The following is a 120,135-nucleotide window of genomic DNA, read 5'->3' as shown; positions in this document are numbered from 1 at the left end:
GCAGAAGCCCCAGACTCAAGAGGCTGTGAAGAAAGAGTCAACAGTAGTCAACGATACGCAGCTGAAACAACATGAGGTCTCCACTGGAAAAACGACTGAGGCAGACAAATCTTTTTCACCTCCAGTCAGTGAAACCCATGATAGTCCCTTTGTGAAAAAGGAGCTAAAAACAGAAACTAACCTTGTCCCAGACAATTTCAATGAGGAATTGAAACATTTAGAGAAAGAAAAGATGGAAAGCCTTTCGCAAGAGCAAAACAGTCCATCAACACCTGTCTTAGGTGCCAGCAAAAATGATGCAGAAGATGACAGTCTTCAGATTATGGGTATTATGGTGACTGTGAGAGAGAAAGAACCTTTGGGGCAAGTGGACAAAAGTATCATTCACGAAGGCACTCTAGTGAAAGATAAAGTTAACAACAAGTTTGAGGCAATTACTACCAATAAAACTGAGCCCAACCCAGACGAGTTCTCCAATAAAGATAATGGTAATATGGAACAGAAGACTCCCTCCTCCTCAGCTTTCTGTCCAGGTGAAATAGCTTTACATAATGAATCCCAACCAGCTGAACAATGTATGCTGCAGGAAACAAGCAATCCAAGAGAATCTATAGTGGAAGATCCTGTAATTGCAGAGCAAGAATTTGAAAAAATTAAGAAGGCATGTGTGATAAAAGAGAAAGGGAATAAGTCAGAGGAGAATTCTCTGTCCACAGGATGTCAGTCTAAGAGAGAAACTGTACCCCATGACCCCCCTGCTGTTAAAGACACAGCTAAAAATAAACCACTGACTGAAACTCAACCCCTTCTCTTCAAACAGGGCATAATAGCCCAGAAAGCCAAAGACTATGCTAATGGGAACCTGAATAAGAGCCTTGTGAAGAAGAGCATTCAAGATGGTGGACACTCCAGAGACCCTATAGTGCTTCAAGAAGATGCCAATGTACATAGAGATGGCGTTGTCATTGCAGGCATGATTTCACCACCAGGGGAAGTTATTTCATTGACAAGTGGTCAACAGGAGCTTCAGCAGGTTGAAATAAAGTTTGAAAACGGAAAAAGAGATAAAGCAGTAGCAGATGATAAAAGTACAAGATCTGTTCTCACTTCAACAAAGGTAACTGAGAAAGAGCTACACAAGAATGGATTCATGAAAGATGAGTCAAACCAGGACACCAAAGCAAACCCAGACCTTTCCTGGCAGACAGACAATCTTCCAAATGATGTCTTTGTTTTGAACAAAGATAAGACCAGAGCAGTGGAACTGAACTCAACCAATGAGATAGATATGGAGAATTTGAAACTACAAAGTGAGAGCAAGAAAGAGGCCCAACTGAGGAAGGAGAGTGGTGCTACGGGAGCAAGGGGAGAACCGGTAGACCAGGACAGTCAATGCAGGGAACCTGACCCTCAGACGAGGAATGTCTCTGATTTGTCAGCAAGAGAAAATGCAAGTGCTAAACAAGACGTCAAGGCTAAACCCGTTTTTGAGATATCGGCAATTGCTGACTACGCTAGATTAAAGGTCATCTCCTCAGAGGAGGAAGACAGGCCTAAACTGGACAGTCCAGGGCGAAAGGATGATTACTTCCCCAGAATCCAAACTCGCCCCAGCAGACGACCTGTCTTCACTACAGAGGCTCCACAGGAGCAGACAGTGAAAGAGATGGTGTCGGGAGAAGAACCAAAGGTTACTGTGGGGAACAAAGACAGCAATGCCTCTGCAGTTTTCTCAGCTATGGAGCAGGATCAGAAGAAGACAGGGATGTTTGAGCTGAAGAAGATGGTCCCATCTAACAAGGCCAAAGAAGGAATGGGAGTCACTGGCATGGAGAAAGCACCTACCCAACATCTAAAACACAACGCTGAGGCCACATTGAGGAGTGAGGAAGGGGAGGAGAGACAGACAAAGAAGAAAGATGAAGAGAGGAGGGAAGCAGAGCTAAGGAAGGATGAGGAAAGAAAAGCAAAACAGAGAGAGGAGGAAAAGAGAAAGGATGAGAATATGAGAAAGGAGGAGAAGAGGAAGAAGGAAGAGGAGAGGAAAAGAGAAGAGGAGAGAAGAGCAAAAGAAGATAGGATGAAAGAGGAGGAAAGGAGAAAGGAGGAAAAGAGAAAGTTAGAGGAAGATATTAAAGCCAAAAAGACTGAGGAGAGGAGGAAGGAAGAGGAAAGGAGAAGGGAAGAAGAGAATAGAGTGAAACTGATAGAGGAGGAGAGGATAAGGGAGGAGGAAAGAAGGAGAGAGGGGGAAAGGAGGAGAGAGGAGGAGAGAAACAGGGAGTCAGAGAGGAAAGCAAGACAAATAGAAGAAGAGAGGAGAAGGGAAGAGGAAAAGAGGAAAGAAGAGGAGACAATAGCAAAAAAGAGAGCGGAGGAGAAGAGAAGGAAAGAGGAGATGAGAAAGGAGGAGGAAAAGAGGAGGGAAGAAGAGAGAAGGAGAGAGGAGAAGAGGAAGAAGGAGGAGGAGAGAAAGAGAGAGGAGGAAAGGAGGAAAGAAGAGGAGAGGATCACAAAAAAGAGAGAGGAGGAGAAGAAAGCCAAAGAGGAGGAAGAGAAGAAAAAAGTGGAGCAGAGAAAGAGAGAAGAGGAAAAGAGAAGGGAGGAGGAGAAGAGGAAAGAAGAAGAGAGGAATAGGGAGGAGGAGAGAAAGAGAGAGGAGAGATTGAGAGAGGTGGAGAGGAGGAAAGAAGAGGAGAGGATAGCAAAAAAGAGAGAGGAGGAGAAGAAAGCTAAAGAGGAGGAGAAGAAAAAACAAGAGCTGAGACAGAGAGAAGAGGAAAAGAGAAGGGAGGAAGAGAAGAGAAAGGAGGAGGAGAGGAGGAGAACAGAGAGGAGAGAGGAGGAGAAGAAGAGGGAGGAGGAGAGAAAGAGAGAGGAAGAGAGAAAGAAAGAGAAGGAAAGGATGAAAGAAGATGAGAGGATTGCAAAAAAGAGAGAGGAGAAGAAAAAAGAGGAGCAGAGAAACAGAGAAGAGGAGGAGAGGAAAAGGGAGGAGAGAAAGAAAGAGGAGGAGAGAAAGAGAGAAGAAGAGAGGATCACAAAAAAGAGAGAGGAGGAGAAGATAGCTAAAGAGGAGAAGAAAAAAGAGGAGCAGAGAAATAGAGAAGAGGAAAAGAGAAGGGAGGAAGAGATGAGAAAGGAGGAGGAGAAGAGGAGACAAGAAGAGAGGAGAGAGGAAGAAAGGAAGAGGGAGGAGGAGATAAAGAGAGAGGAGGAGAGAAAGAGAGAGGAGGAGAGCAGGAAAGAAGAGGAAAGGATAGCAACAAAGAGAGAGGAGGAGAAGAGAGCTAAAGAGGAGAAGAAAAAGGAAGAGCAGAGAAAGAGAGAAGAGGAGAGGAGGAAAGAGGAGGAGAAAAGGAAGAAGGAGGAGGAGAGGAGGAAAGAAGAGGAGAGGATAGCAAAAAAGAGAGAGGAGGAGCAAGCTAAAGAGCAGGAGAGAAAAAGAGGAGAGGAAAGGAGAAGGGAGGAGGAGAGGGAAAAGGAGGAGGAGAGGAGAAAAGAGGAAGAGAGGCGAGAGGAGGAGAGGAAGAGAGAGAGGGAGGAGGAGAGAAAGATAGAGGAGAGGAGGAAAGAAGAGGAGAGGATTGCAAAAAAGAGAGACGAGGAGAAGAGAGCTAAAGAGGAAGAGCAGAGAAGGAGGGAGGAAGAGAAAAAGAAAGAAGAATTGAGGAAAAGGGAAGAGGAGAGAAAGAGGGAGGAAGAGAGGAGGAAAGAAGAAGAGAGAAGAGAAGAGGAGAGAAGGAGGGAGGAAGAGAGAAAGAAAAAAGAATTGAGGAGAAGGGAAGAGGAGAGAAAGAGGGAGGAAGAGAGGAGGAAAGAAGAAGAGAGAAGAGAAGAGGAGAGAAGGAGGGAGGAAGAGAGGAGGAAAGAAGAAGAGAGAAAGATGGAGGAGGAAAGAGAAGCAAGACAAATAGAGGAAGAGAAGAAAAGGAAAGAAGAAAAGATAAAAGAGGAGAGGAGAGTTAAACAGATAGAGGAGGAGAGGAAAGAAAAGGAGAGGATAGTACAAAAAAGAGAGGAGGAGGAGAGAAAAAGAGAAGAAGAGAGAAAGGAGAAGGAGAGAAAGGGAAAACAGATAGAGGAAGACAGGAAAATGGATGAGGAGAGGAGAGAGAAAAGAAAAGAGGAAGAGATAAAGATGGAGGAGGAGCAAAGGAGGGAGGAAGAAAGAAGAGAAAAAGAAGAGGAGAGACGGAAAGAAGAGAAGAGAAGGGAGGAAAGGAGAGAGGAGAGGAAGAAGGAAGCGGAGAGGAAGGTGGAGGAGAAGAGGAGAGCAGAAGAAGAGGAAAACAGGAGAAAGGAGGAGGAGGAGAGTATAAGGCAAGATGAAAGGAGAAAGGAGGAGAGGAGAAGGGAGGAGGAGAAAAGAGCACAACAAAGAGAGGAGGAGAGAAGAGCTAAAGAAGAGGAGGAGAGGAAGCGGGAAGAGGAGATAAAAGCAAAACAGAGACAGGAGGAGGGGAAGAGGGCAAAGGAGAAGAAGAGGAAGGTGGAGGAGAGAAAAGCAAAAGAAGAGGAAGAAAGGAGGATAAATGAGGCAAGGATAAAGGAAGAAGAGAGGTTGAGGGAGGAACATAGGAGAGCAAAACAGAGAGAAGAGAAGAGGAGGGCAGAACAGGAGAAAGATAAAGAAATTCAGATAGACAATGAGAGGAGAGAGGAAGAGAGGAGAGTGAAAGAGGAGAGGAATAAGCTGGAGAAGAGAGCCAAAGAGAGAGATGAGGAGAGAAGAGCAGTCCAGGAAGCCAGACAAGATGCAGACAAGATGGATTCTCTACAGTACTACTCAATCAGTGCCTCAGAGGCAGAGAGAAGACCCAGGGAGAGACCCATGCATTCCCCTCTGCCTTCTCCACGGAAAGGGGACCTTCTGGAGCTGGAGCAAGCAGAAGATGGGGAGTCCTATGAAAGACCCCACACTGCTGCCTCCCCTGCCCTGTCAGCCCCGCGCTCCAACACCTCGTCCCCGGCCCTAGGGCCCAAGCCCACCATGTTCAAGGTGAAGGACAACACCTTCAGGGGGTCTATTCTCACTAAGACCATCAGACCCCGCTTTTACAAGAGCTTAGAGGAAGACTCCAGAGTGGCTTCGCCGCTGGATGGCTGGAGGGGGGGAGGTGAAAAGGCGGATGAGGGGCAGGAGAAGAGGAGGGTGAGCTCTGTCACCAATGTACCCACACACCGGTCCCCAGTGGTCCAGCAGTCACCTGTCCCGAGCTCCCTCACTCACACCCACGACTACCCCAGTAGCCTATCAGAACACAGGGAATACCGAGCCCGATCCCGCCGCAGCCTAGCATTGGACGAGGAAGACTCCCGCTCCGTCTTCAGCACAATGTCAGAGGACGTGGATAGCTTTGCTACCAGTGCTGGGGACCTGGGTGACTTTCGGGGAGCGTACGACTCGGACTGGGGCAGCAGGGGGGGCTACGAGAGGCCGGACTCTGCCTGCAGCTTCAGCAGCGATGCAGGGAGGCCCCTGGGGAAGCCCCCCACCGTGCCCCCCAAGACAGAGAAGGCCTTGCGGAGAGCCAAGCGCCTGACTACACGCAGGATCAAGAAGGAGTCGTCAAACACCTCGCTTGACAGGGCCACCTCAGAGGACAATCCTCTGAGGGAGGTGTCCAGTGTTCCATCGTCCCCCTCAGACCTACGCTCCTCCGGCCGCTCCGCACTCTCCTCCCCCCACTTCTCCTCCCCCATCTCCCTCCCCCACACCCCCACTCTTGTCTCTAGTGTCTCCTCCACTGCTGAGCTTCGCCCCTCCCACCGTTCCTTCCACGCCTCCCCCCACGCCACCGCCCCAGTCTCCCTCCCCCTTGCCTCCCCACACCACTGCTCCCCCATCTCCCTCCCTCTTGCCTCCCCCCACGCCACCGCCCCAGTCTCCCTCGCCCTTGCCTCCCCACACCACTCCTCTCCCATCTCCGTCCCCCTTGCCCCCAGGTCAGTGTCCAGTGTCCCGTCGTCCCCCACACAGCCGTTGACCCAGTACCACGTAGAGCCCAGTTACCCCCTCACCCAGAGGAAGGTGCTCCAGGACCCTGGCTCTGGTCAGTATTTTGTGGTGGACATGCCTGTCCCTGTCAAGACGAAGACCTTCTTCGACCCGGAGACAGGGAAGTATGTCCAGCTGAATGTACGGAAGTCAGGACAGACTGGGCCCCAGCCCCAGCCTCAACCCCAGGTCCTGTACACTCAACCCCACCTCCCACATACCCAAGCCCTGTCCCCAACACCATACGCCCAAGCTCAGCCACCCTACTCCAAAACCATGTCTCCAACTCCATACTCTCAATCCAGGGTCCCACACCCCAAAACAATGTCCCCAACTCCATACACCCAATCCCGGGTCTCATACCCCAAAACAATGTCCCCAACTCCATACACCCAATCCCGGGTCTCATATCCCAAAACAATGTCCCCAACTCCATACACCCAATCTCGGGTCCCATACTCCAAAACTATGTCCCCAATGTCCCCAACTTCTTACTCCCAGTCTCAGACCTCATACCCCTATGCCATATCCCCCTCCTCCGTCCGCCACTATCCCCACCACCAGGCCTACCACCAGGGTTACCAGCCCCAGCCTGTATCCTCCTTGCCCCCTCAGAGATCCAGCTCAGGGATGTCGGCTCCAGGCAGCTTCTCCCAGGACCTCCAGGAGCCTGATTCGGGGAGACAGAGCCGTGGCTGGGGACAGGAGAACCATGGTAGGGTGAGAAGCAGAAGCAGCCTGGGCTGTGTGAGCCAGGAGAGCTCACACAGACAGGTGTACAGCCCAGGTCAGGCTCCCTATATGGATACGGGCTACGACGTGCAAACATCGTATGCACCCACACCGTGCGATACACACAAGGGAAGTGACACGCGTAGCCAGCAGGGGGAGGGGATAATGTACGATGAGAAGGAAGACCCCGCTCCCTCTGGACCTCCAGGTCGTGACATCATCACTATGAGCGAGCTGGAGGACTTTGCCATGGATTCTTCTGATTGGTGATGACTGCGATTGACAGCTTGTATTGTCTAATAGCTTAACAGTATATATGTAGCAATACAGATTGACAAAGAAATATGCATTAAAAAGAAACAGAGATATGGTTGTATATGTGACCTACTTAAGAAGAAAAATAGAAAGTGTTTTAGATATAATGTGTTTGTGTTGAAAATTGTCTTCTTTTGGGACTCTGGTAAGGCTTGTTAAATTGCTGCCCCTGACGATTTCTGCTGCTGATGTTTTGTAGTGATAAAAAATAGAAGCTACTTATGTATAACTGTGTCACAGAAAAGTTTACCATTCCATTTTGAATGTGTTGAAGATGATCTGCTGGTCTATTTGATTGGCTCACTGTCACCTAAAACCGAGAGAGCATTTTTGAGTACTTCTGAAGTATTACTATAGTATCCGACAGACTAAGAAGAAGTCTTCGCTGCTTAGGACTGGTATTTATTTCAATTGCAACATAAAATAAATAGAGATTTTTTAGATTTTAATGTAGTTAATACAATGTTGAAGTTTTTAATATGTGCATGCAATGTAGTGACTGAGAAGGCAACACAAGCTTGATGCAAATGGAAAAGAGACCCTGTGTTTTTAAGTGAAATAACATGACTTGAATGTTGCTCTTTGACAAGTTTCATAGTAATGTGGACTGTACATAATAATAAATAGTCTGCATTATTTGTAATGTTTGAGAATGTTTCAGAATTGCTGTGAAGTAAAACAGAGTGGCCTGGACTTGTAGCACACACATGTTCTGCCATATAGTCCTCCATCAGGATTGTGAATGTGGCCTTCAGAGGCACCTTTTAAGGAAACAATTAAAAAGTAAACATTTATATTTTTGTCATCTTTCTGTTACTTTGTTTACATACTTTAATTGAATAGATACACAAATATTTGCCAAAGATGGTATTTCGTTTTTTCACAGCTACCATGGGCTTCAATAGAATAACTGAAATAGTCTTCAAGTTGTCAAACTCCTTCAGATCTTCTACAGACTACGTTCTCCACTAGCACATGTGTAGGTATCTCAAGGCGCACCATAGGATTAGGACCCCGTTAGGACACAACAGTCCCTATTCCAGACTCTCCTTCAGGACCATCTCAGTACTAAGTTAAGGACTGTGGTGGTATATTATGATATGTTTAGAAAACCTCATGTTTTGTTGTCAGGTAATGCAAATCAGTGTCAGGACTGGGAAGTATCTTTATCTTAATCTTCTTTCAAGAGGTCTGGCGCCATCTTTTGACCACTGACGGATCTGTTTAATCCATTGGCCCGGAGCAGAAAAGCAGCCGGACTTTTGTCGGAACAAATGGGAGCATAAGACAACCATTATAGACCTGGAATGTAAACATTTCATGTGTAAAATAGTGATAGTAATAATAGTGGCAAAAGAGAAAACATGTTTATTCCTCATGGGGAAGCTGAGTTTGAATCTGGGCAGGGCCACGAAAGTTAATGCATTGACGTCCTCAGGTCCCTCGCTAGGATCAAAACATTCCAGAGTAACAGACACTGTACAGGAGCAATATCGGTTGCCACGACTACCAAATGATTTATCAGAATTCCTGTGTCCTTGATGTTCCAACAGAAGGATTCTGATTTTATGCAGAAGAATTGCAATCACCATCCAGTCTTGCAATAATTATTGATCTACAGTATCTATATGTCTGTTATTTAGCTGAACTCACATTCTTTGAGGAGAGTTCTGAGTGTAGTCTGAAGGCTTAAAAGTGTAATACCGTTTTTTTGGCAGAACTGTGCGCGCCAGCAGAATTCCTGCCTCAGCGTTTTACTGGGGCAGGCTGACAACCACAGCTAGAGACCAGCCCATGCCACTCTGGCCACCAGGCACCAGACAGAGAGGGAGAGGTCCCATACACATAAATACAGCACACGCACTCACACACATAGATATACTGTAAAGACACACTATTACATCCCTCTTTTTGGTTCATAACAAGCACACTATACAAAGACAGTACACGCTAAACACACACATAGAGAGAGTAAGTGAGAAAAAAAGAGAGAGAGAGCTAGAGAGAGTAAGTGTGTGTGTGACAGAGAGGGAGAGAGAGAGATAGAGGGAGAGAGAGAGAGAGAGAGAGAGAGAGAGAGAGAGAGAGGGAGGGAGGGAGGGAGGGAGGGAGGGAGGGAGGGGGAAGGGAGGGAGCAAGGGAGGGAGGGAAAGAGAAATAAATATTCTGCTGCTGTAAACAAATGCACACACACACACACACAAAGAGAAAATGTTGATCATTGCTTCTACCTGGACAGCTTCCAGAAACTCACAGGAACACAGGAAATGACATTTCCTACATTTTACAGCAGAGTGAGAGGGGAAGAGATAGCTTGGGAGAGAGAGAGAAAACAGAGGGATAAAGTGTGTGTGAGAGAGAGAGAGAGAGAGAGAGAGAGACAGAGAGGGAGAGAGGAACGTTCCTAAAAGAAGGGGGAGTTTCTGCAGTAAGTGGGAACAGAGCATGCACTGTTTCATATTACACACAGTGACTCGAGGCAGCGCAGAGAAATAGAGAGAAAGAGAGAGGAAAGAGAGAGAGGGAGAAATAGAGAGTGAGAGGAGGAGTGAGTGGTGGGCCAAAGTTGGGGTGTGTGACTGCTTGGTGTTGTGAGCAGTCACAACAGCACAGGCCCTGTAGCTGATGGTGTCTAGCAGTAGTAACAGTAGTGTAACTGGGTTTATGGATACACAGGCTCTGTAAAATGAACACCTTCTTTGTTGCAGTCCTGGTTCAGATGCACGTCCTGCTGACAGGTAAGTCGTCTGTTAACCTCTCAACACCAAGAGAAAACCAAATCATTAACATTAACAGTGTACCTGACGTCTAATCTGGAAACCCAGTACTAACTAAAGACTAATCCTGTGAGAGAGTGAGAGAGAGAGAGACAGAGAAAGGGAGAGAGAGAGAGACAGAGAAAGGGAGAGAGAGAGAGAGAGAGAGAGAGAGAGAGAGAGAGAGAGAGAGAGAGAGAGAGAGAGAGAGAGAGAGAGAGAGAGAGAGAGAGAGAAAGAGAAAGGGAGAGGGAGAGGGAGGGAGAGGGAGAGGGAGAGGGAGAGAGAGAGAGAGAGAGAGAGAGAGAGAGAGAGAGAGAGAGAGAGAGAGAGAGAGAGAGAGAGAGAGAGAAGAGAGAGAGAGAGAGAGAGAGAGAGAGAGAGAGAGAGAGAGAGAGAGAAAGAGAGAAAGAAAGAGAAACAGAAAAAAATACAATGATAATAACTATAACAATAATGTAGGAAATTCTATTGTCTGTGTACAATGTGCGTATCTGTTGACATGCATCACACACGGTACACTGTTGCACTTTGATGTCCTTAACATTTCCCTCTGACATGTGGCCAATGTCAACAAAGCTGACTTGAACACATTCTATCTGGATGTCCAGTAAACAAGTACAGTATATGGGGCTGGATGTAATGAGCCCATCAGACCCAGATCCAAACATTACCCACAGAGAAAACACGGTTTATGGTTCTGTTAATGGAATCTGTACTAAGGTTCTGTAGCAGGGTTCTATGTTTGGTTAGTGTTAATAGGTTCTAAGGTTCAAGTTTATGTGTTTGTTTCTGTTCATGGGTTCTGTCTTAAAGCTCTGGAATTTGTTGCAGTTTTAATATTGAGGATTCCGTGTTTGGCTTTAGTGCTGCTCTAGTGATCTGTACTAGATTATTTTCATCAATCATCTAAACAAAAACAAAAGCAAAACCATATAGACACATTGCATGAAACCTAGATTTTGTTCAACACATGCACTAGAAGAAGTAGTTTTGTTGCGGTCCTGAGAACCTAATAGCATTTGATAAGGCATGGTAGTATGTGTGTAAATACATGTGTAGACGTAGTATGCTGGTTAGACAGACCCAGAGGGATTCAATACACATAAGATCAAGGAGCAGGAGCACATATGGTCTCTGTTATCTTGTCCTGCGGACCCCTGACCCCCCCCTTCTTCTTTCTCTTCTCTCTCAGAGGGTAGTGTTGGATAAATGCTTCCAACTTGTAGGCTCTCTTCTTACCAACCTCCCTCCCTGCCTCACGGCCTCCCTGCATGCCTCTCTCTTCTCTCCCTGCCTCAGTCTCTGCCTCCCTTCCTCCCTATCTTGTTGCCTCATGCCATACCTATCTTCCCTCCCTCCCCGCCTCCTTTCCTACCTCCCTCCCTCCATCCCTGTCTCTCCCTTCTCTTCCTGCATCTGATTGCCTCTCCCTCCCCCTCCCCCCATACCTCGCTCCCTCCCTCTCTCCTTCTACCCGTGCCTACCACCTTTCCTCCCTAGCCATATTGGATCCAGACTCTGTCTTCTCTGAACATGCACACACAGCTTCATCTTGAGGACAAATATTTAGAAATTATTCGTTATTTTGCAGATTTAATGTGTTTCTGTACGTAAACAAGAGCTGCATGCATCTCTCCTCCTCAGTAGGGTTGTGTTGGGGTGTGTAAGCCTACTTTCTCTAAATGCTGTTATTATGTTTAATTGGCAGGTAATCAAACATCTGGGAAAAATGAGCTCTTGCACAGCAGGCATTTTTCCATACAATGAGGCAGCTTACTGAATCTATAGCACAATAAAGCAGGCCTGAAATTGAGGGATTACAATACGTGTATTTGTGAGTGTCTGTGTGTGTTCCCACAGGGGTGTGTGAGGCCCTGAACGTGACCGTGACCCCGGCGCCGGTCGTCATGGTAACCGAGGGGGCCAATCTGACGCTGTCGTGCTTGGTGTCACAGAGGAAGAGGGTAAACAGCTTCCTGGTCCTCCGCTGGCTCTACTCCCCTCCCCCACCTCTCCCTCCGCCTTCCCCTCCTCTTCCTCCACCCCCCTCTTCTCCACCTCTTCAGCCCCCAGAGGTGCTGATTGTCAAGGTGACGATGAAGAGGACCAAGCTGTATGGGAACTTCACACGCAGGTTCCCACAGCGCAAGTTCCACCTGTACGAGGAAGTGGAGGGGGAGGTGTACCGCCTGTCGGTACTCAACGTGACAGGGACTGACGGAGGCTGCTACACCTGCAGAGTCCAGGAGATACGCAAACACAGAAACATATGGAGGGCTTCGTCCAATGGCACCGCAGCCACCCATCTAACAGGTAAATACCTGAACGCACACATGAACACACATACAAATACAAACACACACGTGTACACACATCTGAACATACACTTCCACACGCTCACATACATGTGTTAAACATACACACACCTGAGCGCACAAACAAAAGTTACATTAGCCTGCTAGCTTACAAACAAATGATGTATAGGTAAACATCCAGGGCTGCGTTTCCCGAAAGCATCGTAAGCCTAAGTTGATCGTAGAATCCATCGTAGGACGAATCTTAGTTTTACGGGCCGTTCCCAAAGACATCAGAGCTAAAATGTCTCCTCACGAGCATGTTTGGGAAAACACACTTTAGAAATATCGATGGTTTCGTTTTTTGCTCGATCGTTGCTACGATCCATCATTATCGGGAAACGCAGCCCACACTATTAAACACATGTGCTGTACCCAACAGACCACACTTCCTGAAAGATTGGGATTGGCTATGAGGTGTGAGTGACGTTGACTGTGAGGCTAGTTAAGGATGGAGGGTCAGAATATCAACAGGACAGCTGTTTCCTGTAGGCTGTCTCCTCAGCCAGGTGTTGAGAGTCACACCTGTCTCTGAGGAGCAGACAGGATGATCTCCCTCCGTACGTTAGCCACAGGTCACCCCTCACACCAACTACAAACTCACTGAAACTACTAACCAGACACGCTGAGAATGATGTGTCTCAATGTTATCAGAGAACACTCCAAGCCTCACACCCCAGTATACACACACACACATATATGCATTCACAATCACACACATGCACACACATTTCCAGTCTGTGTGTTACAGCTGCCAAGTAACACAGTGGTGGTCTGTCACAGTGAGGAGCCAGAGGCTAGGGAGGCCTGGTACTGACACACACAAAACATTTATCCTGGCTTCACTAATGGAGACCTTCCCCGGAATACCCTTACAGAAACAAGACTCACACGTTCACAGGCACACACACTGAGTTGAAGGGGCAAGGAAGAGAGAGGAAGAAGAGGAGAGAAAGAGTGGCAAATAGACAAAGAGATGGAGAGAAGAGAGAGAGTGAGAAACAAAAACAGATAAAGAGAGAGAAAGAGAGGTGCCAAGAATATGTATGAAAAACCGAAGCATTACTGGTTGTATTTCTGTGAATGGTCTTTTTTTCCTGTAAGCAGTGTTGGTGTGTGTCTCTGTGCGAGTGTGTGTCTGTGTGAGTGTGTGTCTGTGTGAGTCTCTGTGTGACTGTGTGTCTGTGTGGGTGTGTGTGTCTGTGTAAGTGTGTATAAATGTGAGTGTGTGTCTCTGTGTGAGTCTGCGCCCAGTCTTCTGCCGTTTCCATCTCAAAACAATGAGCTCACACAGCCAGGAGCCTGCTCCTCCACCACATCACCCGCTGCCTGTGGGCCAGAGGAAGTGCTGAGTACGTTTAAAAACAACTGCCGCGCATGACGTCAGCGAGCACAACCTGCAGTTGACCGCTGCAAGAACTTTTACTCATTTGGACCAGTCTATACTATGACAGAGAAGCAAACTTCATTCATTATGCCTGCGTCACCAAATCAGTGCTCTGCTCCCGAACACGTTCTATTCTTGTGGGCAACAAATTGAGATTCGGCCCTGAGAGAGAGATGTTCCTCATAGTTTTCTTAGCTTCCAGAGCTAGTGTGGAAGACAGTGAGGCAGGAGGAGTTTTACGCGACTACGCCCTGTCTGCCTTCACTACTGGGGAAGCCACATGGCCTGCTCCTCACCTCAGGCATCTTTACCACCACCAACCACAGATACAGACACACAACGCTCAATGTATCCTAGCACTGTAGTGTTTTTTAGTTTAGGTTACACAAATCTAACAAATAACCTAGCCACATCTTAAAAAATGTATTGTAATGTATTCATTTTACAGACACTTTTATCCAAAGTGACCAGGGGTGGGGGTGGGGAACTGAACCTTCAACTTCTTGATTTGCAGTCCACTACTGAGGTATACTTATGACTCAACTTCCACACAACCTCTACCATGAACTTACCATAGGAGCATAACTTTCTCACAACCTTCATTCAACATTCAATGAGCTTAAATACACACACATCACTACAACAACACTTTCAACTAATGTTTCAGCAAAACAACAGAGAGACAACCACACAACCCTAAAGCTCCCTACACCACAAACACCCAAACAAAGGGAGCAGCTTTGTTGAAACAAAAAGAAGAGAAGAAGGAATCATAAAGTCGGAAGTGTGGTTGACCCCCCCCACCCCACACACCCAGTACAAAGACATTTAGTCTCCATAAGCAAGCCTCCTCCTGCTGTGCTGTCCCGAGAGTGTGGAGATGGGAGTCAGATGTAACTATCTAACTACCTTACCTCGGTGGCCTGCCTCCAGTGGTCCGTCTCCATTGGTGTGCCTCTAGCGTTCTGCCTCCATGTGGCTTGCTTCCAGTGTACCCTGCCTCTAGAGCCCTGCCTTCAGTGTATTCTTCCTCCAGTGTGGCCTGCCTCCAGTCCTCACTCTGCACTTTATGGTCCAGCCAGAGGCTGACAGCACCTTCTCTCCGCCAGCCAGACAACAGCACACAGACAGCACTGTTACATCACTTCTCTTTAACCGACACAGAGTGAATCTGACCCCAGACACTCCCTTGGGGATATTCTGGTGATTTCCTGGCTCAGCAGAAGCTATCAGGAGGCCTGGACTCAGTGAAGCTAAGATCCACTTGTTCCAGATTTTTTTTTTTACCATTCAGCACAAAAATATATTTTACATTCATTATTAAAAACCTTTTTCATGAGAAGATTGGTTTTAAGGTCAAATCAAACTAACGGCTTTCAGATTACAGGGCAGATATGCAGTTTTGAGCATGCGTTGACATGGTTGTGCTGAGCTCGGGACAGCCTGGACCAGATGTGGAGTTTGTAGGGAGACGTGTTGCTCTGTTGTTTATACTGGCTGTATGTCAAAGATAGGAGCCAAGGGGCTCACATCAATGTGTGTGTTTCCTGTGTGTGGTTTCATACGGGGTAAAGGTCTCATTTATGGTCTAATATAGTGTGCTACAGGAGAACCAGAGAGCATTCTAGCAGTGTGAGAGAGAGACAGAGAGAGAGAGAGAAAGCTGCTCCTGCTGCATTCCTGGTGAGCAGAACAGAGATGTGTATGAGGGGTGTTCAGAGTGGCTGGTGCATCCCATTGTCACATAGCTACCATCAATGAAACAAAATACCTTCATCCATCAAAAGCATGTTGCTACTTTATAACCAGTCTTCTTGTGGTGTAGCCTGTCCTTCATGAATTATATTCTGCAGTGTATATACCTTTTTTACTCCAATACTTTATATTGTGTCCACTTTGTAAACAAAGTGACAGAATATTTTCTCTGCCTGCTAAAGACCCTGCTAGATAAGCAAGGAGATGATGCTTCTGTGGTGTAGTGGAGTGTGTCGGTGTTGATGATTTAATGAGTGTTTATCATTGCCCATGTTACAAAGACATATTAAAAGCCCATTTCCCAGGCCAGGGGCTAAGTAGTCTGCTGTGCCTCTCCTCCACCTCAATCCACTGTAGATGCCCTTGGCCCACACTGAAAACTCATCAAATATGCTCCCTCTCTCTCTTATAGACAGAAAGACACACATAAATACACACATACACACCCCAGTTGAACCCAGACAGAAGGGGAACCCCCTCCTGCTCTGAAGAAGCAAGGATCCCATTGCTGTGTGTGTTGTGTGTGCGTGCCTGAGTCTGCGTGTGTGTTTGTGTGCATGTTTGACGGATGGTGGTTTTCTGTCTTTGCCTTCCTAAGCGTGACAGCGGTTTGGATATTTCTAGAAACCACCATCTTGTCCTGCCTCTTTGGGTGAATGTACCGAGACAGAACCATATAACTCAGATTCAACCTCACGGTGCTTTCCAACCTCAACATTGACAAAAAGTATACACTGCATGGTGTTTCTGTCTTTCAGTTCATGTCACTCCTGAGGAAAGCAGCAGTGAAGGGGTATGGCGTATGTTTGAAGGTAAATTCATTGTTCTCTCAATCTTTTCTTACTCACTTCCAAGATATTAGTATATTGGTATGGTGCTGATGTAATTGGGATCCCTGTTCTGCATTGATAATAAAGTCAACCTATTTCATGTGCACCTGTGTGTATCTTACCTCTGGTTCTGTTCCAGATGTGTACCTGTGTGCAGTGTTGATCTGCTCCCTGGGTCTGCTCTCCATGTTTTTGTTCACTCTGGTTCTGGCCTGCCAGTATCTTCACACCAGACACAGGCTCAAAGGTACAGAACAGCCTTCCTCCCACACCCATGTCAATAGCTACCAAACTCCTAATACAAACAAAGCTAAAAGCCACTCTCTTACCACCACATCTCCCAAACCTGATGCACACGCTTAGACACAAGCTTAACATGCCAGAATGACATGTTTTTGGGAACCAATAACATTGTGTCAAAATGATGTCAAGTGTTGAGCGACCTCTGTGGCCCTGATCTCTCCTCTCACCTTGCAGCAGCCAGTTACTACCTGGTTAAGAGCCCAGACAGCAGGTGAGACGTTTAGTCATGCTCAATCAAAGGCGGTGTGTGTTTAAGACAACTCTCAATAAGCTAAATGTTTCTACATCTTATCCTCCAGCTCTGGGGAAACAGTGACCAGCTCAATTAGCTCCTCCAGCTCCTCCCCTGGGACACACAGGAAAGAGCTGAGACACAAGAAGCAGGAGAGGAGAGACAAATCAAATGTACCCAGAGAGCCAGAGGAAAGACCCCCGTACATACTTACTAAAGGTAAAATACTACTGTGGACCTTCGCTCAAACCATCTCAGATGAACTTATGTCCACAGAGATTGTGACATACAAAACAACATATAGCCTCGTTCTCTTGGATAGCTTTAAAATGGAACAAGATGGGAGGGAAGATGCTGTAAATAGAATTTGGCTTCTGACCCCTGACCCATGACCGTTCTGACCTCAGCTCTGCCTCCTTTATATCTTCAGCACCTGCCATTTCTCATCGACCACGGAAACCCAGACGATTAAAGAACCAACCACAGAGATCCATCACCGTAAGAACTCTTAGTTCCCTCCTCTGCCATTTAGAGAAAAAGTCTAATTATTACAATTGTTACACGTGAGTCTGCCTATAGAGTTACACTTCTCTCCTGCAAATGTTTATTTCATGTTTTTCTTGTGGGAGAATGGTAAGGATTTACTATTTGTCCATGTTAGTCACAATATGTAGGGATGTACTTTCTTCATTAGAATCCTATATTATATCAGTGTTGTATTCCCAGGAATGTACATGCTGATATGATACAATATTTTTTTAAAGTACAACTTTTTCTACAGACTGTGACTAACAGACAATAGTAAACCAATCCATTCCTCCCACAATCTTCAAAGACATGTCTCCAGATTTGCTTCATGTAATTTTCCATGAGTTGCATTCAGAACAGAGTGTACAGGCCTCTTTCCTACCACAGTTATATCTGCCTCTTCCTCCAGTTATGGAAGTAAAGGCAGATATTAGTAATCTATTTAGCTTTTAAGTATTTAGTTACGGACCCTTTTCTTTATTTTGCATATATTTACAGTACAAATGCTATAAAGTACCATGTACAGTACAGAGAAGGATACTCAAGGACAACGATTGTTTGTTGAAATTCAGGGGGATTTTTGTCAAATGTACCGTTTTGATTTGTTGTAATTAGACTGCTGTGATTGATTGGCTGCAGTATGTGAATGTGTACCCTGCACTAACCATGCAGATTGGATTAGAGGTACAGGAAAGGATTCTAGAACACACAACAGATCTCCTCTTAGACGGAATAGTCACAGATGAGACGGAATGTTCCGGTGAAGCATGTAAACAAGTAAATAACAGAACTAGCACAGTGAGGGAGGAGTGTGTGCTTGGCTCATTTAAAAAAAACTACAACAAACACTTGAGTCTTTGATCTCTTCTTCCCTCCCCTCCCCAGCCACGGGTGTGTGAGCCAGACACTCTGACATATGCAGAACTGGAGCTGGTCAGACCAAAACCTGTGGAGCCTTCCTCCCCTCCTGCAACCACTGCCTCTGCCTCTGCCCCAGCCTCAGCCCCAGCTTCTCCCAGCCCCGTGTCCCCAGCCTCCAGCCCTGACACCATCTACGCTCAGATCCTCTTCCAGGAGAAACAAATGTAGAGAGATGAAGTCGTAGATACCGCATGCACCTCTGAGGAGCATCGCCAACGAGACCCTTGAATCCCCCGAGATACTCTCAAAACAAAATCCTCTATTTATGAAACTTTTGCAAACATACTTGCCTTCCAATGCCAGATGCAACACAAGACTGTGTGTTAATTCAAGTTTAAACTAGGAGGCATCCAGATGATGAAATTGATTATGATTGAAATGTTACAGGAAATCTAATGTAGGTTAGGTAACCAACAGTATTGAGTGGTACAGTAATAACACTCAACCATCTCATTTTAACCTGTGAAACTTTTAGAAAGGCTTTTCAATCATGTAACACATATTACCTATTTAAATACACAGATATACTGTATGATGCTTCAATCTACTTCATTTTGTCATTGTTTGGTTTTAGTCTAGACCTTTACAGCTGCATGTTGATTTCCTCAGAACTTTCTTGTGGGAGTCTGAAACATTCATAGGTATGCTAGACCAAGGTCTGAGGATGCTAAGACAACCGTATTACTAGGGTTATAACTGGTCCGTGGATGCCAGGACAACCGTGTTGCTAGGCAACCAAGTTAACGCCATATTGAGACATGAAGACTAGATGAGAAGGTGCTGTGAAACCTGGATGCAGCAGGTGACACGGCCCAAAACACACCAAGGTGAAGGTGGAAGCTATTTCGTGAAGGTCAGCAATGAGGGATGGACTGTAGGGAGTTGTGTGGAGAAAGAAAGAGAGAAAGATATGAAGCAAGAGAGACCAACCCTCCCCCAACAGTTCAGACCCAATGACTAGGATGAACCCACTAATGACTACATTTATTCAAATTAGACTAATTGTAATCATGGTTAATAATTAGCTTTACAGTGCATTATAATTGGGTTAGGCTACAAGATGGTTCTGCCTAGGTGCAATAATTTATTTGATTTAATTATTCTGAGGAACCCAATAGTTTGACATTTAATATCATAAAACCAGTGGTGCTTAGAGAATGGCAATGGCCAGTGTCTGCAGAGAAGGTCATTGCTGGCTTTCTCTGAGAATTATGAGAGCCATTTTCCACTCTATTAAACTACTCCACTTAGCACAATTAGCCATACACACAAAGGTTAAAGAGTGAGACCTCTTTTAAAAGAAAGGGAGGAATAGAAAGAGAGGAGTGGGGGAGAGAAAGAGACAGACGGAGGGAGAAAGACAGGAAGTGAGAGGGAGAGAGAGAAAAAAGAGAGGGAAAGAGGGGGAAAGAGAGAGAGAAATGGAGCGAGAAAGAGAAAGCAAGAGAGAAAGAGACATGGAAACAAAACAAAAATTCCCCTCCTCAACATCAATTGTGTTTCCTTTATCAAAGACGTTTGTATTCTCCAAATCTAGACTGACCATGTTCAGTTTATTTGTGCAGATTTAGGCACTGTATAAGTGTTTAAAAGTTAAAGACGGAGAGTAAAAAAATGTGGAGAGATGGGGGGGTGGGGGGTTGGTTGATCTTCACCAGAGATCTGTTGTTGTGGTGCAAGTGTGTGATCATCTGTGGTCCGGCTAATGAGACAGCAATGCCGTCTGGGTATTCTGGTGGGGGCTCTGAGAACATGCATGTGGTTGGCCAACTAGAGACACACCCAAAGGGGGAGGGGGTCAAAGAGAGAGACAGGCAGAGACAAAAGGGGGAGATAGGGAAAGGGGGGAAGAAAAGGGGAAGAAAGAAAAAGAACAAAGAGATGGAAGACAGAGATGGGAGGGAGGGAGGGAGGGAGGGAGGGAGGGGGAGAGAAAAAGAAAGAGCGCGAGATAAAGAGAGCGCGAGATAAAGAGAGAGAGCGAGAGAGAGAAAGACACTCCAGATCAGAAACCCACGCACACAAACCCGCTCAGACACACACACACACACAAATCCACATATGTACACACAACAAAATAATTCCCAACATAACTGAAAACATGCTGTAACAAAACAAAGATCAAACATCCTCTATTTCACAGCAAACGGCCTAAACATCGTGCCACAACAATCACACAGCTACACAAAATGCCAGACTATAAAAACACAGACAGGAAATGTGTGTGCGTTCAATCACAAATGAAATGGATGCAAGGAAACAAGAAAAACAAAGCCAGCTCAGTGTTAAAAGAACAACAGTCTGGTCACCAGCCACACTGTGCCCTTGTACAGCCTTCCCTCCAACGACATCTATGTGTGACCATGGGAAACTTAGTTCCTGCTTTGATGCTCACTACTAAGTTCCCCCATGTGTGAGAGTTCTCTCAGCACTCATCAAACTCAACAAAATCACAATGTGACAGAAAGAAAAGATTGATTTCAATTCATAAAAATCCTTTATTTACATATACATTTTCTGAATTTGATATTGTCCTTCCTCATCGAAGTACATGTCAGTAGCAAACACATTCAAATATGATTAGCAAATCATTTGCATATAATTGGATTCTATGTTGAAACTCTTCTAACAACTCACTCACCTCACCAACACACCCTCCTGTCTTATCTTAGCTTTACCTAAACTATGTTCAATCACATCTAAGTGACTTAAATGTGCCACAAGTTCTAAATGAAACAACCTTCCTTGAAGGCGACAGACGCAAAGCTCAACCTGCTCCTGGTCTTAGACTAGGATCCGATACGGTGCCCTAAACATGTAATTTGACTAGGTCCTGCTTTCCAAGTAACAAGTGAGGTAAGGTAGACAGTAAGGGACAACTTTAGGTCATATTAAGGGTCATGGTCGGGGTCATGTTTAGGTCATTGTCAGGGTCATAGTTGGGGTCGTATTCAGGGTCATTTAATATAGCTTTGAGATGAAACTAAAGCCAACTGGTAAACCTGTGTAGAAGCTCTGAGAGGTGATCTCCAGAATTCTGACATTCAGGTGTGTGCCTATAGTTTCAGGCTGGGTGGAGGGTGCTGGGTAGTAGCTGCCTCCAGCTGTCACTCACAGGTCCAAGTGAAGACCCGGCCCCAGGCATCCCCCACTAGCAGAGTAGCATGTGTCCTGTACAGGCAGATTGTAGTGCTGTAGTTACTGAGATGTGTGTGGGTGTGATTATTTGTATTGTTTATATGTTTTATGGCTGTATGTGTGGATGTGAGGGAGTGAGTGTCTGTGTGTGTGTGTGTGTGTGTGTGTGTGCGTGAGTGGATAGGTGCGTGTGTGCACGATACCATACCTGGACATGGCCAGAGCTGTGATGGCTGGGTTGTTCTTGTAGCGTCGTCGTGACACTGCCTGACTACGGTTCAGCTCCCTACACAACACCAGGTAACGCTCCCAGCCTGCACCCTCACAAACTCCCTCTGGACAGGAGAGAACACACACACACAGGGAGTCAGCTTAAAAACACAGGAAACAGGACAAAAATAACAGAGCAAATCAACCTTAAGTGGTTACAGCAGGGTCTAGTGCTATTGTGACCTTTGCCCCCCCAACACCTGATGAGGATGTAAAACATGGACAGTCAGGCAGGAATAAAAACATGCATGTTTGTACCTGCGGTCAGTGGACAGATAAAGTGAGAAAAATCCCTCTAATATAGAACTCTGTCTAACGGCAGGACGCGTCCCAATGTAATTTACCCCTGTAATACTCCTATGAGCTGACGCCAAGCTTGGAACCAATGCACCATCGGTAAATTGGATTTGGGTATTATTGCTTTCCAAATTACACACACACACACACACACACACACACACAAATGCATGTACGTACACAGACAAATGCGCGCGCAAATACACACACACACGCATCAGCAGGATTGCTCATCAGTGTACACCAGCTCTATGTTTAATAACTTTATAACTGTGTCATTCCTTACTGCTTGCTAGGGCTGGGCTACCACTATAAACTCTCATCCCTCTGTTTCATCCTCATCTTAGGACTAGGTAGGCTACTGCATGGAATTGGATGTCTATGGAAGTTGTTAAAAAAAGTTATATGTACTGTATGGAAGATACAAATGTGTGTATGTGTGTGTGAGGAGGGGAGTGAGAAAAGTGTAAAAGGTGTGCACGTCTATGTGGTCTTGTTTAGGAAACTAAGACAAATTGACCTGTGGTGACATTTTCGTTGGCCCCAATTTAGCAATTTTAGGGGGGTTTGGGTTGTAAAGCTACAAATACAGCTACAAATAAAGGGTTAAGGTTAGGATAGGGGTGGATAGCACCATTTTGAATGAGAGTGACTTGTTGGTTCTTCCTAGATGGGAAAACAAATGAGTGCATGTGTGTGTGAGAGCGAGAGAGACAGAGAGAAAAAAACTAAGGGAGGGTGTGTGTGTACTTGTGTTTGTGTACATGTACCTGTGTGTATGTGCGTGAGAGTAAATGTATGGGTGTGCGTATTGAGTGGAACCTTACCCTCCATGTGTATGCTGTCTGGCTGGTGCTTCTCCAGGCCTGAGGAACTGGGCTCCTCCACAGAGAGAGCCGGTGGAGCTCTGGTGTACTCTGTCCTCCAGATCTGACCCACACAGTCCAATATCACCATACCATACAGCTAAATACACATACATGCTAAGCTTGTAAACATGTGTGCCTGTGTGTGATTGTGTTTAGGTGTGCGTGTGTGTCGAATAAGTCAAGGGCACTGATTAGACAAGTCTACTTTAAACCTGACTTATTGTTCTCTTTTAAAGCAGCAGTATCTGTTGTTTTTTTTGTTAACATATACTGTATACACACACATGCCACACAAGAACCATATACTTTTATTAGAGCCAAGATGGCTGCAAGGCTAATACCAATATAATGAGTGCCATGTTTGAACCCAGTTTTGCTGCATCTCATTCACACCTATTATTGTGAGTGATGAGAACATTTATGGGGACACTGTGGCTCTCATTATACATTCTCTACGCTTCTCTCTTTTTCTATTTCTATTTCTATTTCTATTTCTGTCTCTCTCTCTCTCTCTCTCTCTCTCTCTCTCTCTCTCTCTCTCTCTCTCTCTCTCGCTCTCTAAACCTCTGTATCCCTTAACTCTCTCTCTTTTTCACACACACAAACACAATCTCTTACCCGTATGATGCCGTCGGCGCAGCCCGTGACAATGACATTACGTGCGTCCCACTGGTTTCTCTGAGTGAAGCACACACACGATATGTTCCCCGCGGGGCCGTAGGAGGTGTTGAGCCAGGTCAGCAGCTGGCCCTTCATACTCCACAGGTAGAGTGAGGAGGCTGCACACGACACTATCTCCCCCTGGAGGGAGTGCGATGGTTTAACACAGACGCGCACACACACACACATGCTCACATGCAGGGGGGAGAGACAAGCCGGGGAGAGGGAGAGCGGAGAGAGAGGTAAACTCACAGCGAGGGAGGAGGGAGAAAGGGAGAAGCCGCGGAGAGAGAGAAGGGGAGGGACGGACTCACGGTGAGGTCGTTGACAGCCAGGGCGGTGATGCCGGCCTCGTGGCCAGACAGCTGGGCCACGTAGCTGAGCTCCTCCAGGTCCCACAGGATGCAAGTGTGGTCCTCAGACCCACTCACGATTACACTGTGCACCTCCGACACCGCCACACATGTCACGCTGTCCGTGTGGCCATACAACGCCTGGGAGGAGGGTGGGGGGGGGGAAGGAGAGTAAGTAAAGGGAGACACATAAAGTGTGGGGAAGGGTATGTAGAAAGCGGGCGATAGATTGGGGGGATGGGGGGGGGGGGGGGAGATGGTGAGAGAAAGACAGTTAGGAGGTAGAAAGGGAGAGAGTTGTAGATATTTCTGCAGAAATTTTGCATTTCTTCTGGCCCAAATTCAACTGGACTCACTGACCTGTCTGAGTTTCATGTGACTGAGTTTCTCCTTGCTGACCGCCACATCCCACACACACACCACAGTGCTGGTGCCCGATGTGACTACGGTGCTCTGGTTGAGACAAGCAGCACACAGCGTCTCCCCCCAATCACACAGACTCTCACACACAGCAAAGATCTGAAATGGTGCACACACACACCCCAGACACAAACACATACACAAACGTTTTCAATATACTGGGTAAAGTCAAGTATTTGGCTGTAGCTGGTGTCAGTCAGTGACAGATATGTCTGAAGGTCTGCCTCCATCATGTCTACCTTCTCTGTAGAGTAGCTTCCAAAGGCACAGCTGTTGTCAGGGAAACCCCAGCAGAAGAAAGTAGTGAACAGAGGAGGGAGCAGGAGATGGTTCTTCCCCAGGACTAGAACCTCCTTCTCCAGACACAGAACCTGACCCACAGACCCTCTCAGCAGCTCTGCAGGGGACGAGGGCGAGAGAGACAGACAAAGGGGCAGAGAGAGAGAAAGAGGCTAAGAGACAGAAAGTGAAAGATTGAGACAAAGTAAGGGAGAGTGGAAAATCCCACTCAAACCTCCCCTGCCCGCCTCTCTGCGTCCTGGTGGGTGTGGCCTCAGTCAATAAAGGCAGGCAGGTCACCTGTGGCAATTGTCTTTGTTCTGAAGCTGTCTGTTCTCATGTACTTTCCTTACCTCCAATCATTTGATCTGTGCCCATGACATGCAAGTTTCCTTTGATTTGAATGCATTCATAGAAGCTTTAAGTGTCTGTATTGTTTACTGTATGATTCTGTTTCTGAACTGGAAAAGGTTCTGTATTTATTCTTTGGTTTACAAAGTTATTATATTTGAAGTTGCAGGACCTTTGATGGACTATTAATTATGGACATATGTTTAGCGTTATCTTCTCCTGTTATCAGACTAAGCAGACTGAATTAACTTGAATGAACTAAAACCATAAGAAAAGACTGGATCGGAACCCCTGCCCGTGCTCTTTTGTCCTGACAAACCGTTGAGTTGATGATGTCCTTGGAATCAGACTAGCTAGGTGATATCAGTAGCCCTACAATAGCAATATTCTTGAGAGCGATCGAAACAGTGAGAGAGATAGAGATAGACAGATGGCAACTAAAAAAGGTGACCACAGAACTTGACTGGTACAGATAACTGCATCTACCACCAGCCCAGCTAACAAGAAACTTAACCGAGACATTGTGACGTTCCCCTAAGTTCTTACAGAGGTACTGAATGTCACAGCCCGTTTGTGATGTTCTAGGTACATTCATAATGTTCCCCTAAGGTCTTTCAGAGGTACTGAATGTCACCTTTTTGGGACATTATAGGTACATTCATAAAGTGTGAGTGGGGAACATTGTGAATGTACAAACGTCTCAAACAGGCTGTAACATTCAGTAGCACTGTAAGACCTAAGGAAACATTACAAATGTTTCTGACACTTTCTGAAAACACATTTGAGGTCATTCGCATAACATTACTTATAGTAGCAATAGAGAATCTAATCGTGTGTACGTTCAAGCAACTTTTATAACGTTACTATATAACAGGACTAACATAACTAAAGGACATTCAGAGGCCCCCGCATTTCTACTTCCTGAAAAGACTTGGGATGTAACTTTCGTCAGCTGACACCACAGGTACGTAACCATGACTTTGTCGAGTGTAAGATAACAGAGGTCACCTCCTGGAACGTAACTTTGGGGAGTTGGGAGTCAAAAGGCATGCCTCTGAAACTGTATACTCCTCTCAATGTACATTTCAAGTACATGTACTAACATACATTTAACATTACCGTTGTGGCCACATGCAGTATATCTGTTTTGACTCTGACCACCGAAGTACTGTTAAAACTATGCACTTCTGATCCTTGATCTTCTGCTGTATTTTCTATAAGCACTATTTGTACATAGCTATGGACAAAGGTTTCTGCTAAATGAATAAAATTTACAATTACAATATCTGTGTATAATTATATATATCTCTGTGTTCGTATATGCAAATAAAAATACCAAACTACCAAGTATGAGGCTGAACTCCAAGCAGGCTGTAGCTACATGGGAATGCAGTACCTGGTTAGATCAAGGTGTAGAACTAGAGCAGCTTTCATGAGGACATCACATTAAAAGGCTGCTACTGAACTTGTGCTGGAATTCATTATGAGGATCATATAAAACTAAGCAATTAAGCTTCTGTCCTAGTTTACACTGATACTGCACTCTCTAGGGGTACACATGCTGTGTGTGTGTGTGTCTGTGTGTGTACAAACCTCTGCTCTTTGTGTGTGTGTCTGGACCCGTAATTGCACCTGTAATCGACCTATTCATGCAGCAGCAGGGAGGAAATCATTTTTTCCCGTCACCAGTTTCAGACACCTTTCAAATCCCCAGGAAGTACCAGACGAGGGTTAGGACTCCAACACAACTCCACTTATTCATCTACTTATTGATCACATACGCACACGCGAGCGCACACACACACACACACGCACTCGCACAGATATGTTATGAGCTGGCATCCCTGTCTGAGCATTCTAAACCACACTTCTTCATCTCATCTCCCTGTGAGGGACTCCAGGGACATTCCTACGATTATTAAGTCAAACTCAGCAGCCGAGGACTCATCTCCATACAGGAGGTGGAACAGATGAACTCCCTCTCCAAGCCTGGCCTCGGACGAGCACACTCTAAATGAGTCTACAGACGTCTAGCCAGGAAGTCGCTATTGCTCCCTGTGGAGATGAGGGGCCACATCATCTATATGAGGCAATTGAAGCAAAGTGCATAATAAAATAATGGAAGAGGGGAAATAGGGTGTTTAATGGTGTGGAATAAGGTGACTATGATTGATTAAATGTGTATGTTTATTCTCTCACGTACTCTACTGTACATACACAGCATGATGCTGTGGTACAGGTGATCAGGGTTTGGGGCAGCTTGATTTTTCAATGACCTCAAAAGCTGAAGTTCATCTGAACGGTTTGTTTAAATACGTTGTCTATCTGACAGAATCTATCTGTCTATGATCTGTCCATTCAAACGTAGTTCTAAATATCTACCCTGGTAACAGTTTTTTTTTTTTACTGTCATATATGAATTACATACCTTTAAATGGCTGGACGGAGGGCTTGAGCTTGTCCAGTTGGAAGAAGAAAGGCGTGGGATTGCTTGATGCTGGCGCCTCCTTCTTGGAGCCGCTGCGAGGGGGGTGAGGCTTAGGGAAGAGCTGGAGGACCAATAAATCATCCATGAAGGTTAACAGACTCATCCATTGAGATACAACTCGGCAGACTCTGCAACGTTAAAGTTATGTTAATTACTATGCAACTACATACTACTATGTAACACATACTGTACCAATAGTAAAACATTGTAGATACTTTGGAATTTGTATGTACTTAAATGCTTTTAAGTGCTTTGTATGTACTTAAATGGTATTAAGTGCTATTAATGGTAGTAGTATTAGTATTAGTAGTAGTAGCAGTAATACTTGTAGTAGTAGTATGTACTTTATTGATCTCCAAGGGGAAATTGTGTGACATAATTCGGTTATTACAAAAGTATAAAAAATTGTATGTCGAAAGAATATGGGGTAAGCGTAGGAAGCCAAAGAGAATACTGTAAAGGAGCAGTTGATAGTTGTGAAACCAAAACAAGTTCAACGTTAACATCCACCAACTCACGGAAAAACGCAACCTCCCTCATATGAAGTTTCACTTGGGCAATAATAAATACTGACAAATGGTACTGAAGTATAACTACATAGCAGTTATTGATGTAACTACAATGTAACTACAGGTATTGCTATGTAGTAACAAGGTAGATAATGTAACCTTAATGCGAAGTGTTACTGAGTAGAGTAAAGAGAAGAGTAGCCCTTTATTCATCCCTGAGGGTAAATCGGACTGCTAAAACAACAGTGTCAAATATGCAACAAGGGCAACCAAGTATACAAACAAGACAACAGAGGCAGCAACATGTACAAAATATAGTGTACTGCATTAAATCAAATACAAATCTACAAAATACAGTGTATATTACCCATCCAGAGCATATCTAAGGCTATAGACCAGGGGTCTCCAACCCTGTGCCTAGAGAGCTGGCACACCTGATTCTAATAATTAGCTGGTTGATAAGGTAACTAGTGCTGAATCAGGTCAAATAAGTGTGGTTGGAGCAAAAAACAACAGGGAGATAGATCTCCAGCGACATGGTTGAAAACCCCTGCTATAGACTAAAAACACAAGGGGGATTAAAACAATAAAGAATAACCAAATGATGAAACTGGAATGGCTCCAGCCAGCTACCTGTTTGGGGACCTGGCCGAAGTTGCTGACGTATCCCAGGATGGTGTTCTTTATGAGGGGGTCCAGGAGGGCGTCCTGGCTCCGGGGCCTCTGGGGGGCGTAGAAGTAGGGGTGGAAGGTGTTCAGGCTCTCCACGGCTGCAGGCCCCAGCTGGCGGTGGCCGAAGATCAGGTCGATCCACAGGTGCAGGTGGTTGCTCACATACTCACTCTCCAGGGCCTGAGAGGGGGTTGGGGTGAACCACACATGCTGGTTTATATTGTAGGGTGTGACATGTATGGTAGCTGGTGTGCTATGAATTATGAATACAATCCTTTACACTGGTTCCCCATAGCCAGTGGAGGGTTGCAGTATGATACAGTATATGGCACATATGTTGGTGTATTATGTATGAAAAATGATTCACACAAAAACACAAAATAACTCTTCCCAGTCAGTGGGGGGGTAGGAGTGTGGAAAGGAAAGACAGATTGTCTAGCAGACAGACTTCTTATGCATCTTAAAGAACATCAGTAATGTTTAGTGGTTAAAGGACATCATGATAGCAGCAGCCTGGGCTTTGCTTTCCGCCTCTCCTCTGGCCTAGAAAGATGAGCACCGAGTCAGAGAGCTGGAGTTTATACTGGCCTACTGGATTCTACTGGTCTTAACTGTAACATAATGATGCTGGTCCAGATGTGTTGTTAAAACAAAGAAACCATTCCTCAAACGGTTAAACGCAGAAGAGAAACATATTTAAAGTTGTTTAACTTTAACGTGTGAGGGAACAGTACTTCTACTGAATTACACATCTGCGATTCCCCCTGAAAATGCATTTAGAAAGTGAAGGAGAGGCAGAATATTACAAGCTCATCCTCTTGTTGGAATAATTTGGGAGAAATTATCTCCAGGTTGGTTCAGATGAGGGGGAAGAGGGACTATAATGACCAGCTAGTGTCCATAAACCCAATCTAACTTATAACACCCTCACACCAAACCACATCTAAGCCTCATAACAGCTCAGTGTTGTCCTGAGTTAATTTACATATGAAAAAGTGGAGCAACGATAAGTAGCAGCTAAAGTGGCTAATTGTGGCGGAATCCAAGGCGATATGAGTTTAGTTCAGTAGATTACAGTCTGATAAGAACCACATATGCCTGAAGCCATGCATAGAGTTGGGGGGGGGGGATAGAGAGGAAAAAGAAAGCGAAAGTAACTGATACTGACAGAGGGAGGGGGGGGGGGGTTAGAGAGAATAAGTGAGAGAGAGAGAGAGAGAGAGAGAGAGAGAGAGAGAGAGAGAGAGAGAGAGAGAGAGAGAGAGAGAGAAATGAGAGGAAGAAAATAAATTTGGCGTTTTATAGTGCTCACGTTATTATGTATAGAGGCACAGGGCTAGTGGTAGCCATGTGAAACTGGCAAGACCCTGGTTACAGTCTATGAGATAAACATGGAGCAGACTTCTGTGTATGTGAAGGACAACGGTTCCCTGAGCCTAAGGGATGACTAACCTCTCTGTGAACCCTGATGAACTCTTGAGGGTCTCCCTTGGCCCATGGGGGCAAAACTACATCCCCTAGAGCTGTCCCGTCCTCCATGCAGCCTGCGAGAGGGACACACACATACATATTTTGTCCATGTCTGTGTATGTGTGTGTGTGTGTATGTTAGTATATGCGTGCCAGACTGACTGACCAAGCTGGAAGTGGTTGGAGTTGAGCAGGAAGTCGGGCAGGTAGTAGAACTCTGGTATGAGCTCCCTGACGTCCCCCATGTTGTCTCTGGAGGCAGAGTCCCACTCCTTCTTCACACTGTGGAACATACGCTCTGGCACATCAAACCCACCCTGAGAGAGGTGAGAGGGAGTTAGAGAGCGTAAGGAAAGAAAAGAGAGGGAAAGGGCAGAAGGGAGACAGGGGTAGAGGGAGAAAGTGAGGGAGGTAGAGTTGAAGGAAAGAAAATAGGGGAAGGGCAGAGAAGGGAGGACAGGGGCAGAGGGAGAGAGGGAGGTAGAGAGTGGGGAGGTAGAGGGGGAGAAGAGATAAAGGGAGGGTGGGAAGGAGAGAGGTAGAGAGGGGGAGGGGAGAGAAAAAAAGGATGGAGGTAGGAGAGAGAAAGACAGGCATAGACAAAACAGAAAAAGGAGAAAAAAAGGAGAGCAGAGTCAGTTTCTTATTAACTGAAATGCTACCAGTGTCAATACTGTACGCTGCATACACCTTTAAACATAATGCTACCGTTAAACATGTGAGTGCAGCAGGAACACAAAGAGTAAGACCATACTTTGCTGTACATCCAAGTTTGTAGTAGGAACTATAATAAACTTGTTTCTGCCTCCTAGATTATCCTAAATCACATCTATTAAAGTTCATTCTATTATGTAACATAGGAAGGAAATGTGTGTCAGCAATCTACGGAAGCGTCTCATCTCTAAGATTTTATAATGAAAATCTCATGAGGAGGAATGTAATTTTTGTTTTGTAAAACGATTATCTTCATTGAATGAAAAGAACAAATATACGCGGCAAACTCCGTTAAAGACACAAACCAGGTTATAGATATTACAGCACACAAAACTCTGGGCTTCTATGAAAGCAGAAAGAGAAGTATTTCAACAGGATAATGTGTTTATTGCTTTATGCTGACTATCAAATATACATGCCTTTTCATTAACCTCAACTGAAAGCTGGGTTGTAAATCTGGGACTTTTAGTACAGCCAAATGGGATTCACTAACATGCTTTTATTTTATCTACACTGTATTTATTTGCATATATATTGAAATCTGGTTTTAATTAATTTGTTTTTAAGTAAAAAGGAAGTTGATTTTAAATAAATCCAGGGAGCCCAAATAATGAGGTTTCAATAATCAGTTTCATTACGTCACAAAAAAAAAAAAACATCTTTGAAAGGAAACCTGAAATATTACGTTCTCGACCTTATTACACAATACTTTGGTCATTTGTTACACGTGTGTATCTGTGCATACATATGCGTGCCTACGTATGTGCTTGTAAACTTGTGTGTGAGCTTATGTCTTGGTGTGCGTGAGAGTGGAGTATTTGTGTTTGTGTGTGTGTCCGTGTGTGCTTGTACAGTGCCCTCCAAAAGTATTGGAAAAGTGAGGCGAATTCCTTTATTTTTGCTGTAGACTGAAAACATTTGGGCTTGACATCAAATAATGAACGTGAGACCAGAGATCAACGTTTCAGCTTTTATTTCCAGGTATTTACATCAGGATCTGATGCACAACTAAGAAAATATCACATTTTGTTTGAATCCACCCATTTGTCATGTGATCAAAAGTATTGGAACAGATATACTTAAAACATATTTAAGTGAATAAGACTTAATATTTAGTTGCAAATCCTTTGCTTTCAAGAACTGCAGCAAGTCTGTGACCCATTGACGTCACCAAACTTTTGCATTCTTCCTTTTTGATGCTTTCCCAGGCTTTCACTGCAGCCTCTTTCAGTTGTTGTTTGTTTTGTGGGGTTCCTCCCTTCAGTCTCCTCTTAAGCAGGTAAAATGCATGCTCTATAGGGTTTAAGTCTGGAGATTGACTTGGCCAGTCTAATACCTTCCATTTCTTGCCCCTGATGAACTCCTTTGTTGTTTTGGCAGTGTGTTTTGGGTCGTTATCTTGCTGCATGATGAAGGCTCTGCCAATCAGTTTGGTTGCATCTTTCCTTAAATTGGCAGACAAAATGTTTCTGTAGACTTCCGAGTTCATTTTGCTGCTGCCATCATGTGTTACATCCTCAATGAAGATTAATGAGCCCGTCCCAGAAGAAGCCATGCAAGCCCAAGCCATGACATTACCTCGACCGTGTTTCACAGATGAGCTTGTGTGTTTGGGATCATGAGCAGTTCCTTTCTTTCTCCAAACTTTAGCCTTTCCATCACTTTGGTAAAAGTTAATCTTTGTCTCATCAGTCCATAAAACTTTGTCCCAGAATTTTTGAGGTTCATCTCTGTACTTTTTGGCAAATTCCAGCCTGGCCTTCCTATTCTTCTTGCTAATGAGTGGTTTGCATCTTCTGGTGTAGCCCTTGTACTTTTGTTCATGAAGTCTTCTGCGAACAGTAGATAGTGATACCTTCACTCCTGCCATCTGAAGGTTGTTGCTGATCTCACTAACAGTTGTTTTAGGGTCTTTCTTTACAGCTCTCACAATGTTTCTGTCATCAACTGCTGATGTTTTCCTTGGTCTAAATGTTCGACGTCTGTTACTTAGTACACCAGTAGTTTTCTTCTTCTTCAGGACATTCCAAATGGTTGTACTGGCTATGGCCAATGTTTCTGCAATGGCTCTGATTGATTTTCCATCTTCTCTAAGACTCACAATTGCTTGTTTTTCACCCAAAGACAGCGCTCTGGTTTTCATGTTGTTTTCACCTCTGAATACAGTCTGCATAGACAAAACCTATCTTACCCAATCTGAACCTGAGTGTAGACATTTAGTGGTATTTATTGATTGAATAATGTATGTAATAGGACACACCTGGGCAACAAAACACACCTGTCAGTCACATGTTCCAATACTTTTGCTCACGTGACAAATGGGTGGGTTCGAACAAAAAGGTGATATTTTCTCATTTGTGCATCAGATCCTGATGTAAATACCTGGAAATAAAAGCTGAAACGTTGATCTCTGGTTTCACATTCATCGTTTGATGTCAAGCCCAAATGTTTTCAGTCTACAGCAAAAATAAAGGAATTGGCCTCACTGTTCCAATACTTTTGGAGGGCACTGTATGTGTGTCTGTACTGTGCGTGTGGGCGCATGCCTGTGTGTTTGTGCCTCCTCACCTGCAGAGTCTGAAAGGTGTGTGAGAAGGGCTCCATGCGGACCAGGAAGGAGGCCACGATGATGGCTGAGGAGTAGTGAGTGCAGTAGTGACACTTCGCTAACAGGTCACCTGCACACAGGAAGCAAACTGACAATCAAAGAGGACAAAATACAGTATACATTACTGATAAAAATGAATAGAATTACATTTAATTCGCTCACCGTCACTGTTGTCTTCATCGTTATATCTCTCGATAAACATCTTCCGCCTTTTCTCAGTCTGAGCTCCCATTGGCCTTGACAGGTCCCGGAATGTTGCTGGATTGGTAAGATCCAGTGTCTATCCAGAAAGAGGGCATGTGAAAGAGGAAGAAGAGAAAGAGACAGAAGAGACAGAAAGCCAGAATGGAGGAGAGAGTGATGAGAGGGGAGGGAGACAGTGAGATAGAGAGAGACAGAGAGAGAGAGGCACAAGATAAAAGGGAGAGAGATGGAGACAACGAAAGAATGGAGGAGAGAGATAAAGAAATAGTGAGATTGGAGAGGGAAAGAGAGGTAAGACAGTATTTAACAAACAGATGCAGCTAAATGCACTCTGTAGTTGAGTGGAGGACCAGGGACACTCTTCCAGGAAGCCAGGCTGGCTACACCCAGGCTAGATTTGTGGTTTTGGCCCCCTACCTCAGAGTGGTAGCTAGGACCCAGGCTAACTGCTTTGCTACCCTACCTCAGACTCGTAGTCAGCTAGGACCCAGGGGAAGACTGGATACTGCATCAGGTCGCTGTAGGTCCTCCCAGCCAGGGTGTTGAGATGCATCAGATACTCAAAGTTGCTCATCTCGCCTCGCTGTGAGGGCAGAAAGACAGATGAGGTGATGTATATATGTGTGTGTGTGAGAGTGTGTGTGTATGTGTGTGTGGGGGGGGGGTTTAAGTTGAACACACTTTTATGATGGTCCGTATAGGCCATAATTCAAACTCACTTCTCATATACACCATTGAAGACCTTTTGCCTTTCACAAACACTACTGAAATACACTCACATTTAAATTAGTTTCCATAGGGTTGGCTGACTACCCCAATGAAAACTAAGAAAATGACAGGGCAGTATAGTGAGGGAGAGGAAGTATAGTCATTACCTGACTGTGGGAAGTGTGAAAAAGTACAAAAGCCTTTCAAGCAGATTTTCTCTGCTGATTGATTAAAGATGCAATATGTCAATGTATGACTAATTCTTGGAAAGTTTACAATCTGCACTTTCAGAATCTGTAAAAAGATGAACAATTACCTTGACCTATTTCAGGACAGTTGGAAAAATTGAAGATGTAACACATTTATCCTGTATAAGAATGATTCTGTGTTCAGCATTCCTTCAGCATTGTGTGTAGAGAAAGGCAATAAAAGATGTCTGGCCTTATCTGTGTTGGGTGAATCATGTGGTCAAGCTTAAAGGGGTCATAAGGCACACACACACGCACACACTCAAACACGCACGCACACACGCGCACCAGGTTACGCAAGGAGCCAATGAAGAAGAGCCATGGAACATTTGCATGCCTTTGTCTTAACCAATGACTGTAAAGAGTGGGGCTGCTTAAATAGCTACCTAGCACAACATGCTAGCAGACAAACTTGTAGCACAATGGCATGTAATGTTTTGTCTCCTTGTGGGCCGTCCGCAAGCAATAAACTTTCTTAAACTTGTTCACTGTCTGACTGTGCAATGCTTGATAGATTAATATTTCTGACAAGGACCAATATACAATACTTGTCACATACAGTATTATACCTTCTTTTAGACATGAAAAAATATTAGACATGTTACAATCTCAGATGTATGTGGGAAAGGTTACATTTTCAGCTGCGTGTGTGAGAGGTGTTCACTGTGGTATAACAGAGGTTCTCACTCATGAGCATGAGGTTTTCAGTTGTCATTGTGTGAAGATGCATTTTCACAAGTATACGTGAGAGGCATTCAGTAGTGAATGTGAGTATTTCAGTAGTGTTGGTGAGAGGCAAAAGGTATTCAAAGTGTATGAGAGGTGAGTTTGAATTATGGCCTACATGGCCCCTCATACACATTGGGTAGCTCTGCATTCCACTAGGGGCTCTGGAGCAACATGGTGGAACAGTTTTGAGTGGAGTATGAGTGGAGGACTGTGAATAGAGTTTGTCTGCTATATGAGTAGAGTCCATAGAATATGTAGGTTTCTAGATGAAGTAGCTGGGAGGCGTTTCAAAAAGTGATAACACTAAGAATGATGGAGAGGAGGAAGGAGTGTTATATCACTAAGAAGGATGAAGAGGTAAAGGAGGAAAGAAGGTTTACCTGCCACCTAACCAGAGTCATTTTATCAAGCATGGGAGTCTTCCTGAAACACAAGAAAGACCAATCGAACAGTTAACTACAGTACACACGTGAACTACACAACGGTCAGCGAAACATTAGTTAGCACCACAACTTTGCCTATGCACAGACAGTGACATATTCCAATTCATTTATTGACAGTTTATCATTTGATCAGTCTTCAGTAATGTAATCCTGTATTTGTATTTAGAATCCCTGGGTCAGTGGGTGACATCATAGTGAGCTGTAGAAAACAGAACATTGTCTCTCTAAAGTTCTACTGACTACTCTCTCTCTGTCTTGCTTTTGATTGTGTGTTGCATGGCAACCAGTGGTTGAGAGCCAACCCTGTCAGAGTTCTGAAACAGCTTCAAACTCAAACCAACGGAGAGCACAGGAGAGGTGAGCAAGAGTGTGTGTGTGTGAGTGTGTGTCTCAGTGACCAAAAGGAAGGTTATATCCGTAAAAACATGATGAGATACATTTAAAAAAAATGAAATTGAATGATATCCTGTTTAAATATGTAGATATATGTATATGTAAATATGTATGGAGAATATATATGGGGACTTCCACCAGAGACTGCTGGGGCAAGAGAGAAGGTCCTTTGTTTTCTGTGTTTTCTGTGTGAACCAGGTTCTGTGACCTGGAACTGCTGAGATTCTATCAAGCATACTAGACAAGGTGTTGATGGAATACCTTACACATGCACACTGCTCTGTACCAACCAGGCATCACATTTCTGATATGAAGCATAGCAGGACATTAGGACTAACACATGTTAAAACAGAGAGACCCAGGCTAGCTTAGGTTTCAGCCGTTCAGCCTGGGTTAGGGTTCCAGGAAAGGATTGGTTCAAGGAGGGGTTCGGTGAAGGGAGTTTCTTCACCAGCTGGTTTATAATTCATTCGTATGCTCGATCAATGGCATAATGAGCATGGAGGTCCCGCTAAATTTAGGACAATAGCCATCCAGCAAAGCACATGCTACACCAACACATTTCAACCACAGCATGACCTGTCATTGTTGTCGTCAGCAACAATTCTTCTCAATGCTGCACAACAATACAGCAAAGATACAGGCTCTGTGACTTACTTTAAGATTTATTTGATCATTTCTACCCACGGAACAGCTATATATAAACATCAGGAATAATCTCTCTCTCTCTTTTTCTTTTTTACATTTCACTCTCTTTTATTTCTCTCTCCGTGGGCCAGTTAGAGGGCCGTAAAACTCCTGGCGCCTAGCACCCCTGTTGCCTAGTAACCACATTAAACAAGAGAGGGGGAGTGGACCTTGTGTGTGTAGACTGGGGGAGGTATGGAGAGACAGGCTGCACATTTCACAGCTTTAACACTTCAGGGCTTCTCCCAGGGCTGGGCTAGCAGGGTTAGGGTTTAACACCATTAAGCCTCTGTCTGAAATGGCAGCGTAAAATGTGGGTGGTTTTGGAATACAACATAGGCAGGAAAAGGTAGAGACCTGAGTCTTTGTAGTTTTTTTTTACACATACACACAACTATATGTGTGTATTTGTGTGTGTGTGGTTTGCTAAAACAGAGCATGGGGGTGTTCTCTAGTGGAATGGCCTCCTTACAGGAGTTGAGAGCCTGTCTGTAATCCTGAGTCCCTCAACTGGCGTAACTGCAACACTGCTACTGAAGACAGAGCATGGTGAGTACCTAACACTCCGTGGACCACTTCATTGGACACACGTAAACTTAGTCCTCAACAGAAATTAAATTCTGACTCTCTAATAAAACTGTTTTGATTTTAAATCCTAGACAAGCAGTTAACAGGTTGTTCAGAAAAAAAAAACTGGAACTCATAACCAAACTAGCAGTTTGTATCAAACCTTTTCCATTGAATGTTGGGATGAGACACTAAGCGTTCACATGAGGTCAACCTTACAAGGAAATAAATCACCTCACCATTATGTAAGAAGCCCTCAGGGTTCAAACAACTGAGCTGCACTATTCAGCTTGTTCCTACAGACAGTAACCTATTGACAATGTCCTTGGGGAAGGCAAGTGTATGGAAGTGTGAAAGCGCATGAATTTTCGAACCCAAACAACTCCTGACCAGATTATTTTGTAAAACCACCCTAAATCAATCATTGCATTTGGCCCACTATACACGCTATCTAATTGTAGGTAATAATTGCATGGTAAGGTGTGCTATTGGGACAGCTAATGGAAACAAGCAATGGTCTCATCCTGAGGATGATGAATGAGGCGAGAGAGGGCCTTAGGGTGTAACACACAGACACACTCTGCTCTCTGAGACAGGGCAGAGAGAAAAGCACGCACGCACACACACACACTCTGAGACATGGCTAGGAGAGGAGCAAAAAATCCCGATCACCTATAACATCATTTATCAAAGTCCTGATTTGACTCTCTCTCGCTTCATTGTCTGTTGGCAGACACACACATCCACCCACCCACACACACACACACACACACACACACGCACACACAGTTTCCAGGGCTGCGAGAGTGGGGGAGCTCAATCAGCTGGATCGCGAGGGAGCATCAGAGATTCAGTGCTCATTTGTTTTTGCTGTATTAGCCTGCGTCGCCTCCTCTCTACTGTTCCCCTGAATTAGCCTTAATTAGAGAACCATGCTCTTAAATACCCCCCTGGGCAGCACTGGGTGAACAGGCAGGAGTACACACACACTGCAGCAAGACACACACACACACACATTGCACCAAGACACAGTGCACTGAGAGCCACACACACACACACCTCATTCCCCAGAGAGCACGCTTTTCCCTCAGGAGCCCCAGGCCATACATGAGCCGAAGATTCTATGTGCTCTGTAATAACGTAAATAACATAAGCCCTGTCCATGACACAAACACGCACACATTATCACTCATCCCCTTCCCCATTCCACACACACACGCACAAACCAACACAAACCCACGCGCACTTTTTTCTGGCCTAATCAGTAAATTTGGGCTATTTGACTCCTTCCGTCTTTGTGTCCGTATCCCAGCACCATGGCTAAAGGGAAGGGCAGAGCCAAGGGGAAGACGGTGACCCTGAAGATGGCCAAGACCGCCATGAGGGTGATGCCGGATGGCCGCACTCGCCTGGACCTCAGCAACACAGGCATTGACACCTTCCCCAAGTGCCTCCTCAAGCTTGCCGACACCCTTGACGAACTGGACCTGAGCCGCAACCAGCTGCAGAAGCTTCCAGACTGTATCGGGGACATGCTGTCCCTCAAGTCTCTGGATCTCCATAGCAACCAGCTGGAGGTCGTTCCGATGAGCATCGGACAACTCGTGGAGCTGTCCCACCTCAATCTCTCCAACAACCTCTTGACCTCCGAGGGCCTACCCCAATCACTGGGCTGCCTTACTGGCCTACAGAGCCTCAATCTGGGCATGAACAACCTGGACAGCCTACCTGATTCTATGGTGGCTCTCACCAGCCTTCAGGAGCTTGGCCTGTTTGATAACCTCCTGAGCCATCTGCCTGAGTTTGTAAGACACCTCCCTAATATCAGCAAGATCAACACCAAGAGAAACCCCCTGTCTAGCAACCAGGGGGCCGGGGGCCAGGGGGCCAGCAGCCAGGTGACCCGGGGGGAGCTCAGTCTGTACCTGGCCAACGAAGCCAGTCTGTGTAAAGACTGTGTGGCGAGGTGCAGGGAGGAGAGGGACAGGAAGACGGAGAAGAGGAAAGGAGGAGACGAGGAGAACAGGAGGCCGTTCTCAGGGCTCATCACGCCCAACTCAGTGGCACAGCTTAATCAGGAGGCGTGGCGGTGAGGAGAGGACAGAGGAGCTAGCCAATCAATGGCCAGGGAAGGATGCAACAAACTCTGTTTGAGACGCTGCTGTTTATTCTCCTCATAACCTCAAATACCAATTAGACAGACAACACACACACAGTGAGAGCGCGTATTCAACCCGACAACATTGAACTGTTTCTTCTTGTGATCATTTTGTGATAATGACCGTTTACCATGTTGTCCAAATTAAATATATTTCCTGAATGTTGCTTCCCACAAACATGTCCAGTCATTCTTCAGTAAATTCAGATGTTTATGAAACCCTGATTATAACCCGAATGCATCCGATCAACACACTGACATCTTACATGATCTAAGTACGGGGCTGTCACATGATGATACTCACCTAGTGTTGCTCAGAACCTCAGCAATCCCTCTCCCTCTTAATGAAGGGACCACTGAACACAGTCTGAAGAGACAGAGAGCGCGCGAGTGAGTGAGATAAATAGAGATTATCACAGTTCTGTAATGTAGGCCAGTCTAATCCTCCCAGAATGAGTCAGCCTTCCTTTCCCAGTCCCCTCTAGTCTCTCCTCCCGTCTCTCCTCTAGTCTCCCCCTCAGTTTCCCCTCATATCTCTCCTCCCATCTCACCGCTTGTAGGCGCTGACATGGTCTTTGTTGAGGAACACCAGGAAGGCCGAGTATCCGATCCTCATGAACACCTCCAGAGCGTTGTCCTGCAGGGTGAGAGACAGCTACTGTCACCATCGCTTTCTCGCAAAGCTTTATTGACATGGAAAATGAACACTTCTCATACAGGTTTTGACAAGGTAAACTTGCATGAAAGCACAGCCTCACCTTTAGTAAATATCTCATGAAACGTGCGTCCTTTATATCCTCGTAGGGCCACCGTCTACAGGCGGGGTGGGGGGAATCCTGCTCCTTGTTCAGCAGGCTGCACATATAGGAGTCCCTGACACTGGGGCATACACCACATAGTGAGCCAGAACACTCTCTACACACACACACACACACACACACACATACTCACGCACACACAGGATTCCATCACTGGGCCAGAGACCACAAGACGACACACATACTCACACACACTTCTACACACACAGGCACGCACACTCCTTCACACATGCGCATAAATAAAACATGCAAACACGGAGACACACACCCGTAGACATCTGCATATTTTTGCACACTCAAAGATACGCCTACAGACACACACACACCTGGTGGGATGGTGTTTCCTGCAGCAGAGATCCCCTGCTGGGCTGAGGGTGAAGCCCTCGCAGATGTAGAGGGACTCGTTCCCAAACAACAGCACCCCCTCTGTCACACTGAGACCACTGACCACCACCACACTCATCGCGTCTTTTATCTGGGGACAGAACACACACACACACACACACAAACAGACAGACAAACAAACTTTGGTCAAACATAAACATAAGCACACAGACGCACACTTTTAGCTTTGGTCTCAGAGAACGAGAGATGGACTTAATAACCGAACTTGGTGGAATGGAATCATAGAATTAAATAGAACAGAAGAAAACTTTGTGCATTTAAGGATTAAACATTGTCTTTGGCCCTATCTCAAGCGTTTAAAATCCCATAGGTTGACAGCACTGGGAACCACAGATTGGTGACCACAGTGGATAAGCCCAGTCGTCCCATGGGGCAGACAGATACTGAAGGCACTGCAGGCTTTAGTTGATTGATCATTTTAATCACGTTTTAATCATTATTAAAACAACAGAGGTGAACACTTCATTATCAAGGTTGATGGATGGTAAAGAGAAAGAATGAGAAGGAATAAAGGAAAGAAACAGCAACGTGGCAAGACGGAGCGTGAGCAACGTTTGGACGTACCGTACAAACGGACAGACAGACCTTCTGCATTGACATCATCAGGCTCTGGTAGCAACTCGCTGAAAGCGTTAATGTGGAGCTAATTCCATTGTCCCCCCCTCATTTCACAGTGAGTGTGTGCACCTGGCCCCCTCCCTGCGTCTGCCTCCCTCTGCAGGGCCTCTGGGAGCACGCTCCCCCAAAACCATATGGGGCCCCCACAGGCCCCTAGCAATTCATACTAATCCAATCAGAACCCCCTCCCAGCCAGGAAACACAAACACACGCACATGCAGGGTCTGGTGATTATTAGGGGAATTAATCACTGACAGACACACGATAGGAAATCTGCTAAGTGATCAAAACTTCTTGTCGGTGTACACATAATGTGACACAACACACTCACTCACACGCCGCATGCGTGCACAAGCACATGCACACACAATGCTGTATCTTCATTATGTAAAGAATGCGCACAGGTTGCTTGTAGCTGGAACATTTTTGCAGTCAATTACATGTATTTATACAGTATACATACATACACACACGCTCACACACACACACTATGCATATTGTATTTCCACATACATATATATTTATATATATAATAAATACTACTCTAACAGTAATCTCTTGACATAAAAGAAAACAATATGATGCCGTTTTAATAATCTAATGCAACAAGTCCTCCTTTTTCTTTTTCTCTGCACTGTTGTGGAGGTGTGATGGGGGAGCAGGTGGAAGAAGACATGGATGATGAATAGGAACAGGAGGAGAAGAGGAAGGGCAAAAGCACGTGGAAGAGGAGGAACATGAGGACATGGAGGAGAAGCAGGAGAAGCATGAGGAAGCTGACGAGCAGGAGGTCAGGAGGTAGAGGAGGTGCTGGAAGATGTGGAGGAGCAGGAGGAGGTGGAGGAGCAGGAGGAGGTGGAGGAGCAGGAGGAGGAACAAGAGGGGGGAAGATGACTGAAGCAGGAGGAAGAGGAGGGGAAGACGAGTAAAGGGAGGAGGAGGATGAGTGAAGCAGCAGGGGGAAAAGGATGAAAGGAGTGAAGCAGGAGGGGGAAGAGGATGAGAGGATGAGTGAAGCAGCAGGGGGAAAAGGATGAAAGGAGTGAAGCAGGAGGGGGAAGAGGATGAGAGGATGAGTGAACAGGAGAGGGAAGAGGAAGAGACGAGGAGTGAACAGGAGGGGGAAGAGGATGAGTGAAGCAGGGGGGGGAAGAGGATGAGAGGATGAGTGAAGCAGGAGGGGGAAGAGGATGAGAGGATGAGTGAACAGGAGGGGGAGTGGAGGGTTGAGCTCTCTCTTATTGACTGAGAGGCTAATGTCAGACCATTGATTTCTCTCCACACACATTATCTTCATAATCATCCTATTGGCGCTGGCAAGCTCATTATGTGTGTGAGCTCCTGAGTGGTCCTGTGTGTGTGAATGTGTGTGTGTGTGTGTGCACTAATGAGCGTGTAAGGGCCTGTTCATCTGACAGGAAACCCAGCAGGACACACACGTCAAACAGTTAAGAGACAACGGGACACACACCCAAACACACACACACAGACATACACACACAAACAGACAAGTAGGAGGCAGCCCATATCACCACCTACTGCTTTTATTAATATTTCTGTCAGAAACATTAAAAGGCACGGCAGGTTGCCCAAGTCCCTCTCAACATGATTCTCCCTAACACACACACACACGCACACACACACAAACACAAACACACACACACCAGAGGGTCTGAGCTGTCATACTAATGAGTAAGAATGAGATGTGATGGCAGGGCTGTGGTATTGGAATCCCATAGTCTGGAGTCTGGATCCGAAACAGGGGTGTGAAGGCAGGGTCGGGCCACACACAGGTGAGGAGACACACAGACACAGTCACGCACATGGACACACACCCACAGCACTGTACCTGCTCCCCAGGGTCCAGCTCATGCAGGATGACGTGTGTGTCGGAGCAGGAGTGTGTGTGCGAGCAGGGTTCGGGGGTGTGGGGCTCAGGGGGCTCGGGGGAGGCCAGGGTCTCGCTCAGGACTGGGAAGAAGGTCAGACGCTCACCCCCCCCTTCCTCGTCCTCTTCCTCCTCTTCCACTGCCTCTGCACCTGCCTCGCACAAGATTCTGGGTTCTGGAGCAAACACACACACACACACAAACAAACATGCACACACACAAATATTTGTTTAAACACATGGAACCAAGTCACTGGGTTAGGAGGTTAAGGGGGAAGAGATAGGATGGTCAGACCAGCAGAGCTCTTTACTCAGTAGTGCTGGAGCAGCGTAGCTGATGCTCTCCTGGTCTCACCTTGGTCAGATCCGGTTCCAGCTCTACTCCTGCTCTCCTCAGAACCACTCGGCCTGTCACCCTGGCCCAGCACTGCTGCCAACTACACACGCACACACACACACACACACACACACACAGAGAGCAGACACCCATAGGGCAAACAACACACAAAGGCCGCACGCGCACACAAAAGACACATACGCACAGGACAGACAGATTAGAGTCACAATTAGTAAATGCATAATCAGAGATAAGGGGGAGGGGAGGGAGGAAAGAAAGCAGAAAAAAAGAGAGAGAACCAGAGAGAAAAACTGAATGAGGAACAGAGACTGAGAGAACAAGAAGAGAAAAGGAGATTGACAGAAAAAGAAACAGAGAGAAAGAGACCTAACATGAGAGAGTGACAGAAATAGAGAGAGAAAACAAGAGAGAAAGACTGAGCAAATGAGACTCAGAGTAAGAGCGTGTGCGGACCCGTTTGGATCCCCTCAGTGCTCTCCTGCGGATGCGTGGCCTGGTTCTGTTGGGTCCCTCGGCTGCATCCTGGACCCACGCCCGGGTCAGAACCACGCCTGGTCCTGGACCAAACACTCCCCTTTCCCTCAGTAACTCCTCCTCCACGCTCAGCCACTGGGACGCCACACGCTCCCACTCACTCCCGCGCAGCTGAAATACACACACGTACACGCACACACAAGCAGGAGAGATGACATATGACTGAAGATAAAAGTTTAAAGCCAGAAAGGTAGGAGACATGCTATACTGTGCTAGTATGCAGTGGTATGCCATATTGGGTCTGTTTTCCTGGGGATCCCACTATGTGTTGGAGTCATTACCTGCGTGTGACTTCTCCTCATGCTCTCAAACAACTCCTTGCCTCTTTGTCGGTGTGTCTCCATACAGGCCATGAACTCCTACACAGAGAGAAGAAGAAAGAGGGAGAAAGAGAATGAGAGAGATAGACAGAGGATGCGTGAAATAGAGTGCGAGAAATAAGGAGAGAGCGAGAGAGATGCAGACGTAACGTCCAGAACGTTCACACCATGATTCCAGATTCTTATCTCCTGCCCGCACACCCATGCTTTTTGTGGTATATTCTTATTAGTGTTGTTTGTTTGATCATGCAATTACAACACATTCAAACAATTACATCTTCCCTAAATTACATTCACTGGACAAAATAAAGCTAGTGGCTACACTTGCACAATAACCCTGTCTGAAAACGCAATCATTTGTGGATGTGATCTAATTAACACAAATGATAATATCTCAATAGTGTGCCACTGTTTTGGGCATGGTGCAAGTGTGTTTGTGGGCGCACGTATGTGTGCGTGTCTGTACACGTGTGCCAGTGTGTATGAGCATGTGTGAGCATGTGTGCGTGTACAGTGTTTGTCCATGTCTGTGTGTCCATACAGAAATGTGTGTGTGTGTGTGCATGTCCCCCACTGCTATATTATCAATAGCCATGGTCGAGGACCCTCCAGACACACAGGAATCCTCCGGTTTACTGCATCATTAGCATCAACCTCACAGCAGAGTCCTCTCTGGTAGGCCAGTGAAACCACAGGCCTCCATCATCAACTGGTTACCCGGATGTACCGTTTATGATGTTATAGAACCAGGAAGCACTATTCATTATGTTACAGAACCAGGAAGTACTGTTCAGGGGACTGATTGAACATGGGAGTGTCTTCAGTCATGAACTTGTAGTTTTTTGAATATACAGTATATGTATAGGATAAAAACAGGAATGTTGATGAAAGGCTGAGTATTTGAAATATATGTAATCTTATTTAAATAACTAAATACAATTAAACTCTAAAAGAATATCACATCACAGTTATACTTCATTATATAAAAGAAACTGTGAGGAAGAAATCGAGTGGCGTTTGACTGCCTGAGTGATATGTGACTGACTGATTGCTGTGTGACGACTGGTGAGACGGCTGGCTTGTTAGCTCATAAAAAAATGATGTAGACAAATACTGTAATAAACTGAGGAATAATTGGAGGGGAGATTGTGGAAATATTACAGAGGGAAAAAATGAGAGAACTATAGTGAGAGAGCGCAAAAGAGAGAGAGGGACAGTAAATAAAGTTTGGAAATATAGCTGTGTTTGGACAGATGAACAGTCATCGCTTGCCCCCCCCCCCACCCCCATCCCTCCCTAATCTCATTCCTTCATTTGGACAAACACAAGTAATATATAGCATTAATTACCCTGTTTAGCAGATAGGGACCTCATTGGCTTTTTAAACACCGCATTAAATACATTACTCATCTCTTCCTCTCCGCAATTAACATCACACCATCATCACACTCATTTCCATTTTAATGGCCTCCTAGTGCTGGTGATAAGGCAGCAGAATGCCAGCTTACACCAACGGCTGGGGAACGTGTGATGAACTTAACGCAAGCATTAATGACGTTAATTATCTTCCTAATACGAGGACGCAGATAGAATTATGGACAGGCTGGGATATGGTGCAGAGGTGAACCTCTGAGAGCAGAGGCTTGTCTGAGGACACCGTTCTTGCTCTCGTCACATGAGGACTGCTATCACTTTCTGTTGATGCTTTTCATAAACTCACTAATATGAAATACACTTTTTTTTACAGTTTATGCAGGCTCAGTTTAATGTTTTCCACTGCAAATTATTTTAAGGGGTGATAGATTCAATGTCATTTGGTTCAAATTGTCATTGTGTCCAATCAGGAACATACTTTTTTTACTGGGGTTTTCCCTATACAGGGTTCAGTGCTAACACAACTGACAAAATAGGCACAGGGTAGGCAGTTTTTTTTATTGTCTTCTAAACTCTCTCTGTTTCTCTCTCACAACAAAAGTCTATGAACTTAAATCCCTTTAATCTTCCTTCTACCTCTCTTCCTCTGTGGACCGCTCCTCCTTATCCTCCATCTGAATCTCCTCCTGCCTCTCTTTCTACTGCCTCAACCTTTCTCCTCCTGCCTTGCTCCCCTCTCCTCCTGTCTTCTCGTGCCTCTTCCTCCTCCTCGTCTTCCTCTACAGAAGATCATTCATCATATTCTCAGATAGCCTGTCAAACACTGATATGATAAAGAATAACTTCAAATGAATAATGTTTTCATCAGATTGGTACCGCTATAATTATCCACCTCTGTGGGCACACATATACACACACACACACACACACACTCAAACATACAGTAACACATACATAAACAAACAAACACACATAAACAAACAAACACACTTATAATAAGACACAAAAACAAGCCCCCACACACACACAGTAACACACGGAAACAAACACGCACAGACACAGCGTTTGTGGGGGTGAGACACACAGACGTGGTAATTTCATGCCTGTGCGCCTGAGTAATACGTCCCTGCTCCCTGCTCCAGATGGTACGCCGTCTTAAGCGGCAGGGGGAACTAATGATGTGGGCCGCGTGTTTCGGGGGGGAAAACAACAATAAGAGCGTCTTTAACCTTCAGAGGCAAACAGAGTGTAGCTCTGGATGGAACTAACAGATATCAATTACTCTGCTCACTCAGGGGCGGTCAGCTGCAATAATCCAAATCCATTTAAAGAAATAATCTAACACACCCACAGGGCTGCTCGGCCCATAGCACAAACACCGCTGTGACATTGGCACGAGGAGCGAGAGTGTGTGTGTTTGAGGAACGAAGGACACCTGTTTGATAGACTTGTCTAAAAGCTAATGATCCAATGTGTCAAGGAGGACACACACGGCGCACGCTCACGCACGCACACAATACCACTCAAACCTAGGTTACGATCAAACCAATGTGTGTGTGTGTTAGTGTATATTTAACACACACAAGTGTGAGTTTGTGTGTGTGTGTGTATGTGTGTGTGTGTGTGAATATGTGTCTTTGTGTACTCATGTATAAGAGTGTGTGTGTTACCTCCACAGAGCCAGGCTCCCTCCCCAGCTGTTTTTGTGCGGCACGAACAGCAGTCATAATCAGACCAGCCTTCTTCTGGGGACTGGAGCTCATCTGCCTCTTCTGAGACTCTGGACAGGACATCAACACACACGCACACACAATAATCATCATTCTCAACCACTGCGTTCTAATACACTGTGAGGAGGTAAAAGTACATTTCCAATTAATATGGGCGTCTTCAATCGTGTCAATCTTCCTTAAATGAAATAAATGAATCTTTTTGGATAAAGTGTTTAAATGGTGTGCAGCTGACCTATGTATATCTGCCAGGCCTTGAGAGCCATCTCCTCCCACAGAGGACTGATGTCACTCATAGTGACGGGCCCCGCCCTCGCCATCTGATTGGCTGAGAGGTCGATCTTGTAGGAGTCCTCCAGAGTGTGGCGTCTCTCCGTCATGATCTTCAGCCAGCAGGACTCCACCAGCGCCATTCGCTCACTCACATCTACAAACACACACACACACACACACACACAGAGGTCACTCCAAGATCAACGGTCTCAAGGAAAGTCAGTAAAACGGCAGTAAACACAATCTTTAAAACACACGCAGATAAACACACACACACACACACACCTGTGGCTGAGTCAGCTGCAGGGCTGGGGGGGGTAGTGAGGCTGGCCTTACGAGGGAACAGACGAGACAGAAGTCTCCTGTGGTGTTTCTTGTTCAACTCACCGCCAAAGCCCTCCGGGTAGCTAGAGATATCCACCACAATCACATAACAGGACCCTTCAAAGGTTGTGTGGATGAGTTTGTATGTACAGTATGTGTGTATACGTATTTGTGTGTGTAGATGTGAGTGTGTGTGTGTGTGTGTGATGGACTATACCTTCCAGAGCGTATGAGTAGCAGACAGTGCAGCAAGCAGGTGACGAAAGACACGTTCGAATTATAGGTTGCCATGATGACATCCCAGCGCGCCATGACAACTCGGAGAGCCCTGAGGACCATTTCCTGATCACTGGGGGAGTTTCGGGGACGGGACAGGAAGTGCAGCACGGCTCTATTGGTACATTTGTATAGGGTGGTGACTGTGCTCTCTTTTTGTGCTTGGCCTTTCTCCATTGCCTGAGAAAACAGTTTAGAGTTACAGTCATAGCATCATCTCCTGGCTGATCTGGGTTAACACAGCTATGAGAATAACATCAGATCATGACCACTTTTATGGATTGTGTGTGTGTGTTTAGTTGTGAGAGTGTATGTGCATATATACTGTGTGTGTGTGCGTGTATATATGTGTGTGTGTGTGTCTCACCACTACTATTTGGTCGGCCAGGAAGGTCAGCAGTGTTTCAGGCTCCACCAAGAACATGCAGCTGTGGAGTTTCTCTATTAGCTTCTTACTCAAGAAGGCAACATTCTCCATCAGAGTGGACATCTGCAGATCAGCACTCTGGATGGTAGAGTCTGAGAGAGACAGAGAGAGAGAGACAGAGACAGAGACAGAGACAGAGAGAGAGAGAGAGAGAGAGAGAGAGAGAGAGAGAGAGAGAGAGAGAGAGAGAGAGAGAGAGAGAGAAGGGGGGGAGTGAGACAAAGATGGAGAGAGAGAGAGTAGAGTAAGGGAAAGAGAGACAGATGAAAAAAGAGCAGCATCTTAAAGGTATTTTTTCAGTAAAAAAAAGTAAGTTTGGTTCCCTATGAATATGTTGTGCAAGCTACTGAGGCCCTCTGAGAGTTGTTTAGCAAAACAAATAGCTCGGTGCCAGTGGAATGCCAATTTCAAATTTTTGGTGAGTCCCTCAACTTTCCAGCCAATTATGCTCCAGCAATCTGGTTCCAGCCAATTGTCTTTGGCAAGGCGGGCTTTCCTCCTTGGCTTATTTTGAGAAGCCACTGTCAATCAAACTTGAGCTGGAGGATAGCATGGAAGTTCAGACAAGATCTGCGGGGACGGCGGGGCGCAGTCTCTCTCTCAATAATGTTACCTATTGCAGCTTTAATAAATAAAGAAATTGTAGTACTATATAAGTATGAATGTGTGTGTGTGTGTGTGTCTGTGTGCGTATTCACCTTGCTGGCTAAGGTGTGTGTGAGCTTCCCTCTGGTGGCTGATCATGTGGATGATGTCCATGAGGAACTCCAGCAGCTCTGTCTGGAAGCTCTGCCTCTGCTCCAGCGAAGCTCCTTCAGGAGTGTACTAACACACAGTAGAAAATGGTCACTGTGTGTGTGTGTGTGCAAGCCTGCATGTGTTTGCATGCATGTGTGTGTGTCTGAGCTCAGCTTCCCAGACAGGTCTGACTTCCTCTGGTGCATAACTGAGCAAAGACTGGCACCTTCTGGAGAGAGTGGGGAATCACTGCTGGATCATATAAGAGGTCTCTCTCAAGAAGTCTCTCTCTCTCTGGCTCTCTGGCTGTATGAACGCTTCAGCCTGTCTCTCTCTCTGGCTGTATGAAGGCCTCAGCCTGTCTCTCTCTCTGGCTGTATGAAGGCCTCAGCCTGTCTCTCTCTCTGGCTGTATGAAGGCCTCAGCCTGTCTCTCTCTCTGGCTGTATGAAGGCCTCAGCCTGTCTCTCTCTCTGGCTGTATGAAGGCCTCAGCCTGTCTCTCTCTCTCTGGCTGTGTAAAGGCCTCAGCCTGTCTCTCTCTCTGGCTGTATGAAGGCCTCAGCCTGTCTCTCTCTCTCTGGCTGTGTAAAGGCCTCAGCCTGTCTCTCTCTCTGGCTGTGTAAAGGCCTAAGCATGTCTGAGAATGTGGGTGTCGGAAACAGATGTTGACATAGGTGCCTGCGAACATACTTTCAAGTCTATGGGGAAGAATGAACAAACCCTCCAGCAGAAGAGGGTTTTGGGTGTGTGTGTGTGTTCACCTCCAGTAGCAGCAGCAGAGGGTGTGTGTGTGTGTGTGTTCACCTCCAGCAGCAGAGGGTGTGTGTGTGTGTGTATTCACCTCCAGTAGCAGCAGCAGTGGGTGTGTGTGCGTGTGTGTTTGTTCACCTCCAGCAGCAGAGGGTGTGTGTGTGTGTGTGTTCACCTCCAGCAGCAGAGGGTGTGTGTGTGTGTGTGTTCACCTCCAGCAGCAGAGGGTGTGTGTGTGTGTTCACCTCCAGTAGCAGCAGTAGAGGGTGTGTGTGATCTCTGGCGGAGATATTCAGGAGGCTGTCCATCAGAAGAATGCGGATGAAGTCACACACCTGCTTCCTGGTTGGGTGACCCCTGGAGGACCCCTCCCCTTCTGACCCCTCACCCAGTTGACCCCCATCCTGAGACAGGACAAGAGATAATGACATCTCAACTGTCCAGGAACAAATAATGACCAATGATTTTCAAATACTGCAAAACAGGTCTCTCTTACACAAACACACACACACACCTCAGGGCTGTGTAGAGGATACAGCGTGCTGGCAAGTGAGCCAAGGAACTCTGCCGACATCCACAGGGGGTCTCGGGGGCAGACACTATGCAGCAGGCACAGGAACTGCATCACACTCCCTGGGAACTGCAACTCCCATGATGCTTTGGTGACAGACGATGACTTAAAAAAAAGGATATCAGCGTAAAATAGCGCTTGGAAGGTAAGAGGAAGTCAGCAACAGCATTAGAAAGTGTATTGGAAACTCCAATTACACAATAACATGTCTCTCTAAATTCCTACCTGCTGTGTTAGAAGCTGCAAGACACTTTTTCCATATCTCGTCTTATCTCACCTGGGTGATAATGACTTTAACAAGCTCCAGCAGAGTGGATGCAGCCTCAGGGCAGAGCTGCAGAAGGGGGCAGTTCTGCTTCCCTGGGGGCGTGTCTGCAAAACTGTCAATCATCTTCTGTAGAACCTCATCCAGATCCACCTATGGATGAGGTCAGGAGAGTGTTGGTTGGGTCGCACGACAAAACACCATCTGCTAAACCACAGTCAACATGAATCCAACACCAAGGCACACCTGTCTGGTTCGATGTTGACTCAGGCAGCTTAAATGGACTGCTCCTTCTTGCATACCCTTTGTGTTACTAAAACTCGTCTATTTCAGCTTTATTTAGCCCCTTCAAATGAAAAAAGCTTTCTGGTGATTAGTTGTGGGAGGGGAGATTGGAATTCTTAGTTCTGTTGGAGCTTCCTTACTTACTTACATTTACATTTAGTCATTTAGCACTGCTGAATGCTTACAGTGATTCATGAACTTGGACAATAATCATCCGCAACCCCTCCCTGTGATATATCAGAATACCTTAAAATAATATGTTTTGACCACTTAAGGGGAAAACAAATCTGGTGCTTCCATTAACTAATAAAAATACAATTACATAAATAATTTCGCAAGGATTCGGATTAATGACTTTATCAGCGAGTTCAGAGAGATTGCACTCAAAAAGTGGATTGAGAGTTTAGTTACACTTTAAAAGGTACAATTTGCCCAAACCCAGACCTGTTCCTGTGGGTTGGGTGTGAGTGTGGTCGTCCGTCCCAGTAGGAGAGCAGCGAGTGCTCCGTACACCTGGGGCAGGTGAGCCAACTGGACCAGAAGCCTTCTCAGCACATCAAAGCCTGGGCAGGGGACTCTCGGACACTCGGACGACCAGGAAAGGCCTCGTAGGTTATCTGAAGGGCCAGCACACAACAAAAAGACTCTGGATTAAAACATATACAAACTTGGATTAAACGCACACCTCTTTTTCTCAACCCTTTATTTGTAATTATACAACTTACATTTCAACCTGTTAACATTTCAAACATTAACCATTAACAGTTAAACAAACCAATGACGGTTCCTGAAGGTTCTTCCATTCTCTCCATAAGGCCGCCTGGCAACACACTCTCTCGGAACCTGTTCCGCTCGCTGTGATTGGTCAGGAGGTGTGTGAGTAGGAGAAGCCCCAGCTGGAGTGTGGAGGTGTGCAGGTGAGGCTGAAGAAAGAGCAGGAACCAATCACTGCCCAGGGTCTGGAACAGCTCCTTCTGTTGGCTGGGAGGGGAAAACACAGCATGAAGACCACACCTGGTGAGTAGTTATGGGGAGCTTCAGCACCATCTATGAAGGGCAACAAGGATGACTTGGCATCTCTAATCATGTTAATTACTTTGTGTAATAATAACTGTCTTTTCAGCTCTAATCATAATGATTATACTTTGTTTTAGAAAGTCTGTAATGGCCGGGTTTCCCAGATTCGTTAAGAAGCTCTTAATGCTAACATCTTCTTAAGAACGTTCTAAGAGTGTTCTACAGCGCTCTTAGAACGTTCTTAAGACGCTCTTAGCGTTAAGAGCTTCTTAACGAATCTGGGAAACCCGGCCAATGTCATTTGTGGAGTCAAAACCACTGTGGGCTATTGCTAGGTAAGTGTAATGCTAGGATCCTGGTGGGTATAGACACTTACTGTACAGTCAGGGGTTTTTCAGAGCTGAGGAGGTCACAGACACACAGCAGGAGCTGGTTACGCACCCAGACAGGACTGGCTGCACCAGAGGCCTGGTCTATGGGAGGGCAGAGGTCATGCCTAGGTCACTTCCATAGTACTACACCACACATACACACTACTGCTACACATAGCATATATACGCTGATGACCCGACTAGCCTGTGTGGACTTGTTCCCAAGGCTGTTCACGATTTTGTTTTTTATTATGGGTCGATTTATTGAGGTATTGAAGAGACAGAAAACTGTCCAAATGGAATCAGGAACGTTCAAAGAGGGTTTTTGCTCGCTGTGATTGGCCAGAAGGAGGGTGAGTAGGTGGTGCCCAAGCTGCAGTGGTGCAGGTGAGGCAAAGTAAGAACGAACTACGGTCTGACTAGCCCCCTTTGCTGGCTGGTTTTAGTGGAACAGGCACTCCCTCTGTAGGTTAAGGTTGGTAAATGGTGCCGATGTGTGGGATATTGTGAAGGTCCCTGTGGCGTATCAAATGGGCAGTACCTGGGGTGTCTCCATCAGAACCGTTGTCATGGAGACCAGGGAGTTCTCTCACACTGACAGGAGGTAGGTTAAACACCAGGAAGAGACCCAGTCTTGAACACACACACACACACAGTACCACAGGTTTATTACACTCCATACAGCACTGTAAACAAGCAGGTAAACCTACAAAACAATGCTGACAAAAATAGTGTCTGTCCTAAATCAATCAAGAATCCCTTGATATAAATCATTTCCTGAAACACAGAGAGCGAGGACGTAGAGGACGTAATATGTACCTGCGTATGTCTATGCAGGAAAAGTGAGCCCTCAGCTGGCGAGTGATGATGCAGGTGACCACCTTGACCTTCTCGGGGGTCACCAAGGGGTCAGACAGCAGGAAAAGCAGTTCAGGGACCAGCCCCAGACTGTGCATGACCTCTGCATTGCCACCTTCATCACTGAGGAGCAGGAGGAGGAGGAGGAGGAATGGGATGAGCAGAAGATGTAGAAGGAGAAAAAGAAGTAGAAGAGAGGAGATGACCGGCAGACAGACAGATGGTAACAGAGAAACAGGTAGAAACAGATAGAGGGGTGGAGAGAGAGAGAAAGAGTGCAAGAGAGAGAGAGTGTGAGTACAGAGAACATTGCTAAACTTTGAACAGTGACACACTATTGATAAAGTTTGTCACAAATACTAATTCATGTTTTCCCAGGCTCTGTGACTATTCTCTCATCTCCTCACGCAATATGACAGAGATACACAGACATACTGCAATGTATGTGATTTAATGATTCACTTCACCTGGATGATTTCAGGATGTCAGCAAAGTGGTTGAGCACGGCCAGTTCCAGGTTATCTGAACTGTTTTGCCACACCTGATCAGACACACACGAGGAGGCATAAGAGGAACCCTAAACCAGTTTACCACAACTTTACGAGTTAGTTTACTACAACCTTACAAGTTACTTAACCATAACTTTACAGTTCCACCCAATCATGCATGGTTAGTATTAGCAAGTAAAGAGTGGCTGGAATTCTTTGCATGTTACTGTAACTACCTCGTATAACAGATGATAAATAAGACACGTTTATCCCTGGATGGACAAAAAAGTTGTGTTTGATGACTTTTTTACCTCCAGGTCACAAAGGAGGGCCTGGAAGGCCAGCTTGTTCCGTAGACAGGCCGGGCCAGAACCCATCTCCACAGAACCGGACAGAGACAGAACCAGCTGGAACGTCCTGCTGCTCACTAGAACACTCTTCATCTTCAACAGGAATGCCAGAAGCTAGAGACAAGAAGAGAGAGACAAAGAGAGAAAGTGATGGAGACAAAGAAAGATATATGTATAAATAAAGAGATTGATATATCGAAAAGAAGGTCCTTCATTTCCATGCACACTTTTACTACGTGAAAGTAGGGTTTTACGTAAAGCTTTTGTAAATTTGGAATAATGTAGGCTACAGAGTGTGGTCAGTGGTTAGTGACTCACCATGAGCTGCTAAACAGTGTGTGCTTACCAGTGTATGTGTGCACACATTAACCAGTGTGTGTGTGTATGTTGAAAAATACAAAGCGCATGTCTGTGTGCTAACCAGTGCGTCTGTATTTTCAAGTGTGTGTATATAACAGTATGTCTGTTAACCAGTGTGTGTGTATGTGTGTGTGTATGATAACTAGCGAGCGTGTACATTTACATTTTACATTTTAATTTAGTAATTTAGCAGACGCTCTTATCCAGAGCGACTTACAGTAAGTACAGGGACATTCCCCCCGAGGCAAGTAGGGTGAAGTGCCTTTCCCAAGGATACAACGTTATTTGGCACGGCGGGGAATCGATCCGGCAACCTTCTGATTGCTAGCCCGACTCCCTCACCGCTCAGCCATCTAATACCTTACCTTGTATCCATTGAAGCGCTTCATCTGCTGCGCTATGGCAGGACAGGTCTCCAGCACAGATAGCAGAACCTTCACCGCTGCGTACAGAGAGCCGTCGTCGGGTGCCATGGCAACCAGGCTAAGGATGACCGCGGGCCCGCCCACGTACAGGAAGCCGTTAGCGGCGCTGGTAGGAGCAAACGTCCGAACACCTGGAAGGTCGAGTCAGATAGATAACAGAGATAGATACAAATCATTGACTCATTAACTATTACTAATGACTAATTCACTCAGCAGATGCTTTCTCGTGTCCATGATAAGTCTACATTTTTTGCTTTACATTATACAGTCTCTGGATTTGGCTAATAAACATATATTAAAGACAAGAAATGTCACAATGTTGTTTTCTTATTTGTCATAGTCTTGCATGTATCACTAACATAACTATTTCTAAAGTTGAGTCATTTTACTTGGACAAAGTAAATAAATACAATGGGCAGTGTGCAAAGTTTCTTGCTAAAACTTGCTGTATGTTATCCTTGCATGTTATGTACATACATGTTTAGCTGGGTTTCAGGAGGGTAAACAGATATAGATGCACATTCCCGAACACACAAGCAGTCAGAACCTGTGACATGTTAGCCATGCTAACTCCACCTGATCTGGCCCCTGAAACAAACATGGCGGATATCAGCCTGGTGGTGTTTGAGATATGCCGAGTCATCTGTACCAAAATGTCCGACGAGGGCTGCTCCGATGGTGCGCGCCGTGCCCGCCAGGTGCTGGCTGATGTTCCGAGCCAGGAACACAGGAGCAGAGCTGTCCCTGGAAGGTATCCCTATCTGAGTGAGCACACACACACACACACTGGTTAACACACACACACACTGCTGACACACAAACACCCACACATTACACTCACACACTGCTATAACACCCACACATAACTTGACAAAGTCAGACACAATTTCACACCACACACCATGCATGAATGAGGGTGTGGTACTGTATAAAGTGTGTTTAGATAAGTGCAGGGTGGTCTAATGTCCTCCACACCTCCTTAGCGATGAGTCGGCTGTCCACCTCATTGTAGTCCTCTCTGATCTGTGCTACCGTGGTTACTGTCGCTATGGCAGGGTTGATGCCGAACGAGATCCTCTCCTCGGGAATGAGCCTGAGAGGCGGGGGGTCATCGTCGGGGCCTGTGGGGGGACACAGACAAGGTACTGCTTGAACACTGAGGTACAGAGAAGATAGAATATTACTAGAGTACACAGTCGACAGAGTACTTCTACAGTACTGAGGGTCCACCTGAAAACAGGGTGGATCGGGGTGAAAGAGGAGCTGGAAGTGTCTTAAACAATGGCCAGATATGAACACCACATACAGTATTGTTCGACCCAGTGTTGAGTTGGTGCCAGGGACTAATCGACCATGTACAGACTTGGTGCGCACACACACACCAACACACACACCTGTGGGGCGCAGGTCCAGGTAGTTGCCCATGTAGGCTGTCCCCTGAGCGTAGAGAAGGCTGACTGCCCCGGGACTCAGGACCTCCTCAAACAGGTAGGTGGGTCCCACACGCCACACCAGTGCCGCAAGCTCCTTCCACAGCGACGGAGTGCCGATGAACGCACACACGTCGATCACCGCCGTGGGATCCATGGAGGCGTACTGGCCAGGAAACGGCTGGACGTAGCGCATCTGAGGGGACGCAGAGAATGGAGGCGTTCCCCCCCGAGTCCCTCTCAGGATGCATGCTCACTGCTGTTTAAGGGGCTGACATTTGGATGACCACTCAGGCTCCTCTCCTACCTTAGCTCCTCCCACCAGCTTGCCGTTGAGGTAGGCCGACACCCGGCAACTCTTCTTGACATCCTTCGCCATGACAACGGTCAAGTGGTGCCACTGACCAGGGACCAGCTGACTGGAGCATCTAAACCTGACAGAGGTGGGCAGAGGGCTGGGCGTGCAAACCTCTGACTCCATCATGTCTGGTCAATCAATCAATCAATCAGTAAGTCAGTCAGTCAACCAGTCTATGTCTTTGCTTACCCAATCCTTTATGTATGCATTCCTTAAAGTTCATAAAACCAATCAGTCAATAATTAAGTAATCAACCAATACATTAACCAATCAACCAACCAACTAACCAGTCAGTCAATAAGCCAATCAACCAATCAAACTCCTTCTCACCCAGGAAGGTGAAAGGTTCTTCCTCGGTGGAGATGACCAGGCATCCATCGGAGGCAGAGAAGGAGACGGACAGACAGATGTACTGATGCTCTGCCCGGGACATGTGGCGGATCACGGACAGCAGCCGGACAGGGTGGGAGTCACAGGCCGACGTGAACCGGCTGACCAGGAACCAGCAGGAGAACGACAGGCCTGCTGCCGGGGGGAAACCCCGGCAGTCTGGGGGAGGAGGGGGGAGCGAGAGAAGGGAGAGGGGAGGGAACAGTTGGGGGTTGGGGGGTTAGGGAAAGGAGAGATACCTAGACATGAACCATAGTGCAGTTCGTCCTCCTCCTGCTTAGTAGTCTGCTCTCTTACCTCCTCCTATTCCTCCTGTGGGGATGGAATCTGCATTCACTCCCTTTACTGTGGCCACGGATGGCAGGAACAGACAGCTAAAAACACACGCACACACACACACACACAAAAGCACATAGAGACAAAGACAGACACAACACACAGAGACAGACAGACATAAATACACAGACATACACATGTTTATAGACAGAGCACGTCATCTTGAAAAATAAACTTTTACAGTATATGGATAGTCTTGTAGATGATGAAACTAGACAGAAACAGAATTTCAACTCCATATACTATATACTCTCCCCCTGGTCTCCTCCACCCCCACCCTCCCTCTGGTCTCCTCCACCCCCACCCTCCCTCTGGTCTCCTCCACCCCCACTCTCCCTCTGGTCTCCTCCACCCCCACCCTCCCTCTGGTCTCACCCGTAGCCGCTCTCGTTCATGTCGAACTCTACGAAGGCGGGGGAGGCGGACACTCGGTGAGGTCTGAAGCTCCGCGGCGCTGTCATGGAGACCAGGCTGATGATCTGGTGGAGGGGAATGGGCGAACCCGCCGGCGGTCCGCTGGGAGGGGTGGGGCCAAGTAGGCTGAAGGAGCGCTTCAATTGCTTGACAGCGGACGAGACTCCACCCTGGTCCTGCTCGTCCGACGATGTCATGTCTGGGCTCTGGCCTAGAGGACGACACGCACACCATCATTACTGCACTCCTACTGCACATGGCACTGTACGTGTATGGACGAGGGTTATGATAGTGTACACACACGTGTAATAACCGTCACATCAGCAGAGACATTACTGAGGATTTCTGTGAGACTGCACTTCAGTGTCTGAAGTCTTATGAACAGTCTCTGATACAGTGACTGTGCCTTCCACATCATAACACGAGCTAACCGTAGGTCTCTGTACCGTTTGAGACTGAAGGGGTGCATTGTGGGTGAGTCTCTGGAGCAGGGGGGAGGGCAGCCATCTTGTCTGCTGAGCACATGAGCGGCTCTCCCAGACACAGGAAACGCCTGAGAAACCAAACATCACATCAAGACTGATGTTTCTTTTTATTATTATTATTTAGTCTGTAGTCGTCCACACAGAATCCTCCTAAGGAGGAGCAACAGACCTGATGTCGGTGTGTGTGAATATGCAAAAGTGTGTGTGTTTACAGTGTGTCCATGAGTGTTTGTACAGTATGCGTGTGTGTGTGTGTGTGTCTACAGCATGTGTGTGTGTCAGACCTGAGATCAGCCTGTGATATGGAGTGGGAGGACAGCTTCTCCAGAATGCGGGTGACGGGCAGGTGGAGCGGGTGCTGGGTCTGGAGCAGCATGACCTGGCAGTGGGTCAGCAGGGTGGACACCAGCCCCGCCTCACACATGATCTGGCGGTTACGCTCCGACATCACCATGGCCTGGATGTGGTGCGCCACAGAGAACTGTACCTCCATAGATAGCTGCGGGCGAGAGAGGGAGAGAGGGAGCAAGAGGGGGAGAGACAGAGAGAAGGAGAAAGAGAGGGGGAGAGAAGAGAGAGAGAGGGGGCAAGAGGGGCAGGGGGAGAAAGAAAGGGGGAGGGGAGAGAGAGAGAAGGCAGAGAGAGAGAGAGAGAGAGAGAGAGAGAGAGAGAGAGAGAGAGAGAGAGAGAGAGAGAGAGAGAGAGAGAGAGAGAGAGGAATGAATCTCTACCTACCCTCGAGAAACTCCAGATGGACAAGCATCGTGACAAGAACGAACAGGTTCCATAACATGTTCTTTCCCAGGAGGTGCTAATAATCAACAAGTAGTAATCCATCTGGCCACCCGTGTCCACCACACCCCACTTACACGTACATATGTATATGCGCATAGGTTATTCTTGGCTTAGGTCATTCTTAGTTGACACTGTAGGTGAATAATTCTTATTTACATTGTATACAGTGTTGATAAGTATCACAAGTCATTTAGATTAGGACTTATTTAACTTTTTTCAGAGCGGATGTAGGGACACTTTGTTCTATACAGTTATGTAAAGCCACCATACAAAGCTACCATCCCACACCTGTATTCCAGAGTGAAAAACATGGCAGCAGTGACTCTCTAGAGTGTAACCAGTCTGGCAGAGGGTACCTGAGTGTCCTCCAGAGTAAATACAGCAGGCAGCAGGGTCATCATGACTCTGACTGCTCCAGGATACAGAATGGTCTGGTCACAGGTGAACCTGACCACAGCAGAACACACAGTCATCCTCCACTCTCTGACAGCTGGACACTTCCTTTCACCTTCTCCATCTCCTCCTCATCCTACCTCAGATGCATTCCCTATCAATATTTGACACCCCGCCCGCCCTTACCATCCTGCTCCTCACCAATCAGAACACTGGGAGATAAACCAATCAGGGCACAGAGAGACAGACTTGCCTGTAGTTCGATTGGCTGCCGACGGAGGAGACGCTGTAGGCAGGGTTTCTGCTCCCCCCCTGAGGCTCCTCCGGCCTGGACGGAGGTTCTCCTCCTCCTCCTGCTCCCTGGCTCTCCCCCTCCCTCCCCAGCGGCCCCCCCAGCTCCTGAGCAGTCCAGGTCCCAGTGGAGAACTGGTCCAGGTAGGAGAGCAGTCGGACGCAGGCCTGTAAACGGGGGGGCAGGGGGGGCTCAGGGGACGAGGAAGACAAGGGGGTCTCAGCCAGCTCTACAAACTTGTGGAAGCTCTTTCCTTGGGACCAGCTGTCCTCCAGAGCCCTCTGACTCTGGTTGGTCTCCCTGGGCCAGTCCCCGGTCTCAGCCCAGTCCTGCTGCCCTGGCCCCTGGTTCCAGAAGCAGCCCAGCTGGGCCAACGCCTCAGCTAGCTTCTCGTAGAACCCGCCTGTCTGGAAGTGGTGTGCATTGACGGGGTGGACGTGCACGGCCAGGGCCAGGGTGTGGAGGGTGAGGAGGAGAAGGTCCAGGACCGTCTGGTCGCCCAGGGAGCCCCATACCCCCCCTTGGGGCCGGGGAGGGTCGGCCAAGGCCCCCTCCATGTCCACGACCAGGGAGAGGAGACCGCTGAAGCCTCCGGCTCGCCTGAACGCGTCCCAACTGTTTGGGTTCTCCAGCACCTTCAACACAGACTGGAGAGGGCATAGAAGAGTCAGGCTCACACGCCCACTGAGACATACGCACACAGACACACGGACACACAAGACATTGGTGTGTCCGGGACTCCCCAGACACACCAATAGATGACTGAATTTAGGCTACAAAGTGATTACACCCCATCAAAGATACTCTGAAAGAGGAGAGGAAAGAGTGCATTCACTGATAACAAACCAACCCATCTCCAGCCTCTTAAATAGTTATTTCCAGTCAATTAAAACAAGCTGGCCATGATGCGATGAAACAGAGACACAACATAAATATATAGATAAACCATAAATCATTTCTGGTAACCATTTTTGAGAGCTCAGTTGAATCAGATTAGCCTGATTTTATAAGGGCAGCTAATACATCAGCTAGGTAATGTGTGTCCCACGACGCAGGGACAAATCTCATTAACACTGAAGCAATCGCAATGGCTCTCAACACACTGCAACCTGGCCACAGTCAATTTGATTGCCACCTGCTTTAATCCATTTAACAAACATGAATGCACACACACACACGGCCACATGCACGTTTTACACACACACACACACACGCACACACACACACACACACACAATGCTGCGCAGACACACACACACAAACAGGACTACATACACAAGCAAACATGGTCTCCCTGCCATGTATAATAGTGCAGGTGTACAGTAGGTCTAATTTATTTAGGAGTAATCAGATGAGAAACATCCAGAGATGCTGTAGGGTCCTCATCTTCAGACAGGGCCACAGCACAATGCCGGCGGGGTAATCAAATTGTGCTGGAGTTAACAGCTAAACCTGTATTAGCAAATCAATCTGTGTTTGTCCATAATGCAATCAAATGCAATTACTGTTTAAACGGATTACCATTCGTTAGGAAAAAGAACGTGAATGAGCGTTTTTCACACACTAAAACAATGGGATGGCGTGTGTTTGGGTGTATTTGTGTCTGCATGTACCTGTATGTGTGTGTGTGTGTGTGTGTGTGTACCTGCAGCAGGTCTTGCTTGAGGCCCAGCTCGTGCTGTGTGGAGGAGCAGAGGGCTCCTATGGCCGTGCTCATGAACTCCTCGGGGTTCACCTCACAAAGCTGCTCCAGCACAGCCAGGGTGGGCCCGCGGTACTGCTCCTCATCCAGGAAGATCTTCATGTAGGGAACCATGCCCAGCTCCCGCACAGACACTGGGACACGGACACACACACACCACAAGACGTGCATTGACACACACACACACACACACACACAGATGCGTACACACATAAACACAGAGAAATGCGTAGACACACGTTCATAGATACACACACAAAATGACTTTAATACAATTGGATGACTGTTCAATAGGGGTACTCGTATCCTCAGGGCAAATGTGATGAGTGTGTGTACCAGTGTTTCTGACAGAGCGTAGTGTCAGGGCTGCCACTACGTTGAGCATGCTGGTGGTCAGAGCTCTCTCCCCGTTCTCCACGCCTGAGTGCTCCTGCACGCCTGAAGCACAGCCCGGGTCAGAGGTCACAGGTCAGTACTGAGTATGAACGCACCTTGAGGGAAAGGGAACGTGTGTGTGTGTGTGTGTACACCTGTGGCAGAGGCGCCAGCCTTGCGGAGGATCTTGGCCCTGCGCTTCAGCTCCAACAGCACCATCTCCAGCAGCCCTCCCTCACTCAGGACGTCCGACAGCAGCCCGCTCCGCACCGTCAGCCTTGGGGGGAAGGGGACAAAGAAGGAGATCAGGGAAGAGTAAGGGTAGATGTAGGAGGGAGGAGGAGACAGAAGCATGAAGGAAGATTACCGATCAATTTGAAGGAGAACAAAAAATCTCCTGGATGTATGATCTCTGTCAACAGCATAGAGGCCAGGTTAGACTTTTTCAGTGCCTATGGTACTGTACGTACTCATTATCCATGAACAAGTACCACGATACCTCTATTATCATGAGTAGCAACATGTATGAGTTTGATGGCGAATCTCTCACAGAAACACAGGCACTACTCGGCAACACATTTGACATTCATGTTACATTCACTTCCATAAATAGCAATAGTATGTAGTGGTACAATTTAGGAACTGCTGCGTAATTGAACGGTATTACGTGTGTTACCGCTACTTTGCTACAGGTACACTCACGTGTAGAAGCAGTCGAGGGCCATCACTCCAAACTCCACCCCCGCCACGCTCCCAGCTACGCCCCCTGTCCAGCTCTGCTTCAGCACGCCCTGCACCGCACGCAAGACCTCATGGGGGATGTAGTTCAGCTGGAATACCACCTACAGGAAACATCATCATGGATATACTGTAGTTTAGTCAGTAGGGAGTCAGATGGCTGAGCGGTTAGGGAATCGGGCTATTAATCAGAAGGTTGCCGGTTCGATTCCTGGCCGTGCAGAACGACGTTGTGTCCCTGGGCAAGGCACTTTACCGTACTAGCCTCGGGGGGAATGTCCCTGCACTAACTGTAAATCACTCTGGATAAGAGCGTCTGCTAAATGACTAAATGTAGTTTGCCCATTACATGATGCAATGGTTGAGACTGTTGGATAGATTGAATGCGTGTTTGTTTTCCTAATGCATGTGTGCTTGTACCGTGTATGTGTGTGTGTGTGTACCTACCTACTTACTGCATGTGTGCTTGTACTGTATGTGTGTGTATGTATCTACCTACTGTATATATGTGTGTGGGAAGTTTGTGTGTGCTTGTGTGTCCTACAACCATACACACCATCTCAACCATTGAGAAGAACAGTTTGTGGACGGGGGCGGGCTTTCTCCACACGCAGGTGGCAATCTGAGCCAGGGATTGGACAGACCACTCCAGGAGGAAGAAGTTCGAGCTGTCCCATTCCCACACGGTCCGGATGGTCCGCAGGATGTGACAACACAGCAGCATGTCCTCCGAACGCAGGAAGGAGGTCTGGAGGAGACGGAAAGCTGACAGATTCTTTACTGAGAGGCCTGGGCGAGGGAGAGGGGGGAGGGGGGCAGAAGAAGGAGAGGATTAGGGCATAGCTTCAGTTAGTTTAGTTGAGTTGTACTTTTTGCACAGCCTAAGGGCACCCAAAGCTACATTAGCGGCATGGCCGTGGGAAAATATTGAGAACAAGGAGTGGGGGGGGGGGGGGGACTTAACAGAATTGGACCTGCAGGAATGAGTGTGCATATAGTTGCTTAACCGACAACATTGATCAAATATACCGCCGCGGCTTGACTATGCGGAGTGCTTGTACGCTGTCCGTGTTGCTCATTGTCAACCTTGATACAAAAAATATATATTTGAATAAAGAAAGCTGTCTTACGCTTAATTAATTTTATTTCTCTGTTTTTGGCTAAAAACAGGGAGCAACAGGTACCCCTACTTTCCGCAGCTATGCTTAGCGGCAAATTACTTTTTGTGGTACCTGCAAAACTGTTTTTTTTTGGCATGTTCTATTTGTGATACTGCTGTCTTGACAGAGACTGCATTCAGGACATTATTTATTAAGTTATAGTACTCATAAAATGGAATATTGAAGTTCAGAAGCTGTTGTTGCATTTTTCTTCTGATATCAGTTATGGCTGCATTGTATCTGGTAGCTAAGATTTTGTTTTTGCTCTGTGCCTGTGTTGTTCCTTGACTCTGACTGTACTCTATGTGTACTATGTTGCTTTGGATAAAAGCAGCTGCTAAATAAATTAAATAAATGCAACAGTACATAAAATCCTTACATCCTAAAGTGTGTACAGAGAAGAGCAGAGGTTTGTCATCTTACAACCAACCATGTCACTAAAGTCTCTACATTTAAATTTGAAGTAAACTCTAAGGTTGGTGCTGCAGGAACATTAACTCCACATTGAGCTGGACTCCGTATGTATCTACACCACAATGAGACTAAAACCAGATGTTAAATAAATAGTCCACATCAACAACATTGTGTTTCACGTTCAGCTTCAAGCAGTAGAATTAAAACCAGGTTTGTTCTAGTTTACGGAGGAGCATTCATCATATTATGCTCTCACAAGGTCACAGAGGTGCAAACGTTAAATCACAAACAACTTCCACTGAAATCTTCCCCCTGAATCCAGTTACACATACACGGACGGACGGAAAACTAATGATCTTGAGCGCATTAAGACCAGAGAAAAAGCATCTTCCCTCACCCTGATAAAGTTTGGAGTAAACATTGTCAAAATATTCAAGGACAGTGTTAGATTTGGGAAATGTTGTGAGGTAAATAAATATATAAGTGGCTGGTAATAAGATTCATTCTCAGCCTGAATTGAAATCACATCAGTGATAAATAAGATCAGTGGAAGACCTAGCTCTGTCTGCTGGCACAGAATCCTCCTCTAGGTGATGAATGCGTGCGTGTGTGTACACATTGCTATAAATGAGCAGGATCCTTATACTAGTGTCAGACTGTGAGTGAGTGTGTGTGTGTGTGTGTGAGTGCGTGCGTGCCCGTGTGATAGATGGCTGGGAGCGGTAGGCTGCTGGTGAATGAATGCGGGGTGTCCTAACACAGTTAGAGGAGTAAGCTCCACTTCATCATCCCAGACATAATCACCTCAGCCTCCAGTTAACCTGAAGGGTGGGGGGCTGGCTGTTGCACTGTTAAAGAGAGTGCGCGTGTGTGTGTGTGTCTGTCTTTCTGTGTGTTCTGTTACGGTTTTAGGTGTGGGCCCATTAAGCAAGGTTATGGTCAGGATAAGAAGATAAGAGTTCAAAGGTTAAGGGAGTGTTTTTTGAACCCAGGTCAGGGAATGATTACTGGGGATCGGGGAGGGTTGGAAGGGTGTGGTATGGGCCTGTGAAGGATCATGATCAGGGTCAGAGGTCAGACCAGCCCAGACCTGATGGCCTGGACACCCAGTTTAGGATCAGCCTGCGGTAGAGGAGGGAGGGCTAGCATAACGTATGACCTAGGCTTGGGCCAGGATGGGCTAGGGTTAGTGCTGGTTAGGCTAGGGTTATCGACGGGTCTAGTGCAGGTAAGTGTTTGGTGACAGCTGGGGTTATGATTAGGGTTAGTGCTGGTTAGGGTGTGGGCTGAGGTTAAAACTGACCTACCGTAGGTGAGCGACGGGACAAACTTGAAGCCTGGAGGTTGGGGGTTGCTGACACACAGGGCCACCTTGAGCTCGTTCTTCCCCAGGAGGCACAGTGAGGCCAGCAGGGCCAGGAGCTCCTGCACAGGCTGGAAATCCTCACCACTCACCCCCTCCTCACACCTGGAGACCAAAACAAACCCCGTAGCTTAGCTTAGTAACACCTCATTTTCACAGCTAGGCAGAGTAGGATACAACTTAATTCACACAAAAGGGTTTTGCTTGTCACATAAAAGAGAATGACAGACTGGAAATAATGTGAGTAATAATGTATTTGATTTGTAAAGCAACGCCCTCTACTCTCCAGCTCTCCAACAGGGGACAATAATAAGGGTGAGAGGACTTAAAGATGACTCAGGAAAACAACAATTTATCCCGTCATTCTATCCATCGCCCCCTCCCTCCCCATCCTCAGAACCCCTCCTCATCCTCCCCTCACCGAGTCATGATGGCCTGTAGGACTGTGTATCCATCGTTAGTCTCAAACTCGTTGAACAGGGCATGGCTGAGAGGAAAGGAGTCTCGGACAAAACTGAACACGCTGACCGCCACCTCGGCCAGGACGGGCCCAGGAACCCGCTCACACATCCCCTGGAGGTTCTGGGTACAGATACGTACACAGTTCTTAGCTGGGGGGAGAAGAGTGGGGGGGGGGGGGGAGAGAGAGAGAGTGAGAGAGAGAGAGTGACAGCAGAAAAATTGATATAGAGGGATAAACGGTAGAGGGAGGACGGGGCAGAGAAATTTGAAAATTGGTGGTACAAAAAAAAAAGTTCGACAGGAACTTCTAAACATCCTCAAACAAATTCATAAAGAAGGTTGAGCAGACCTCAAACAGGTCCTTCAAGCCATCAACAACCCCTACAATGCCATACTTAACACCAAACCCGCTTCCTGACAGCCTTATGATCTACACACAAACAACCAACAAACTACCCACCGCCTCCTCCACCCAGTCTGGCTCCATGTTCTGGAACATCTGAGTGGATAATGAGATCTGGACATCATGTGGACCAGCTCTGGGACTATCCTGAGATGACTAGTCATCATGTGCTCTGGTGGCTCAACATTCTCTCTGCTCACTGCCCTTGTGTGTGGACAACTTTGTAGGTTGTAGGCATTGTGCGTGTGCGTTTGTGTATTCAGATACAAAAGCCAGTTGAAATCTACTGTATCAATGTATTACACGATTCTGCATGTGGTTCATATCTCAGGTCGTGTGTGAGTGAGAGAGATTGTTTTTCTCACCCTGCAGGTTGGTGACGGTATTGCGTGCCTGTGCAGCAGACACAGCCCTGAGGAGGCGGCCAGCCTGGTGCCTCCAGGGGGCGCTGGTCTGGTCCCACAGCGACGTGAGCGCGATGATGAGGCACTGGAGCTCCGCCGTGTCCACCATCTCCTCCACACTGGCCTGCTGCTGGCAGAGTTGCAGGAGAACCTGAGGGGGGGGGTGGGGGGGGGGGTGTGGAGGGGGATGACAGAGGTGGAAGGTGGGATGAGCAGGGGCAGGGTGGATGGTGGAGGGGGGCGGAGGCTGTGGGTGGGACGGAATGGGGGTGGGGTGGCATGCGGTGGGCGTGGGGGGTTATGGAGTCACTATCACTACAGTGTTTCTGTTAGGATCATGTCAACTAGGATTCTAGGGACATCCCCGTGGTTATGTAGCTACTGAGAGGTGGTGGTCACCTGGATGAGAAGTTCCTGGAAGCTCCTCTCTCCTTCACAGGTCTCTCTCTTGGCTGGCAGAGACACCAGCAGGTACAGACACTTCATCAGAGCTGCAGGCAGACCTGGCTTCACCGATGACTGCACCTCCTACACACACACACGCGCGTGCACAAATCACCCCCCGAAAAGACACGTACACAAAAAGAGTTCACAGTTTCACTTCCAGGAAGCTACGACTAAGGTGACAGCTCAGACTATCTAACTGCAGCCCCACTCACCGGGCCCTGGGCCGTGAGCAGGCACAGGCCCTTCAGCAACATCCATCCGGAAACATCCGTCTGTCTGTCCTCTCCATCCCTCTGGTCCTTCTGTCCGTCCACTGACTTCTGGAAGAACAGCTGTACCTCGTAGCGAGCGTCCTCTAGGGAGCCCAGAACCACGAAGAGCGATCAAACACAGCTCACAGCATGAGTGTGTGCCGGTGAGGGTGTGTGCGTGGGTGTGATGCATTAGGGAATCAAGGGGGTCAAAGGGCACCTACTTCTCTCTTCAGAGAAAAACAGAACTATGGACTTCTTGTAAACGTACTCTGTTAACCTTCATGCAAGCAGATACAGGACATACTGTATATACATGTCACCGGCAGGTGACCGGTTTTTTTTCACACTGATTTTTTTCACGTTTCTGCAATTATTCAGACTTAAAATTTGCGGAATTCCGCTAGCCTTCCTGTTCTTATGTCGGAGCAAACAAAAATGTTCCACAACAGTTTGACGTCGAATATGGTCGATTGAATGTTGACAGACTTTGCAAAAAAGTATTGATCAATTTTCATGAAGATCGTCTCTGGCCCTGTCTCTTTCTGTATTTCTGGCCGATAAGTGTTTCCTTTTCATTGTATTTGAAAATCTGAGTCGGAATCCGTGCCGGAATTCTGCGCCAGCGTATTACGTTTGGGCCTGGTCATCGGACATACAGACAACCTCCTGTACATGCTATGCTGTGTTTCATCAGCTACTGTAGGTGTGCACGTGTTGAGTGAGAGGGTACGTGTTTGGAGGTCAGAGCCCCTATACCTGCAGGCCGCTCAGCCAGTCTGGACAGGATGTGAGTGACCATGGTCTCGGCTGTGACAGCAGCCAGAGCTCTCAGGTCCACGGCCTCCATGCCTCGGTCTCCATCCTCACACACCTCGCGCCACACACAGGCAGGAGACGATTCGAGAGGAGAGGAGAGACGGAGGCGAGATGGAGGAGACAGGGGAAAGAGTGAAAGATGACAAGGAAAGGCAAGTACACGGTAAGAGAGAGAGGAGAGAAGAGAGACATAGATCGAGAGAAGAGAATGCGAGAAAGAAAAAGAGAGACAGAGATGGTAATAGAAAGAGAGAAGGAGAGAGAGACAGAAGACAAGTCAATCTACTACAGTTATACGTTGTGGAACAAAGTCCAAGAGCTCAGAAGTTTTCACTTCCCTATTTTGTTTATATCACAGATCTACACAAATTCACTATCTTGCTTTCTAATTCACACTTAAGAAAGAAACCAGTCAAAAGCAGCAACCTATTTATAACCATTCACCTTGCCATATGCCATCAGAGGCTTACACAGGTTTACACTGAGTCAGAGAGAGAGGCCTTACACATTACCAGTCCAATCCCAGAGAGCAGATCAGGAGGCATGTGATATGGTGTGTGTCTGTGAGTGTGTGTGTGTGTGCACTGAGCAACACGTGCAGGACCCCCAGCCTACTTCAGGGGTGCTTACGTGTGCAGCTATAAGCCTGATCAATGGGTTTACACACAGGTCATCGAAAGGATTCAGAATGCGTGTTGTGTGTGTGGTCACTGGGAGTCATTTTAACCTAATTCAAACTGGTTGCGTAAGAAAGGACAGGCTAATTCATGTGATTCTGAGAAACGAGTCTTCTATACAGAGACCACTTGCTAGCTAACCAGACATGTTACTTAACCGTGAGAAGCTGCCAGTCAAACAGTATTCTACACTGTCCTTGTCACCAATCTGTTGATCAGGGAGGTGAATGAAGTGAATAGACCTCAACATGATCTGTTAGAAACAGCCTGCAAGGCCCTTCAACCATCCAGCCTCCATGCAGACATGAGCCGGCTGACAGAACGGCAAACAAATAGACAGACAGATACGTAGACAGACAAATCATGCAGGCAGGCCGACAGATAGCCAGCAAAGCCCTTTAGTCATCCAGCCTCCAGACAGATAAGCAGGCAGACAGACAACCCTAACATACCTGTATATAGAGACGTAGAACTCTACATAGGTGTTCCTCTCTTTGGATAGGTGGGAGCTGATTGTGTGTGTCCAGCTGATGTAGCTGCTCTCTGAGGGCCAGCAGGGGCCTGGGGCCCCTTGAGGCCACTGTTTGTCCTCCAGCGCCCCCCACCGTCCCTGCCTCCCCCTTCAACTCCAGGGAAACAAACAGCTCACCAGAGGCACTCAGCTCCCCAGTCTCCTTATTGATCCTCTCCACGTCTCTCATACGCTCCTGGGGAGAGATAAGGGGGAGATAGAGAGGGGTAGAGTGAGGGGAAAGCAGAGGTAGAGTGAGGGGAAATCAGATACAAGAAAAAGATTTCCAGATTTACTGTACATTCTTCTTACTGTCACATTCTACAATGGAACAGACAAACACACACACAAGCACTCTCCAAAACCCGAGTGGCTTGTTTTAACATGTCTAGTGCATTAACTGTAGCTACAAAGTGATGTTAGAGTCTCAATCCCAAGACTGTCGGTTGTTTGCAGCATAAGCTTATTTGGGCGCGCTGTAAATTAAGAGTTCAGCATGCCTGTCGCATTCTACATTCTCTTCACAGTCCTGAGAGTTCTAACATAACTATCTAACAACAGTATAGGATCTGAGCAGTCTTGTGATGTCAGATGAAAGGGAAGGAGCCTGCTCAGAGACAGGCATGCATTCCTGCCTCTGTCCAACCGTGTGTTCGAGTGTGTGTGTGTCCTCTCATAACTGTCTAAATCCTAGTTAAAGGGGAATTTAATTACCTCAGGAACTCAGACACACACACACACATTCTCTAGTGATGCACATGAATACCTAGGGAGAAGACCTCAACAGAACAGAAACATTACAATATAGACTCAGTTCATGAGGGCTGGAGAAGTTTCACTGAAACACTAGTGGAAAGACAATTCAATATATCTGGGTGAGAACACCCCTATGTTAGGTGAATCCTCTCTCTCTGTCTTTCCCTTTATTTCTCTGAGTCTCCTAGTCTCGACAAACAGGTTTAACAATTTTCAAAAGGTATTTTAAGAGGTTGCACATACTTTGTACTTGTGAATGGAGTGTACACACACAGACTTCATCCTCTTAAATACACATACACACACCAACATGCCATGAGTACAATGACAACATAAACAGAAGTGAATGCTACCCAGCCCAACAGCAAGATATACAAGACCAATTAGACAGCTTGGCTTGCTGCCAGGTAAGTATCTCTGTAGCACTGCTTACCTGAGTCATCTGCCACCCGTCTCTATGATGCTCACACCAGCCAGCGGTTGAGCTTCTCCAGAGTGGTGTTCCTCTCTCTCTCTCTCTCTTTCTTTCTTTCTTTCACTCTCTCTCCCTGTCTTCCCGTTCCTAGACAACCAATCAGTGTCCTTGCACCCTTCTTTCTCCCATGACAGGGTTTGTCTTCTCAGGCCTGCGTGACTTTAGTCTCCGTCCCTCAGTGCTGGGCCTTGTCAGTCCTCTCGTTAATCTGAGCAGAGAGCAGAATTGTCTGAACTTTAGCACAACGATCCGATCTTACATCAGCTGCCCGGCACAGGTCATGTGCTTTACTTCCTTAGAGAGGGTTGAAAGCAGAAGTGAGTAGCTCTGTTGTTCTCCAAGCTCAAGGGCTCCTCCCCTGCCTCGATAAAATGCTCTCCCTTCTATGCTTCATGAGCTTTTCACAGCATTGTCATGTTGTTGTTGTTGGCATGCAGTCGTGAATTACAGGAAGGTTTCTAAACTCAAGTCCCATGCCAACCAGGTTTAACCAGGAAATAACAAGAAATGCTTGCCTAATGTGCATGAGTATTGCATTGATGCTCGGGTTATCCGTCTTTCAGTACTTTTATCAACAGTAATCAATACATTGCTGTCTTGCAATAACTTGACTTACCTACTGGGAGAAACACTACTGCACTAGCAAATTGATTTACTCAACCCAAAGCAACACTGCTGAATGTGAGTTTGGTTGAAGTCAATAGCGCCATCGTGTGTAGAACAAGATGACACGCAGATTGCAGGCAATTCCTATCGAAATTTAGAGCTGTAGTTAGATTTTCTGTTAGTGTTGACCAACAGAACAACAGTAGGGCCTATTAAGGTGACAGATTAACAGTATCACTAAAGAACAACATGTTGCAGGGCTCTCAATTCTCACGCATTCGCCACGCCAAACCTTTGATAAAACTTTAGGGCCCTGTTCATATGATGTATTTCGGCTACTCCGTTTAATTAGCCGTAAAGCACACCACAGAAGCACAACGATTAAGTAGCCCTTATTAGCACCCCGTGAGCAGATATAGTCCACAGCTCTTACCTTTAATTTTGCCTGGTCACTCTGGTTCACATAATACCTTCCACATAATATAGAAGCTGTGATCTGAAGGAAAAACTTATTTCAGTTGACTAGTTTTTTGTTCTAAATTAATAACCAATTAAAAAAATGTAAGTCAGGGTGATCAATGAGATATTCGAGCGTGCGCAGAAATGTCTTATTTGGTCGCGTAATATGTCAAGTAATCGTAAAAGGTGTGGTGTGAAATACTTTATTGTGAGAGTCACTGAGACATTTGGGAAGCAGGCGCGGGAAGTCTGTTGAAGTTAACCGAAAACCCTGCGATCTGATCTACACTTGCACTCAAACAGCCCTTAAAAATAATCGGTCTGTGGTTTTTTTATAAGCGCACATGTTTTGGTGACGAAGACGGCACAGTAGTCACGTGTGTAGTCCGCATCCAATGATCTTCGCCAAGGGTCTACTGCCGCAATCATTATACCAAAATGAAACATCGTGTCACTTTGCCAAGACAAAATGGGTTTCTATCTCCATTAAATACGAGTTTTTAATGCATATTTGGTAGTTTGTGTCACGGTTGCACGGGTTAGACTACAAGGGGACAGCGTCCGTTCTCACTATGCTTCCGCTGCCCGCCGGTTGCTCTGATGACGAAGGAGACATATTTGACAGCATTCAAAGAGGAAATATTGAACAATGTGCACATTTCATTCAACTTGATCGATCTGTCCTCAAACATAAAGGTATGTCCATCCTGGGGAATGTTGGTAAGGTTTGAAAAGACGTGCACATGCGATATTAAATGCTATCTTGTCTTGGTCATCTATTGTATGATTTCTCAATGTAGTATATAATACTAGTGTGTAATACAGCAGTTGTATATTAGTTTACACTACCAAAAACATTGTACATAGATTGGTCTGCTATTAAGTTCAGAATTAAAAGCATTGAAAACATACAGGCTGCAGACGACGGGTATCAAGACGAGTCAGACTAACAGCTGATATTTCCTGTGCTGTATTCTATAATGTGTACCTGGCTACTGCTGTTGGATGTCCACTATATCCTCTTGTTGTCACTTTGGTGATTAGATACGTAGGGTGTGGGTTACAAGTAGCTGATTCATACAAATACACGTACACTCTCTCTCTCTCTCTCTCTCTCTCTCTCTCTCTCTCTCTCTCTCTCTCTCTCACCCTCTCTCTCACCCTCTCTCTAACCCACTCACACAACATTCTCTCTCTGTCTCTTTCTCTTACACCCCCTTCTCTCACACTCACAAATACACTGCAGCAGTCTTTGGATGTGATTTTGTCATGTTGCCAGGTTTGGAGCTACAATATATATAACCCCCTGCTGGTGTTATCGTCAGTGATCTGAGATGGTGTGAGTGTCTACCCTGGGCTCTGACTCACTCAGCTCCTGTGACACAGACACACAGGAAGACATTAAGTCACATTTAACCTCACTGAGACAAAGGACAGTTGCTCCAGAAGGGAAACAGTAATTAAGTTACATTCCCATCATTGTACGTGTGTGTTTGTGCAGGCTGGGGTGGGTTCACGCCTCTCCATGTTGCTGCTCTCCATGGAAACCGTGCTATGGTGGACCTGGTGCTTAGCAACGGCGCTGACCCCAACTTGACATGCGATGCTGGCCAGACAGCCTTCCATTTCGCCTGCAGGTAAGTAGAACAACAACTCCCACAAAGCACTTGTCCCACCTATACCAAAGTGACATCATCTCATGTCCAATCAAACTGGCATGGGAACATTTTCAGACAGACATTTTACCAACTGATCCAATCAGTCCCTATTGGCCAAATGGTAGTTGATGGTTGGGTTCCTATTAAGAAGGTTGTTGGCCCTCCTGAGTGTCTTGCATACTAAACTAATACTGGTCCAATCCCAGACAGGGCAATGTGTATGTAATGCACCAGATGATGCAGCATGGAGCTGACCTTCGCATTGTCGACCTGCAAGGCAAGACAGCCCTGCACCATGCAGTCAGTGGGGGTAGCATGTGAGTAGGCTGCACACATACACAAACACACACTCTGCACACATGCTCATGTGCACACACACACACACACACACACACTCTGGCTGTCTCTCTCTTCTCTCTCTCTATGTTTCTCTCCTTCTGTCTGCTTCTCCTTCCCTCTCTTCCTCTGTCCCTCTCTTTTCCCCCTCCCATCCCTGTCTCTGTCCTGTTTTCTGTATCTCTCCCTGTCATCTCTCTCTCCCCTTTCTTTCTCTTACTCTCTCCGCTCTCTCTCTGTCTTTCTTTGTGTGTCTCAGTGTGTCCGTGCACTACCTGTGGGAGACAGGCATGTTCAGGTTCTCAGATGGGGATATGTACCAGGTCACACCTCTACATCTGGCTGCTTCCACAGGCAACACTGAAGTGGTCCGCTACCTGCTCCGAGAGCAGGTGGGTTTTACTCAGACACACAAACACACTTAAATACACACTCACTCAGACACACACACACACACTTAGATACACATTCACTCACACGGTCCCAGTCCCGATGTTTTACTGAATGTAATCCTTAAAGGTCACATGATATGCTGTTTTTGGATGCTTTTATTAAGGCCTTAGTGGTCCCCTAATACTGTATCGGAAGTCTCTTTCCCGAAATTCAGCCTTGGTGAATAATTACAGCCACTATGAGCAGTCCCACAATGAGCTTTCCTCAAGACACGATGTTTCTGTGTCTGTTGCTGTAAATACTAATGAGGAGGAGAGAGGCGGCACCATACGCTAATGTTTACAATGGATGTATCGCAATGGCTCGTAGACCCGTTGCTGTAAGATGCCTCAAATTTTCAAAATTCTCATCTGATCACCCTTTTCAGAGGTGCACACTCAGTCATTTCAATGAGGGGAAAGGCGGAGATATTAAAAACTAAGGCTGTCAAGTGATTAAAATCTTTATTCGCGATTAATCGCATTATTTCATATGATTAATCGTGATTAATCGCATTTAATCGCATATGTATTCAATCTATTTAATCTGTTAAAACTGTACCCCAATAAATGATTTTCTTTTTAAAATAACATTAAAGGTTGTACTTCAAAACTTCTAATAGGCCTAACTGGATGATAATGTCCATATAACAAGTTCAGAAGGAAAACAACTTAAATTGTGAGGGAGTTTTATTCAATCACAGATATTCTGGAATATAAAATACACTTAAGACATATGTCTGACAACATATGTTGTCTCATAGCCTACTACGGTATCCTGCTCTATAATATTTAAATCTCACTCAAACATACTTTAGATACTTAAGCAGCATCACAGATTGACCTTAATATTGAACAATACCGTTTCTATTTTGTTGAACCCAGTCAGCTGCGTGCTTCTTTTGAGAGTGTTGTCTGCCACATATTAGCCCACCGGAGCGGATGCTGCTGCTGCTACCTCTAACGCTGCTAACGCTGCTCGCTGTGTGCTTTGCTTGCATGTGATAGTTTAGGCTGGAAGTATTCCGGTGATAACTAAACTCAGCCTGACAATCAGTACACAGCTGTAGATTTGTCAACAAAGCCGTCTCGCAACTTTTTGAAATGTAACTTCCCATCTAAAAGCCCTCTCTCCATCATTCAGCTACAGTCGGCAGTCGAAGTCATGTGACGACAGGTGATTCCCAGGGTCAAAAAGAAACCTGCGTTAACGCGTTAACTTTGACAACCCTAATAAAAACACTTGCACGGTCATAGCTCAGTTTCTCATGGGCGGGCCAGATTATCTGGGCGGGCAAAGTAGAGAGAGGGGAGGTAACCTTCCTCCTTGTGACGTCACAAGGAGGAGTTTTTCAAATCGTGCGTTTGAGCTTTCATTTTCTCAAAGGCGGAGAAGAATACGTAGGGCTTGGTTTACACCTAGCCACTGGGGGACCAAAGGCAGGCTGGGGGAACTCATATTAATGTTAAATAACCTCCTAAAGGGAAGTTTTCAGGGCATGTGACCCTTTAAGTACACTACATTTGACTCTGTGAATTTTCTTTGCTTCCTTGTTTTCTCTGCATATTTTTCCTAAATGGCAGCCTTCATTTTCAGACCAAACATTTACATAATAAAGATTAGAAGAGTAAGGCCAATTTGAGAACCACTGTTTCAATAATCCTGCACAGTTGGCTATCGATAGGAGGCACACATTTCTAGAGCACACTCAACCTGTGCAGACAGATCCACAAAAGCGTGCCTGTGTACGGCTTGTGTGTTGTGCTCTTTGTGGAGATGTGTGTGTAATAAAGGCCTGTGTATAGGGCTCTTCCTATCTGCTGTTCCAGAGGTGTTCCGTGGATGCAGTGGACCAGCAGGGGGCGACAGCGCTGCACGTGGCAGCAGAGCGGGGCGCGGTGGAGGTGTGCTGGACCTTGCTGCAGAGGGCCGGATACAGGCTGCTGCACATCAAGAACTACAACGGCCTCACTCCCCTTGACCTTAGCAGGCAGGGGAAGACCTTCAGGTGATCTGCAGGCACAGGTGTCATGGTGTCGCTTGTTGCACTTAACTCAACATGCACACTCTGGGGATCTAGCCGGGGTCGTCTGACTGACACACCCAACAACCACTTCCACTTTTCATAAACAAGACTAAAGATCGATAAGCTAGCTTTTTTTTTAAAGCTAAGTTTAAGTGACGAATGAGTTTACGTCATCTCGCTCGCTTGACCACAAGTAGGAAACCAGAGAATCTTTGAGGCAAACATATACCCACAATCCTGCTTTTAATATCATATCTATTAAGACTTGGAATATCAAATGTCATGTGTGACTTATGCCCTACCTCTACATCTGCTCTATCCTGGCCTAGCTCGGTCTACCATGGTGTAGCCTGGCCTGGCCTGGCCAAGTCTTGTCTACTCTGTCCTGTTCTATCTTGGCTTAGACTATTCTATTCTCTTCTTGCTTAGCCTGGTCTGTTCTAGGCAACCTGGTCTAGCTTACTATATCCTGGTCAAGCCTGGTTTGGCTTGGTCTAGCCTAGTCTATCCAGGCCTAACCTGGTCTTTCCTGGCTTAGCCAATGAGACCCTCGTGTAGTCAGCCATTCAGCACACATACCTATTCTACATGTACATCTACATATGGCGTAAGACTTGAGACATGACTTGGGACAACATGTCTATCATGGTCAGGTTGTATAAAGTTATGGATATCTGTATAATGGTAGGGTTGTATACTGTTATACATACCTGTGTCATGGATGGGATGTAAGTAGTTATAAAATGAGTGAAACTGTGTTTTTCCCTTCCCCCAGACATCAGCAGCTCACCAAACTGCTGAGTCAGTACATACGTGAGCCCATGCACCAGAAACCTCAAGAGTCTCATAGTAAGTGTCTATCTCACATGTGTGTGTTTGTGTTAGTGTGTGTGTGCTAGTGTGTGTGTATTATGCCAAAGTCGGTGTGTAGGCTTGCATGCTAACATGTATATATTTCCGTGGTAATGTGTTTGTTTGCATGCTAACGTATGTATGTGAGTGGTAGCGTGTGTCTGTTAACGTGTGTGTTTTTGTGTGCTAAAGTATATCTGTTTGCATGCTAAGGTGTGTGCGTGTTTGTTTGCAGTACTATACTACTGGACTGTGCTGTTCCCATCGCTGAGCGGAGCCGCCATCCTACTGGTGGCCTCCATGTTGGGGGGCTACGGGGGCCTGGTCTGCAGCCTGCTCTTCCCCTGGCTTGCCCGCAGCATCTTCACACAGTTCCACCGCATGACCACCTACCAGAGGTGACCACATCCTGACCCCAACCACTGCCACAACCCTAACACTTACCTCAGCCCCAACCCCAACTCCAAAACCTTTGTTCTAATGTGTTAGGCTATGGTCTGCTGTGCTGTGGTTGTTGTGTTATGTTCAGATGTGTTCAGCTGTGTTCTGTTGTGTTCTAGGCTGCCCAACCCTGTGTATCTGGGGACCCTGATAGCCGGTCTGTTCCACTCACTGCTCTGCTTCTATGGCAAGATCATTCCCAATATCCTTCACAGCTCAGTGCGATCCCACACAGCTCATCAGAATCAGAAGGGATTTTATTCGCCATGAATGTTTGCACAAACAAGGAATTTACTTTGGCAGGGAGGTGCATACATTAAACATATAGGAATATTGAAACTTAAATATGTGGACTAACTATACAAAAGGAGCAAAGTCTAGCTAATACTAAGGGGGGTCTAGCTAATACTAAGGGTAATACAAATAAAATATAAGTAGCCCACATTTACAATCTAACCTAAAAATATAGATAGTGCAAACGATACCATAGTGCAAATTGCAATGTGTATGGTGTCATTGTGCAGATTGTGATTTAAAGTCAGTGTGAGTCCTTGGCCTTGTTAAAGAGGCCAACAGCGGATGGGATGGGGTATACATTCATATACTCATAGCTCATACAAACACACACCACACTTTCACACCAAACACGGCCCAAACACGCACACACAGCTCATGCACACATACATACTGTACATATATAGCTCATACAAACACACACACACACACACAGCTCATACATGAAAAAACATAGACATGCACAAAAACGTGTTCAATATCATACCAGAGTGGTATAGAGTGTCATTACCCTAGCGACAAACTAGACGATTAGTGAATGTCTCCTCAGGCCTATATTTTACCCTCAGAGGATTGAAATCTGTGTTGAGCAAAGCAGCCCCCAGATTGAGATTTTGTGTAATAAGGACACATAGGAGTTAGTCTCATTCAGAAGTCAGATATGAGCCTTAACCACTTCACGTGTCTGGCCAGCAAGCGGTCTGATGCATGTGTCCGTTGTCCACTTCTCCCTGGTTCTGGTTCTGTTCTGGAAGGTTCTGATCCAGGACCCGGGAACACTCGGCCCGGGGGACGCAGACCCTCGATTCTCTGGCATCGCAGACCTGGTTGAGAACAACGAGAACCCTCAGAGATTCTGTATCTACTGTGAGGTGAGCAGAACTCTTTGTCCTCTGGACCTGTGTGCGAGTCACAAGCACACGAGTGCACAGCTCAGAACTGAAAACTGGGCCCTCAGAATGTCATAACATGTGCCTCAACACACCTGGGATTATGTTTTTCTGTGTCCTTTGCTCTCTCTCTGTCTCAATGTCTTTCATCCCCCTACATTCCTCCTGTCCCCAGTTGTTCCAGCCAGACCACACCAAACACTGCAAGCTGTGTGACGTGTGTGTGAGAGACTACGACCATCACTGCCTCTTCCTCAACTGCTGCGTCGGCCAAGGCAACCATCGCCTTTTCCTTGTCTTTATCCTCTCCATGGTGACCGCACACCTCTTCTTTGTTGCCGTGGCTACACGTTACCTGTATGTGGCTTTCGTGGTCGGTGGGTGGAGCCTGTCATCAGGGCTTTCTGTGCTGGGGACAGAATTCTGGGTGGTGGTTATGGCGACCCTGAATGCTTTCACGCTACTTTGGGAGGCGTGGCTGCTGACAGAACAGTTTGACGCCATTGCCATGGGAACCACCACCTATTTCAGACAGTGCGAGACCTCTATGCGACAACGGTCACTAGGACAGCGTTTGATGGCTGTGCTGATATTCCTATTGGAGGGAAGGCAGCGTGTAGGGCGGGGCCTTACAGAGCAGGACAGTCCCTCTATAGACATCTAGACATTTGGGCATGGTCTTAACCTGAATTTGACCCCTGACCCTGCAGTATAAACGTGCGTCAGACCCAGAGCCATAATTATATTTATAATACATATACAATGTATATATACAATACATGTACAGTACAAACAACATATACAACACATACAATTGAACTACAATGACAACAGAAGTCATAATAATTATAATATACATACATAAATATTGTATGGCTCTGACTGAAGTATTTAGTAGATATGTTTTGTACTGTACTTTACTGGTACTGTACACCCTCAAAAATACTTTTGCCTCTCCACTCTTATAGTAGGTTCACATTATTGCATATTCTGCTTCAAATTGTTTGTGCTGCATATTGAGACAGTGTATATATAATATATAATCTGATATACGCATCCGTACTGATCTGAATGACCTGTATCCAAGTTACGGACCTGCAAAACCCATGGCCATTTTGAAAATGTACAAAGTCAAACACAATTGTACGCAATAATGTGAACCAGGCTTTAGTATATGATGGTCATGATGTTCTTGAAGCGACCACCAGATCAACACTTGAATGCATAGTTCTAACCTACTTTTAATTGTTTTCATGTAGAGTGTGAAGAAGTACTGTGTCCTCTGTTGTAGTTTGTTATTTTCAGACTGTCAACAACGCACTGAGCTGTATTATTTCACATTACAAAAAAAAAACGGGCCAGGGTGATGTTTACCTGCTTTCTAAACTGTGCAGTGTATTCTGCTGTTTGAGCTTTAGAGGTTTGCTACCTGAATGTCGGCACATTTCTCCTGCTTTTATACACCTGACACTATTCTTGTTTTAAATAAAAGTGTGTTATGGAATTACGATTGAATGTGTTCAAGTTATTTAGGAGCCCACAATAGACACGTGTGTAGTTATAGTACAGTAGTTACAGGACTGTAGGTTACAAGTCTGTAGTAAGTGCACAGTTACAGTAGGTTATGCCCCTTTAAGCATAATCTTGTTACTTAATATAAGACACATCGGATACCTAATATAAATATATATTTTTCCAGCCCCTCCCTTTTTGTCTCTCTTTTCCCTTCCTCTAAATCATGGTCTACTCTTCATCTACTCTCCCTAATGGACAAGGCCCACTCAGCCCACTTTGTTACACACACACACACACACACACAACTCAGCCTCCTCTATTTCACACTAATCTCAATCTCCTCGATTACACACACACACAGCCACAGATGTACACACAAACACATATCAGCCTCCTCTATTACACACACCTACACACACACCTCAACCTCTGCCATCACACATACACACCTCAAACTTCTTTATTACACACACACACATTTCCTCCCTGCCTCCCTGTCCCAGTGGACCTCCAGTCCAGCAGGTCTGGATGGGGGTTCCAGAGTGGAGGGCCGTCAGAACAGAGCTGCATGAGTCTGGGCGTCTCTCTCTGTCAGCAGGGGGGTGAATTACTGTCCCTACCGAAGCCTGCTCTGCATTCAGAGTGGCTGCCCTGCTCTCTCTCTCTCTCTCTCTCTCTCTCTCTCTCTCTCTCTCTCTCTCTCTCTCTCTCTCGCCGCTGCCCTGAGAGAAGGCGGCATGTTCAGGTGGAACAGGCCCCATGCTGGGTCTCTCTTTCTCTCTGTCCATGTCTCCTTCCCCCTAATTCTCTCCCCATCTCTTTCTCTCTGTCTAGCCCCATTCTGTGGTCTCTTGATTTCTCTCCATCTCTCTTTCTCTTTCCCTCTCTTATCTCTCTATTCCTCTCTGTCCATCTCTCTCTCTTTTCACTCTCAGTACTCTCTCTAGTCTCCCCATCCCTCTCTCATTTTGTCCCCCTGAATCACTGTTATGGTTTCTGAAGGGGCAGCTGCTTCTTGTCCATTAGCCAATGAAATCATCGGACTGGCTAATCATCTCCTTCAGTTCCCTAGGGTGTGCTGATGTGGTCAGGGTTCTAAATTCTGATCAATGTTCGTTCCCATCCTCTGCACATGATACTCTTTCGTGTTTTACCGACCACATTATTGGGTTCGGGGTTGTTTCCCTAATGAAACTGCAGAGGTAAGGCTGAAGACGTTCAGCAAGAAAAACTGAATGTCCTTGTTTGCAGAACATGAAACAGCTTTTCTTGGAGCAATTCATTAGATAATTCAATCATCATAAATGAGAAAACATCTGCGTAGTCTCACAGACCAATAATACCGTTGAATGCCGTTAAGACTGTTGTACACATTGCTTATTCAAAGCAGGGAGTCTATAATCACCTCTAAAGAGGAAACCTTTAATGTGCTTACTGACAGGTCAGCGTATTTCACTTCTCCCTCATGTAAATACACTTCCTGACTTATTCTACAGGCACAGGAAAAGAGCAGTTAGGCAAATGGCGGGACAAAGAGATGAGAGAACGAGCTAGAATAAGGAGGAAAAGACAACACCAATACTTATTTTTCAGTTTGTTTGCCCTACTCTATGCTTTCACCACTTATAGGTGTGTGTGTGTGTGTGTTTGTGTGTGAATGTGTGTGACTGTGTGTGTGTGTTTTGTGTGTGAGTGAGTGAATGTGTGTGAGTGTGCAGCACAGAGGGCTCTTCATCAGTCCAAGGCTGAGAGCTGGGCGTCCATGGGAGATGGCGTGGTGAGTACAATGACCCAAGACATTCTCCATCCTGCATCACTGCTGTCACTGTGCTGTGCTCCTCATGGTCCCAGGCTGTCGCTGGCTGCTCTCCCCGGTCTGTGTGACTGGCTGCCATCATTTGATTGTCTCCCCGTAATGATCAATTATCCGCTGTAATCCATAGGACTGAGTTTGCTGTGTTACTACTATGATAAGCAGTGTGCTTGCCATTGCAAGTCTCTCACGGAAAACAAGTCCTTTCTATCTCTGTCTGTCCCTCTCTCATCCTTTCTGTCTGTATCTCTTGCTCGCTCTCTTTCTCTCTCTGTCTTTCTCCTCCTCTCTCTTTTCTTGTTGTTCCGAGAGGAACCCGGTCCAGTAGACAGATGGGTTCAGAGTGGAGATGAAGCCCGCCAGGTGTAGAGCTCCACGGCCGACTGAGACACAGAGGAGACTGGCAGGTAGGAACCACACTGTTGCTCCACAACACCTAAAGGACAACCTATACCTTCAGGACTTGGCTGGATCTTGTATTCAATCACTGTCTCATCTATCTGTCTGTCCGTCCGTCCGTCTGTCTGTTACAACACACAACAACTAGAGACACAGTTATCACATCACATTCTCAAAACTGAAAGTGCAATTATGACAACTGTATCATGGGATCTCACAACTCTGTTGCAGACTACTTCTACAAAAAAAAAAAATGTTACTCACCCGACACATTTGATTCATGCTTCAAAACATAGTTATTGTGTCAGTAAATTGGCCAATGCCACCATACTGTTGCTTTCTTTTTGTCATTTTGCAAGCGCTACTGGTCAAAGTGATTCACTGTTTTTTCAACATGTCAGTAAACCCTGGAAACCCTCTTATATACTGCACACATTGAAAAACAATTTCAGTGATTACTGAAAACTGGAGAATAACAAGAATGACAGTTTTGTCTATATCAATGCAATTGTGTACCCCATTGAGCTTTTTAGATACTAATTTCAACAGTAGGTAAAAGTTTACTGGAGAGAGTTACGGTAAAACTGTCCAGTACTTTAGTATGAAGAAAAAATATGATATAAATATTTGTAAGTATACAGTAACTGTATTTTTGTAACAAGAGGTGACTTGTTGTGTCCTCTGCTGAGCAGGTTAGCTATGTTTGGTTCAGATCAGAGGTCATGGTAAGGGTAGTGTTGCTGTGTCCTGGACCGAGCTTTAATCCCAGACTGCAAGAACCAGAGTCTAACCCTACCATTCAGAACGGTAGACCTTATTGTCTGTGTGTGGGAGAAAGGGAAGGTGGACTGGAGGAGAAGAGGGATGGTGGGGAAGAAGGGAAGAAGGAGGGAAGGAGGATGGAGGGAGAGAGGAGGGAAAGAGGGATGGCGGGGTGGTGGGTAAGATGGAGAGAGAGATAAAGGGAGTTGTGGAGAGGGGGGCAACACAACAGCGGAGGAAAAGCAGCCAGATGTATTCATAGAGACTTACAAAAAGAGACACCGGAACAGTACTAGGAAGGAAAAGAGGAAGACTGGGCATGGATTGTGTAACAGCACACTGGACCAGTGGGAGAGAGAGAGAGAGAGAGAGAGAGAGAGAGAGAGAGAGAGAGAGACAAAGGGTAGGAGGGTGTGTCAGCGACAGAGAAAAAGCAGAACATAGAAAGTATGGGAGTGCAACATAAGGAGGGCGGAAGAAAAAGAGAGCAAAAGTGGAAGAGAGGTAGAGAAAGAGCCACCAGAGACAGAGTAAAAGAGATAAAAAGAAAGAGTCAAGGGAGAGAGAGAGAGTGAGAGAGAGAGAGAGAGAGAGAGAGAGAGAGAGAGAGAGAGAGAGAGAGAGAGAGAGAGAGAGAGAGAGAGAAGGATGCTGGAGGATGAGGAGAAAGAGGGCGAGGCAGCAGATACAAGCAGCGTGTGCGAGTGTGTGTCCAGCGTGTGCGAGTGTGCGAGAGCAGAACAGAGGAGAGTAGCAGTGTGTGTGGAGAGTGGGGGGAGAGCGGAGGGATGCAGACATGTCTGTGAGAGAGGAAGCAAAGGAACGCCAACCATGCTGAGTCCCAAGATAAAACAGACACGCAGGGGTAAGAACTGCCTTTCCTCTCCCCCCTCTCCTCTCCCCCCCTCTCCTTGCCTCTCTTCTGCTCTCCTCTTCTCCCACTCAATCCTCTTCTCTCATCCCCCCCCCCCCCCCCTATCCTATCTATCCTCTCGCCCTCTCCTCTCCTCATTCTGCGGTGCATTGGCACCATTCTCTGGGTCTGTGTGGAGTATCAGAGTATGAGATGGGGATAGTGTTACACCAGGATAGCAGCAGCTGGTACCGCTGCGATGGGCTGACAGCTGTTTCCTCCCCAGACAGGACTGGGCTGGACAGCCTGCGTCCAGTCAGCTGTCTCTGTGCTGTCCACTCCCAGACGGACGGCTCTCAGTGAGAGCCTTGGGATGTTGCCCTCTGTAGGAACGTGCACTGCAATGTATTGTCTCATCTCTGGAGTATCTTCGGGGGGGGTGCTCTCTACGACAGGGAGACATACTAGATGGGGACAATGTTCCTTTTTTTGTCCAGCATGTGGTTATTGTCCACAACCGCTGAGTTCGTAAATGTTGTCCGACTGGCCGTGCGACAGTCTCAAGAATTTAAGGGTCTACGTTGATTACTGGTGCTGATCTGTGGGCATCTGTGAAGCCATGCATCACTTGTAAAAATGGCATTTCAAAATAAAATGGGACTCTATTATTATTATGATTGAATACATTTAAAAACATATCCCAGAGGGGGTTGTAAAAGTCCCTACTGGAAGTTTAATCTTGCAGTTTGGGCTGCATCCTAATAACTATGCATGACGTACTGCCCTTACTACTGCTGTCTACAACAGCTGTGTGTCAAACATAGTTCCTCTCACCCAGAGCAAAATCATCGGACAACTGCTGCAGTGTGTGTGTGTGTTTGTGTGAATGTGTGTGTGTGTCTGGGTGTGTTTAGTCATGCTTCTCACATGACTCTTTGGGGACAGTTATGGAGGGTGTAAATCATAGGACAAGCACTGACATGGGCATTGAGATGACTGTGCATAAACACACTTTCCAGTGATGTTTCGGATTCTGTTGCTCAAATGGTCTGGTCTGAGAGGAACTTGGCGATGGGTCTGGGTCTGTGTTGGGTTTCTGTTAGGTCGGGTCTGGGTAAAATATGAAGATGAGCTGGTTGAAATATTAATGGGTTTCCTTAATCTTTTCCTGCCCTCATCAAACATGTATGAGCCCTTTATTCCAGGCTCTGCCATTAGAGAACTGGTTATGTTCTGACAACTTAATCACACTATGAAACTGAAAGTGAAACCGAACTGCAAAATACATTCATGTGGTTTAGGCCTGTACGGCAAACCCTTGGTAGTGCTGATAATGAAGATAAAGAAGATTGTAATGAAGGGGATGGTTGATGATGATGTTGATTATAGGTGATGATGAAGATCCTTCCATGTGGTTGTGACTCAGCAAATGAATCCCACCGAGAGGGGCTTGGAAAGAAAGAAAATAGAAAGAGAATGAGGCAAAGAAATGGAGAGGGCAGAGAAAGGGTGGACAGAAAAAGAAAGAGAATGTTGAGAGAGAAGGAGAGTCGGAGCCTTTCCTCTCACAGAAACACTCTCCTGATGCTGGCCTCAGCTGAAAGAAGGATGCAATTAAGAGAGAGAAAGAAGCGATTGATTTACCCCCTCTCTCTCTCTCTCTCTCTCTCTCTCTCTCTCTCTCTCTCTTTCTCTCACTCACTCTCTCAGCCAGATGGGATAGTCCTTCTGTCCCTGACACACACATACATACTCTGATATATAATCCATGCTTTTTAATCAGAGCCCACTTTGTTCTGTCAGTGTATAACTTGATCCCAGCCATACTGTATATATATGTGTGTGTAACGTGATCACAACCAAACATAATTCTGAATATGAAAATTATGACATTGTGTGTATGTGTGTGCCTGTCTGCCTGCCGACTGGCCTACCAACCTACCTTCCTGCCCACCTGCCTGCTTGTCTGTCTGTGTGTCTGTCTGTCTGTCTTCATGCCTGCGTACCTGCCCATCTGTCTGTCTCTGCAGCACGCTCCAAGAGCATGGTGATGGGGGAACTGTCCCGGATCTCCAGGCCCTGTTCCCCTCCAGATCAACAGAGGGCACTGAAGGCCGGTTGGCTGAAAAGGCAGCGCTCCATCATGAAGAACTGGCAGCTGCGCTGGTTCGTCCTGAGCAGCCAGGCACTTTTCTTCTACAAGGACCAGGAAGAGGCCAAGGCTCAGGTACCATGGAGACCTGGAACATGAGTATCTCTGGACATCATTCTGTGTCCCTTTCGCTGGTGCTCTTTCATCTTCACTTCTTTCTTTCTCTCCTCCTCTCCTCCCTCACTCCTCTCCTTCACTTCAGTCCTACTCCTCCATCCTAGCTCCAGTCGTTCTTTCCTTTCTTCCAGACAGGCTTTGTGACTGAGCTAACAGAGTCAGGCTGTTAAACAACTGACCCCCGACCCCTACTGTGCAAGGGGGGGGGGGGGGGGGGGGGGGAGAGATGAGGCAGAGGGAGGGATAGAATGATGATGGGATAAATGGATGTTTTCCTGAGTCATCTTTAAGACTGCTCACCCATCTTATTGTCCTCTGTTGGAGCGCTGCCCAGGAGAGGAAAGGAGAGGAGGGGAGAGGGGAGGGGAGACTGATGGAAGGAAGGAAGGAAGGAAGGAAGGAAGGAAGGAAGGACGGACGGACGGAAGGAAGGAAGGAAGGAAGGAAGGAAGGAAGGAAGGAAGGAAGGAAGGAAGGAAGGAAGGAAGGAAGGAAGGAAGGAAGGAAGGAAGGAAGGAAGGAAGGAAGGAAAAGCAGAAGAGATGACGGGAGATTAGGGGAGGGTTAGAGTCAGATGTCACACACCAGTCACTTCCACTTGTTCTGCTAGCTAATCAATTCTAGCATTTGTCATCGATTTATTTGCCCTTTAAAAATACTGTTCACCACTCTTTCTATTTTTCTCTCTTCAAGGGCTGTATCCCTCTCCAAGGTAGTCAGGTTAACGAACTTCCAGCCAATCAGGATGAACCTGGTCGCCACCTGTTTGAGATTATTCCAGGTGAGTTGACTGATGGCTGACATATCTCATTCACCCTTTGGTACAGCAGACATTCAAGTCTATTTCTTTGAAGTAGAAAAATAGTCATCCTAGACTATATGAGGTTGTGTGGAACAAGGCAAGACGGTGACAGAGAGTGTGTGTATGTGTGTGTCGTGTGTGTGTGTGTGAGAGAGGGTGTGTTTTTGTGAGAGAGAGTGTGTGTGTGTGTATGTGAGTGTATGTGTGTATGACTGCATGTATGTGTGTACGTGTGTGTATGTGTGTGTGTGTGTGTGTGTGGAAGGGGGTACAGGGAACCAAATGACAGGACTTCTGACAGAGAACCTGCTGTCACTTTGAGACGTGGGAGGACCTGTTTGTGTGTGGTGGTTTAGTAGTTGGAGTTTGACTAGTCAGACTGGGATAGGACTATTGTCTTTTTATTAGCTATCTGGCCTTGCACCACATCTCGCATTCCCCTACACACACACACACACACACACACACATGCACACCTTGGTGCAGCCTGGCACCCTGTAGGGCCGCTGGCAGGAGGGTAACTGACATGTCACAGCTGTAGGTTCCTCCTGACTGTACCAGCTGGGTAGTCGGCGGGTGCTCCTTCACCCTCTCACTCTCTCTCATTCTCTCACTCTCTCGCACACTCTTATTCTCTAACTCTCATCCTCTCACCCTGTCAGCCCTTCACCCTCCCCTTCTGTCGCCCCCTCTCCCTGTCTCACTATTTTGCCTTTTTACCGCCTCACTCTCTCACCCTCTCACCCATCACCCCCACTCCTTCACCCCCACTCCTTCACTCTCGCACCCTTTCACCGTTCACTCTCACCCCCTCACTCTCTCACCCCTACAACCCCCTCTCACTCTCACCATCTCACTCTTTCACCCCTCTCTTTTGGATCCAACCATGGGCCAAATCTGCTGCAAGCCACACACCCACCCTGACATCTTTTTGGGTAAGCAGAGCATGTTGACCTGCAGCCGGCAGAAAGCTTGGAAGGTTCGGAGTTCGTTTTCGTAAAGGTGTGGATATTCTGATCATATTGTGTTTGCATGTGTGCGTGTGGAGTCTGTGTGTGCAAGCACCGTGCCCTGCATATGGGCTCGCATTTCTGTGTGTTGGAGTGTATGTCCCATTTCTGCGGACGTACAGCAGTATGGAGGTATTATGTGTGTGTGAAGTGTCTTGAACTGTCTTTGTTTGAGTGTCAGAAGAGACCAGGGGTCATGGCAGGGGTCATGTCAGGCATTACTTTTCCCGGGTAACAAGATAAGCCAGTAGTGTGAATGGATGCACTCTTCTCCTACAATGAGACGAATGCCAACAATAAACTGCTTCCATAGATAAAACACATAAACAGCTCCCATAGATACGACCTTGTGCCCCACAGACAATCTCTGGAAAACACATTCAGCTGTGTTAGGTAAATGAGCATGCAGCAAGGGAGACGTTTTTCTCTGTCTGGCTATCTCTCCCTCCCTCTGCCACTCTCTCCCTTTGTCCTCTCGGTCGCCTCTCTCCCTCTGTTTCTCTGTCTCTGTCTCTCTCCCTCCTTCTGTCTCTGTTTCCCTCTGTACCTCTTTCACCGTATCTATCTGTCCATTTGTTTGGATACCTGTCTTTCTTTCTGTTCCTGACTTAGCTTTGGGGAATCGCACGGCCATAATTCTGAGAGAGAAAGTGTTGGCTGGTTAAATGATATGTGGAAGACACATTTTGTTTCTCTCTCTTTCTCTTTCTCTCTCTCTCTCTCTCTTCTCTCTTCTCTCTCTCTCTCTCTCTCTCTCTCTCTCTCTCTCTCTCTCTCTCTCTCTCTCTCTCTCTCTCTCTCTCTCTCTCCTCTCTCTCTCTCTCTCTCTCTCTTCTCTCTCTCTCTCTCTCTCTCTCTCTCCCTCTCTCTCTCTCTCTCTCTCTCTCTCTCTCCCTCTCCTCTCTCTGTCTCTCTCTCTCTCTCTCTCTCTCTCCTCTCTCTCTCTCTCTCTCTCTCATTCACACTCAGTCATTCACTCACTCTCACACACACACCTGAGAGGGAAAGTGTTGTCTCATGACCTGCATGCCTGTGCACATTCAGCATACGGCTCTATAAATGACGATGAATGTCAATATCGTCAACACCTGCCTGGTCGCTAGGCAATAAGGGGAGAAACAGAAGAAGTGCATGCTGGGATATGGAACACTTTCATGAGCTATGTATTCCTGTAAAAACTTTAATGAACACAAATGGTGACAGTATTATAAATGTTTTACCAACAGGGTGTTCTTCTTTGTGTGTGTCTGAAAGTGTGTACTGTGTGTGTGTTCTGTGTGTGTGTGAGTGTATCCTGTGAGTGTTTGTGTTGTGTTGTCTTCTCTGTGTGTGCAAGTGTGTACTGTGTGTGGGTGTGGGTGTGTGTGTGTGTGAGTGTAAGAGTGTGTTCTGTGTGTGTAAAAGTGTGTACTATGTATTTGTCTGAGAGTATGTCATGTGGGTTGGAGGGTGGGGGGTATGGTGTCACCTTGGCTATCAATTTCCAGAACTCAGAGGGCGGGGGGGGGGGGGGGGAGAGAGAGGGAGAGAAAGACAGCAAGACAAAGTGAAACAGTGAGAGAGACAGAGAGAAAGTAGAAAGAGAGAGAAAATACAGAAAGAACAGAGAGAGAGAGAGAGAGAGAGAGAGAGAGAGAGAGAGAGAGAGAGAGAGAGAGAGAGAGAGAGAGAGAGAGAGAGAGAGAGAGAGAGAGAGAGGGACAGAGACAGAGCGACACGGAGAGAAGGTGTGAGAGAGAAACACATGGTTACACCAGATGCAGAATCTGGTCTCTGCCTCTCTAGGTCATCTCTCTCCCCACATGACAGAGTTTGTGTCTCTGCAACAGACACGCGCAAGTTCACACATGTGCACGTGCACCGTGCACCGTGCACACACAGGGTGGTTGTCTGTGCTCAGGGAAGGACTTCTGGAGCTCAGTAAGAGCCTGTCATGGCTCTGAGGAGAAGCACTCAAGGACAGACAGAAGTCATTTATGTTTGCAAGGATGTTTTAGTAACTCATAAAGATGAGCATGTGCTCTGAAAGACTTAGCTGTGTTTCCGTTGCATTAATCGATTTAGTCCTTCACTGTCACATATAATATGTATGCATGGGTGTGTGTGTGTGTGTGTGTTTAGGAGGTGCTGGAGAGAAGGATCGTTCAGGGCTGAGCCATGAGTCTTTTCTGTTGATGGCTAACTCCCACAGTGACATGGAGGACTGGGTCAGAGCTATACGCAGAGCCATATGGACCACTCTGGGGGGAGGTAGGACACACACATATACACACACACACACACTTACATACAAACACTCACACACATGTACACACAGGGTGAAACAATAAACGAGGCATGTTTAAGCACGGCAAGTGCATTTATTACAAACATAGGGGATACAAAAAGTGTCAAAACTAGAAGTGAAATTCTTCCTTGGTCACATGCTGTAGCCACACATACATTCACGCTCATTCATTTTCAAAAAACACATGCAAGTACAGTACATGAACACAAATGTCATTATTACTCTGCATGTTTGCGAATGCAATGTCTTGTATGTTTGGGTGTGGGTGTGCATGGGTGTGTATTCATGTGCGTGTGTGTTTGTGTGTGTCCTCCTAGGTGTGTTTGGCCAGCACCTGGAGGAGACCATGCTGTGCGAGGCCCAGTGTTCTCCCCAGCGCAGGGTCCCGGTCCTGGTGGAGCAGTGTGTGTGTTTCATCCTCCAACAGGGGCTTGGGGAGGAGGGACTATTCAGGGCCCCGGGACAGACCAATCTGGTGCGAGAACTGCAGGACGCTTTTGACAGGGGAGAGAAGCCTCAGTTCGACAGGTGAGAGGATCCACGACTCTCGCTCATCAGATCTGGAGTGGTCATCTGATACACTAAATACAAACACTTACATTACATTTTACATTTGAATCATCAAGAAAGGTAAGCATACGCCCTGTCCTCTCCTGCAGTTCCACAGATGTCCACACAGTGGCGTCGCTGCTCAAGTTGTACTTGAGGGAGCTGCCTGAGCCTGTGATCCCATTCACCAAATACACCCAGTTCCTTTCCTGCGCCCAGCTGCTCACCAAGGACTACGAGATGGTGTGTGTTTGTGTTTTAGTTCATGTGTGTGTGTGTTGGTTTGTGTGTGTGTGGTATATGTATATGTGTTTGTGCGTGTGTGTATTAGTTTGTGTGTGTATGTGTTTGAAAGACACCCAAAGTCTCTTTCATAGCTGAGCTGACGTCTCTCTGAAGGTATAGTGGATGTGCTCTTGTTCTGCAGGGGATCCAGGAGCTGGTGAAACAGGTCAAGGCTCTTCCTCAGGTCAACTACAACCTCCTCAAGTACATCTGCAAGTAAGAACCCCATCCAGGTTGTTCTGTTTTTCTCCAAATCAAAATGATCTCATTTACCTTCCCATCTCTAGATATCAACTCATTCATTATGCGTTTGTGAATGTGCGACTGTGTAGATTTGCTGAGGTTATTTACTAGTCGTTATTAAATATTTTATCTGTTTGGTGAGACGGCAAACAGGACACTTGTGCAGGCTTTCAGCTGAAATTGCAATCGGTGTTTGGAATTCATACATATTCAGCCATATGTTTTTGTATATTTCAATCTGGTTGCTGCAGAAATGCAAGACAATTGCCATCATTCTGTTTTAAATGTGTTTTGGAAATGTGCACATTTGAATTATGTGTTGTAAATATATTGTTTATTGCAAGTGGGGGAGTATGAATGAGAAGATCGATATAGGAGAATATGGCCATTGAATGCATTTTGTGTAAAATAAATGAAAAAATATAGTCACAGTTTGTTCCACATACACTTTTGCTTTGCTGACTGTGTGATTAGTGTTGACAATGTCATTTAGGTTTTCAATAATTTTGTGTTCAGTCATTTCTGGGTAGTTTCGAAGACTTCTAAAAACCAGGAAACAAAAATTTATAAAAACTATTGCAACCGCCCACCCCCCCCACCTCCCACCCCCACACACACGTACAAATCTTTCTCACAGGAAGTGACATTGGAGTGACTCAGTGTTGGATCTGCGTCTGTTTCTCTGTCCACGTCCATCTGTAGACACACTATAAATACACCCATCATGACATCACAGTACTGACAGCTGAAGCCATGGAGAGTGCTACACTCACACGCTGCCAGCATCATGGCTCAGATAAACAGGAGGGGAGTTAAGAAGCTCAGTATGAAATACAATCTTTGTTCCTATGTGTGTGTTTGCGTGCGCGCGTGTCTGTGCGTACGTGTGTCTGTGTGTGTGAGCATGTGTGAATTTGTTTGTGTGTGTAAGGTTTCTGGATGAGGTCCAGACCCACTCCAATGAGAACAAGATGAGTGTTCAGAACCTGGCCACCGTGTTCGGACCCAACATTCTTCGGCCCAGAGTGGAGGACCCTGTCACCATGATGGAGGGTAAACACCATTCAGTCAGCACCTCAACCAGACAACATGAGTTCAGACCCACTGGTCATTGGTTCAACTCCCCTATCAGCCTTCCAATGCTAATTCGAAAGAGAGAGATAGAAATTGCAACATTGCAGTAATAATAAAATAACAAACTTTACCGAAAGGTTTAGGTTTAAAATACATAAGGTTCAATGAACAACATGGTTAGTTAAGTGGTAGGGATAGTGTGTGATAGATGCTTCTGAGGAAAAGTCTAAGGCCTGTGTTATTATCCCTGCCACCTCCTCAGCTTTGCGCCACATATGGAGGCTCTCTCTAACTCTTTGTCCATGGCTCCCCCTACAGGCAGCTCCCAGATACAGCACCTGATGACCCTACTGATCAGCCAGCACTCTCAGCTGTATGAGAGGGAAGGGCCCGAGGACGAGACCAAGACCCCAACACCACCCCCGCAGGCCCCTGGTCAGCGTGCCATGGTGGGTTGGGTCTCCCACGAGGAAGTGAGAGCTCCCTGTCCCTCCTCTGAGTCCAGCTCCAGACCCCTAAAGGAGGCCCTCCAGCTGGCCCCCCCGGCCCCCAGCACCCCCTCCCTGGACGCTAAAGCCCCTGTGCCAGCCTCCTCGGGACAGGCAGAGGGGCCAGCAGAAGACCTCCAGGCAGAAGGGAGGGAGAAGACGAAAGCAGAAGGGAAGACAGTCAGAAGGGCGGATGGAAAGAGCGAGGGAAAGTGTGAAGGAGGAGCAGCCCTTAGCCCTAGTAAGCAGTCCAAACCTCTGCCCTCCTGGAGGTGCTCCTTGAAGGGGGGGGCAGGGGCCACATTGGGGGTGAGCAAAGGGAAGATGGGGGGGTCCGCCGGGGACATGTCGTCAGTTGCCACGGGCAACTGGCTGATGAATGGCCTGTCGTCACTACGCAGCCATAGACGGACTGCCTCCTCAGGAGAGAGACTGAAAGACTCCTCCCTCTGCCTCAAAGACTCCACCCTTTCCCTCAAAGAGGTCTCACACTCACTAAAAGACTCTCAACAACACTCGCTGGAAGACTCTCCCTGTTCTCTCGTAAAGCCCTCCCAGTCCCACAAAAGCTCTGCCCACTCTCACAGACTCTCCGCCTATGACAACGTCACAGCCACACCCTCCAGTCTAAGCATGCCTGTCGAGAGCTCCAACTCCTCCACCTGGACATCCTGTGAGATCTCATTGGCTGAATCGACAGGAAGTGACCGAGCCACTAGGGGTCCGGAGTCGGGGCAGGGTCAGAGTTGGCGGTCGGAGGCTGGGGACAGCAGCGAGGTTCTGGACCAGTCTGTGAGCAGCACGGGCTGCGGCCGATCTGACCCTGAGGATGACCTCAGCAGGGGTCAAGGGTCAGGGGTGAACGAGAGCCTGACAAACCTGGTGTCAGAGCTGAAACAGGAGCTGAAGAGACAGAGGATAGCCTATGAGACGCGTATTCGCAAGTAAGACTGCAGGGCTGGTCAGAGCAACAGCCAGCCTATAGTTGTAGGTCACATATAATGTGTGAGGTACAAATACTGTATACTAGATATTTACAGCTTGCTAGATACAGTTGTATGTACAGCACGTTCTACAGAGTGTTTGATACATACAGATGTATTAGATAGAGTATGCTATACTGCTATACAGTATGATAACTATGTACATTGCAATCTAACCTGTACCCGGTTCCATTGGCAGGTTGGAAGAGGGGTGTTCTGTGGCCCAGGATCAGATGAGCCGCTTGGAGGAGGACCTGGACCAAGAGAAGAAGAGGTTCTGTATGCTGGAGATCCGCCTGAAGAATTCGGAGAGGGCGCGCCAGGATGCGGAGAACCGCAACGTTCACCTGCAGAAGGAGATGGAGGAGTTCTTCACCACACTTGGGGACCTGACGACGGGAGCACCACGTACCACATAGACCTGGACATGACCCTGAACTGACCCTTGGCCCTGTCAATCAAGCTGATAAAAGACCAGCTGGACTAACGCTCCCTTGCCTATCATATGGCAGCCGAACACTTCCAACCTATCATATGGCAGCAGAACACCTCCTAGCCCAAAATAGGACAGCAGAACACCTCCCAGCCTATCATAGAGCAGCTGCACTCATCCCAGCCTATCATTGGGGAACTGTTCCCTAGCCTTGACTGCACTGGAGAGCTTTGTGCAGCTCCAAGTGAACAGCTCTGGATACCAAAGAGCTTGTTTCATGGAAAATCATCTGTGCTGCCTATCATATTACAATGTTGGTGTTGGTGGTCACAGGGTCAACCCTTGTCTAGCATGGCTGCGGCCTTCCTACATGTCAACCTCTAGCTTGTTTGACTTAGGAGACCATCTGGGGCACTGCTCCAGTCCCTTTACCCAAATGGAAATATTGTAGATGGAAACTGTAGTCATTATATTTCATTCAGACCGTCAGTTATATACTTATTTATCTGACAGATACTGTATGTGCATCAGGTTCAGTATTCCCATGGTTACTTGCACTGGCCCATGTATAATCCCTTGTTCACTCCTTCACTTGCTTTATAATAAATGTATAATAATAAATGATGTGAAGTGAAGACGAAACACAAACAACCCTCAAACAACGTAAAACAAATTCAACCCTTTATTGTCAGGAGTTGCAGGTTGACATTGTCCTTGTACACTTTATACAACTGGTCTGGAATCAGGCCATGTTCGGATCCAAAGGCTAAAACACACTACTGGCCTTCACCAGACGAACAGCACAAGACCTGGGGGGTGTTCCAGAAAGCAGGTTATGTGACATATCGGGGTAAGTTAACTCCCCAGTTGACACCCAGCATTGTAGCAACATTGCCCGTAGGTTGCTGCAACATTGTAAATCAGCTGGTGGGTTAATTTACCCAGTTATGTTGCATAACCTGCTCTCTGGAATACCCCCCAGGACTACTGTTTACCGAGTGTGTTTGGCCGAGCCATTCAACTCATCTCACTGGTTCCATCTCCTTCAATGTCCTAACCAAATGGACTTATATTAAAACCGGTTTGGCGTCAAGCCAAACAGCTCATCTGTCCCTATGTTTTCTGATCAGTGCAGAAGGAGAGGAAGCAAAGAGAGGAGGCCATTTTAGCCTGTTTTAGACGCAGCCAAGAAAGCAAAGAGACAGGGTTTAAACAGTACAGTTTGAACAGTAGATGTTTTATCCATACTGTGTCAATCTCTTTGCGGAATTTATTCAGGCCATGCGTGACATTCCCAAGAATTGCATTCTGGGAGCTGACGCCAGAGGCTACTATACAGCAGCCTGATAATAGTTCAACGGGAAGGGAACCCAATCCCAAACTGGGAGATAGGGACCAGAGTATAGGACAGAGGGATACGTTTGGAACTGAGCCAACAAAAACACCTTAATCTATCAAAAGGTAGCCATGGCGATTACCAAACAGTTTTCAGACTCCCAGAGAACATAAATCTACTTTTACAATGTACAGCAGGACCACTTACTACCTATATACTACATTCTACAAAATCATATTGCACATAATCTGAGAATAAAATAAAAAGAAATGCATATAAATTTTACTTCTGAATGAAATGTACATTTCATACAACACTAGCTGTCTCCTAGCATTGTACATTTTAAAATCAATCAATTGTCAAATAAACAAACACATAATAAATACAAATCTCTTCTGGATGGTGTGGGCTGTTATGTGCTGTATATTCAGACATATAGTATGTGTACTGTGTTTAGTGTGAGGTAGTTTATCCTAATCAAGAACTGTAACTACAAGATGCAGGTGAGAGAGACCGGAGAGTAGAAGGAGGAAAGGGAGGGAGAGAATATTAAAGAGGGGTGTTGAATCCATTGAGAAAAATGATGTTCTATATTGAAATCAGTGATGTCAGTGATGTAAGAGCACTTAAATCAAAATAGTAATTGTAATCTGTTAAAGAGTCAGAATGTCATGTTCTGTACATTCACACTGTTGACTGAACCACCCAACATGAAGTAATAAATTAAATACACAAACAAATACCCCTTTTCATTCAAATGCTATAATAAAAAGAAGATATTTCCAGGGCAACAGAGATAATAGCTGAAACAACAGAAAAGGGAAGCATTTCAAGACTAAAAAAACTTTCTACAAGAAAGAGGGAAAATGATAACAGTGTTGTTAAAAGTTCAGTGGAAAGGGTCATTCATAAAAGAATAAAAAAATCTGACAACAACCAACAGTAAGTCTAGACTCTGTTTAGCAGCTGTTTCACCACAGTCATGTGCAGAATGTACTTTAAAACAACCTTTCTCTCAGACTACACATCACAAATTCACATGGAAACCAACACACTCTGATGCACACCCAAGAAAGAATTAGAAAGATAAACCACAATCATTTACAGCATGGAGACCAGCAGTGCAGGGGTTGGGTAGTAAAAAAGCTGTACATTAAAAGCATATTTTCAAAGTTGCCTAAACCCTAAACCATGGTAAGGTAACAAAGTGTCGGGGTGGGGATGAGCATGGGTCTCTGTGTATGAGTGTGTGTGTGTGTGTTATCTGCAGCAGCCCAGGGCTCCCAGGGAGGTGTGGCTGTCCAGACTGCTGTCCGTGTCAGAGATCATGTTGGGGTCACTGCAAGGGTCACTGGGGTCAGTGGACATGGAGGACACATCATTGGCTGAGGAGGAGGAGGAGGCGGGCTGAGGGGAGCCGTCAATCACTGCTGCACCTGTGCTGCGACAAAAACACACAGGATCACTGATACACCCGTGCCACGGAAAGTATCTGAGCACACGCACACACAAACACAGGAAGACCACCTCCAATGCCATTAGGGTAACAGCTGGACCCTGTTACATTATTTACCTGATCCACTCTCCCTTCCTCCTTCCATCCTTGACTCCCACCCTCCATGCCTCTATCGATCTCCCTCCCTCCTTCGGTCTACCACCTGTTTATTTACTAACTAACTAACCTAAAGGGGCTGGCTGTCCTCTGATCACTCCATTCTTCATCCACTCCTCCCAGTCGTACACTTCCTTGTAGATCATGTCTGGAAAGTGACAGAGAGATAAAGAGAAAAAGACACAGATTGAGACAGAATGACAGTCAAGATGCAGCGTGGGAGAGCAGCCCTTGTTTACTTGTCTTTGAAGCGCAGATAGCTCATTGTCTAGGATTCAGAAGATCAATGGTCATCCAGGGACCACCCGTGACACCTACGTTCATATATACAAGACCGACAAATACTTTAAGTTTGACATCTGTCGGTTTGAACATTTTGTCAGCCGCAGCATCTCTTTTGCCATATTCCTGCGTCATGTCTAATTCATATTTTGTAGCAAGTTCAAAACCCTGTGCAGTCATTTGCACCCTCAGAGTCATTGCCAATAATGCACATATACCATGCAACTGTGTAACTACTCAGTGAACTCTAAACCTGTGAACTCATTTAGTTTACTCTACTATTTATTTTCGATGAAAATGCTTCTGTGAATACACTAATCCCTACAGCCTTGCGCGTGCTTATTTAGTAAAGTTTTTACAGAATATATTTCAATTTTACAATTGTAAATGATTGTTGCCACTCCAAAATGATGTCATGACATGAGAATTGAGCTTACCATAGTCTACATACAATCACCCATATTTATGAAACAAAAATGTGCTTCATAGTTATTAAATTACTGTTGTCATGTGTATGTAGGCCTAAATCATTTCTCTAATAATGCCAGGCATCTCTACCTCTCTCTGCCAGGCATCTCTCTCTCTGTGTGTGCGTGTGTGTAGAAATTAGAATGGGTTTAGTTTCCCACGATCAGCTCAAGAACCAGGCACTCTGCAGGTGTCCTTTTAACGTTGACGTTGACTGGATAAGCATTTTGACATAAAAAAGAACAAAAAGAATTGCCACCAGTGTGGCTTGCTCTCTTCGCTCTGGACTCAGCCATCTTGAGTTGACTGAGCTTCACTAAGCTAGCTCTCACAATTTGAAACGATATGGATATTGCAATATATATATATTCGCTTTTATAACCAATATAGCTAGGTTAAGCAGTGCTGACTGCTGGCATATAAATCAGATGCTTTCAAAGGGTTTTCTTTATGGATTAAATGCTGGCTAGCTAACAGAACGACAATATAAAGTGTACAATTTAAGTGTAGTGAATAGAACAGTGAATTTTGTTACATAAATTAATGTTCACTGATGTCAAAACTGCCTGCACCTCGCAAATGTGCTATAACATTATAGTCACCAGCTGCATCACAGACATGGGCACTATTCCTGCCACTTTACCCTCCTTGGTTGGTTTCATGAGGCATACAACAGGAACGATGTTCGTAGTAATCGAGTCTCTACAGTTAGTTGTTGTGTTTTATTTATGCAAACGCGATACAAAAAATGCTATTTTACAGGTTTATATAGAACCTATTAGGCAGAACTGTAGATACAAGCGCTGTATGGTGAATTAGGCCTACGATCATGACAACTGGCTAAACCACTGTACATGTAATGACTTGTGTTGTGAACTAAATGTCTAGATGTTTGTGGTGGTAAGAAAAATGAACAGAGAACCAATATAATACATTTTGATCAACATAACATAAGCAATTGATAATGTAGGAAACAGCAGACAAATAAAGGCAACATTATCATTTGCATGAATGCACTAGAGCATTGGCAATTTGTTTAAAATAATGAAAAATTGCTTTTACGAAGTGCATAAGTGACTAGAATAGATGAGGTTGAACAAGTTCTTCAGTGATGACAATTGTGATCTGAGAATTATAGGTACCAAAGCCACTGAGAAGAACTGTCATCACCAGCTGCATCACGGGCACGGCACTATCCATCTATAATTTGTGTGTGTCACCGACATCATCGCGGGCACTGTGCCCTATCTATAATTCCAGGAATCTGTGGGTGTGTGTGCCACCAATTTGATCACGGCCCTATCTATAGTTCAAGTAATCTGTATTTGTGTGTTTCTTTAAGCACCAACTGCATCACGGGCAGTGTGCACTAGTATTCATAATGACAGAAAGCACTACGAGGGAGCCCCTGCGACATCTGCTGAGAGAAAAGAGAATCGCAGCCAGAAAACAACATGGCCAAGGGGAGGCTGGCAGGAATTTAGCAGAAATAGGAGCAAACATTTTTTAAACCAGCTTGTCATGTTGTGATTAGGGCTGCAAATAAAGACTATTTTAATAATCGATTAATCTGTCGATTATTTTTTCGTTAATCGATGAATCGGATAAAAAAACAAAAACAAAAAAGCATTCATTTCCAACCCTTTGTTCAAAAACAGAACTGACAGTGCAAATTCACATTGCAAAAAATCTTCAGAATGTGCACAAACAGGCACACAATTTTAAAAGGTTGTTAATATGAGCGTGGATTTAGTGCTATTTTACAAGATGAGCAATTTATTTGAGTTTTGTTTAAACCTTTATTGAAAATTGAAAGGTTGTGGAAGTAGGCCAGACTTTAGTTGAATAATCTGGTGTATATTTAAGATTTTTTGACACCATTTTGAAAGAAAATCTGATTTGCGAGGATTAAGCTATTTTCAAAGATTAGTGATTTTCTATCATTTTATTTGAAACTTTGAAGTATACCAGACATTGTTCAAATACTATGGTGTCTGTTTGAGGTTTAATATTCCCAAAAATATTATAAAAGTCTACATTTTTCAAATTGGTATGGGTTGTTTTCACCCGGTCCCTAACGCGATGCTGCAAAGTAGCGTATTCCGAATGTGAGACGAATGTTGAATCTAACTTAACCTCGGTCAATTAACACTGTTTCGATGTATTTTGTGTGAAATGCTCCCACACCTTGGAAGACTTGGGTCGTACTGATTTCTCTGCCTCCGCCATGTGTTTCAGAACAACGTTACGTCTCTCTGATGGCCTTTCCTCTACCTCCGCGCTCAACTTTTTAAACTCAAACATCTCTGCAGCATATTGAGTGGTGTAATAATCGCGCGACACAACAAATCGATAATGACATTTTCCTGCCAACACTTTTAATAATAAATTTTAATCTATTTAATCGATTCGTTGTTGCAGCCCTAGTTGTGATTTTGAACTTTTAAGGTAACTGGGTGATAAAATGCACATATCTAGGAAATGTTATGGGGGTGGTCCCCCCCCATTACTAGGATGGTCCTGAAATTTGATAGAGTGCAAATAGTTATTATTTTCCTGCAGTCAAATGACCGATCAGATGACCAGGGAGAGGGAAAAAGAAGTCACACAGGCAGGTGAGACATCTTTTCCACATATACCTTGTGAGTAACAGAATACAAATAAATGTGTGTTAGCAATGTTAGAATGCTGTGGCGATGTTCTGACCCCCTGACTACTGGGGTGGGGGGGGGGGAAGAGGGAGGGGGGTCCCGTTAACACCTGACAGGGGTAGCTATGACCTCATTCTGCTGTACCAGGCACTGACAGTTATATTTACACACCTATGGCCTCTATGGCCTGCTCCCAGCATCATGTTCCATTCTGTGTGTGTGCTGTGCAACATTGACAAGTTATATTAATAAATGGAGACTGTAGTGAATTGTATATGTAGAAATGTTTCTTTGTCATTATGGTCACAGGAGCTGACACATTTATAGGCAATTATATTGGCATGTTCTGCTCTAGAAGGTTCCCTCACCTTTCCACTCATCCACTGTGTGCTCTCTTTCCTCCAGCTGCTTGTCTGTGAACTTGGGAGGAGGCTGCGGAGGGAAGAGAGAGAAGAGACAGTGAGAGAGAGTAACAGAGAGAAGACAGGGTGACGGAAAATGCATATGATTTTGGGGGTTTTAATCCCGGGCATGATCACTTTTTGCTGGCATTCCAGAACTGAGACAGTTTGAGATCAAAGTAGTGCCTCACCGCCTCCACTTCGGTGGGGTCGTACCACACGTTGATGTAGGGGTGCTGTAGGGCCTCGTCCACTGAGATTCGCTTGGATGCGTCAATCACCAGCATTTTTGACAGCAGATCCCTTGCCTGGCTCGCTAGGGACAGAGTAGGTGACAAAGGATTATTATTTATTTCTGATTATTATCAATAAGAATTATTTATGTTGTTTACAGCAGAGTTTGACGATTTAATATACACACCCATAGTGAACAGTATGTCATACATGTGTATCACAGACTGGAGAGGGAAGAAACAAATCTGCTTACCATTTGTCTATGATAGGGGATGTATCCTAGATGTTATCATAGATAAATGGTAAGCAGATTTCTTTCTTCCCTCTTCCTCTCTCTAACACCCTCCCGTGCACACATTCCAGTACATACACTCACGTACGTACAATCCGTACACTCTCTCCCATACACACATTACCTTTCAGTTTATTGTGCTCTGAGTCGGCGGGGAACAGGACATCGGGGAAGAGCTTCTCAAAGCTGTAACCGGCGTAGCGTGGCCGGTTCTCCACGTACGTCCTGACGGACTGGTTGAGCTTCAACAGGAACTCCTGGGACGGCGTCCCCAGCTGCTCGATCACCTTGTTCCACTGGTCGATGTCTGCTCGGCCGCAGGGTCAGGGAAACACACCGCACACTGACCCCAGACTTAACCTGGCACACCAGGCTGTTACAGGCCTGGTAACTGGAATTATACAGTACACGATTCTTTACCCTTCTGGATTTTGATCTGTTCTAAAACGTTGTGTTGTGTGTGTTCTATGTGCGCTGGGAAGTGATGGGGATGGAGAAACATGTAGGGGAGGAAGAGGGGGCATTGGATGGAGTGACAGCAATCACAAGAGAGGAAATAATAAAAGGGGGGGGGTGGATGGCAGGGTAAGGATACGATCAGAGCCAGGGAACAGAACACTACCTCTCACCATTTCAGCCAGGATGCAGCCTACTGACCATACATCCACTGGAGAAGAGAGGGAGGGAAAGAGGGATGAAGAGGAGGAGGGGAAGGCAGGACGATAATAGGACACGGATGTTAGCATGCAAACACACTTGAGAGAAGGACAAAATTAAGTTGTTTTATAAGGGAGAATGGCCCAAATATAGCAGCAGCCACACTTAGTCACAACGTCCAATGAGAGTCCACAGGCATGACGGAGAACCAAAGGTGATTGCTGAGTTAGCATTAGCAGCAGCAGGAGGACATGCGAGTGTTGAGCTAGCATAAGCAGCAGCAGAACAGGTGAGGGTTGAATTAACATTAGCAGCAGGAGGGCAGGAAGTGTTGAGTTAGCACTACCAGTAGGAGGTCAGGTGAGTGTTGGGTTAGCACTAGCAGAACAGGTGAGTGTTGAGTTAGCATTAGCAGCCGCGGGAGGACAGGTGAGTGTTGAGTTAGCATTAGCAACAGGAAGACAGGTGAGTGTCGAGTTAACAATAGCATTAGCAGGAGGACAGGTGAGTGTTGAGTTAGCACTAACATAATGAGGACAATTGAGTGTTGGGTTAGCACTAGCAGCAGCAGAACAGGAAGTGTTAAGTTAGCCCTAGAAGCAGCGGGAGGACAGGTGAGTGTTGGGTTAGCACTAGCTAGCAAGTCTGTTAAGCCCCTCCAGCAGAGCCACAAGGATACAGTCCCGTCCAGGGAAGAGGATTTTATGGCGGACCATTTCGGCCAGAATACAGCCCACTGACCATATGTCCACTGGACAGTGCAGAGCAGAAAGAAGAGGAGAGAAGAGAGAGGAACACAGCAGCGGGTTAGCTACCTAAGAGAGCATCCATCCCCTCTTGAAGAAATGCAATATTAATTCATGCAGTTATGTATATATATATATATATATATACCGTATATACATACATACGCTGTGTAGCATATACTGTATTTATGCTGTATATACATGCATGATATATACTTTGTCATTAATCAATTTGTTTCAGTTGACCACCCGGAAGAAGAGGAGCTAGTGATGTGAGCAACAGGTAAAACATACTGTCCTTGTTGTTTTAACATGCATCACAACAGAGGTTAATAGATCACCCGACTGGTTGACAAGCGGATTGATTGACAGGTACTGACCGTTGGCTTGGTAACCCATGCCGAGGATGACCTCAGGAGCGCGGTAGTAGCGCGTGACCACGTATGGCGTCATGAGGAGGCCCGTGGCGGCGGTCCTTGCCAAACCAAAGTCCAGAATCTTCAAGGTGCAGTCTGATTTGACCACGATGTTACTGGGCTTCAGATCCTGAAGGGTAGATGTAGATTTCGTTCATAATCCTTCAAAACAATCTGGATGTACAAGTGTGTATATGGCAATGTGTTTTAGTGCCCGTGCACGTGTGTGCATGTATGTGTGTGTTTGTTCATGTCTGAGTGTATGCTGGTGTGTTCATGTATGCGTTTCATAAGACCGCAGTCGGCAGCACCAGGCAGACTTATGAATGTTTGTCAGCATCATTCCAGGGTTCCTCTACGCAGGCATGCTGCTGATGCTGTGAGATGGCGTGGGATGACGTTAATAGGTCTTTGATGTCTGCAACTTCCCCACAGGATAGACCAAGCTAATGAGGACACCCCACCTTCACCTGTTAATGACTATGAGCCAGAACAGACCAGGGAATGAGCTATATACAGGAGGAAGTGTCGGATCTACATTACACAAGTGGCTCACATTTCAAGATCCATGTGGTCGTTTAGGCTAAACTTGGAACCTTTGGATGTTTGGGCCTGAATGAGTTAAAAAAGTACAGTGAAAAGCACTTTTAAATCTACACCAGATCACTTATAGGATGTTTTGTCATGTTGCTGCCATCTTGTAAAGAGGTGTATCTGTGGAGAGTGGGTGTGAGCTAAGACTCTGATCATTATGACTCACTTAAGACAGTATTCTAATGACCATAGAAAAACATGTCAGTGCTTCCTCAAGATCCTGGCCACTAGAACTGAAGCATAATCCTGTAAAGCAATTGACTGTGTGTGTACTGTATATGTACAGAACTGTGAAAAACGTTTATACTGTTGCACAAATACAGAAGACGAGAAAATAAATATAAAAGACAATATGCTTGTAAGAAATATTGGGGGCCTAAGCATGTGCCCTATGTGTGCCCACAGTATACGTGTGTAAGTGTGAATGTATACAGGTGCCTTTTTGTATGTGAGTGTGAATTTATGTGTTCCCTGTGTGTTACCCGTGCGTCCATGTTTCCAGTGTGTGTTTATGTGCATTAGTCATGCATGTCTTCCCCCCTCCCATGTGTGTCTATGTGCTAACACACCCTGTGTATGATGCCAGCAGCGTGGAGGTGCTTGATGCCACACAGCATCTGGTAGAGCAGGTAGGACAGCCTCTCATGGTCCAGCTCCATTTGGATGACCTGGCACAGGTTGGCATCCATCAGCTCCATCACCAAGTACCTGAGGGGCAGCCAGTGAGAGCGCGAGACAGAGGGGGAGAAAAAAAATAAAGAACCAAGGACACACACACAAACGTTAACAGTGTCTTCATTATTGACAAGGTGATAAAAGCCCATAGACATCCTTCACGGTTACTATAGAAACCAACTTTCTATTTTCTGCTTTGATGAGTCACTCCGTTACAGTTGAGAACGCTGTATGGACTATCCTACTTCACTAAATGACTGACAGAGCATTAAATCGTTTCAAACTAAATATAGCTAGTTACACAAGCAGTTACTGACAACAAAACAACCATTCAATATATTAGTCCAACTTACACATCTTGAAAGTCCTCTAATGATTTCTGTGGAGTGAATACATTTAAGAGACCGATAATCTGCGAATGTAAAAACAGACAAACATGCCAGTGAGACAGTGGCAAAGGTTGGGTTTCTCGCAAGAGAACAGGATCAATAAAACCAATAATTTATTTGACCGACATTATTGAATTGCTTAGACATTTACGTTTTTGTGATTGACACATTTCATGAGCACCAGCTCTCTGTATGCCCTCTTGGCATGGGTCTGATTCTGGAACGGCCGACTCAGCTTCTTGATGGCGACATTTCGTTCAAGATTGTGGTCATATGCTGAACTAGAAGACAAAATGGACGACACTGTTACAAAGCTGCATATGGCAGCACTGTAAAAACCTTGACTGATATCTATGATAAAATTATACCTAACGATACAAAATGATAAGAAAGCACTCAAGACATTTGTGGACAAGTGTGGTCATGAAATTAATTACTAGGCTTGTTTACTGAATACTAGTTTCTAGGACGCTAGCAACCATGGTCAGAATAAGGCCATGTGTGGAGTGTAGCTAAAGTACAGGCTGTTCCACATTCCCCCATGCAGATGACAGCACTGAATATGAATGAGAAGCACAATACTTTTTTTAATGGAATGCAGAGAACTGAGAGAGGTTTGGTATTCACATTTTGAGATAAAAATTGGGGGATTCACAATCTGGGATTCGTATTTTGGGATTCACTTTCTTCTTCTTGTCGTGTCACTATTGGTCAGGTAATGCATTGCCCCAGCTCTTTACCTACAGATTCCGGAACCTCTCGGTTGTCAGGCAACGTTAGAACTACTGGAAACAATTTTTAACAGCCTAAGAAACAGTCATAGCTCTGTGTATGAAGTTATAACCATAGTTACCAGACAATCCCCTGGGCCCCTGATCCGATGGGCCTCAGGTTCTGGTAGCGCTTCAAAACTGTGAAGGTGGAGTCGCCCACCTCCACGCTGTAGAACTCTTTCTCGCGTTTGTTCTTGTTCATGGTGAGATATTGCAGTGCTGCTTTCTGGGCATCCAAGAAGGACTTCTGTAGACACCAAACACACAGCATACAAAAACACTGTCATATACTTGAGAACATGCACAACAAAGTAGTTTAGCTGCATTTAAAACCGTACCGTTTATGTAACCGTGACAAAGGCTGTTTATCAATCCACGTTTTTTCCGTTCTTGTGTTCTTGTGAACTCGTTTGACGTCATCTTTTATTGCCCAAGTACGGTTCCAATCCAAAGAACACAAGTCACCAAGAACACCAAAAATACCCGGAAATGTTCCTGATCCGCCCCTTTTATCGAGGATGCATCGGATGGTGACTTGACCAGCGAGAACGCTTCTGATTTCCTAGAAGTCATTGCAAGATGTCAAGCGAGGCGGACAAACCTCACAACTGTAATTTGTTACTTTTCATATTTCAGCTAAACGGTACGTGTAAATCAGCATCTGAATTAAAATGTGACGAGAAATAGGCAGTTCAGTCGCTGAAAATGTTATATTTTATTGGTGAAATGGCTAATTTGTAAATTTGCTCCGACTTGTCGATAACCTAGCTAGTAGCATCTCAGTGCAGTGCAGACACTAGTTAACAGCTATTGTAAGTTAGCAAGGGCTACAGAAAACGTAAAATTACAGGTAGACGGATCATTTTTTAGCTTTGTTATCTAGTTTTTGTAGTTAGTCAGTGTTATCACAATGCTGCGAGTCCAGGAAAACCCTAACCATCTCAATACATTCTCCATCCTTGCGTCCTTGCAAGACCATTCTCGCAAGGAGGCTTGCCAGAACGTTCTTCAAAAGAATGTACTTGCGTTCTCAGCGTTCTTCGGATTGATAAACAGCCAACATTACAGATTTCCTTGTATAGACAATGATGTTTAAATCTACTCTGCTCTATTTGATTATTTAGTCTATTTTAATATCAGTGAGAGGTCTGCTAAATTTCAGTCTACACAGTCTACAACCTCAAAATGGCATAAACAGCTTGTGTAGAGCACCTTAACGGCAGACCCAGTGGCTTGTCCGATTGTCCGGGACAAATAAAACAAATGGTAGGACCAGTATAATGAAGACTGAACTTGTCCGAACGGACAAGTAAAAAAAAAATATATATATATATTTGTATCAATGCAAACAAAAACAAGATTTTTGTCTTTGTATAATGCAGATAGTCTGACATCTAACCAATCCGCACATTCCTGAATGGATCCGCGTTATACTTCTCGTGCCGTGAATGTAGCCCGCCGGCGCCAATCTTGTCCTCACGATTATGTCAACTTTAACTCTACTTACTTTTCGTATCAGTTATCAGTGATCAGTTAGCTGACATTGGCGTTTAAAGTGGAGTTCAATGAGAAAATGTTTCTTAATACACCGAAACCTGGGCAAACACCAGGTAAGCGCCCCATCCCTCCACCACGATTAAACACGGATCAACCTAATGCTAAAAAGTACTAGGCGAAAAGAGTAAAGAGATTCTTCCCGACCTGGCCAGAAGTTTCCCTTTCTTCGATAATGATGGAGAGAAATGATGTACTGCTCAACTTGTAGGGATTTCTCTGGTATTTCAGACAGGTAAGTCAACTGTCATAATTTAGCTTAAACAAATGTAACTCTAGTTGTATAGCCTATCAAACTTTACCTAAGAGAATCAGTCGCTTTAAACCCAAATTTCATTTTAAGATGTATAGGGCCTGGAAACGTTAGCTTTACTTCTTAGCTTCCGTTAGCTTTCCAATAAACCAATAGTATTTTTCCAAATATCAAGCTAAGTTATGTCCTAACATAGTCAGAACGGAAATAAGTTAGGCTAAGTAGAACGTTTGTTTCGCCCCAGCCGCAATTTTTGGGGCCTTTATTTGAGCGCAAAATAGTTTTTTTGAGTTTTATGTAACAAACATTTTACAAGACGATTTTCGTACATCACCCCAGGATATTAACTGGAACACCACCCCAGGATTCTAACTGGAACACCAGCCCAGGATTCTAACGGGAAAAACATCACCGCCGGAATTCTAAATCGAGTTCACACCTAAAGGTCCTAAATTGAATCAATGCGAGGATGTTACATTGTTTCCAGTGTTTCCCCTATGTTGATTTTGCCGTGGCGGCCTTACACGGTAACATTTCTGCCGAAATTGCATGTCTGCGAAATTTTTTTTTGGCAAAATTGCATGTCTGTTGATTCGATAGCGATTGCTGCCCTTGCTCACGTTTGTATTTTAGGTGCATTATTATGCTTAAGTAGCCTAGTTTTAATGAATAAATAGTCGGTATATAAGTCGCTCTGGATAAGAGCGTCTGCTAAATGACTAAATGTATATTGTTATTATTTGCTACAGAATGCTTAGCCTATCAAGATCAAATGAAGCAGACAGTGTACATGCTTCCGAGTGGCCTACCTTAATCTATAGGCTAGGCCACTGCATTTACAATAAGTTGTTACGTCAATTATTAATTGGCAGCATTTATGCCATTTAGAACATACTGTAAGGTGTCTTTAAGTATGCTAATTTGATTTATTTAGGGGAAATAGGACGAAAGTATGTGCAATATTACATTAGCTATTAGACTATTACATTAAGCTGCTCCGAAATATCGGGTTAGCCCTTTGTTTGGGGGGGGGGGGGGGGGGGGCGAGGGGGTAGACCTGACCTGCCCCCAGTGCAAAAAAAAAATCCTAGGGTAAACACTGGTTTCTATTTTAAAATTGGTCCGGTTTGAGTTCACAAAAGCCAAAGTCTAACCAGGGCTAGAATGCATTTGTGCGAGTGCAAATAATAATTATGGTGCAACTTGTTTTATTTTCTTTAAAAACGCTCGCTAATTAGCCTATCACACTGCTGTGACCTGATACAGTGACCAGTCCACAGTTCTATCCAACATTACATAACCAATTAAACTTCATTTTTACGTTCTAAACTTTAATGCAGAGTTTAGATTGGTTGTAGATGCTGTAAAATGGAATTAAAAATGAGTTTTTACATTTACATTTAGTCATTTAGCAGACGCTCTTATCCAGAGCGACTTACAGTAAGTACAGGGACATTCCCCCCGAGGCAAGTAGGGTGAAGTGCCTTGCCCAAGGACACAACGTCATTTGGCATGGCGGGGATTCGATCCTGCAACCTTCTGACCTTCTGAGTTTTAAGTTCATAACACCACTGAAGAATTTGTTGTTAACTACTCTCATCTTCCAAATAAACGTACCGGCACGTTTATTTTTTTCCCCCGAAAAATCCACCCGGAACATTCTTATTTTGGACGGTACGTTTATTTTGGGGGGGGGAAATCGAGACATAATTTTAGAAAATTCCATGCATTTTTTTCGGAAAGGAAAATAAATTTGAACTCTGATGTGAAAATGTTAGCTACCTTAGCAAGCTAGCTACTGGCAAGTAGCTTACATTAGCCAACGACATTAGCTACCAATTGGTTGTCAGTGCAAGCTAATAAATGTTAGCCAGAGCCTGATTATGGCTCTGATGTTAGCTCTAGCTACTGTACACTCACATAACGGTTCCCATTCAGCACACCAGCATGACAGTCACAACCTATAGACAACAACCCTCTCATCGTCAAATAGAAATCCCAGGGCATTTACTTTTTTATATTTAGCAAACTCAAGTACAGTAGATACTTCGAAGGTGTAACTAGTACTGGTGCAAGTTCAGGATTGTATGCCGCACAAGACGCGGAATATGAGGTGCTGCGAGATTATGTCATTAGAAATATCACAGCACCTGCAATTGTGCTGTGCGGCAGTCGTGTCTACTATAAGTTTGTTGAGGTACCGTATACCAGTAGTCATGGCATGTTTGTTATTTGACAGATTTGTAACTATGTATTTCCAAGCTACAGGCATTTCCTAGCAATGCTTTATTTGGTAGTGGTTGTCATCTTGACTGTAAGCTGTTTAAGGAAAAGTGATAGTACTAGTACATGTATGTTTGTAACTAGACAGCCTCTTTTTTTACTTAGTAATAACTAAGTATGTCCAGTGGTTTTCATGTTATGATGCAGACATGTTGACTGTAAGTTTTTGAGGAAAAGTACTACCATATATTTGTAACAGACTCTTTTTTGAAAATTTCTAATAATGATTATGTATTTCCAAACTACAAGTGTTTAAGTTTTTTCCTAGGAATAGTATATTTGCTGTCCATTTCTATTCCTGATTGCAAGTGACAGTAAAAGATGCGCACTTACACTGATAGGAACACATTTTGATCGCATATGGACACAGTTCGCGTGCTGATTTGGCAATTTTCCGGGGGGTACTTTTATTAGATTTTGAGGATTTGTCCGGGGGGTACTTTAATTCTGGGGGGTACTTTTATTCGGAAGATAAGAGTACCTATCTAAATATGAAAAAAACACACAGACAAGATATTACATTAGGCTTTGCAATTGTGAGAAATTTGCAGTCTTCTCTGCTTGAGACTAGGGGGGCATGTCGCATGAAGGAGCTGAAGCTTCGCCCCCTCTAATTTATTGAATTTAGCAACAACAGCAACAGTAGCTAAATCAATTGCAGATATCAGAATGGACCTACCTGCAGTCTCTGAGTGTTTTATGTGTTAACTACTTTGTCTTTGCATCGTACCTGCTGAGTAACAGAATGCAACTGTCTGTGGTCTGATGTAGATAGGTCGCTGTGACGTAGATAAGTAGGGTTTTGGCTCTGCCTATACAGAACCGTAGCTGAAAACGGAAGATAAACTGTTCTACGGTCTAACTCCACATTACAGCATCTTTAATATTTGTCGTCAGACGCTCCTTGTCACTGTTCCTCCTTTGTCACATGACAAGGAGCTAACTAGCATGCAAAATACATCTATACATTTTTTTGTTGTGGTGCACCTTAATATTTGGTGGGTGCTCAATTTTTTTTTGCTGGAGCACCAATGCCACCAAGTAAAACCAGTTCATTTAAAGTCCTGCTAACGATCCAGAAATTCATCGTGTGATTATAAATGTGGTTCATTTATTAGTTCAATTTGCTGGTCAATTCTATAATAAAAAAGTAAACCACTAATTTGTGAGAAAAAAAAGTCAAATTTGCTAAAAGAAACCGAATCCAAATCGGTTACCCTATGTTGTTTCTTTCTGAATAGGCCCAAATCACGGCACTCTCTTCAAAGTCCGGAGGCTTATGGCAATCTGGTGATTCTGGGCAAAAATTGCAGGTATTTCCTTATTGCTAAAATCCGATAGAAAAGTATAATTTGATGAGGTTATCCATATCTGCAGGCATATTATTCTATGGCTACATTGCCAACATAAAAAGTTTTATATAGAAAAGGGTGCTGCCTTTTGTTAAGAAAAACAATCATACATTTAGAGGTAATAATAATTAAGTCATATTTTAAATAATAATACAATATTTTGCTGTATATTACACAACTAGCTGATCAATGCATTGCAGTCATTAAAAGACACCCATGAAATAGAACGCTTCCTGTGTTTGGTTCGAATGGTGTTCACACCAGAAATGAACCGCTCCAGAGTTCACTTGAAAGCTGTCCGATACCACCCTTTCGAGGCGGACCAGAAAGCGGTTGGTCCGCAAAGTTCGATTTTGGATTTCACACCACCCCAAACAAACCGCATTAAAGGGGGTAAACGCGCCAGGGTTCGGTTCAACCAGACTAAACAAGGTTGGTGTGAACCCGCCCTAACAGGTACACCACCCCAGGATTGTAACTGGTACAACACCCCAAGATTTGAACTGGAACCCCAACCCTGGGATTCTAACTGGAACACCATCCCAGGATTCTAACTGGGACACCACCCCAGGACTCTCCCTGGTGCACCACCAAGGACTCTAACTCAAACACTGCCTCTTGGAAAATCCTAGGGTATAAGGCTGGGCCACAGCCCAGAACACTAGAAGGGTACTGGGAAGCCCAGTAAGGTTATGGACACCCTGGTACTGAGTTAGTCTTAAGTTGCTTTTCCCACCACGCAGTACTCTCTGAACTAAACTTGCAATGTGCTTAATTTTCGTGCACTTCTGTACACCCTCACTGTAGCTGGTCGTCACAGCTATGCTGCGTGAAACTGCTGGGACATTGTCTTCAACGTGACTCACACACACTCTTGCTGAACCCTTTGTCGGAAACACAGAGGAACTTCCGCACCTCCTGTACCGACCATGACTTGGTTTGGGGGTTGCCATTTAATCAAGTAATACAGTGAATAAAACAATTGTGGCTTCCATTATAGACCTCGGAACCCTTTATAAGTCACTATAAAGTAGTTATATAAAAATGGCGGGTTTGTACAAGATTGCCACAGCTTGCTTCAAGCCACAACAGAGGTACTACCATAAAATCCTAAAAACAGTACCGGAGCAGATTTGTCCGATGGAAAACCAGAAAAGGTGGGTAGAGTCAAGTTGAGCCCGTACTGTGTGACTGAGAGGCATTACATGGAGGTGCTCTCCGTATGTGACTATCATCTCCTGAAACAGAACTGGGATCCAAGTAAGACTTGAAGGGAAAGAGTGTGTGATAAATACCCCCCTTCACCCTGAATATATCTGAAAAACATAGCTTTCATTGGCAGGCACAAGATGGCTTCAAGGCAGCACTTAAAATGAATTCTGACAGATTTGAAACATGCACACACACCCTACACAGACTCCACAGTCCATAAGAGCAGAGAGTAGGCCTAGCTGCTGGAGCCAAGCTAAAATGACTCAGCCCTCCATCTGCCTCGCCAGTGTCAAAGAAAGATGACATCACAGACCCTGACTCCCTCTAAATGGAATCAAAATAGACACACAATGCCTTCAGACTGAAAGAAAATGAGGATGACGTAATTGATAATGTTGTCACTCATTCTGTGTTGTTGTTTACACAATGTATTCATACACACTCAAGGTATGTGGATACACTTACGATTGACAAAAACCACACAGCAGGAGCTCAATATAACTATGTAATAACCATTACTCTTGATGATAACAATGTAAGGCTATTGGATGTTTTTTGTAGGTATAGAGAGAGATGGCCTTGACGCTGTGCCAGTTGCACCATGGGAAGCTGTGCCAGGTGCACCATGGGAAGATGTGCCAAGTGCACCATAGGGGACCATGGCTGTTTCCTCTTAGAGCCAAGCCTCAGGATCAGACAACACTAACAGGCTCTTGCCTACCTGCAACACTCTTGCAGGTAGGCAGGCTGCTTAGCTGGCTAGGAATAGATGGCTGGCTGGGTGAATAGCTGACTCCCTGGCTGGGTAGTTGTCTGTCTTGGTGGCTGGCTGGCTCACTGTCACGGGTCACCACCTATCATTAACACAGCTTTAGCCAGGTATGCCACCAAAAAGCTAGCAATTAAATTCACGGTGGGTGACGGAGGAGTGAGTTACAGTAACTGCATCCTGTCTGGCAAGCATAGCACCTTGTGACATGAAACAGTATGTGTTAATTATGTAGAATCAGTGACATAAGAGACATGTGAAGTGTGATACAGTCAGCATTTCAATTACAGATCTCTCTAAGGTGAGAGGGCATGCTAGGTGTTGGAGAGCTCTCCTGTATCTCAATTTCTGACTTCCTCATTCTTTCGGACTACCCCTCCTCTTTCTCTATTTCTCCATCTCTTTCTGATATAATCCCCCTCTCTATCTCTCTCACTCTTTGTTCCTCTTTTCCAACTATTCCATCTCTCTGCATATCTTTTGACCACATCCTCCTCTATCTCCCTGTACCTGTTTCTCCTAACATCCACTCAACACAATATATTCATCTGCAGGGCCCTTCAGTCTCTAGTCTTGTCATTAGCACCCGTGACCCTCTCCTCAACCCTTTAATTAGGTCTAATGAATTATGGTCATTGTAATTCACATGGCATACAGCCCCATTACACTAAACAACACATGTACGAAATGCTCTATTTGCATTGCGTTCTAAGCTTGCTTCATTGATAATAAGTGTTTATTTCCTTTAGATTCATAGTAGTAGGCTATGTCACCAAAGAATATATTTAAAACAATCTCCCTCTATCTACATAGCCTACTGTGGCGTCGACACAGTGCTGGTCCTTGCAGTATTCACAGCCGGTCTATCGGCAGAACCTCGAATGTACCGTTGTCGTTGTCTCATCAGATGTATACACTGCTAGTTAAAAATGAACAGAGAGAGAGACTGAACAGAGACTGATCAATACGTTTTTTTTTGTCTCTTTTCTTTTTTTTAATTCATTAACCCTAACATCACCACAGTACCGCCATAACCTTGGCCACACGACCCTTACAGACGAATGGGGAAGGTGGTGACAGGTAACGTTTGAGATTATATTATTTCATAACTGATAACATGTATTTCCCGGTGACCGTGATTGGTAACATGCTCAGAGCAAGGCGAACGGTGTGGTACTAGGCGTATTGTTGTAATAGCAATAAAATGCTACATGTATGTAGCCTGTATTTGTAACGGCTTCTAAGATGCATCTGGCGTTTCAGCATCACGGCAGTGTCATACACGAACGGTTGGTGTATTGACCTACCTTTCTCTGACAAAATGTTCAGCTCTTAGAAAGGTCGCTTTAACACGGATATGTAGCATTAAGCCGTATAATAGTAGACAACAAACGCATCTGTCAGTTGCATGCATACGACCCTCCCCCACGGCTAAACAATACCATTGGTTATCTGTATAAAAGGGTTGAGATTGCTCTTACCTCCGTCAACGATTTACACAACGACTCTTTTTCTGTTCAATTGCTATTATAGTTGCTTGGAGCAGACACGGTGTAGATTCTGATTATGAAGAATATCTATTCCGTTGTTCGGCTTGAAAACATGACCTCACCGAATGCGCTACGTTTCATTCTATCCACTGACGGGCCGTCCGCGCAATGCAGAGGGCATGCGTACTACGTCACTCTACGCACTGGCGCTCCTAACAACCATCCTTTTAAATGACATCTATGTAGTGCTGTGTATATTCATTTAATCTACATTTTCAAAGCAATTTACAGACCATAAGACACTCACACTCAAGAAACACACACAAACGCTACAAAATGTAATGCAAATGTAACCAGATTTATTTAAAATATGCGATGATTCAATATGTATCTTACCAATATCTCAATGATAAATACAACTGATATAGGCGTACAGTGCATTAATAACAGACACCAGAATAATAAAGTTACACATCCTGTGACTGCTGCCTGATCAGGATGCTTTCCAGGCTGCTAGAGGGCGTGATTGAATTAGGACATTAGATAATATTACATTATTTCAAAGTTGAGTGCCTCTTCCAAGAAATTAACGTTTTTTTTTCCTTCACCTTCTCGCATAGGCTAAACTACAAAGTTGCAAAGGTTTCGTTAAACTGGAGTATCAGGGATGTATCCGTTTATTATAGATTTGACTGTTCTGCACCATGCCCTTTGAATACTTTATGCCTACCGGCTGCAGCTAGAGCTACTATAGGCTAGCATGCTGTGTTCTAGCAGAGCAAGTTTATTCTTACCCCATGATCGAAGAACTCCGTCAGGAACGGGATGAGCATCGTGCAGAGCCGTAGCCAGTGAGGCCTATTGAGTCGGTATTTGTTTGTTATTCTTAAGCAATTGGTTTTACTGGTACCTGCCACTGTACTCTCGCGGCTTGCGCGTTGGGAAACGGTCGTCGGACAGATTAGGTAAATTGGTTAGCCGTGATCTGAGATTTTCCCAACACGCTATTGGCGGGCTCGCGCCTCTGACAGGTCAGAGGCGCGAGTAATCCAATTAAGTATTTAGAGACAGCAGGGCTAAGAATAGTCCCAAATAGCCTACTGAAAAAGTTTAGAAACACCGAAGGGCTATATCTCATGCATTTGTTATAGAGGAACTACGCGTGGTGCAATTTTAGGGTATGACACCATTTAGTGTAGCCGCCATGCGTTTTGATGGAGAGGCGTAGATAAAGCTCTTAGTTACCGGATAGGACGCCAAACAACACCATGGTATGATCCTTGGGATTATATTCGAGCTGTGGCGGGGGCTGTGGATATAACCGACAGTAGAATTCATCACATATGATACCAGGTAAGATTCCATACCGAGGACCGTTGAGTTGCAGTGTGTAAACAGATCTGTCTACAAAGCTGTCAGTCTGCAGTTTTGATTGAGGAGGTGATTGATTGTTTCTGGTCCCGTGTTGCGGTGTAGTCCGTGCTGTTCTGAGGCCTGTGTTTAAGAAGTTCTGATATACTCTTGACAAAGGAAAAAGTTACATACATTGAGATACACGTTATATCTCGTGTTATCTTTATAACATTGCTTACTGGAATATATAAAAAAATCTAAATCAAACACCCAACATTGGTAGACTTATGAATACTTTACTGTAAAGTTTGCATTACATTTAATAATCTTTTGCCACTCATATGAAATTAAACTTACTTTATTTAGCTAAAGTTGTCTCTGATGTAAAGGTTAGGAAGGTCACTAGACACTCCCACCTCTCACACAGTAATTATATTGGTAACTTATCCATAATGTTTGTTTATATATCTGTAAGGAGATGGTTTGGAAGTAATGATTATGATTGCCAGGCAAGAAAGTACCAGTTATAATTGTAAATGTCTGTAAGCATTAGCAACACACATTGAGTTGCAAGTTGAGGCTCGTAAAGCTGCTAAGGGTTGCCGATGGTTTCTTTTCATGGTCTCTAGGTAACCAGACCACAAGGCTACCCAAAGTACACAACATACCACTGTTCCATCATGGGTCCATTTAAAAACCAAACAATGTAGACATAACCACTCTATACATGTAGACATCGTAACACCATGTCACAAGCCAAACCCAAAGATGTATGTTGCCTAAAATGTAAAACCTTTGGAATGCTTTTTTCCCCCATGTGTCTCATCCTTTATGGCACACTCATCATCATCTCAGAGGTTGGCCATGCATTAGGGTATTACATTATAAAGTTGACTGCCTCATGCATATGTCACATCTTTCAGACACTTGCGTGGATGGCTCGTGATATATAGAAAATAGAAAAAATAGAAAAGCCTTTATTGTCATTGTATTTATACAACGAAATATCAGGTGCATGCAACGATAACCGCAGTTTAGCTGTCTTGGTTTCAGCTTCAGACACACAACACATGTCAGCATTTCCCACCTTCCTCACAAAGTAACAACATTATTACCAATTTACACTTTCTTCCTTCATAGGATGAAAAGGAAGCAATTCATATTTAATAAATCAACCTATTGATACCTCCTGTATATGCACATGTGTTATGCATGTGATGTAATTATGTAAGAGCTTACTGTAGCCCCTAAGTTGTAGCCCTTAAGGTTACATACATACAGAAATAAGATAGACTTAAATATGTTTGTGCTTTTCTAAAAGCTAACTTATTTTTGAATAGTTTTAGGATACGACAATGGAGCAGGATTGCTGTAGCCCATACCAGTGTCCCAACAGTCATGCATGAAACACCTAGAGGTGATTGCGTCCTTAACTAAATATACAACCTCTGTACCCATGCTGACCTTCTTTACAGGTAAAGCTTACTAGGGGACATGCATGGTGGATTCAGACACAGGATGTTATGTTGATTATGTGGAGAATTGTATTACTGCTGTCCTTACCCAGCAGACAAAATCAACATGCCACTGCTCCAGGTTCCAGCACTTGCAATGAGCAACTCTTAGCCACACATTGATTTGAATGCAAGATACATAGTGTTGAGGGAAAATATTGTCCATTGATGCCTACATTTGATTGGAATATTTTATCATTAGTAAACAAGTGTACCTGGAATGGGTATTGTTTGTTTGTCCTGCTGTTGTTTTACCTGGACAGCACCCTAGGACAAGTTGTGTGCCCAATTCCACTCAAACATACCTACATGATGTGGATCATGAACTTTACATTTAATTTTATTTAAATGTAATACTTTCAGAAGGTTGTAGAATTATCGAAAAATTGGTAAAAATGGGGAGTCAGGTGGCTGAGCGGTTAGGGAATCGGGCTAGTAATCAGAAGGTTGCCGGTTCCATATCCTTGATTTTTGTGTGTAAAAAAAACATGGTTTGAGATTAAAGAATTGCATTGGGGTTCAAAATCCAAGTAAAGAACCCTGGAGAAGAGTGAGTTTGGAACCTAAGTAAAAAGGTTCCTCCTGGCTTGTAAAGAGTTCTGTCTACAAACCAAGCCTTTTGATAAGAAACCTAACAGTTCAACAGACCAATCTTTTTGTCTAGACGAGTTTGGATTTAGTGAAGTGCGGTACGTCAAGCCCATGCATTATGATGGTGTTGAGTTCACCAACGATTAGGTTAAAGCCCACCAGGAATCACTCAGTGTCGAGCATGTTGGATTAGAGTAGAACTGGGCACCCCTTCATCAGGCGAGATTGTGTCTATGCTGTGTAGTTTTTTTCTTCCAGAAAATAGAACAGCATGATGTATGTGGAGGATAGCAAGTCAGTGAGTTAGACATCTTTAGAACAGCGTCCATAACTGATTAAAACTCCTTACAGTACTGTATCATTTAGCAGATGTACATTGAACATTAAAAAGAAGAATAAGAATAACAGTGGTTGGTATTATTGTGAGTGTAAGAGTTGGTGAGGTTTTATCTGAAAGTCCAGTGGTGTGAACGATGTTGAGATCAGTTGGTGGAAGCCTGATCTCGGTGATCATCCAGCCCCACCAGTAGCAGACCCCTACTATGTAGGAGAGACCAAAGGGATTGTGTTAATTTGTGTTTACCTGTCTCCTAGCTTCTTTCTTTTGGGTCAAGGCCTCAGCTGACAGGGGTGAGGTTAGTGACCCTCAAGGCCAGTGCCGGTCCTAGTACATTTGGTGCCCTAGGCAAGGTTTACCTACACCTAGACACAGTCCCTGGTATTAGCTGTCCATGTATTGAACCTGCAGATTTGTCTTTGGTAAAAAAAAAAAAAGCTTAATCTAAGGTACGGTGTCTGTTTGTTCGATCGCCACCAAGGTGAGAAATCTAACAGTCACTGTGGTTTACGTTGTCGCCACAGCCAACCAGCAGGTCTGTGTCCGGCTCAAGGAAAGCCTATTATGGGATGGGTGGGTGGGATTTGAGGGGCTGTGGCAAGGCAGTTGGAATCCAATCATAAAGGTGCACTGTTGGTGAGCCTTCTGAGAAGTGAGCCTCAGGAAGAGCCCAGCACAGCGGACAAAACGACAGGAAGTACAGGAGGATCACATGAAAGGGTGTGGAAAAAAGAGAAATTAACCCTGATTGACTGACCGGCTGACTGACTGACTTGTTGGTTGTTTTGTCCTCTGATGCTTAAATAGTGGGTGTGCGAGTCTGAATGACGGGGCTTTGTCTGCAAATGTGTAGTTTCTGTGCTTGTTTGTCCTTGATTGTGTGAGAGTAAGAAAGAGAGAGAGACTGATTTACTTACGTGCACATACCTCCTTTGCCTAGGCGAGTGTGGTGAGTGTGTGTGAGTTCAGGTTACTGAATGTTTGGAACTCAATTACCATATTTGTCTGTGCATACGTGTGCGAACTTGTGTGAGTGTGTGTTTGTGGTGGTGTCCATGAGCATGAGTTGTTGTTGACAGACCTTCATTCCCGTGTCGCCAGGTGTGTGTATGCTAAA

The 120,135-nt window shown here is 45.6% G+C and overlaps 7 protein-coding genes across 15 annotated transcripts; 5 read left to right on the top strand and 2 right to left on the bottom strand.

The window, feature by feature from the left end:
- The first annotated feature begins 4,660 nt into the window (after positions 1 to 4,660).
- Positions 4,661 to 7,836, top strand: LOC124473770 (ras-associated and pleckstrin homology domains-containing protein 1). Of its 2 annotated transcripts, none has more exons than XM_047029444.1 (2): positions 4,661 to 6,205; positions 6,665 to 7,836. In XM_047029444.1, the coding sequence occupies exons 1-2, from the start codon at positions 4,769 to 4,771 to the stop codon at positions 7,001 to 7,003; spliced, it is 1,776 nt and encodes a 591-aa protein (XP_046885400.1). In that variant the 5' UTR covers positions 4,661 to 4,768; the 3' UTR covers positions 7,004 to 7,836. The 2 variants fall into 2 exon arrangements, with proteins under 2 accessions (XP_046885400.1, XP_046885399.1); XM_047029443.1 differs by having other exon boundaries at positions 4,661 to 6,745; positions 6,807 to 6,994.
- Positions 7,837 to 9,422: 1,586 nt separating this feature from the next.
- vstm4a (V-set and transmembrane domain containing 4a) lies at positions 9,423 to 18,639 on the top strand. Its single transcript, XM_047030139.1, has 8 exons — positions 9,423 to 9,786; positions 11,668 to 12,120; positions 16,062 to 16,115; positions 16,273 to 16,380; positions 16,611 to 16,647; positions 16,736 to 16,887; positions 17,099 to 17,166; positions 18,082 to 18,639. The coding sequence occupies exons 1-8, from the start codon at positions 9,735 to 9,737 to the stop codon at positions 18,283 to 18,285; spliced, it is 1,128 nt and encodes a 375-aa protein (XP_046886095.1). The 5' UTR covers positions 9,423 to 9,734; the 3' UTR covers positions 18,286 to 18,639.
- A 1,952-nt stretch (positions 18,640 to 20,591) lies between these two features.
- On the bottom strand, positions 20,592 to 73,170 carry wdfy4 (WDFY family member 4). Of its 2 annotated transcripts, none has more exons than XM_047030201.1 (65): positions 73,079 to 73,170; positions 70,984 to 71,233; positions 69,736 to 69,990; positions 68,547 to 68,661; positions 67,749 to 67,891; positions 67,489 to 67,617; positions 67,051 to 67,240; positions 66,242 to 66,431; positions 65,765 to 65,925; positions 63,440 to 63,672; positions 62,848 to 62,987; positions 62,301 to 62,422; positions 62,107 to 62,208; positions 61,714 to 61,904; positions 60,030 to 60,715; positions 59,740 to 59,830; positions 58,873 to 59,087; positions 58,550 to 58,656; positions 58,065 to 58,314; positions 57,651 to 57,727; positions 57,294 to 57,512; positions 56,913 to 57,091; positions 56,570 to 56,801; positions 56,151 to 56,296; positions 55,825 to 55,936; positions 55,116 to 55,306; positions 54,352 to 54,504; positions 54,020 to 54,093; positions 53,514 to 53,675; positions 53,236 to 53,327; positions 52,700 to 52,796; positions 52,082 to 52,287; positions 51,751 to 51,923; positions 51,034 to 51,174; positions 50,700 to 50,861; positions 50,431 to 50,589; positions 49,395 to 49,521; positions 48,637 to 48,788; positions 48,211 to 48,449; positions 47,955 to 48,076; positions 47,632 to 47,823; positions 47,337 to 47,446; positions 44,254 to 44,331; positions 43,892 to 44,083; positions 43,436 to 43,517; positions 43,042 to 43,256; positions 40,496 to 40,644; positions 40,110 to 40,230; positions 39,903 to 39,988; positions 39,656 to 39,718; positions 35,484 to 35,526; positions 33,882 to 34,001; positions 33,377 to 33,494; positions 33,175 to 33,284; positions 30,059 to 30,209; positions 29,876 to 29,967; positions 28,385 to 28,603; positions 27,183 to 27,303; positions 24,364 to 24,521; positions 24,065 to 24,223; positions 23,666 to 23,845; positions 23,310 to 23,492; positions 22,650 to 22,752; positions 21,464 to 21,590; positions 20,592 to 21,288 (listed from the first exon to the last, which is right to left on the bottom strand). In XM_047030201.1, the coding sequence occupies exons 2-65, from the start codon at positions 70,990 to 70,992 to the stop codon at positions 21,225 to 21,227; spliced, it is 9,780 nt and encodes a 3,259-aa protein (XP_046886157.1). In that variant the 5' UTR covers positions 70,993 to 71,233; positions 73,079 to 73,170; the 3' UTR covers positions 20,592 to 21,224. The 2 variants fall into 2 exon arrangements, with proteins under 2 accessions (XP_046886157.1, XP_046886156.1); XM_047030200.1 differs by lacking the exon at positions 73,079 to 73,170 and adding an exon at positions 72,065 to 72,168.
- lrrc18a (leucine rich repeat containing 18a) lies at positions 36,781 to 39,649 on the top strand. The gene is made up of 2 exons (XM_047030204.1): positions 36,781 to 37,175; positions 38,506 to 39,649. The coding sequence occupies exon 2, from the start codon at positions 38,510 to 38,512 to the stop codon at positions 39,284 to 39,286; it is 777 nt and encodes a 258-aa protein (XP_046886160.1). The 5' UTR covers positions 36,781 to 37,175; positions 38,506 to 38,509; the 3' UTR covers positions 39,287 to 39,649.
- On the top strand, positions 72,490 to 80,523 carry si:ch211-223a10.1 (palmitoyltransferase akr1). 2 transcript variants are annotated; one of them, XM_047030203.1, is made up of 10 exons: positions 72,490 to 72,786; positions 73,592 to 73,727; positions 73,955 to 74,065; positions 74,344 to 74,476; positions 76,346 to 76,524; positions 77,318 to 77,391; positions 77,630 to 77,792; positions 77,955 to 78,037; positions 78,811 to 79,001; positions 79,195 to 80,523. In XM_047030203.1, exons 1-10 carry the CDS (start codon positions 72,663 to 72,665, stop codon positions 79,681 to 79,683), a joined length of 1,683 nt encoding a protein of 560 aa, XP_046886159.1. In that variant the 5' UTR covers positions 72,490 to 72,662; the 3' UTR covers positions 79,684 to 80,523. The 2 variants fall into 2 exon arrangements, with proteins under 2 accessions (XP_046886159.1, XP_046886158.1); XM_047030202.1 differs by having other exon boundaries at positions 76,322 to 76,524.
- A 1,514-nt stretch (positions 80,524 to 82,037) lies between these two features.
- arhgap22 (Rho GTPase activating protein 22) lies at positions 82,038 to 95,656 on the top strand. 3 transcript variants are annotated; one of them, XM_047029005.1, is made up of 11 exons: positions 82,038 to 82,311; positions 82,660 to 82,754; positions 86,392 to 86,588; positions 87,324 to 87,411; positions 90,564 to 90,692; positions 91,047 to 91,257; positions 91,389 to 91,521; positions 91,706 to 91,779; positions 92,738 to 92,859; positions 93,199 to 94,312; positions 94,551 to 95,655. In XM_047029005.1, the coding sequence occupies exons 2-11, from the start codon at positions 82,697 to 82,699 to the stop codon at positions 94,768 to 94,770; spliced, it is 2,346 nt and encodes a 781-aa protein (XP_046884961.1). In that variant the 5' UTR covers positions 82,038 to 82,311; positions 82,660 to 82,696; the 3' UTR covers positions 94,771 to 95,655. The 3 variants fall into 3 exon arrangements, with proteins under 3 accessions (XP_046884961.1, XP_046884962.1, XP_046884960.1); XM_047029006.1 differs by lacking the exon at positions 82,038 to 82,311 and having other exon boundaries at positions 82,326 to 82,754; XM_047029004.1 differs by lacking the exons at positions 82,038 to 82,311; positions 82,660 to 82,754 and adding an exon at positions 84,118 to 84,373 and having other exon boundaries at positions 94,551 to 95,656.
- A 37-nt stretch (positions 95,657 to 95,693) lies between these two features.
- mapk8a (mitogen-activated protein kinase 8a) lies at positions 95,694 to 115,379 on the bottom strand. 4 transcript variants are annotated; one of them, XM_047029009.1, is made up of 12 exons: positions 115,215 to 115,379; positions 106,391 to 106,557; positions 105,689 to 105,818; positions 105,502 to 105,560; positions 105,043 to 105,181; positions 103,844 to 104,009; positions 103,397 to 103,468; positions 102,185 to 102,367; positions 101,726 to 101,850; positions 101,502 to 101,565; positions 97,803 to 97,880; positions 95,694 to 97,556 (listed from the first exon to the last, which is right to left on the bottom strand). In XM_047029009.1, the coding sequence occupies exons 2-12, from the start codon at positions 106,510 to 106,512 to the stop codon at positions 97,381 to 97,383; spliced, it is 1,314 nt and encodes a 437-aa protein (XP_046884965.1). In that variant the 5' UTR covers positions 106,513 to 106,557; positions 115,215 to 115,379; the 3' UTR covers positions 95,694 to 97,380. The 4 variants fall into 4 exon arrangements, with proteins under 4 accessions (XP_046884965.1, XP_046884964.1, XP_046884966.1 ...); XM_047029008.1 differs by lacking the exon at positions 103,397 to 103,468 and adding an exon at positions 102,656 to 102,727; XM_047029010.1 differs by lacking the exon at positions 103,397 to 103,468 and adding an exon at positions 102,656 to 102,727 and having other exon boundaries at positions 97,461 to 97,561.
- Between the last annotated feature and the right edge of the window lie 4,756 nt (positions 115,380 to 120,135).

Source organism: Hypomesus transpacificus, chromosome 11 (genome assembly GCF_021917145.1).
Source record: "Hypomesus transpacificus isolate Combined female chromosome 11, fHypTra1, whole genome shotgun sequence".
NCBI classification, from domain to species: Eukaryota; Metazoa; Chordata; class Actinopteri; order Osmeriformes; family Osmeridae; genus Hypomesus; species Hypomesus transpacificus.
This window is presented reverse-complemented; position numbering and strand designations above follow the sequence as displayed.

What these genes read in the sequence shown, in the direction of transcription:
- arhgap22 (XM_047029004.1), top strand. Translation starts at nt 84,157, where the DNA reads ATGCTGGAGGATGAGGAGAAAGAGGGCGAGGCAGCAGATACAAGCAGC. An exon ending in ATGGACCACTCTGGGGGGAG is followed by an intron (nt 90,693 to 91,046) that starts GTAGGACACACA and finishes GTGTCCTCCTAG; the next exon opens with GTGTGTTTGGCCAGCACCTG. An exon ending in CTCCTCAAGTACATCTGCAA is followed by an intron (nt 91,780 to 92,737) that starts GTAAGAACCCCA and finishes TGTGTGTGTAAG; the next exon opens with GTTTCTGGATGAGGTCCAGA.
- wdfy4 (XM_047030201.1), bottom strand. An exon ending in TCATCAGGGTTCACAGAGAG is followed by an intron (nt 28,604 to 29,875) that starts GTTAGTCATCCC and finishes ACCCCCTCTCAG; the next exon opens with GCCCTGGAGAGTGAGTATGT. An exon ending in GAAGCTACTCTACAGAGAAG is followed by an intron (nt 24,224 to 24,363) that starts GTAGACATGATG and finishes GCACCATTTCAG; the next exon opens with ATCTTTGCTGTGTGTGAGAG.
- LOC124473770 (XM_047029443.1), top strand. Translation starts at nt 4,769, where the DNA reads ATGGATTCTCTACAGTACTACTCAATCAGTGCCTCAGAGGCAGAGAGA. An exon ending in GAAGCAGAAGCAGCCTGGGC is followed by an intron (nt 6,746 to 6,806) that starts TGTGTGAGCCAG and finishes CTCCCTATATGG; the next exon opens with ATACGGGCTACGACGTGCAA.
- si:ch211-223a10.1 (XM_047030202.1), top strand. Translation starts at nt 72,663, where the DNA reads ATGCTTCCGCTGCCCGCCGGTTGCTCTGATGACGAAGGAGACATATTT. An exon ending in GCTACCTGCTCCGAGAGCAG is followed by an intron (nt 74,477 to 76,321) that starts GTGGGTTTTACT and finishes GCCTGTGTATAG; the next exon opens with GGCTCTTCCTATCTGCTGTT. An exon ending in CTATGGCAAGATCATTCCCA is followed by an intron (nt 78,038 to 78,810) that starts ATATCCTTCACA and finishes TAACCACTTCAC; the next exon opens with GTGTCTGGCCAGCAAGCGGT.
- mapk8a (XM_047029009.1), bottom strand. Translation starts at nt 106,512, where the DNA reads ATGAACAAGAACAAACGCGAGAAAGAGTTCTACAGCGTGGAGGTGGGC. An exon ending in GGGGCCCAGGGGATTGTCTG is followed by an intron (nt 105,819 to 106,390) that starts GTAACTATGGTT and finishes TTTGTCTTCTAG; the next exon opens with TTCAGCATATGACCACAATC. An exon ending in CCTCTTCCCTGGACGGGACT is followed by an intron (nt 102,368 to 103,396) that starts GTATCCTTGTGG and finishes GCGGCCGAGCAG; the next exon opens with ACATCGACCAGTGGAACAAG.
- lrrc18a (XM_047030204.1), top strand. Translation starts at nt 38,510, where the DNA reads ATGGCTAAAGGGAAGGGCAGAGCCAAGGGGAAGACGGTGACCCTGAAG.
- vstm4a (XM_047030139.1), top strand. Translation starts at nt 9,735, where the DNA reads ATGAACACCTTCTTTGTTGCAGTCCTGGTTCAGATGCACGTCCTGCTG. An exon ending in CACCAGACACAGGCTCAAAG is followed by an intron (nt 16,381 to 16,610) that starts GTACAGAACAGC and finishes CTCACCTTGCAG; the next exon opens with CAGCCAGTTACTACCTGGTT. An exon ending in GTTAAGAGCCCAGACAGCAG is followed by an intron (nt 16,648 to 16,735) that starts GTGAGACGTTTA and finishes CTTATCCTCCAG; the next exon opens with CTCTGGGGAAACAGTGACCA.